Consider the following 118,765-nt stretch of genomic DNA (forward strand, 5'->3'; position numbering starts at 1 on the left):
ATTCATTCATTCATTCGATTTATATGCTGCCCTTCTCCGGAGACTCAGGGCGGCTTACAATGCGTTAAGCAATAGCCTTCATACTTTTGTATATACCTGCTTAGTAGGGCTAACTATATTAGGGTTAACTATATAGGGTTAACTATATTAAGGGTGAGAATAAGGTTCTAGAAGGCAGTCTTTTCAGTATTATGCAAAAATTAAGAACACAGGGGCATAACCTCAAACTGATAGGAGGGAATTTCAAAAGCAACCTGAGAAAAGATTACTTCACAGGAAAGGATAGTGGAAGCTCACAGCCAACTTCCAGCAGAGGTAATGAGTCAGTCATCAGTAACCGAGTTTAAACATAAACACATGTCCAGCCAAGCCTTTTGATAGAGTAACATTTATTCACACAATCACAGGATATCTGGATAATCAGCTTTTTCCAATAATACCAATAATTCTTAGGAAAGGGTTGTCAGGTCAGCTCCAACTGCACTAAAATGATCAGAATCTCCTGGGGGGGGGAGTCAATTGAGAGGGGGGACTGTTTATTGGATCAGGAAGGGTCCAGCGGCTGGAAGGCCGGGCTTGGGGAAAGGAAGCAGGCAAAATGAAGGAGTGGAGGAGCCACCTTGGTGCGTGGCTGGCTTTCTCCTTCATGCTTTCAGGCTTATGGGGAAAACATCGGAGTACAGCGAGTCTTCTGCAAAACGCATTAAACACAGCGGAAAAAATAGGTGTCAGATCCCTAAAAGTGATACTGCCATTCAAACTGAAGGATGGGGGAGACTTGGATTCGATTTAATAGCAGTGCCTGTGTCAACAGATATTTTACAACCTATATCCTGGTGCCAAAGAGCCCTGAGATCCTCTTTACCTGGAGGAATGTTCATGATAGCCATGTGGGTTGTTTCACTTTAAAGGATAACAGTGTGAATGCACGGTTGTTCGGGTTCTCAGGGAAGCTAGGAAAGAAAACATCTTCACACTTGTGTATTGGTTAAAATCTGCATTCTGGCTTAAAGGGAGGGGTCTCTACTGCCTTAATCCTATTTGTCTTGCCTAAGGGTATCCAGATCGTGCTTTAACTGGATGGCTTTCACTTCTGCTTAATAAAAGAATCCTTTTGAACAACCACATTTCAAGAGTTCTTACTTTCTTAAGTTGGAAGGAGAGGCGATCCTTACAATAGGCTTACGAGAAATTATCACATTACAAACACAATACTGAAATATTAAGGTAAAATGCACGGAACTCATGAAAATGCCCTAAATAATTTCGGCTTTGAAACACTGGAGTAGCCCCTACTGAAGACAGTTGAGCATTAGCTTTTTCCTCCTTCCTCCTCGTCCTCACTTTCCCCTTCTCCTCCGAGTTTCTGGCGGGCGAATTCCTCAACCATAATGTCATCGCTGAAAATCACGGAAAACGAAAGCCAGGTTTCAAAATGAGAGTCCAAGTTACGATAGAATCAGTCTCTGGTCTTGCCTTCAAGCCCTCGTTCCCTCCTCAACTCTTCTGCCCAGGGAACGTTTTCCAGGACAAGGGTGAATAGCAATTCCCACCATTCCATGCGCAACCAGGCCCACCCGTTTGCTCAGCCCAGAGCTCCCGCTCTGATGCAAATACTGGGAATTGAGGAGACTGGAAGGAAGCAGAGCTGAAAGGGCTCTTGGAGCTTTCAGGTTTCTTTCCTGGTTCTTGGGGTCTGAGGGGTGGGGGCTCCTTGGGTGCCACCAGTGGAAATCTGTTCTCCCAGATGGGCAGCGGGAGGGAGGAGTGGGGCTGATTGATATTGGTTCAGCAGTTTCAGATACTCAGATACTCATTCAACAGGTAAGAATCTATAAATAGGATTTGGGGGATGAGTTTGTCTAAAGCAGAGTTTCTCAACTTTGGCAACTTGAAGACGGGTGGACTTCAATGTCCAGAATTCCCCAGCCAGCAATGGGGAATTCTGGGAATTCAAGTTCACCCATCTTCAAGTTCCCAAGGTTGAGAAATTCTGGTCTAAAGACTCTCTGATAAAATGTACAACAAGATCGCCACATTTTTCTTCTACAATGAAACACGAGAATATCATAAGGTTTCCAATTAATTAACTTTTCATGGAAGTTGGAAGTTTGGTAAAATTGCATAAAATTATGTTTTGGGGCAGTCAGAAGAATCGCCCATTCTTAACAACAGCGAGTTTTTGTCAGAGCTAAATTTATTTTGGAGAACGAATTATCCATAATGACAGGCTGCCAATTCTAATGTGGAGCCCTCTTTCCTTACCTGGTTATTGCTGTCAATCAGGAAGAGGCAGAGGATGAAAGAGAAATGCAGGTGCCATTTAGTCACATTAATCACAATGAATTGAACAAAAACTCCCTGCCCATCTGTACCTATTAGCTGGCCAGGTGCAACACACACACACACCAACGCACACAGAATCACCAAGCAAGCAGGTCCACTTCTCAGGTCAACCTTCAGCCTGGTGCAGCCCTCCAACTGATGGGATTTGCCCAATGGTGGGATTCAAATAATTTAACAACCGGTTCTCTGCCCTAATGACCAGCTGGGTAGGCGTGGCTCAGGGTTGTGTGGGCGTGGCCAACTCAACATCACTCAGGTCAATGGGCGCTTCGCCTTAGCTGTTACAATGTAATAAGGGTTAACCAGAGAGGCAGTTTCTGTAAGCAAGGCAATAAAGGTTAGGCTAGAAACACCAGCAGAATGTTTCCTTCCTGCCTTCCTTACAGGATTAGCCCTGTAAAGTGGAAAAAAACAAAATAAGATTTCTTCCCACAACTGGTTCTCCGAACTACTTAGAAAGATAACAACCGGTCCTCCCGAATAAGTGCGAACTGGCTGAATCCCACCACTGGATTTGCCCCTCATGAAACAACTCTTGTCAGTGGGGCCGGGGGCAATAAAAAAAGGAGATTATTCAAGGAACTTAGCTTTTGCAAGGTCTGGAAGTCCAGGTGCTTCCCCAGCATTGGGCTCTGGCAGTTAGATGCACTTGCTAATTATTGATATGTGTGTATTTGTTTGTGTGTGTGTGTTTTGTTTGTTAGAGGGGTGTTATTGTTTACCTTCGGGCACTGGTGTTGGAACCACTCCATTCTGGAGCATCAATGGTGCCATTTAAATATGTGGTCAGGCTCCCTCTCTTGGCACCAAAATGATCAGAACTCCTGGGGGGGGGAAGAGTCGACTGAGAGGGGGCTGGTCATTGGATGAGGAAGGATCCAGCGCAATGGTGGGATTCAAATAATTTAACAACCGGTTCTCTGCCCTAATGACTTCTCCCAACAACCAGTTCGCCAAACTGCTCAGAAAGTTAACAACCGGTTCTCCCGAAGTGGTGCGAACCGGCTGAATCCCACCACTGATCCAGTGGTTGGAAGGCCGGGCTTGGAAAAAGAATCCCATTTCATTTTTTTTTTCATAAATAAAAAAATCTTGCTAAGGTTGAGAATCTCTGCTTTAGACCAGCATGTCTCAACCTTCGCAACTTTCAGGACTTCAATTCTCGGAATTTTCATAAAATGAAAAAGGCGTTTAAATCAAGGGGTCTCCAACCTGGCAACTTTAAGGTTTTAGGGAGAACTTCCAATCAATTGCACCTCCCCTAAACCAGGGGTCTCCAACCTTGGCAACTTTAAGCCAGCTTTGCTGGCTGGGGAATTCTGGGAGTTGAAGTCCGCCAGGCTTAAAGTTGCCAAGGTTGGAGACCCCTGGTTTAAATAATCAGGAGAGGAATCCAGCCCTCCACCGACTTGGAATTTCAATATTCTTCTCACAAAGGAGTGAGACGCGGGGAGAGTGGGGAGAAGGGGAGGCCATGGCTAGCTGAGGGAGGCTGCCTGTTGCCCCTCTGGGACGGGAAGCAGCTCCTTCCTGTCAGCCTCCTGGTTACCACGACCCCCTCGGCTGTGGTTCGCCCCGAGTCTCATTCTGATTCCCCAGGTTGGTCTTGGGACCCTCTTACCTGCCCTTCTGAAAAGATGGCTGGAAGTCTAGAAAGTGGGTTTTGATTTTTTTTCCCCCTGCAGTTTTTTCCCCTGTAAAATCTGCCATGTATTAAGTCTGAATATCTAGATGTGTTTTTAGCAGAGATGTGGAAAGGTGAGTCAGTAATCCATAGTGATCCTTTGGCTCCACTGGACCAGGGAGTTTGAAGGGCCCATGAACCGGAGTCCCCAGCAGGTCCTGCTTGTTGCTGGGAGAAGCTGATCCCCGCAAGGGCAGGGCAGGGAGGGGCCACTTTCGAAGGTTTGGGGGTCTCCTTCACTCCTCTCCCCCACCTCCTCTGCTGGAAGGAAGGGAGAGGCCAATGTGTTCCAGGCAGCCTTTTTTATGCTTTTAAGAATGGGGAAAGCGCATCTCTATTAACAACCTAGTTCCAATGTCCATTTCTAAGAGCAGCATGAAATCCTCCCCCAAAAGCAGACATTTGCTGCCTGCTTTGGGTCCTTTGGGGAGACGGGGTACCCCCAAAGATAGGCCCTTCGCATCCGCCCCCAACTCCATCTGTGGCCCCTGGATTTCTCCCATCACTGAAGGAGGGGGGCCTGTGGCTGATTCCAGTTTGGAGAACTGGAGCGTTTCCCAGAGCCTGGCATTCCCCCAAAGCCACCTGGTCTTGAGACAGCGAGGCCGGGGGGCTTCCTAAACAACACTTACTTTCGGGGGGCTTAGGATGCATCAGGATAAGCGGCATCTCAACAGAGACGTCACTGAAAAGGAAACCACATCCATTTAGCCAAAGGAGACACAGAATGTTCTTTAATGCAAAATTCATTTAAGTTTTTTACAGGTGCATTTACTTTATTTAAGTAGTTTTTAACTGACTGATCTTATGACCCTGGTCCACACACAACAGAATAAAAAGAAACCCAATAATAAATAATTGATTTTTTAAAAAACAAACAAACAATGAAATATGCAACAGAAATACACATGCTTGGAGGAAGCCCCATTGACCAATAAGCTGGGGCCTAAGGAAGATTGGGGAGAGACAGCTTCTGCAGTTCCAATGACAAGAAGGGAAACTGCCTTCCACCCCTGTGGGGCAACCTATGCTGTCATAGGGAGGGAGGGAGGGAGGGAGGGAGGGAGGGAGGGAGGGAGGAAGGAAGGAAGGAAGGAAGGAAGGAAGGAAGGAAGGAAGGAAGGAAGGAAGGAAGGAAGGAAGGAAGGAAGGAAGGAAGGAAGGTCCTGCACTTCCAATGAAACCTAGATGAGAAGGGACTCTCAGCAGGCCTTCTTCAGATGTCTCAGGTTGCCTAGAGTCCCAACACATTTCTATCCTCCAACCAGGTGGTGATTGATCCTGGCATGAGTTCCCCTGACCAAGTACACTGGGGACACCTAAGCCCCACCTGCCAGATCATTTCTTCCATTGGCTTCTGTGTACGTTTAACAAGGTGAGAACCAGGCATTGCAGCCCACCCATCCTGGAGAGGCCGTGGACGCAGGCACAGCTCCATGGACCACTGACTGGAAGCCCCAAGGGGCTGTTACAAAGCTCTGCTCTGCCTCCTTCCATACACATCCAAGCAACCCAAATGACACTAAGAGCTTCTGACGTATTTTTAGTGCTTGTAACTATCATTAAACCCACACTTTCACTTCACTTTATGTGTTCATCAGCTCCACAAAATCAGACCAGTCTCAGTCTAATATTTCTTGAGCTTTCCCCTTTCTCACAGACTCATAGACACAACGTACGTTGCATTCTTGGCTTCCTTATATGCTATACATTGACTCTTCTTATTCTACGTTGCCATTTTGCCTAGGCTGTGGCTGCCAGCAGGTGGGCCCACAGAGACTGAACCTGGCCAGCCATCCTGGCTCTGGTCAACCGAGGCTTTCACTCCTGCTCCTTAATAAGAGCAAACTCCACACTGGGTCACCAGCCTTTAATTACCTTTATGCCGTGGGTGGCGCTCTCTGATAATGGTGAGGGCAGGAATGGCACATCTTTGCATATTCTGACCAGGAATCACAGCCCAAATTGTTCACACTCTTCTTCTATGCAAGCACAATCTCTAATCCAGGGACTACCCTGAAAGCCAGTTTACTGGCCCTCCAATAACCCACCATCCTCAAAGGTATCGCAGCATGACGGCACCCACTCAAGAGCACAGACTGCAAAGCTTAAGCCAGGCACCTTTCAAAACAACCGGGAATAAACTGATTTAGTAATCAATAAATCCGTACTTACCTTGATGTGAGATCTCCCAGGATGCTGTGGAAAGAAGGAAGGCTCAGTATGGAATACACAAAGGGCACTGCACATATATGAAAGGGGAGATATTTTATTTATATTTTTATTTACCGGTATTTATTTATTTATTCATTCATTCATTCATTCATTCAATTCATTCTATTCATTCTATCTATCTATCTATCTATCTATCTATCTATCTATCTATTTATTTATTTATTTATTTATTTATTTATTTATTTATTTATTTACTGTCTGTATTATTCTTATAACCCACTCAAGGCGGTGAACATCCCTAATACTCCTTCCTTCTCCTATTTTCCCCACAACAACCCTGTGAGGTGGACTGGGCTGAGAGAGTGATTGGCCCAAAGGCACCCAGCTGGCTTTCATGTCTAAGGAGGGACTAGAACTCACAGTCTCCTGGTTTCTAGCCTGGCACCTTCTCCACTAAACCAAATTGGCTCTCAGAACAGCAACTCTCCATTGCTATTTTTTTGCCAGTAAATTGCTGGAGTTCAGCCTCCAATCTTCCAATTTCTGTCCAATATGTGCACAAAGGAATTGTGCAAATAGACTGAAATCGCTACACTTCCTTGATTAAATGTCTCTGATTATTCTAGTTACACAGTTTAACAGGCCAGCTAGAAGCATTAAGTAGAGGCCCAAACTCCCTGCAACGTTGGTTTGTTTGATTAATGAATGCATGGCAAGGATGCCGGGCTTCGTCTTAGCATGTAAGCTCCAGTCTGTTGAAGAAAGAATGAAGTCATTCCTGTGTTTGCTTGATCCCTTTCTGACCTGCTTTGGATGGTGGGCTACAATTTTCCCAATCTAGTCTATCCCCCAGAACGCCCTGTGGATCTCCCACCCGAGTCCTAAGAAAGCGTCATTTTGTAAAGATCAGCCAAAGCTGGGTTTCGAATTGATCTTGAGAACAATTCTGGAAGATCTTTGCAGCTCAAGACTGCGGATGAATACTTGAATGAGGGTTTGCTTGCCTTTAGCAAATGGACGGGGAAGAGGCCTCTCGAGCCATTTGAGATGGTTCTCCACAACTTTTTCTCCTTTAATTTAATGTCACATATCACGTTGTTAATATATATCAGTCGTGATAACATTTAAAACCAAAGGCTGCCCATGTGTCCACAGGAAGCCCTCGACTTACAACCACAATCGAGCCCAAACTTTCTGATGCTAAGCGAGACAGTTGTTAAGTGAATTTTACCCCACTTTATGACCTTTCTTGCCACCGTTGTTAAGTGAATCACTGCAGTTGCTAAGTTAGTAACATGGTTGTTAAGTGAATCTGGCTCTCCCATTGACCTGGCTTGTCAGAAGGTTGCAAAAGGGGATCACGTGACCCTGGGACATTGCAACCGTCATAAGTATGAGTCGGTTGACAAGCATCTTGAATTTTGGTCACGTGGCCATGGGGATGCTGCAACAGTCATAAGTGTGAAAATACAATAAGAAGTCACTTTGTTCAGTGCCGTTGTAAGTTCAAACGGTCATTAAATGAACTGTTGCAAGTCAAGGATTTCCTGTACTTGACCTAGCAGATCATACGAATGAAACAGAATCAGAATACCAGGCAAGAACCCGCCAGGAACAGAGCCAAGGAAGCCCAGGCAGTGGGCGAAGGCTCTGGACCGGCTCTCTGAGCAGATTGCCTCTCAAAGCCACGGAAACTCCCACCCACACCCCCACACCCCACTAATGGCTAGGCATGTCCCAATGTCAAGTGGGGCTGAGTTCCCCAAGGAAAAGTGTGGGGAGGGGGGACAGAGGGAGACGGAGGCAGTGGGGCAGAATCCAAAGGGGGCTTTTTCACACTGTTCTTCTGGAAAAAAAGACTCACCCTCCTCTCGATACCACCAAGGTGACCTTCACTTTGTAGGAAACCAGGATGCCCAGAACCTCTTTGTCCATCCCAGGCCTCAGACTAAGGATAAAGAAGGGGAGACGTTGGAAGAGCTGGGGAGCAATAGCCAGAGGGAGGGAGGGAGGGAGGGAGGGAGGGAGGGAGGAGGCGTTTCCTCTTACATGGTGCTGGAAGCCAGGTTGGTGTCCTCGTGCTTCAGCTTCCCATCCAGAGCCAAACCACGCTTCTCGCGATTCTTGGACAACAAGGGAGTCACCGTGAACGTTTTGTAGAAAGTGGAGTTTGCAGCCACGTTCTCCCTGTGGGAAAAGGGAGGCAAGATCAGTGGACGAGAAGCTGCTGGGCTCTGCTGATGCTTGCGAAAACTCTAGCTTGGCAACGATGGAGAAAATCATTTTTCCCCAGAAGAGAAATAGACTTGAATCAAGGAACATGTGACTTACACGCCTGCACTCCCATTCTGTGGGCCCCTTGTGCATGCAAAGGAGGGGCTTTACTGCGTGCGTATGCACTGGAAAAAGCGAGAGGGACAGATCCGCTCCGATGCATCAAAACAGACAACTTCATGGCATGAGGCCGAATGATCCCTCCTTTCCTGAATTCACTGGAATTATCCCCAATTCATCCAAATCGAGCAATTTCATGAACCCCTACTTTAGCCTCTGAACAATCAGATCACCTAAACAGCCATTTCCTCCATTTTGGGGGGGAATGCATTCCCCCCACCTCAATTCAGGAGTGACCTTTTCCCTTGTCAAGGGCTTTCATATCTCCATACGATATCCAACTATAAAGATTCCGTTTTCCAAAATGTCTTTAAAAATTCAAACATGAATAAAACACACACACATATATAGCATGTTTCGGGGCAAAACAGAAGACCATCAGAGATGCTCTGCTTACAACTGCTGTCTTTAGCCAAAGCCCCAAGAGAACGTTCTACCAAGACTGGACCCACCGCCCTCTCTTCTCCTTGACTCCCACCTACCAAAGACAGGCCACTTACACAAATTCCTCTGAGCAGACCGTCTTCGTATAGTTATCCAGGGAATAGAGAACCACATCTGTCAGCTGGTCAACTGGAGAGAAAAGGAGACACCATAGATCAGTGGTAATCCTCTAAGGTTGTAGGGAGTGGGGGATTTTACACAGATATTACAAGTTTATTAAAACATGCAGGTGGAACTGTGTCCCTAATACTTTAATATTTCAGAATAAGAGAGTTGGAAGGGACCTTGGAGGTCTTCTAGTCCAATCCCCTGCTCAGGCAGAAGATCCTATACCATTCTGGACAATCTCTTCTTAAAAACCTCCGGTGATGGAGCATCCGCATATTTTGAGTGTGTCAATTTGAGCAGAAGGTTGGACTAGGTTCCTTCCAATTCTGCTATTCTGTTAGTACACTACATGTACCTTCTACTAAGTTGGTGAGATGTGAGCAGTGAATCATGGGTCAAAAAAACTGATTTGGCCATTCAGATTTAATTTAATTTAATTTATCAAATTTCTATGCCGCCCAACTCCCAAGGGACTCTGGGTGGCTTACAGCAAAAAACAATACAACAAAGAACATAGGGAAAGTATTAAAAAACATTATAAAAACATTTTTAAAACATTAAAAGCCCATGCACACCATTCATGGCCGGATCTCGCAAGATTGAACAGTGAGATCAACGGCCCCAGGCCTGCTGGAAAAGCCGGGGGTTCACCGCTTTCCGGAAGGCCAATAGGGTCGGGATGGTCCGGATCTCAGGAGGTAACTGGTTCCAGAGAGCTGGATAACCAACAATGAATGAGAACGATGATTGTTTGGTGAATATCTGCTTAGAAAAAGATCTGTACTGAATATGTGATTTAAGCGAGTTTACAATGTATGTCCCTGGCAAAGGAAAACATCTCAAAACGTGACTGTGGTGATTGTTGGTGAAAGATTACAAAATTAGTGAAGGATCCATGGATGCTTTTTCCAGAACCACATTCGCGGGTCCTGAATGTTGTGTAATAAACTGCTTGAGCTCAAGTGATGAAATGGTTCACGCTAATGTGGAGATGGGATTAGGAATCATTAGGCCCGTAATGCACAATGAATGATGGAAGTCGTGTATTTTGGAATACATGCAATGTTCAATCTGTGATATAAGCTGAGCAGGGAATTAAGCAATGATGCACAATGTCTTTTTGGTTGTCTAGTGCAGTGGCCCCCAAACATTTGGGTGCCAGGGACCACTTCCGTGGAGAGAGGATTTTCCACGGACCGCAGGGCGTGTGGTTTCGCATGCTGCCTGCATCCAGGGGATGGGGCTTTGCTTGTTTGCGTGGCCAAGGTTTCTGGCATCCTGCGGCCTGGTCCACGGACCAGAGGTTGGGGACCTCTGCTCTAGCGCATTTATAGACTTTGGGATGTTGGTAGAGATGTGTAAATTGGGAAAACCTCCATCATTTTTCAAGGTTTTCAAGAATAGAATAGACCACCCACTTGACTACTTGCCTCGGGGACTAGAAGACCTGGAGGTCCTTTCCATCCCTATGAAATTCTCAAACCGCTAGAGAAGGTAAGTGAATTTCACCGCTGCCACAAAGGCCACAAACTCTGGCTCTCTTACGCCCCCCGCCCCACCCCCAAGGCATGACTTTTAAAGTCATTCAACATCATAAGGTCCAGGGCTTCCAACCTTCATCTGGTGACCAACTCAGAGGGAGAATTACTGGGTGATGCAAAAGGTTAAAAAGACGGAGGTGGACACAGGGTCTGACTGGGCAATAGCCGATTCCCCCATGAATGGGCTGCTTCCATGGCTTGTTTAATTTGTCCCTTACCTGATATTTTAATTTTCTTCACAATCTTGCTGGTAGTATTGTTTATGTCCACATTCACTCCAATCGGGTCCCCATGGTAATAAATCTGAAATCACAATAGGTTACTAAAATCAGATAGAAAATCAGCACCCTCTTAATTCTGGAGAGGGGCCCCATTTAGCAAGCTCCTCTGCCCTCTTTTTTCCCTTCTAATCTTGTGAAGCTACACTGCAAACCAACCCATCTATGATTAGAAGAAATCCAGTCTTAGGAAGACAATAAACGTGGGTAAAATCAGAAAAAGTCGATGACCTGTGAAAAATGCACATACTACTCTAGAGGGTCCCGCAGTTTCAATGAACCAGGAGCCAAGAGCCAGGGGTTCCCGCAAGAGTTGGGATTACCAAACAGAGCTTCAAGGAGAGAACATGAGCCTGTCTGAAAGGAGACGGGGCCAGGACAGAGCATCTAGGACAGTGTTTCTCAACCTTGGGTAGCTTGAAGATGGGTGGACTTCAACTCCCAGAATCCCCCAGCCAGGACAATCTCTGGGGGAATGGGGGGCAGAGACTGCTATGGAGCTTAAAAGACATACTAGAGCAGTGTTTCTCAACCTTGGAAGCTTGAAGATAGGTGGACTTCAACTCCCAGAATCCCCCAGCCAGCGCTGCTGGCTGGGGGATTCTGAGAGTTGAAGTCCACCCATCTTCAAGCTTCCAAGGTTGAGAAACACTGCTCTAGGACAACTCCCCATGGCCAACTCGCTGTGGGACAATTTGCCGCAGAATAAGAATGACACTAAGATCAAAGAAATGCTGGAATATTAAAGAAAGGACGCCAAAGGAGGGACAAAATGAAACGTGAATAACAAAAATTAAAATAGTTTTTAAATTATTTTAAACAATAAAATTGAACTGTTGAATTGTCCCACGGTGAGAGGGGCCATGGTGAGTTGGCGAATTGTCCCATCCCGAGGACCGAGACCTTCAGCATGGCAGCGACTGAGAAGACACCGACCTCCTTGTCCATGGACGCCTCGAGGTGCAGCGGCTTGTCTGACATCATGAACTGCTTGTTTACTTGAGTTTTGGGCGAGGTGCCCGTGAGGGTGGGGGCGAACTGCACCTTCCGGATGACCAGCCGCACGGAGTTCCTGGAAGCAGATGAAACGGGGGTTCAGCACTCCACAGCCACAAGGAGAGGCAGGAGAGGGAATCCTGGTGAAGTATTCTTTCGGCTTTGCTGAATTTGTAAACTATCATAGAAAATAACAGTGAGGGAAGAATCCTGTCCCACAAAGGCTCAGGTAGGAAAAAAATCAATCAAGGTTAACCCTGCCAACCTGGACAAGGGCAGAGAGCATCAAAGCCTCTTGAACCAATCAGAAACATGAAGCTCGCCCTCTCTCTCTCCCTCTCTCCCCTTCCCCTCTCCCTCCCTCTCCCCTCCCTCCCTCTCTCCTCCCTCCCTCCCTCCCTCTCCCTCCTTCCTCCCTCCCTCCCTCTTTCCCTCCCTCCCTCTCCCTCCCTCCCTCTCCCCTTCCTTCCTCCCTCCCTCTCTCTTCCTTCCTCCCTCTCTCCCTCTGTCTTCTCCCTCCCTCTCTCCTCTCCCCCTCCCTCTTTCCCCTTCCTCCCTCCCTCCCTCCCCTCCCTCCCTTCCTCTCTCTCTCCTTCCTCCCTCTCCCTCCCTCTCTCCTTCCTCCCTCCCTCCCTCTTTCCCTCCCTCCCTCTCCCTCCCTCTCCCCTTCCCCCCTCTCTCTTCTTCTTTCCTCCCTCTCTCTCCCTCCGTCTTCTCCCTCCCCCTCTCTCTCTCCCTCTCTCTCTCCCTCTCTCTCCCCCCTTCCCTCCCTCCCTCTCTCCCTCCCCCAGGCTCTAAAGAGAAGCTGGAAATACTTCATGTAGCCTTGGTCTTTTACCTTTCACCCCACTTCCCAGAAATGTTTCAACCTGGAGAATAAGGTGAAAATAGCCATAGGGAAGACTGGAATTGGAGCATGGAGACCAAGTGAAAATGATTTTTGGAGACAGGAGGAAGAGACACAGTTTAGACAACAGTCTGACAAATGAAATTTGAGCCCAAGGGAGGAAGAGTAGTGAAAGCATCCCAAAAGCGGGACACACACACCCCTAGTTTGGGGGAGAATAAAACTGTAGGAAGGGAGGGATACTTTCAGGTGTGATGCATCAGCAAGGCCTGAAAAATATGCAGAATTTGCAGACATTTGGGGGGAAGAAGAGGCAGCTACAATACCCCTTCCCCCATACCAAGCATTTGACTGCAACGTTAACTTGCAGCCAGGAGCCCAAAACCCAGCAAAGAGGCGGTATCCCATGTCTGGCCACTAGTTAGCCATCCTCAAGGAGTATCTGGATGTCAACAGCTAAAACGAGTTCATTTGCCCTTCCAACTCATCAGAATCAGTGCCATGTTTTTCGTCCTCCAAAAACAAGGAGGACAAACGCCACCATTCTGAAGAGGCCCCTCTAACCCTCCCACTTATCTACTAGACTGGCTAACCAAGGGCACGAAGGCCTCTTTGCACAACTAGAGTTGAGAAGTATTTGCAACCTAATCAGAATGAAAGAGGACACAAATGTTTAACAGGCTACGATACAAGATAAAGCACGTTTGAATACAGAGTCATCTCTTTTGGTCTGGTTAACCGTGGAACTGTTTCATGAATGACATACAGTAAATAACTAAAGGTTAAAAATTGCTGGCTTTACTTCTTAGAAATTTTCTCTTCTGGGTCTTGAGCACAAAACGCCTTCACCTCAAAATCCACACCACAGGACTGCGGGAGACACAAGAGCAGAGGTTACAAGTTGACGCGGGGCAAATTGTGCCTTTATTTACAGTTATCATTAAGAAAGTTTAAGAGAGGAATTTTAGCCTCTTGAAGGATTTCCCACGTCGTAGAACCTTTATTCTAGGTTGCCACTGACATAATGTAAACTGAGTCACAGGAAGATGAAAAGCAGTGGCCGATGGACTAATCCCCAGGGGGGATTTCCTCCATTACGTCTATGGAGATTCTCAGACATCCAGGTCATGGCTGTCCCACAGGTGTTTTTTTCAAAAAGCAACTGGCCTTTGGTTTTCCCTTGAAGACATTTCGCTTCTCCTCCATGAAGCTTCTTCAGTTCTCAGTTCGGTTCAGTTCTTCAGTTCTCAGAACTTGGAGGGGAAGCGAAATGTCTTCAAGGAAAAACCAAAGGCCAGTTGCTTTTTGAAAACACCACCTGTGGGACATTCTTGCATTACATAGGTGGTGGACTACAGATAGTCCTCGACTTACCACAGTTCATTTAGTGACCGTTCAAAGTTACTGGAAAAAAGGGACTTATGACCATTTTTCACACTTGTGACGGTTGGAGCATCCCCATGCTCACGGGATCAAAAGTCAGACGCTTAGCAACACTAAGCAGCCAAAGATAAAATACATTTAGAACAGGGGTCTCCAACCTTGGCAACTTTAAGACTGGTGGACTTCAACTCTCAGAGTTCCTCAGCCAGCTTTGCTGGCTGAGGAACTCTGGGAGTTAAAGTCCACCAGTCTTAAAGTTGCTAAGGTTGGAGACCCCTGGTTTAGAGAAGAGATCAGATTTGTATTTGCTACCCAGTTCCAGAGATGGTGTCCAGAGACCAGTTGCTCTGCTTATTCATTCCCTTCGTATTTTGCAGTGGTTGCTCCAGAGACATTGCAGCTCAAGGAAGGAAGGCAAAGGAAATGCAGCAAAACATAGAAAGGAACTGATCACCTGAGAAATCTTTTCTTTTTTTTTTAAATGATAGTTTGAAAAAAGCGGGGCAAACTAGAAGCGGAGCTAAGGATCCAGTCAAGGAACCAGGCAAGCAGATGTGCAGCTCCAAGGGAGACTGGTTGGGTTGGGAGGATGAGCCCAGTGCTACAGCTGGGGAGTGAGTCAGCCTGAAAAACCAGAGCCTTGGGGCTTCCAAGATTGAGGGGCCCTTAACTCACTCTTGTCTCTACAGCTGGCATTCGGCTTGGCGACCCCCGCCCCCATGGAGGAGAAGAGTGAAATCCGAACATGAAGTTGCCACCCACCTTTCCAGTGTCATCTGCTCCTGGCTGCAGTGTGATTGAACAGGGCAGATTGGTCGCCATCTATGGAAACAAAAAAAACCAGATGCAATAACCATCCTGAAGAGAGTCCCAGATATGAAGACACACAGAGCTTCTCCCTTCCTAAAAGTCCAAGAAGTACCACGTCTTCGGCAAGGTCCCCGAGCGATGGGGGAGGAGAGAGCACAGTAATCCCCCCCCCTCACCAGACAACACAATCATAGTGCAGGTAAGGGGAATAAAGCAATGTGGGAGGCACTTCCATTTTTTAAATTAAAGGTTACTGCAAGATAAAATAGAAATAAAAATTGAAAAATATCAATAACAATAGCACTTTAGACTTCACAGTGCATTACAAACCTCTCTGAGTGGTTTGCATCGGCATATTGCCCTCAACAATCTGGGTCCTCATTTTACCGACCTGGGAAGGACAGAAGGCTGACTCAACGTTGAGCTAACCAGGATTGAACTCCTGGCTGTGTGCAGAGTCAGCCTGCAATTCTGCATTCTAATCATTGTGCCTCCACCAGGGCTCCTAAAAACTATCTCCTAAAAACTCCTAAACTCCTAAAAACTAATTCCTAAAAAGCCAGAAAGAGGAGAAGTGTAGAAAGAACTGAAGAAGGAAGAAAAAAGTAGTGACGTCTGACTTTTTTCCATGCAGTAGAATACAAAAAAAAAAACAGTTACAGCCTCAATCTTTTACTTTACACAGGAGGAATTTGAGTTGATGGGGTAGCCCATAGCCACATCTCAGAAGCTTCTGATGCCCCTCGTATGGGCATGGGGCAGCCCATACATGCAGCAGCTGTAGCTGTGGGAAGGAAGGGGGAAGGGGGAAACTTCACAAATCACTGGATACCTCAAAGGTGAACGGGTAAGCATGTTCTCCTAACTTCTTCATCAACTTGTCCTGTAAGGGTGTGAGAGTCTTCGGAGCCTGGTCTGGCACTGGTGGGTAAAGTTGAGTTGTGAGGACATAGAGATCCTTCCTGAAGGTCAACCCAATGACATCCAGGTCATCTCGACCATACCGGAATGCACATGTGAGGGTCACATAGACTGGACCATCCAAGGATGAAGGACAAAAAAAAAAAAAAAGAGCAGAGAAAAATACAAGAGAACACTTATAAGCAGGTTTAGGCAGAGAGATGGAGGAAAGAAAACAATTACTCTTAGTTCCGGATCTGGATGGAAAAGAGGCTTCGATTGAAAATGGAAGTGATTCTTGGTTTTCGGGCCTTCTGGATCTTTGCTGTCTTTGGTAGCAAATACCAAATAACTTTGATACTGGATATGACAGAAGTCCCTCAGACTAGCAAACCAGTCAAGAAACACAACCAGATGAACTAATTCTACTTTATCATAGGGCTACATTAACACAATATTGCAACTATGGAGGTCCAAACTTCAATTTTGACCATCTGATCCATTAGGGAGGATCCTTCCTAAGGTTCTTTTCCTGACCATTAAGCGTCTGAGGGCTCCTGCTTCTCTTGACTGGTTGTTTCTTAGGCAGCATCTCTTCCCCTCATCCTCCAAGATCATCCATACATTCCATTATACAGACAGACCTGATACACAGTCTGTGGGTGCCAATAAAGGACAATATTTGTAGCTTGGGGTTGAAATGAGGGGTCCTTGGTGCTCTCTGAGTTTGTTTTCTTGTAGACATTTCATTACCCAACTAGGTAACATCATCAGTGCTAGTAAGGAGTACTGTTTGCTGTCAGTTTATATTCTGGTGACTTGCCTGTCTGTGTGTGTGGGGTGGGGGGGGGGGAGATCCTTGGTTGGGCCCTTTACTGATGGCTCTTTGGCAGTTTCTTGATTGGGATGTTGCTTACTTGATGGTTGGTCTGAAGTTAACCTTAGAGTTAATCTATGCTAATCAGGTGCTGGAGTTTTTTTGTTCTCTTTTGGGCTGGTTGATTGTCTCTTTTGCATAGTCTACAGATGTTAATGTCTATTGGCGGCTGATTTCGGGGTCCAATTTGGGGGTCCTTGTGAACTCACAACTCCTGCTTGAGGAGCAAGTGGCAGTTGTGATCAAGAGGGCCTTGCACAGCTTCACATTGTGTGCCTTGAGGCTCAGTCCTTCATGCCCTTTAGGCTGGATTACTGTAATGTGCTCTACATGGGGCTGCCCTTGAAGAATAACTGGAGGTTTCAACTGGTGCAGCTGCATGGACAGCTCCCTGAGCCCTTTATAGGACACCTTATACTTCTGTTCCATGAGCTGCATTGGCTTCCAGACTGCTTCCTGGTTCAAATCAAGGGGCTGCCTTTGATCGCTAGCCTGACTTGGGACCAGGCTATTTGAGGGACCGCCTCTCCCCAATTCCATATACCTATCCAGCAGGAAGGGTGTGCTGTAGGTCCCGTCTGCTAACTTCCACCTGGTGGAACCTAGAAGAAACACCTTTTCTGTGGTGGCTCCCAGGCTTCCCTCTGAGATGAGGTCAGACACATCTCTGATAGCCTTTGGAAAAGCCCTGAACAGGTGTTTTCCCCGGCAACCAGGAAGATCCCATGGGGAGCTGAGAGACGGATGTTTTGTAGTTGAATGGTTGTTATTCTCTTGCAATCTGGCTGATTAAGTATTTTATTATGTTTTAAGACTCAGGGTGGCTTACAATGCATTAAACAATAGCCGTCATACTTTTGTATATACCTGCTTAGTAGGACTTTCGGGCCCCCCTAAGCAGTGTTCTTTTTTATACAAAGTCAGTTTATTGCCCCCAAAATCTGGGTCCTCATTTTACCTACCTCGGAAGGATGGAAGGCTGAGTCAACCTTGAGTCTGGTGAGATTTGAACGCACAGTAATTGCAGGCAGCTGGTGTTACTTAACAGTGCTTTAGTCTGCTGCGCCACCAAGGCTCTTTTGTTGGTTGTATGCTGCCCAGAGCCATGTCCAGTGAGATCAATTTGCTAAATAAATAAATAATGTTTCTGAAGAGGGCAAAGAGAAAAAAGAAACAAGAAATGTACCTTTCCTGTCACTCACGGTTTCTGGGTCTAGCAAAACAACTCCATCTAGAAATAAAAAAGATAACAGAACCTGATTAAAAAAACAGAACAAAAAACCAGCATGAAGATGATGCAAAGGGCTGTCTGCCTTCTCTCCAAGCATAGCAATAAAACTCCACAACCAATTTCCAGGCTTTCCAGAGGCCGTTGAGAGTCCTTGGAGCCCAGTTGTTGTTGTCATCTATTCCAGGGGGTCTCCAACCTTAGCAACTTTAAGACTTGTGGACTTCAACTCCTAGAATTCCTCAGCAGGCTTTGGTGCTTTATATAAACAGAGTTTCTAACAGTAACACATTTGCCTTTAAGTCCCAAAGGTGCTTTTTCAGGAGTCAGCTGGACTTCCTTGTTTTTTCTTTTGAAGAAAAAGTTTTGCTTCTCATCCAAGAAGTTTCTTCAGCTCTGACAGGATGGTGGGGAATGGAAGGATTTATCCATTCCTACTCCTAATCCCAATGGATTTCCAGAGGAAAATATTGCAGACTACAGAAACCAGGAGCACTACTCAATGCTTCAACGACCCTCTAAAAGGATGCAAATGACCAGCAGTCTGCAAGGAATATAAACCCTTCCATTCCCCACTATCCTGTCAGAGCTGAGAAGCTTCTTGGTTGAGAAGCGAAACGTCTTCAAAAGAAAAACAAGAAAGCCCAGTTGGCTCCTGAAAAAGCACCCTTGGGACTTAAAGGCAAATGTGTTATTGTTAAGAATTCTGTTTATATAAAGCACTACACAGATCAAACAAAGAGTACATTCACCATGTGCTTTACTGCTCAACTATATAACTGAAACAGGAAACAGGAAACTCTACGCAGAACAAAAGAGCATAAACCATAGAGTATATAGTATGTATACCATAGATCCAAAGTTAAAAATACTGCCATCTACTGACTGAATACTACTGTAGTTGTTGACAATGAATTCCAACAGTTACAGTATAGCAAACTAAGAATACTTGAAAAACAGTTTAAGGATTGTTTCAAACACATGAGTGTGGAAGAAAATTAGGAAACTGTATTTGAAGAGCCAGCTCACAAAGGGACTAAAACTAAGGAAGGATGCTTATTTTACCTGGATGAAACAGATATAACCGCCAAGCAGGCCTACCAAGCTTCAGCTCAGAATATAGGGCAAAGGTAGAAAATGAGCTAAGGCTAGTAAAAGCCACAACTTCCAGAGGCAAGCTGTTTCATTGCTTAATTGTTCTCACTGTCAGGAAATTTCTCCTTATTTCTAAGTTGTTTTTCTCCTTGATTAGTTTCCATCCATTGTTTCTTGCTTTGGAGAATAGGTGACCACTCTTCTTTGTGGTAGCCCCTCAAATATTGAAACGCTGCTATCATGTCTCTCCTAGTTCTTCTTTTCACTAGTCTAGACATCATGTGGGGCTATTATTCTACTATTACTTTAAAGTTCAGCCAATCCTGGTCTTAGCTTAGCTTGGCGCATCAAACTTACAGCAACTCTCCGTGAATGGTGTTCCAAAGTGAAAGTATAAATGGCTGGCAGGGACTCTGGTTCCCTTGAGGTGGGCCTTGTTGTGTCTTACAGAGTTTTGTAAAAGATTGATCACAATCAGAACACAGTGACTTTTTCGCAAAATGTCAGAGAGTTTACAGATGGAAACAGGAAGGGCTGAGCTAAACCCTCCAGTTTCCAAGTGGCCAGAGTTATTGGTCTGACTGAAACAGCTAAACAGAGAGGAGCACAACAATGATCATCTGCTAGATTTGCAGCAACAAAACAAAGTCTCTATCAACAGAAGAAATATTCAACATTTACTGTAGTTTATCCTTGGAAACTGAACCAAAGACAGACCTAAAATCTACAGTTGACTGCATTTTTTTTTTATAACCAAAGTAATAGTATCAGGGTTTGGTCCATTTGTGAACAACTCATCCTAAATCCAGCCCAATGATCTATTAGTATAAGTTCTATCTCAAACAAAATCAGTAATTTATCTCTTAATTCAAAGTTTCTCAACCTTGGCAACTGACTTCAACTCCCAGAATTCCCTAGCCAGAATGGGAATTGAAGTCCACACCACTTAAAGTTCCAAGGTTGAGAAACACTGTCTTAACCGAATCACTGAAAATGCTCTGTCTTCTTTTCTCTTCCCCACCCCCATTGTACTCATCACCCCTCATGCCAATTTAAACCCTAAATCAGGCCTAGTCACACCATGCATCTGATGAAGTGAGCCCATGAAAGCATATCCTTTAATAAAAAGTATTAATCAGAAGAGGGATTAGAATATTCTTCCTTTTGCAACTTTTGGTTGCTCTGGACTGCATTAAGTAACTATACAAATTCAGATTATCTTGTTACAGAACTGTCTTGGCCCTCTACGTCACCATCTTCCAAAGGGTGCAGAATCTATACAATGCAATCAGCACTAACAGGATTTAAAGCAAATCACATACCAACAGGTTCCACAGATTCCACGTGATCCACAAAGTCTCGCTTTCCCAGGTAGATGGATAACTGGATAGACAGGAGAGAGAGGGGGGGGAAAAAAAAGATGGTTCTCCACCTTTGCTTACAGGTATCTTTCACCCAATAATCTTGGCCAATGGCACCATGACAAAAATTGGCACCTCCACACAATACTACTTGGAACTCAAAAGGCCCTCCTTGATAGTATCTCATCAGCCTGGACTATCAAGTGGTTCTAATTTGCAGATAATGCAAAATTATGTAGAAAACAAATTCAAAATGATGTTTGAAAGAGTAGAGAATGGACTGCAAAGTACAGAATACAGTTTAAGACACAAATGAAATGTTTTGCCTTTAATTGATTTATTTTTTCCTAAACATAAATCACATACACAGTACACCACCACCACCAAGCCACACCCACCAAATAAGCCACGGCCACAGAACCGGTAGTAAAAAAATTTAGAACCCACCCCTGCAGTACTCTATGTGATAAAACAAGACAATAAGATTATTGTTGCTCTTTTCTGTGAACACACTGGCAAACATTAAAACATGAAATTCTACCAGCTTTTTGAAACCAGGACAGCTCAAGCAGGCGGCCCAGGGAAGAACAGCTGGGGTCCAACACAGAAACCTCCCGTGACACTATATTTCTGGACCTGGTGCAATTTAAGCTGCTCAGGAGCCCCCTCTAACCCGAATCCCATTTGAAAAAAGATCTCCAGCTGAGGAGATTAGCGGATTGGACAAAGATCGGTCTGGGCTTTTCTTGGCTGGCTGCGCTAATCCAGAAAATGGGGCACAACCTTCTGTTGTATAACAAGTAGTCCTTGAGTCACAAGCGAGCCCAAGTTTTATGTTGGTACATGAAACATTTGTTCAGTGGGTTTGCCCCATTTTACGACTTTTCTTTCCACAGTTGTTAAGTGAATCATTGCATTTGTTAAGTTAATAGCATGGTTGTTAAGTGGATCTGGCTTCTTCCATTGACTTTGCTTGTCAGAAGGTCACAAAAGGGAACCACCTGACCCCGGGACATGACAACCGTCTTAAATACGAGCCAGTTGCCAAGCGTCCAAATTCTGATCATGTGACCATGGGGATGCTGCAACAGTTATAAGCATGAAAAACGGTCATAAGTCGCTTTTTTAAGCCATTTTAACTTTGAATGGTCACTAAATGAAATATTGGAAGTCAAGGACTACCTGTATTGCGTATACAGAAATTGCCATGTCAGGGCCAATTCCTGCATGCGTCAGAATCAACCCAACTGAACTGTCACATCCGTTGCTGGGCACTTAAAACTCAGCCTCAGGTCTGGTTCAATTTCCCTCAAATGTCAATCTCTATCCAGCAGTGCCAATGCAAGGTTGGCACCCTGGTTCCCCTGAATGATCCTATCCACTCTCCCTTATTCTGACTAAGACCCTGACTGAACACCAATTAGCCAGAAATCCTCAGGCCTGGTTTGAGCCAATTTAGCTTCCTCGTGATGCGTTTAGAGCAAACCCCCATCTTACCTTCTCATTGGCACAGGTCTTCTTATACACTCTGCCAAAAGAGGAGGGGGAGACAAATGGAGGGGGCAGGGAGAGAGAAGAAATTTCAGAGGCTGGACAATATATTATATACCATAATAGTTAAGGTGGTTAATCTGAAGCACAAAATAGTTTAAAAATTTAAAATGCATTTGTTAGAAGTGTGCCCATGAGGCATTCCTGAACAGCTACAAAGAACATAGTGCATTTTTTGGAGTATAAGATGCACCTTTTCCCCCCCAAAAAGAGGGTGAAAATCTGGGTGCATCTTATACTCCGAATGTAGCCCCACCCAGCTTTTCAAATGGAGGTTTCAGAGGCGGAAAAAAGCATCAGAAAAGAAGCTTCAGAAAAGAAGCCCCCAAACAGAGCTTCAGAGGCTTTTTAGGAGGCTTTGAGAGGCAGGAAAAAAAGCAAGGCACAGAGCTCACAACCAAGGAAGCTGCTGCTAAAATTCACCGCTGGGAACAGCTGATTGGGGGTATACTGGGAGGCTGATCCACCTGCCAATCAGCTTTTTTCTTATTTTCCTCCCCAAAAACTCCCCAACTAACTAAGTATAATCTTATATTCCGAAAAATATGGTAAATAGTAGGAATAGTGTAGAGACTACAGACAGGAGGCCCTAAAAGGTGTAATAGCGGAGTCCTCTATCCAAAATGCAGCCACTTTGCTCCTCCTGGATTTTTCCAGAGTCTCAAAAGATGACAGCTTTAAATCTGAGCTTTAGGAGCAATATCACTTTAGCTCCTTTCCCCAGATTCAGAACCTTCAATTTTAAAATATACCCCCTCCCATTAAATAAAAAGGGGTCTCTAGAAGAAGAAATGCCAAGATATCACCCGTGATTCCTTGCAAAGGTCCTGGGCTCCATCGGGAAGATGCAGCTTAGGAGGAATCCTTTGATTCTCGGGGTGGATCTGTCAGTGGTGGGGGAGGGGCAGGGCTGAAGCAGTCACAGCTCTGGAGTTGCTTATCATCTTGGATAAGCCCAACCTTAATTTTCTGCTCCCCAATGTTCACAATCTGATAATATTTATTATTTATAAAACATGTAAGCCTCTTTTCCTGTGACATAGCAATCCATTCTAATTATTCAAGTAGAAGAGGATACAGCATCTGAACCGTGGAGTCCTTGGGGCTCTCTAAGCTTTGTTGGCAGATTTTTCATGGCCCAGCTAGTTGATGGCTGATTTGCCAGAATGCCAACATAAAGAACATATATAACAGCCACTATATAGGGCAGATGGGCAGAAGACTTGCAGAGCGCATCCATGAACACCAATAAGCAGTCAGAGGACACCATAAAAACTCCTTAGTGTCACAACACATGGATAGACTCAACCACAGTTTCAACTGGGAAACTGTGAGTATTTTAGACCAAGCCAAATGGCAAAGAACGCTAAGGGGTTTTTGACATTCACACAAATCAGCCATGAATAGACATATCAAGATAAATCATTCACAAAAGCTAAAAAAGGAAACAAAAATACTAGAACACATCCTTTCCAGCAACAGACACCCAGATAAGCAGGGATTAATCCCAGACAAACACAAAACCCAAATCAAGCAACTACCAAGGAGAAAACCGCACCCCCTTAACACCTGCTGGGCAAGCTGCTGCATATGAAACAAGGAGCAAACCCCACACTCAACCAAGTTCAGACACTACCAAGGACTCCACCAGTCTAATTGTTGCTAAAATTGTTAAGGGTTGAACATTATCACTGAAAATTGCGCTGTAATTGAAACCCGGCCAAATTATGAAATGAAGCTGAGCTGATGGAGAGAAAGGGGCTGTTATCTTCCTGCACTACGGAATGTGAGCAGGAAAACCTGGGAGGGTATCAGCTTAGCAACCAATCTTGGTGGGGCACTGGGGGCTCCAGCTGCCTCAAGCACAAGGAAAAGGGGCCGAGTGTAGGAGAGTCAGGCTGAAGAGAAGCCCCTCTGCGCCTCCAGGGAGCCTCCTAGGGGTGCCTTTCGCTGGGCTGGGGTGAGGCAGTGAAATGAGGCGCACCCTTCTCACAGACCACGGGGGAGATAAATAAGCCAGACTTACTTTGGTCCGTCAGCCATCTTTGGGGACCGGAAGCAGAACTCCTGCAAGAGATGAGAAAACCAAGCGGTAGGCCATCAGGGCAGTGGAGGGCACCCATCCTCGCCAGACAGCCCTCCCCACAAAGGCCCGACACATCTGAAGGAGGTTTCTTGGGGCAGCTTCTCCCACGGGGGCTCCCTGGAGTCCCTGCTCTGGCTAGAAAAGGCTGGGGGTGTTTTTGAGCCAACATACTCGCAGGGCCATAAGCTTCCTCCTCAGTTCTAGAAGAATCTTTGGGCAATGGGGCATCTGCATGGCAGATTTTTCAAGAGGCGGCAAGGGCAATAGCCCAGGGCCTGTAGCTCTAGAAGAGGCTGGCCAACTCCCTTGGCTTGCACAGTCATATGCACACAGTTAACAATACAACGTTGGTATAACTAGCATTGTCAAACTGTATCCCCCCACCCCCCATTAACTATATCTCAGTGGTTATGGATTCAGAACGGTACCAGTTGAGAGACCCATTTGGGAGTTTAGGATCAGAGATCCAACCATTTAAAATGGGGATGTTGAGAAGAACTGCGCCATTAGAAGTTCTCTATCGTGGTTTATATGGGCCCGAGTTTGCCCCTCCAGGAGACCTGAAGTCCAGGAGGTGAGGAAACCATTTATTTTATTTTATTTTATTTTATTTGTCAAGCATATATATATATGTTGTGCCGCAGCTGCCATTCCTTCAGGAGGGACTGTTAAACCAAAATGGCTGGCTTGTTCTCAGCTCACCACTCACTATAACCTTCCATCTAAAATATTTTTAGTTACCTAATCTTATTTCTCAGTGCTAAGCTATAGGCATCATTCAGTTTTAATTAGCTGGTTTCCAGCAAGTTTAGCTGGGATTTGCCCAGTGACTTAAGTTTAAGATCTCTAACTCAAAGCAAAGCGAGATTAGCTGGGAGGGATCTTTCTGTACAACTGGAATCAACGCACCAAGTAAGTAGAACACAGGAACCCGCTAACTTGAATGTTTATTAATGGAGAAACAGGTGGAAATTTGAAATCATGGTTTTCTGCATAAATGGAAGAAATAAGGAGCACATCTTACACTACAACTTTTCTTTTTTAAAAAAAAAAACATTTAGTGGGAGCATTTCCATAGAATACTAAATGATCCAAAGTGCTCCGTTTCGTTACTCAGTTGCTTCCCTGGTGTTTCCGCCTGCAGATTTAATGAACAAGCCCAGATGGCTTGGCTCCTTATGGGCCAACCAGGGAATCGGGTTGATCCCCTCTGACCACACCGGAAGGAAGACAAGGAAGGACTTTATGATTCAATTAATCTCGGGCAATAGATGCACTTGCTTCAAAGGACAGACTGCTGCTTCTGGCTAACAGAACTCCAGATGTCTAAAGGGCAACAATACAGAAACCCTCTTCTGCCATCTAATGGTTGTCCTGATTTTTGCAGCCCCCATCTGATGGCCCAGCTGAGAGGACTCGAGTGGAAGTTCTCTAGAGTAATGGAATTGGCCGGCATGCCCACCTCTCAAAAGGGGCTTACCAAGGGAGAATAGGAACCACAGCAGAGACTGGCCCCTTCCCAAGGGGGCAGAGCAGGCAGGCTCTGCTGCCAGGACCCTGGGGCAACCCAACTAAAGGGGGCTTCCCCAGCCAGACCAGCCACTGTGGCTGCAGCTCCCCGTGGTTTGTCCATCTGGTTTGGTTCAAGGATGAAGGAAAGGCGAGAAAGGAGAGCAGGGGTCCTTGCAGCAGCACAAGGGAAATGATGCCCCTTCACTTAGTATCCTCATCCAATGCGGGAAGGACAAACCCTGAAAAAAGTCTCCGGAGACGACACCTAAGCTCACTGGTCTGCAGTGAAGTCTCTTCTATTACCCAAAAGTCTGCCTGGAAGCTCTGACTCTCAACAGCTTCTTCCTCCTCAGGTCCAATCTCTACATCTTCAACCCTTAGTTCTAGACTAGCCCTGAGGAGCAAGTGAGAATCAGACTGAATCCTCTAGGACAACTTTTCAGATCCTTCAACACAGCCATGGTGCCCCCACTCCTCTCTTAGCCTTCTCTTCTGCAAGCTGAATATATTGGGGTCCCTTCACCGTTCCTCACCGGATTTGGTTTCCTTTCTCCATCTTGGGAGCCTTTCTCTGGATTTGATCCAGTTTATCCATGTCTTTTTTTTTTAACTGGTGTGTTTAATTTAAAAGCTTCCCTGCTTCTGTGGGGGGGGGGGTGTCTATAATGTTTTTAATTACTTCTAAAGGGTGGGTTTGGGGGTTTAGTCCACTGCACTACAGAGCCTGTAGTACAGTGGACTAAAACACTGTGATTAACATCTGCTGCTTGCAATTACTGCAAGTTCAAATCTCACCAGGCTCAAGGTTGACTCAGCCTTCCATCCATTCAAAGGTAGGTGAAATGAGGACCCGGTTTGTGGGGGCAATAAGCTGACTTTGTATAAATATACAAAAGTATGAAGGCTATTGCTGAACGCATTGTAAGCCGCCCTGAGTCTCTGGAGAAGGGCGGCATATAAATTAAAGCAAAAACAAAAAACAAAAAAACACTCTTTAGGGGTGGAGGGGGCAATCTTAAAACCTGTGTTGGAACTTCCACCGGGAAGATATTAAAATTTAAAAACTGAGCTCAAGAATTGAAAAACAATTGGACCAAATGTATTCCAATAGATTGCTGGTGTCAAAAGTTAATTTTTTTTCCAATTCTTGTTTTATTTCTTCCATGTAGGCATATAGTAATCCATCAAATTTTTCTTCACGTTTTTAGTAATAGCGAGTCTTAATATTTGAAACATTTATATACTACAGAAATGCCTAAAGCTATGGAAACTTCCTTTGGGGAAGGGAAAGCGTTTCAATTGCTTGCAGAGGAGTTTTAGAAATTGCAATTCCACAAAACTAAAACAGTGGCTGCCTAATTTATTAGGCGGCGTCTGAGGCGGGGAGCTGACCAAGCCGACGCTTCTCCGAAGAAACCGGCGCTCCCAACTCCTCAGCTTCGCCCCACCGACCCAGCCCGCGCTGGATCTTTGCCCGACGGCAGGGACGGCCTTGCAAGCCGGGGTGGACGAGGGTTTCTGGGGAAAGCGTGGCAGGGTTGGCTGCCTCCCCCCACCCACCCAAGAGCCCCGTCCGTCGGGCGAGCCCTCCCCGAAGGAACCGCCCGTGCTCCGAACAGCCTCCGCGGCCAGCTGGCTGGGAGCTGAGAAGCCGCCGTCTTACCTGCGACACGCCGCTCAGCTGCTCCTGAGGCAGCTCCTGCGGGCCCTGCTCTTATAGCCCGCGGGGCCGCCCCTTCCAGCCCACAATCCTCTTAGCCGCGGCGGCGTCAGGCGGCTTGGCCGGAGGGGCGGCGGCGAGGGGGCGCCTGGCCTCTTCCACGGACGCCGGGGGGCGCGGGACAGCAAAGGGCCGGAGGGAGCCAAGGGGGCTCTCCCAAGACCAGCCCCCGCGCAGCTCTCCAAGGCCCTTGGCCCAGCTCCCAGGCACCCCGCTTCGAGGTGGGCACGTCGGGTCTCCGGCTAGCTAAAATGCAAGCTTTAAGTTTTGGTCCCCCGCTTGTGCAAAAGGTTGAACTGGAGAGTTGATTTTATTCTGTTTCTCCCTCTCCCTTGCCTTACGGAACACAGGCACCAAAAATAAAAATATTATATTCAAACTTGAGAATAGTTGGTTATCTTTCAAAGATAATTGTTTTTAAGCATGGGGTCAAATTTATATATATATATCTTTTTAATTGTATTTTAATGTTTGTAGTTTATGCTTTTACTTGGCTGTTCACCGCCCTGAGTCCTCAGGGAGAAGGGCGGTATGCAAATTTAAAAATAAATAAATAAAAAAGGACCTTAGAGCAGTGTTTCTCAACCTTGGTAGCTTGAAGATGGGTGGACTTCAACTCACTCTTTTTAGTAGTATTGTGCTGGACTGGGCTTTTGTCATCATATTTTTCAGTTTCCCAAGCTTCCTGAGTTGTTTTCCCCTTTAAGATTTTCATCCATGGAATCCTTCCCAAGGTTTCTCTAAGTTTGTTAAAATTAGCTCTTTTAAAGTCTAAAGCACTGGTCTGATTATGTTGTTGCTTGTATCTGCTTTACATTGAATTCTAATATGACACAAATATGACACTCTCCAGCAAAGTTCCTGCAATTTCAACCCCCTCTATCACTTCTCTATTAGTAACAATTAGGTCCAGTATAGCTTACTCAAGTTGTCAGCTAGTTGTCAGCTAGGTCTCCTGCTTGAGTAAGGGGTTGGAATAGAAGACCTCCAAGGTCCTGTCCGACTCTGTTATTCTGTTATGTTGAAGCTTTCATTCATCCTCTTGAAGTCATCTTCCTGTTTATGGGGGGAGGCGTTCTCCAATAGCAGCCCTCTTCTCCACATGCCTTCCTCAAAACAGAGAGAGATCTAGGGAGCCTCTGCCATCTTTGCCAGCAGAGAGTTTTGTCTGATTTCTTTTTCTTTTCTTTTTCTTGGATGTGTGGGTGGGGAATCTCTCATCCACATCCTAACTGAACCTATGTATCCTCCAAGGTCAGTCCAGAGCTGGTTGTCCAGTCTCCTCTTGAAAGCCTCCAGTGATGAAGTATCCACAACTTCTGAAGGCAATTTGTTCCACTGGTTGATTGTTCTCACCATTTTTCCTTAGTTCTAGGTTGCTTCCCTCATTGGTTAGTTTCCATCTGTTGTTTCTTCTCTTGCCTTTTGGTGCTTTGAATTATTATGAATTGAACTGATTTTCCCCACAAAATGCTCAGGAAAAATTTTAATTGTGAAGAATGGCCTTTGTTTCAAATCAGAGTAAACTTCATGGTACAAAATAACCTGTTCAGAGTTCATGTTTTCACCTGTCCTGCATGGGCTGGCCTGCAGCATTGAAGCTGAGTCAGGGAATGTGGGGGGGGGGTTTCCTCGGGATCCAAACAGACAAAGGCCAGCTGCAAACAGTTTACTGCAAACCAATTTTTTCCCCTTTATTCGGAACATTGCAAAATTGAAAGCCCTGGTTTCCCTTTCAGTCTTGCAAGACTAATCATGTGAGTGGCATTTAGCTTAAACAAATGAACTGATTTTCACCTTTCTTCTGGCAAGCCACCAAAAAAGTTTAGAAAGTAGTAAAAAGAGTAAATCACATTATGCATGTAATGGTTTTGCTTTCAGCAATTACTGTTTCTCTGCCTGCCAAGCAACGTTTCTGACCAAGAGAATGAAACAATTAGGCTCAGTTTATTCTGAAATTGCCTATCGTGCCTCTGTGGCCTGTTGGCATTCTTAGCCTTACCCTCACAAACATTCCTTGTTATCTGACCCAATTTTGACCTTGAGTCATCCATCAGAATGAAGGTTAATTCTCCCCAGGAGTAAAGCAGGCCCTCCTTGCCTGCCTCGCCTGACATGGAAGCAGCCTGAAACTTCAGGGCCATCCTGAGCACACATCTTGGGGTCAGGAAGGGAGCCCTGAGGCTGAAGCTCTCCGAAGCTGAGCCTTCTGGTTTCATGAAAGAAGCGTTCAACTTGCTGTCTGTCTGTCAGCCAACCGTTACAAAACCAGACAATAATCTAGCATAGCCTCCCTTCCCAAATCCCCAGATCATCTTCTGAAATCCTCTCCTGATCCATCCAGCCACAAAGCTTCCCACTCTTCCTCTTGCATAAAGTTTCTGGCTGGCCTCTAGGTTGCCCCATCATTGACATTTTAATTGTTAGGAATGATGAGTCCACCCCTCCACCCATTAACTGGCACTTGGGCTACATAGGCGAGGAGACAAAGAGCGATGCCCGCCAGCCAATGTCAGCTCTAATGAGCTCTGCCAGTGGCTTTGTCTGCTCCAAACTGGGCAGCTAAGAGTTTTATTTCCATGACCTCCCATACTTATTTTGAGGGAATGTTTTATGCACGATCAATCAAACAGGGAAGCCAGAAATCAGATTAAGAGGGATGGGGATCAGATTAAGAGAGAAAGGAAGGAAGATTGGCATAGAAAGAGCTGTCGGTCAAAGAACTCAAGACTACAGAGTGACCCACCCACCACTTTTGCCCTGAACCGAAGGGATAGTCCTCACGCACCACTCCCCACAGACCCCAGTATGGAAGATTTCTGCCTCTTGCAGGGCCCACAGCACCCCCAGACTGGCTCTGCCCAGGGAATGGATAAGCAATGCTGTAGCAGTTGCAAGTGGGGCCAAAAGAAAAGCCCGGGCAAAAGGGACAAGGGGAGGAGAGGAGAAAGTGGTGCAGCCTCAATGACAATTGCAGGTATGCCTATCCCTCAAACAGGCCTAGGCATACTTCAAATGCTATCCAACCGTTTCCCTAAAAAAGGGACTGTATCTCACGATAGCCATCCATCCATGCCAGTGCTTCTCAACCTTTTCTTCACCACCTTTAAATGCCTTTTGTGGCCACGGACCCCCAAGACTTGAGATTTAAATGACATTTATTCAAGCCCTCATGGACCCCCTGTAACGACATCGCAGCCCCCCAGGTGTCTGCGGATCACAGGCTGAGAATCACCGATCTATAAGGTCTTCCGTAAGCAGCAAAACAGGATCTCCACGGACTCCCTGGGTCCCAGAATTATTCTCAGTGGTATTCTCATTGGATCTCCAACAGCTCAGGGACTCACATATTCCTCTTCTGTTCAGCACAGTGGGGCCCAAGAGGTCCTTTATTTTATGCTGGATATGCAGGTTGTAATCTAAGGTGTACTGAAATTTTGGGCATGGGTGTCAAGGAGGTTTCTCATTTAGGCAAAATGGGGATCTCCCAATTCCTTCTTCCATTCAAGTCTTTGAAATGTGCATATCCCGTTCACCTTTCAACAAGAGGCATTTATGAAGCGGGGGTGGCTTTTCTGCCTCAAAAGATTTAGTGCTCATTGCTCCATCACTGGAGGCTTTCAAAAAGAGACTGGACAACCGTTTATCTGAAATGGTATAAGGTCTCCTGATCAAGCAGGGGGTTGGACTAGAGGACCTCCAAGGTCCCTTCCAACTCTGTTATTCTACGTTTCCCATTTGGAGTCTCTGAAGCAGAAAACGGTCCAAATCAAGCGGTCAGCAAAGCCGGCCACTGTCAATCCTGCCAGGTGGCAGTGGTGGAGCAATGGCCTTGATCCCTTGAGAAGGAGGGAAGAGCCCCCGCCACTCCTGAAGCAGGAGACCCAAAGCCCAACGTTCCCCCTCCACACACACACACACACACACACACACACACACACACACACACACACACACCTTGACCAGCCCTCTCAGCCAGTGGAGGCTCAGGGCTGCTCCACTGTGCTCCTCAGCCTGGCCAGAAGAGGATCACGGAGGAGGCAGCTTTCCAGAAACCAGACAAAAAGTGTGATCACATCCATGCATTCTAACAGTATCAGGAGAGACTGCATTTTAAACAGTCCAATCAACTAAAGGAGCAGTTTATAAATATTCCAGAAGGATCCAAGGGGAGAGTTTAGGTATCCAGAGTTGGTTAAAAGGGGAAGGTTTCAAGGTTTGGAAAACCCAACAAGTCAAAACTTTAACTGACCATTAGATCTTCTCCAAAGTTATCACTGCAACTGAAGACACGGGATAGAGATTTAGAGGATAGCATGCAAGCAATTCTGGGGAAACGGTTGCATATTAGTTAAGCTTACTTGTATAACACACTTGAAAAATTTATGTCAAGCAGCTTTTCTAGGATGGCCATCTTTGCTGTTTAGCACACACACACACACACACACACACCCCACGGAGAGGACCAGGCCCGGGGCAGAAATAAACCAAGGAGGCCTCTGGGTCACCTGCCAAATTATCCCTCCTGTTCTGGGGGGGGAGGTGACAGTCTGGGTCAGAGACGCACCCCACTCATTCTAAAGTCAGTGTGGTGGCCCAAAAGTCCGTGCTGGTGGATGAGAAGCCACAGCTGATGCAAATGCTCAGGGGGTGAAGTAGAGCCGTGCAGCCTTTGGGGGGACTGAGGGGGAGTCCCTTAGCCCAGGCCTGGTGGGCCCCTCCCTGGCTTTCTCTGGGCCTGGCCACTTTCTTGACCCTGCCCGAATCCTTTTGGGAAGGGGAATCCAAGGAAGGCTGGACCGTGTGAGCCTTGGATGGAGAATCCAGAAGGAATCTTAAAAGTTTGTTCCTGCTTTTGGTTCCTTTCCTCTTTTCTCAGCCGTAGCAGAGGCCCTGGCAGCAAAGTCTGCTCCCCTCCCTCGAGGTGCCCTTTCTGCTTTGCCCTGCCATGATCCTTCCTGGTGACAGATGGTGACAGCTACTCATCGGTAATTAGCCAAATGCTGTTGACAATTCTCTTAATAATGCTCTTACTTTCTGACCTTCTGCCACCTCCTCCAACCAAAGATGAACAGAACCTGCTCCAACTGCAGAAGCCACTTAAATCTGTCAATCAAGTTTGCATCCCGATAATCTGAGAGCAGTCAATGGAAGCCTCCTCCAGACAAATGTATGGCCCCTAATATGGTAAGTATCAAAAAAATCCTACAGCCCAATGCCTTTCCTTCAAGGGACCTCCAGAAGAGTAAGGCTGCTTTAGAAAAGTCCCGCAGAGAGGCTGGGCCTCCAGGATCATAGCTCAAAGAGAAGGTAGCAGAAGAGGACGGGGCAGTCCTAGCTGCCCGGTTCTCCTCAGCCTTATGACTGCTCCCAAAGACTGGGGAGGGGGGAGCAGTCATACCTTCTCAGCCCTATGTGCTCTACAGCAGGGGTCTCCAACTTTGGCAACTTTAAGACTTGTGGACTTCAACTCCCAGAATTCCTCAGCGAGCAAAGCTGTTCCATTCATTAAGTGTTCCGTCAGGAAATTACATCTTTCCGGATGGGATCTCCCTCTGATGAGCTTCCACACATTATTCCTTGTCCTGCCCTCAGGTGCTATGGAGAATAAATCGATGTCCTCTCTTCTGTGACAGCCACTCAAGTGCTGGAAGACTGCTATCATCATCCTTCTCTTTGTTAGGCTAAACATAGCTAGTTCCCTCAGCCGTTCATTGTATGATTTAGCCTCCATATGGCTTGTTATCTTAGTTGCCCTTCTCTTTTGTATCATGGTAACCCAGACCGGGATGTAGCAGCGTGGCCTCCCTAGCGCAGCAGTCTATCACTATCACTTTTTCATTATCTTGATACTCCCCCTCTGCTGATGCGGTTTAGGACTGCCCTGGGCTTTTTGGTAGCTGCAGCACAGAGTCATACTTAAGTGGTGCCCACCAAGACCCCTAGATGCCTCTCATAGGCACTGCTATTGAGCCAGGTCCCGTTTATTCTGCACCTGTGATTTTTTTTTTTCTTGTTTAAGTGTAGAATGTTACTTTTCTCACCACTGAAGTGCATTTTGTTGGATAGGGCCCAGTGTTCAAGTTTGTCAAGATCCTTCTGAATCTTGAGTCCATCTTCTAAACTGTTAGCAATTGCAGTCCATAAACAAGAGAATGCAACGTTTTGTGATATACTGCAGGCAACGATATGCAGTATGATGATAGCAATATTTTCCCTAAAATACGGAATTCCCAAGAGGTGGAATCTACCATTTCTGACATAGAAGAAAAATCCATCTTCAGTTAAGTGTATCGTTTTGCCCACCATCTCTGGGACAATCTGCATGGTCACACTTGTAAGGCCTCACTCTTTATTTCAAAGGCCATTTCGAAGAAGACAAAATATTTAGATTAACTGTAGAGGTGATCATTTACTATGAACATGTCCTATTGTTTTCTATTTGTATATTGTATTAATTTTATATTTTTGATATGTTCAAATGATTAAGTCAATATTCTACTCCTACTCTATTCCTAATAATTTACTTATATTAATATTTAATATTAATGTTTGATATTTTTAATATTTTTTACTTATTTTATAATAGTATAATACCTACAATATTGTTTTGAGGAAAACTGAGTTGAAATGGTATTTCTAGAAAATCTGAAAATTCTATTTTTTTTCATAAAACTCTTAAGAAATCTTACTGAAGCCAGGCAAAATCCAAATCAAATAAATTAAACTTTATTACTGTTTTCCATTGTTTCATCGTCAATGTAGCTGGAGTTCTTCTTTTTATTTTCTTTGAAAAACATAAGTGAGATGAGGAAAAGTCTTTAGCAGATTTCTCTGCCTAAAACGCTTAGGAAATAGTCCTCCCCTCTTGTGATGGGAACAGGAGAGATTCCAAGTATGGTACTTACAAGCAGATACTGGTCCTCAGAGATTGGGGGGAGGGGTCTTATTTGCTCCCCCCCCCAAACAAAAGCCATGGGCAGTGCGTTGAGCTGGGAGAGAAGGACGGGCCCAAAGTCACCCAGCCAGCTTCCATGTCTAAGGCAGGACCAGAATTCAGTCACCACCTTAGACACCAGAGCAAAATTGTTTCAGGTAGTTCTCGATTTACAACAGTTCATTTAGTGACCATTCAGTGTTACAACAGCATTGAAAAAATGATTGATCGTTTTTCACACAAACATTGCAGCATCCCCATAATCACGTGATCAAAATTCAGATGCTTGGCAACTGACTCGTATTTATGACAGCTGCAGTGTCCCCGGGTCATTAACCCCCATTGCGACCTGACAAGCAAAGTCCATGGGAAAACCAGATTCACTTAACAACTCTCACGAGGCCTTCGCAAAGGGCAGTGGCAGAGGCTGGGGAGGAGTTGGCGGGATGAAGCTGGCAGTTTGTGCGGGCTGAGAAAAGCATGAGGTCCTTGCCTAATGACAGTCATAAATGTAGGTGGGCTGCCAAGTGCCCAAATTTGGATCACATGACTGCAATGGCTGGGGTTTCAAGGACTGGTCGTAACTACCATTCATTCAGCGATGCTGCATCATCGTTAAGCAAGACTGCCTCTATGGCTAGAAACTTAATTCTAAGGGAGGGTGCAAGAGCACTTTGTTTTATCACAGGTGAAAAGGATTTGGGGTCATTTGCCTCTAAGAAACCCATCTTAACTACCTAATTGAGAACAGGCAATGATATCTACCACCCCTTCCCTCCCAAGATCTTCCCTTGCATTCTTCTGCAGAGCTGCTTCCAGAACTTAGACGTTCAGTTCCATAGGGGGAACAACTGGATAAACTGTTTAAATTTTGGAGACACAAGTTGAGATTCAAACCTTGCCTTGGGGACCCAGGCAATCTGAGTCATTCACAAGCTGTGGACAAGACTACAAGCATGCTGGGAACCAAAGTACGAGGACACATTTTCCCATCTCAGGAATACAAGGAGAGCCTGTAGGTTCACATGGCAGCTTCTCCCGTTCTCCAAGGGGTGTAAAAAGGTGACGCACAAAAACAAAGGATTCTCCACAACCACTCCCAGATGCCCTCAGAAAAGTCTGATTGCCAAGGCAAGTCTCTTTTAGACAGAATGAAGCAGCCAGAAAGACTCAAAGAAGGAAGGCTTGGATGAACTGATGGGAGCATTTTATTTGTCTTTTAAAATAAAGAAATAAAGTGACAACAGCCCAAAGTACTTCCAAGTGGTCATCCAATCTGGTTAGTAAGGACTATTTTAAAACAAGAGAGGAGCCAGGAATGCAATGGCCCCAGAAGCTTTCTGCGTTTCCTATACTGGCATTTCTGGAACTCCCATCTACCTCGGTCCTTGATATAACATCTGGCAATTCCGTTTCTTCTTTCCCAAAGAGGAACCACTCACACTTCCTCACGAAGTCTACGAGGGGATCTCCTCAGCCCATGTTCTTCCGGTTGCCGTAGCCCCTTGGGTGCAGGTCCTTCCAGTCATCCCATTCCCGTGCTTTCAATGCTGCAGCTTGCTCCTCCTTCTCCGTGGCGTTTTCCTGGTCTTTTTGCTGGTCTTCAGGACCTGCTGCAGGCCACAAGTCAGAGCTATGCTAAGAGCAGCCCCCTCCCCCCATGCTTCTAAGTACATCAACACAATAAAACAAGAGAGGCATACTATGCACTAACATAGGATGAGCAAAACATTTAAGTGTTCTGTATTTGGAACAAAAGCCCATGTGTTTTCCAAAGTTTATTCTATGTGGTGTTGAGAATTACTGGATGCGGGTTCTGGTCATTCCCCAAGGTAGCCTATGCTCAGCAGCACAAGGGCAATCCACGCTTCCCTAGGTACTTCTCATCACACATTCAGCTATTTTTGTGGCCTCAGTTCTGTGGCTATTTACATGCAAAGAATGGAAGCTTAACTATCATTTCCACTGTTGGCTAAGGGGATTTTATTCTTTAAAGATTTTAAACTATCCTTTGGACAAGCACCTGTTATATCTTGCTAAGCACATTTTAGAATAGCAATCGCTGACAGCTGTGTGAGGGCATTCTGGGTCCCAAAGGTTAGATGTTGCACTTCCCAAATTCTGCTACTCAGGTTCCTCATCCAGTTAGCTTCCCAAGGGATCCTAAACTCTCAGTTTGGGGCTTTTGATAGATCAGCCAAATGGGGAGCTCCTCTCTAAGAGTGGCCTTTCCTCAACCCCCTCCCCGCTTGTACGTTTTATGCTCAGAAATACCTGGAGCTCTTTGGGAGATGCCCTGTTCGGGCAGGACTCCTTGTTTCTGATGCTGATCGTACCATTCATCCACCGTCATTGTTGCTAGGCTAGGATAGCCAGCGCCAAACACCCTGCAAGAAAGAAAACCAGCCCAGGACTCCTCAAGCTAAGCAGAGCAGCAGGAGCAGGAAGAGCCCACCCTCCCCTCATGAACTGCCCGTCTGCCGTCAAGACCTCCTCCCTGCCAGAAGCAGCAGAAGGAACCTCCCTTCCCCCAATGATATACTTTGCCTGGGCAGCATCCCGAGTAAGGATGAAGGGCCTCACTGAAGATCGGGGTGGCTGGGAAGGTCGTGTGGATGGACCCTGGGAGAAGGGATGGAAAAACAGGAGGAGGAGCAATTTTCAGCATCTGTTCACACTAAAAGAAACAAAAACAAAAACTCCAGGAAGCGGAGGACAGGCAACTGCACATTTCCTCAACAATATTTTCCCTCAAAAGGTAGCATCTACCCACCCGCAGAGTACGTTCTGGTTTGGGGGCGGAAAAAAAGATGGGCACCTTTTTTAAAGAGGTGATTAAAATTTATCCTTCAATTCACCATCTATCAAAGTCATCAAAATCCTGAAACCATTTTGGTCTTCCTCATGTCAATTATGCACAGAACATATTTTTATGTGTACAAAGTGTTTCCAGAGCAAGACTGGCTTCCCATTTCATAGATGGGAAACTGAGGCTGAGAAATACGCCAGAAATAGGGGAGAGCCTCGGTTTTCAACCTGGCAGTGCCTCAGGTGTTTGCATCAATGTGTCCAGGCTCCACCTGCACTAAATCTCCTGTCCAACTCCATATGAATTCTTCAAAGAAGCATAAATAGAGTCAGACTGCCTGAGCTGGATTTTTAATATTTTATTTTTGCACCAGATTTTAAATGTTCATATTGTGTATCAGTTGGCTAGTCACTTTGGAAATAAAAAATGTCTCTCGTTCTCATTCTAGCACTTTCCCTCTTTCTTGCTAAATTGCTTCCTGTTTCTCTGCTTTTCCACACAGCACCTTAAATCATACTGTTTTTCCAGCATATAATCTGACAGTGCCACTTCACATTTCAGATTACAGATGGTTGATTGCATATCTGAATTAATTTATATAAAGCTAGAATTAAAACTGTTTCAAAGGAGAGAAAAGGCAGATTCTAGCCCAAATCCCCAAAATATGAATATTTCCCTTGCAAAGATTATTCAGATGCATTCAATTGCCTGCAATGTGAAGGTTTACAAATAAAATTTGTTAAATTAAAAGCTATTCAATAAAGAATAATGCGTAATCAATTTAATAAATAATTCAATAAGGAATTTTGCTGGCCAGAAAAGCCACCTATTTTTGGAAGATAAAGATAATATCTAACTTTCTGTTATCTAATGTTTTTTAGATTTTAATAAATATCCCAAGATTTAGGGACTTTTCTTACTTTTGATCAGAAAGGAATAGAACTCTTTGCCTTTATACATCAATATATAGATTATATGCTATCTGTTATAAGGCATATGTTATAGCTTTCATTTTTTTCTGTTTATGAAATTATGGTCTTAAGTTTCAGCAATGATGATCAGGAGACACTGTGGAGGGAGATTATTAAAAGAGGCCTGCAATTTGATCCATACAACTGATGTCACTATCTCACCTGTACAGCACCCCGCCGATTAAGGATTGCAATTTCCTGATCAATGCTTTCAATTTCCTCCAAGCTTACAGTGACCCACTTCTTGATCTGCAGCAAATAGAATTCTCGTATTTGCTCTTCTTCAGCTTGACCACTATCAACAAAGGGTTTTAAAGAAGCCAGCTGGTTCTCCAACTCTTTCTTTTGCTTGTATCTGTTTTCCAAAAGATTTATGGAAGTGAAAAACAAGTCTAGCTGCAGGCACTCAAGCAAAAACATTTGCAACAGACAGTTGTACAGCTCTGCCTGAACACATCCAAGGAAGGAATGCACTGTGTTTTTAGTTAATCTCCCAGCCCCCCCAGTCCAAAAATTGAGTCAGTCCTAACTTTGCCATCCTTAATCTGGTTCTTGCTCAGGCTCCCAGCCACGATGTTCCTTTTTAATCTCTTGAACTGAGGTTGCCTCCAGTACAAGGCATTTTTAATGTTTTCTGCTATTATTTTTAATGTTTTTGAGGACAACCCATACGAGCCCAGATCACTTGTAGGGAATTTTCAATGTTAAAACCTAGCAAGTGTTGTACATTGCAGTGGTTCTCAACCTTTACTTCACTATGGATCCCCTTCAAATACCTTTTGCGGCCATGGACCACGGTCGCTCAAGATTTAACATTTCTCCAAGCCTTTACGAATCCCCTGTGATGACATCGTGCCCCTCCCCCAGGCTTCCGCGGACCACAGGTTGAGAACCACTGGTATCCTGCATTATCAAAACCCATCCTCTTTACAGGCCTGGTGGTTTTCACAAAACCAACTGCTGACCATAATTTGTGTCTGCAAAATACTGTAATCCCTCTGCTCCAAAAATCAGAGGGAGAATCCAGGATCAAAATTTGTTCCCTGCCAGCCTGTGCAGGTGATGCTTCCCAGAGCATTTCCACCATAGCTGCTTCAATCCAGGGAGGCTCAACAGGTGGCTTCCCTCCCTTCCTTCCTCCCCCCAAGAAGGACCACCTTCTGACACCTCATGCCTCCCACCGCCCGATATGCTCCCACAGAGAGGGCCTCCTCAAGGTGCCATTGGCCAAACAATGTCGGCTGGCGACCCCCAGGGGGAGAGCCTTCTCTGTGGGAGCTCCTGCCCTATGGAATGAGCTGCCCCGGACATAAGGAGGATCCCCGACCTCCGCATCTTCCGGCGTGCACTGAAGACTTTATTGTTTCAGCAAGCTGACTGAATGAATTAATTTAAGTGGGTTTTAATGGTTTTAAAGCCATTTTACCATGGCTGTACACTGCCCTGAGTCCTTCGGGAGAAGGGCGGTATAGAAATGTAATAAAGGAGGAGGAGGAGGAGGAGGAGGAGGAGAAGAAGAAGCATTGGTGGAAGGAGCTGCCCAAACTCGCTGCGGAAAAGTCGAGGAGGGGAGGCTGGAAGCCGCGGGGGCCGAGAGGAAAGGTCTTCAGAGCCCCCCCCCCGCCTACCTCTCGATCTTGGCCCTCCGGGCGGCCGCCATGGCCAGCAGGGAGGCCTGGCCGTCGGAGGGGGCGGGGGCGGGGGCGGCCTCCCCGCCGTGCTCCTCGTCGTCGCTGTCCACGGCCTCTCGCGGCAGGTCGAAGCGGGCCACGGCGTAGTTCCGGCAGAGGCGGAGGAAGTCGAGGAAGAGGCCGCGCGCCCTCCGCAGGTGCTCCAGCCGGCGAGGGGGCGCCACCTGCCGCAGGGTCAGCGCGGCCAGCAGGGCCGGCACCAGCATGAAGCGCAGGTCGGCCGAGGCGATCTCCTCCAGCTCCTCGTTGCGGCTGCAAGAGAGGCCGAGGCGGCTGAGCCGGAGGGACCCCGCGCCCGACCGACCGACCGACCCCCGCCCCGCCCGGCCTCGCCCGCCCGCCTCACCTGAAGAGCTCCAGCTGGGAGACGGCGCGGGCGGCGCGCTCCAGCAGCTCCAGGCCGCGCTGCACCCGGCGCTGGACGGCCGGCGCCCCCGACGACCCCTCGGTGTCGCTCTCCACCTCCTCCAGCAGCCGCCATCCGGACTCCAGCAGCTCCGACAGCCGCGGGCCCTCTTCCCCCTCAGCCGCCGCCGCCATCGCTGCGCCCGGCAGGAAGTGACGTCGCCAGGAGGCGCGGGCGCGGGGGGGAGACGTCACGCTGCGGGGCGGGGCGGGGTCGCATCGGAGGAGGGCGTGGCCTCGCGTCCGTTCCAGGGTTCCCCCTCCAGGCGTTTGGGCGGGGCTGGCGGGCCCGCGAGGGAGGGGGCCGTGGGCGGGGCGAGGGAGGGGCGGGGCGAGGGTGGGACGGGGAGGCGCAGCGCCGCCTGGCGAGGGAAAGTTGCAGGCTGGGAGGCGGCCGGCTGAGCACGTGGACAGGAGCCCCGGCTTCTTGCAAGGGCAAATCAGGCGCCCCTTTTTGACCAGAAAGCTTGTTAGTGTAGGAAGTTAGCACCCGCCCCTTTCCTAGAGGAATGAAATATTATTTTGGGAAATGTTAAAAAGGCAGAATGTTATGTTTCCCTGGATGAGAAATGGAGAAGCCTGTTTTAAAGACGAAGCAGCTCCCATCTTCCTGCCCCCACCCTTTGTCAATGGGCCAGAGGCAGAAACTCAGTCTTTGTCAATGGACCATCATCTGCAACACAATAGGACCCATCTAGCAACAGAAACTCACCACATGGCACCTGGAAAGGTTACATCAGCCAGCAAGGCTAGCTAAGACCCCCACCCTCTGGGAGTCTAACAACCAATCAGGATACTCTTTCAGGGCCCCAGGAAGTTCAAAGCCAGAGAGGGCATAAAACCCAGGGACTCACCCTTTTCTGTTCAGGAACTCAAGCCATGTGATCCTGTCCACCATTAAACCATCTTTCCAAGTAGTCTCCATGTTTCCAGTGTCTTTTCCCCCACTTGGAGCTGAACCCAAAGGGATATTTCTTCTAATATTAGCATAAACCTGCCGTGCATGAAGAAGCCAGGTGAAGTAGAAGGATCCCATCAAAAGAAACAGCTGTCAAGGAACCAGTGGTTTATTCTCAGGGTGTTAACTTCATCAGTCAGAGCAGGAAGGGACCTTGGAGGCCACTGCCTGGAGGCCGTGCGGGTCTGGATGGGGAGGAACAGGCTCAGACTCAACCCCTCCAAGACCGAGTGGCTGTGGCTTCCGGCGCCCCGATATAGTCAGCAGGTGCCATCGCTAACTATTGGGGGTGAATCTCTGCCCCCCACAGAGAGGGCTCGCAATCTGGGTGTCCTTCTGGATGCACGGCTGTCTTTAGAAGAGCATATGACGGCCGTGGCCAGGGGGGCCTTTTATCAGGTTCGCCTGATTCACCAGTTGCAGCCCTTTCTGGATCGGGACGCCCTACGCACGGTCACTCATGCCCTTGTTACTTCCCGGTTGGACTATTGTAATGCTCTCTACATGGGGCTCCCCTTGAAGAGCACTCGGAGGCTCCAACTGGTCCAGAATGCGGCCGCGCGGGTGGTTATGGGCGCAACTCGTTGTGCCCATGTGACACCCCTCCTGCGCGAGCTGCACTGGCTCCCAGTGGTCTTCCGGGTGCGATTCAAGGTGTTGGTTACCACCTTTAAAGCGCTCCATGGCATAGGACCCGGGTACCTTCGAGACCGACTCCTGCCACCAATAGCCTCCCACCGGCCAGTCCGCTCCCACAGAGAGGGACTCCTCGGGGTGCCATCAGCCAAGTTATGTCAGCTCGTGACACCCAGGGGGAGGGCCTTCTCTGTGGGAGCCCCAGCCCTGTGGAACGAACTGCCCCCGGAAATTCGTAAGATCTCCGACCTCCGGGCGTTTCGCTGCGCACTGAAGACCCTATTATTCCGCCAGGCCGGACTAGCAACACAATAGTTTTTAAATTGGGATATTTAAATTTATTGGGGTTTTAAATCTGAGCCACTTTATTTAATTATTTTAAATTTTATATTGTTGTTTTGTTTGTGTTTTTAAACAGGCTGTACACCGCCCTGAGTCCTTCGGGAGAAGGGCGGTATAGAAATAAAATTATTATTATTATTATTATTATTCTAGTCCAACCCCAGGCTCAAGCAGGAGACTCTCCATCATTTCAGACAAGTGGCTACCCCAGTCTCTTCTTAAAAGAGATTCTTCTTAAAAACCCACAACTTCTGGTGGCAAACTGTTCCACTGGTTAACTATTCTCACTGTTAGGAAGGTTCTTCTTAATTCCACTTGCTTCTCTCCTTAATTAGTTTCCATCTGTTGCTTCTTGTCTTACCTCCAGGTGTTCTTCTTTGTGAAAGCCCCTCAAATATTGGAACACTGCTATCATGTCACCCTTATTCCTTTTCATTACACTAGACCAGAGGTCTTCAAACTTGGCTGCTTTAAGACTTATGGACTTCAACTCCCAGAATTCTCCAGCCAGCTTTGCTGGAGTCCACAAGTCTTAAAGGGGCCAAGTTTGAAGACCTCTGCACTAGACATACCCAGTCTCTGTAGCCCATCATATATTTCAGTCTCCTGTTTATCTTTGCTGTTTTTCTCTGCCTCACCATCTTTTCTATACTGTGACCAAAACTGGATGTGAATTCCAACTGTGGTCTTATCAAGGCCGTATAAAGCGGTACTAACATTTCATGTGAACTAGGACGAGATGTTTGCTTTCCTCGCGGGCTTACTACCTCTTGAGAGCCATCACTGATGCGTTCCTTACCTTCTGCAGTGACATCATTTTTCATCATCAGGTTCTACTCTGAAAATTCTCTTTGCATCTCAGAACATCCCAGGTTACCATGGAGACAGACACAAGACCTTTGAAATGATTCAAGCTTTACTGACCACTCTTTACCAGATGCTCAGTTAGCAGGCTAGAGTCAGTTTCTTCCATCCTTTGAAATATACTTTATCTATTATGGGAGGTAGGAATTGGGCCATCTCACTCTTTAAGGGAATCCCCGGTTTCTCCAGAAAACTCATTCAGTGGCAAATAGTTGCATTACACAGACATAATTAGGGAAAGGCGAAGTCTTGGGAAGGGCTTCTTCTTCTCATAAAAGAGAAGGAGATGAAAATTATAATGGTGTTGCTTAAACTTTCGGCTTCATTGTTAGCATTTTATAAGGTGATATTGACACTTGTAACATGGCAGTCCAGAAAGGAAATCAAAAGAAAACCAATGAGGGGAGCCTTTGTGAAATATTTGACTTATTTTTATTGGATGTGCTCCTATCTTTGATACTTTGTTCAGTGGAGTTTTATATCTGCTGCCAATAGATATTTCTCAAAGTATTTTTTGATAGACTTAAATTCTTAATTTTGTTTCTTCATCACATCTAAAGTTGAGCAGGGGGACTGATGGGACAGAGAGAGGAAAGAAATAGGCATCAAAAAGCAGGAAAACAACAATCCTGCTGAGCTGCCTTGGTTTATTTCTCTGTGGCTCAAGAAGACACTTCAAAGTCCTTTTAAAATGTTAGGAGGAATGTCAGCTCCTTCAGGGTCCCTACTTTTGAGTTCCCAGCTTTTTTTTATTTGGAAGAAGCTTCCAATCATCTGGATGAAGGGAATGGAACATTTCTCAAACTTCTTATAATGGAATAACAGACCCTGGAGGTCTTCTAGTTCAACGCCCTGCTCAAGCAGGAACTCTATACCCGTGATGGCGAACCTATGCCACTGTTGTGGCACGCCAGTGGCCTGTGCGGATCGTGGCTGATCCCCACGACAAGGAGGCTGGTGTGTCGCGCCAGCAGCCTGCAGAGCTGGTGCTCACGTCAAGACAGCGAGGAGGCTGAAGAGGATGTGGTGCCAGAGGCAGAGACTCAGCCAGGGCCTTCAGAACCTCCAGAGGCTCCTTCAAGTGGAGAGAGCAAAGTGGAGGAGCCTCTCCTCAATGCTCAAGCCCGCAGGGCTACCAAAAGGCAGGAGTGGCTATTGTAGGAAGTTAGCACCCACCCCTTTCCTGGAAGAGTGAAATATTTTAGGAAATATGAAAAAGGCAGAATATTATATTTCCCTGGATGAGAAATGGAGAAGCATATTTTACAGACAAAGCAGCTCCCATCTTCCTGCCCCCCGCCCTTTGTCAATGGGCCATTAAGGCCTGGGCCAGTCTATTCTACATAACAAAGATCTGCCTCCTTCAGGCAGAGCCATAGTAGGAATTGCCAAAGATCCAACAAAGATAGGATTAGCCCTCTACACAATAGCAGCAGAAACTCACATGTGACCTGGGAAGCACATGTGACCATCAGCCAGCAAGGCCCCCACCCCCTGGGAGTCTGACAACCAATCAGGATACTCTTTCGGGGCCCCAAGAAATGCAGAGCCAGAGAGAGCATAAAAACCCAAGGATTTACTGTATCTGCCCTTTTCTGTTCAGGAACTCAAGCCATGTGATCCTGTCCACCATTAAACCATCTTTCCAAGCAGTCTCCATGTTTCCAGTGTCTGTTTCCCCACTTGGAGCAGAACCTAGAAGGATATTTCTTCCAACACTACTCAGGAGGAGGAGGTCTCGAGAGTAAGGTTTGAGGATAATTGGCCACGCCCTTAGCCTATTTAAGTCGCACGCAGTTAGTAATTTCTTGCTGGAAACAACGTGTAATTATTACAGAGCATTTTGGAGAGTGAGTGTCTTATCGTCTTATCAAGACCGAGTGGCTGTGGCTGCCGGCGTCCCGATATAGCCAACTGATACCATTGCTGACTATTGGGGGCGAGTCATTGGCCCCCACGGAGAGGGCTCGCAACTTGGGTGTCCTCCTGGACACGCGGCTGTCTTTAGAAGAGCATATGACGGCCGTGGCCAGGGGAGCTTTCTATCAGGTTCGCCTGATTCACCAGTTGCGACCCTTTCTAGATCGGGACTCCTTACGCACAGTCACTCATGCCCTCATCACTTCCCGTCTGGACTACTGTAATGCTCTCTACATGGGGCTCCCCTTGAGGTGCACACGGAGGCTCCAACTGGTCCAGAATGCAGCTGCGCGGGTGATATTGGGAGCGACATGGCGCTCACATGTAACACCTCTCCTACGTGAGCTGCACTGGCTCCCGGTGATCTTCCGGGTGCGCTTCAAGGTGTTGGTTCTTACCTTTAAAGTGCTCCATGGCTTAGGACCTGGGTACTTACGAGACCACCTTCTGCCACCAATTGCCTCCCATCAACCAGTATGTCCCACAGGGTGGGCCTCCTCAGGGTGCCATCACTAAAGCAATGTCGACTGGTGGTTCCCAGGGAAAGAGCCTTTTCTGTGGGGGCACCTACCCTTTGGAACAGGTTACCCCCAGGGATACGAATGATCCCAGATCTTCGTACTTTCCGTCGTGCACTTAAGACCTTTCTGTTTCACCAAGCTGGGCTGGCATAAATCTCTTCTAATTTCCCTAAATCTTTATGTTGAAAATTCTTAACCGATGAACCAAATTGGCTTAATCATCTTATATTCACATTTTATATGTATGTTATTTTAACTGTTCACCGCCCTGAGTCCTTCGGGAGAAGGGCGGTATAGAAATTGAATCAATAAATAAATCATTAAATCGTATCTTGTTTTCTGGGCTGGTTGCGAACCTTTGCCGGACTTTGTTTATTCTTGGTACGTTATAACTTTGATAAGGACCGTTGGTGTGTGTCACAATCCTTGGGAATCCGGAGCTGGGGCAGAACAGGCATGCATCCCAGAGGTGGCACACAGAGCCCTCTGTGGGCACACGGGCCATCACCAGCTGGACTTTGGGTTTCCGGCGCGCGTATGCACGCCAGCCAGGTGGTCTTCATGCACGCTGGAGTGCCAGAAACCCTAAGACCAGCTGGCTGGTGCACAAATGTGTGCACACGTTCCAGTTTGGATATTCGGTGCCAAAAAGGTTCGCCATCACTGCTCTATACCATTCCAGACAAGTGGCTGCCTGTCCAGTCTCTTCTGAAAAACCTTCAGGGATGGGACACCCACAACTTCTGGAAGCAAGCGCTTCCACTGGTTAATTGTTCTCACTGTCAGGAAATTTCTCCTTGGTTCTAGGTTGCTTCTTGATTAGTTCCCATCTGTTGCTTCTTGTCTTCTGGTGCTTTAGAGAACAGGTCGACCCCCTCTTCTTCGTGAAAGCCCCTCAAATATTGGAACACTGCTATCATGTCACCCTTAGTCCTTCTTTTCATTATACTAGACTTACCCAGTCCCTGCAATCCATCATATATTTCAGTCTCCTGTTCCCTGATCATCTTTGTGGTTCCTCTCTGCCTCACCATCTTTTCTATATTGTGACCAAAACTGGATGTGAATTCCAACTGTGGTCTTATCAAGGCCGTATAAAGCGGTACTAACACTTCATGTGAACTAGGACGAGATGTTTTCTTTCCTCGCGGGCTTACTACCTCTTGAGACCCATCACTGATGCGTTCCTTGCCTTCTGCAGTGACATCACTTTTCATCATCATGTTCTACTCTGAAAATTCTCTTTGCATCTCAAAACGTCCCAGGTTACCATGGAGACAGACACAAGACCTTTGAAATGATTCAAGCTTTACTGACCACTCTTTACCGGATGCTCACTTAGTTAGCAGGCTAGAGTCAAGTTTCTTCCATCCTTTGAAATATACTTTATCTATTATGGGGGGTAGGAATTGGGCCATCTCACTCTTTAAGGGAATCCCCGGTTTCTCCAGAAAACTCATTCAGTGGCAAATAGTTGCATTACACAGGCAAAGTCTTAGGGAAAGGCAAAGTCTTGGGAAGGGACCATAAAAGAGGATATGGAAACTATGATGGTGTTGCTTAAACTTTCAGCTTCATGGTTAGCATTTTATAAGGTGATACTGACACTTGTAACATATCCTTAGTCATAGTCTTTTCTCTACACTAGCCATACCCAGTTCCTGCAACCGTTCTTCATATGTTTTTGTCTCTAGGCCTTCAATCATCTTAGTTGCTCTTCTCTGCACTTTTTCCAAAGTCTTCCTTAATCATAACTATACAATTTATATTGGTATAATTGTTCAAGGTCTTGGCTCCTTTACCGGCTGAGGCCCTTTTGCTGGAGTACTTCAATAAAACTTCCTAGAACCAGCTCTCGTGTCTGGTTCTGATTGGCATCTGCGCCAGACTAAACCCGGTTGCACACAACAAGTGCTTCCCCTTTTCTCTGGCTGTTCAATTTCCCTCTGTGAGATGTGCATAGCCTTTTCCCGTGTTTTCCAGTGAGAGTTTTGAACGGGATTTTGGAGCTGCATCAAGGAGGGCCTTTAGTCAGCCTTCCACTGGCAGACATTTTGGGCTGGGATGCTCAGAAATCAGTCCATTCGCAGAGCTATCCCTGGAGCTGCTTTGGAAATCGCGGCTGTCCAGAATATGGCTGGCCCTCACTGACCAGACCAACATAGGCCGCTGGTATCCTCCAGAGCCGCTTTGACTATGTACGTGAAGCCTTCTGTGGCTCAAGCACTGTTAGCTCAGGCCCTGCCTGCCTTCTGTAGCCCCTGCCCTTGTCTGAGGGGCAAACCCAGCCATGAGGATAGAAGGGGGGAGGACCCCCCTGCTCTGGAATTACCTGCCCTAAGAGAGGACGGCAATTCTTCATGGCTATAGCAATAGCATTTAGACACTTATAAGCTTCATTGTGCTTTACAAGCGGTTTACAGAGTCAGCATGTTGCCCCCAACAATCTGGGTCCTCATTTTGCCAACCTCAGAAGGGTGGAAGGCGAGTCAACCTTGAGCCGGTTAGGATCGAACTCCTGGCAGAGGGCAGAGATCCCTGTTCTGTTGCTGTGAATGGGCTTGGTAGAGGAATTAAAATTCACGCAGAGGCCAGGGCATTGAGTAGATCATCTGTAGTTTATGGTCCTGCTAAGCATGTAAAAATGAACCTGATTCAGCAGGTATATATCTGCATAGCTGCTTCTTCCATGTTCTGAAGATCAAGTGGGCATTTCCTCGGTGTACCTCGAAATCCTGCAAAATGATAGTCTAAGCAGTATCTGGGGCAGATTTATTGAAATTTCTGGGACAAACTTGTGAGCTACTTGGTGACATTCAAAACATTTCCTACTTCTGTTAGGGAACTGGCAGGGTGGAAAATGAGCAGGAATTACATTTCCATGAAGTGTGGCAAGTAATTAAATGGCTTTTCCTCCCTCTCTCAGTGCTGAGCTGGTGGTGTATTGTAGCTCAGAGTAGCGTACCATGATAAATATTCTTTGTCTTTCCGTCTAGTCATTCTCAAGCAGTTTCATTTTCACCAGTCCTGCCAAGAAAACGCTTCCTAAAGATAAAAAGGACGCCTAACCATTATTACTTGACCTTGTAATTTTGTATAATGGAATCTTGTTCCGACAATGCTGTCCTGATTCTTTCATGAGTCATTAGAAGTCCCCTGGTAATGCTTTCAGTTAGAATCAGGTACTACAGTTGTCTTGGTCTGTGGTTGATAAACAGAGGCTGGGATTCAAGCCATTGAAATCACATCAAGAGAGCTTTATTTGCAAAGAAAACTCTGTAAATTAACTAAACTTACATCCCAATTTATATACATTTATATATCTATATATATCTATATCTATATATATATATATCTTTCTCTCTGTCTCCATATATATATGTATATATATATATATATATGTATATTTATCTATATATCTATATACACAGAGATCATATTGTGACTGGTCCTGTTGCCCAGAAAGCGGCCTAAAGGCTGCCCCCCACCTGCCATCTATACCCCACTCAAGAGAAGCTGACTTGTGCCTGGAGCTTTCCTGTCATTCAGAGTCTGAACAGAGTTTGACTAACATCACTCTTAAAACACCTAATGGCAGGTCGTACTTTATATTCTAATAAAGCCAACTCTTTTTAAGACCATTAAAAACAGGAAGCCTGAAGTGGGGCGGTCTGTAAATACAGGTAATCTTCGACTTACAACAGTTTGTTTAGTGACTGTTCAAAGTTACAACGGCACTGAAAAAAGTTTTTTCACACTTAGGACCATTGCAGCATTCCCACGGTCACGTGATCAGAATCCAGGCGCTTGGCAACTGACTCATATTTATGACAGTTGCCATGTCCTGGGATCATGTGATCCCCTTTTGTAACCTTCTGACAAGCAAAGTCAATGGGGAAGTCAGATTCACTTTACAACCGTGTTACTAATTTAACAACTGCAGTGATTCTCTTAACAATTGTGGCAAGAAAGGTTGTAAAATGGGGCAAATCTCACTTAACAAAATGTTTCACTTATAGCCACAAAAAGCTTGGCCTCAGCTGTGGTCATAAGCCAGGGACTTAGCGTCCCACTGGACAAACGGAACGGCTGGCCTGGAGCCTTGGCCCTGACGTTGCTGGTCGCAGGGCAGAAAGAGAGGAGGCTTAATCATTCCTTGGGGAGTTTCCAGTCTTGGGCCATTATGTCCGAAGTAAAACAAGCTTGCATCCCTAGAAGTGATGGGAGGGGCATTGCTGCAGTCTCCCTTTAAAAATCATGGCTAATCCAGACCCTGCAGATAATACACAAACCTTTTTCAGAAGCATTTCTTCATCTCTGCAAATAAATGAGAACGGGAGAATCAAGACATCTGTGCATAGCACAAGAGTAGAATTTACAGTTAAAACCAGGCACCACACTGGCACTTTTCTGCTTCTCCAATGACTCTTATCAGGATAGCTGTTACTGAGAACAGGTTTGGCTGAAACAAACTGGTGACATTTTTTTTTTCTGTCTCCCTGGCAGAGAGCTGGAAGAAACAAGACTGTATCATCACAACGCTTGCTTTAACCTTCTCCCATCACCTTTCTAAGGGACGGGCAAGCCCTAAATGACCCCCTCTTGCCAGCTGACTTAATAGTTTGCCAGAATTGCTCCGCAAAAAATATAGAGTACTCGGTCATATTGTCTTTGCAATTATAATTCACAGCGTTAAAGTATCCGGTGGGAGCAGCTGCTTTAAAGTTTGGCTGACATTGATCTGTACACAATGTGAAAAAGTTGCTTCCCAGATTCCACCCAAGTCTGAACTCGATCCTGGAGCTGCCTAGTTGTCTTCCCTGAGCCTCTCTTCTCTTACTAGGAAACAGGCTGCTTGCCCACATCTCAGGGCCAATACACTGTGTAAGGCAAGATGGTGTTTTACTGCTCTGACTCAGCTTACTGAGAAAAGAAAATGCCCACATACACTGCTAATCTTGGACTGGAAGAAAAGTATCAAGACTGAATTGGGAAATGCCACATTCCAAACCTATCAAGGTAGAGACAGAGACTACAAAACCAAATCCAGAAATAAACCTTTTTAAAAACCTGTAACGGCACATTAGCTTTTGAAAGTCGAATTCACTATTTTAACTAGATAGTTAATGTGTTTTTGCCAAAGGCAACTTCCAGCTTTATAAATAGTCCCTCATCTATAGCTCCAGTTTCTAAACATGAAATTTATTACTATCAGAATTTGGATGTGTCCTGGCCACATTCTAGGGTCCCTTATAATTTTGGTATGAAAAATTAGAGGGGGGGTGGGACAAAGAATTTTCCTGTTAACATACATCTTCCTAGAGAGCATTCAGTTGTGTGCCTTCCATCATCTGTTGCCATAGTAACTCTTATCAGTGCAAGTTGTAGGAAGGAAGGGACCTTCTCATCACCTGCCTCTGATGTGATATATACAGCTCAGGTGGAGGGTCCCATCCCCAGCAATGCTCCATTTTTAAGCACTGCTCCAATGGAGCCAAGGGAAACCTGGCTTGCTTTCTGTAGTTGCATAAAAAAATAAATATCAGTTCTTTGACTTTTCCCAATCTTTTGAACAGCGATGCCAGGTGGTTTGGGGAAGCCCCCACATCAGGTCCTTAGGAAGAGGGTCCATCCCCTAGCCGAATGGCCCCAAAGAAGGTGGTGTGCTTGCTCATGTTGATGGAGATGTCAGCGTGGACCATTTTCACAGCAATCTTCTGCCGAGCTCTGAGGAGACAAACTCCAGCTGTGTAGCAGGTGTTGAAGTTGGTCTTCCCTGTCTCAATACTCCGAGTGCATTGCAGAAAAGGCTTTTCATCCACCACCACCTCGAAGCTGGCAAAATCTGTGAAGTTTATGTAATACACCTAATTGGAAGCGAACATTGGGGAGAAAAAAGTATCACCAGGAGGAAGAAACCCTACAGGAGATTTATGTAAAAGTGCACCTACAGCAATGCTTGTTATTCAAAATACAGGATAAATTACTCTTTAATGATGGCAGAGAACATGGGCACCTGTCACTGAGCCAAGAGCTGTCTCCGTCTCACACACACAGGATCCCACCGATTCATTTAATGGAACACACAATGATGGTTGAACTGATAATTTAATTATCCTTGAAAGAAATCTAATTTTGTTTACGGATTACTTTCAAAGAAAACATAATGCTTCTGGTGATTTTCCACTTCCATGGTTAGTGGCCTATCAAAGCAGCATTGCTGAAATGCCATCTCTTGAGGAATAAGGCAAGCCACACAAGTAAAAAATGTAACTTTACTGGGAAAGGTTTGGCCTGCGGGGACAGACATCCACATGGGCTCTATTACCTAAATAAATGATTTGTGGAAAGCTATTTTTTAAAAAACCACCCTCATATTCTTCATAGAATGTTCCAATTACAGTTTTATGAGGTCCCCCGGTGAAAACAACCCGATGCCACCTGTGTAAACGATTTCAGGCTGCTGCATTCACAGACAAGCTGCCAGAATGACCCATCAAGCTCGGAGCACTTTTGTCTTGTCTTGCAAGAGCTCTGGTAGCGCAGCAGACTAAAGCACTGTTATTAACATCAGCTGCCTGCAATTACTGCAAGTTCAAGTCTCACCAGGCTCAAAGTTGACTCAGCCTTCCATCCTTTCTAAGGTAGGTAAAATGAGGACCCGGATTGTGGGGGCAATAAGCTGACTTTGTATAAATATACAAAAGTATGAAGGCTATTGCTTAACGCCTTGTAAGCCGCCCTGAGTCTCTGGAGAAGGGCGGCATATAAATCAAATTTAAAAAAAAAATAAATTTAAAAGGGGAACCTTTGACACCTCTCTCTGCCTGCTGACTTGGCCCGTCTTTTGCCAGCGAGTTCCAGATTCCTTATTCACCCCGCCCCACCCCCACCCCAAATTCTGTAGGAAAGTGCAATTCATAATATACAGTAGGACAACAGGTCAACCACAAGAAGGGCAGGGCAGGGCAGGACAGGCAGCTGATGGAAGAGTTTTGTAGACATGCTCCAAGATAAGGCTTGTGCAACTCCCACTGGCTTAGAGGCTGGCATTTGCAAATCGAGGGATGTGCTCTGAATACTTACTTTTCAGAATACTTACAATTTTGTTTTATTTTTAAATTGTATTATTTTTCATTTATTTATGGGAGGTATAATTCTGTTGTAACACTATTTCTCCATTCCTAAGCCCCCCCTCCCCCCAAATGACGTGCAGTGTTTGTGGGTTGGGTTTTATTCCCCTTTAGCACCTATGACACTGAAAAAGTGGTTTTCGGTTTTTTAAATTTAGGAGACATAGAAAAGGACACATTCTTTGAGGTGGTAAGTGAATAAGTACATGGGGCAACCAAGAAATGGAGGGGGGGGGGCTAAGGAGAAGGGGATCTTGGCCATCAAAGAGGACAGTTGGAAAATGCCATACAGGTGGCGACTGCAGGGAGATGCAGGCTTGGAGAAGGGAGGAAGCCGGGGTCAGTGGGACCACTGAGGGGAGGGGACCACTGAGGGGAGGGGCTGTAGGCTCTATCAGAATCCTGTTAGACACCTACAGTCTAGAAAAGGAGAAGTTTGCATTCCTGATCTAGCAAGACAGCTGCTACTTCAGCGATACCACAACGTCCTGAATTTATTTCCTATTGTCTACAAGATCCAAGAGACTTATTAATGCATCCACTTTTGATTGCCTTCCTTGTTCTGCGGCAACACCCTTCTGATGCCACAGATGTTGCATTTTGGATAGAGGAAAAGGAGTTAGGCCTAAGACCGTACTCACTTCTACCTGACTATAGACGAAGTACGTGCCGTCTGCCAGTACCTCCAGCTCGCCACTCCGGGTGTGCAGCTTAAAGACTTTCGGGTTCATTGTTATGCGAGACCAGTCATTAAGAACTCCACCTGAAAGATCTCAGCAAGAGAAAATGGCAGTCACTCAAAAGCCTTCATGAAAAGAAACATAAGAACAGTACAAACTTGATCAAAGCAGAACGTATTACAGAAAAGGTGAAGATGTGCATGGGCTAAGGGCAGCACTGATCCCTTCCACTAATAACCAGCCTCTGTCTTGTAGGGAAGTGTGTCATGGGAAGGAATTGGATCACATCTTTTGGCCCGAGCCTTCCTCTAGAGAAATGCTGAGCCTTTTGCTTGCTTGCTTGCCATTCTCATTCCAAAGAGCAGAAAAATAAAAGTGCTAATGAGGAAGTCCCAGGTTCCTTGAGCAAGAGTCCAGATTCAGAAATGAGTCAGGATTAGGCACCTTTTGGCTAAAAACAGGCCAAGTGACTTCCTGGACTCAAGATCTGGTTGTGAAGCCGTGAGCCTCTCGTGATGCCTGTCATGGCCCAGACTTCGATTCTGAATCTCGAATCTAAGGAAGCTGCTTCAGCTGATCCTGTGGAATGTCAACCTCAGGAGACACCAATCCAAGAATTACATAAGGCTGATCAAGCACAGGCACCACCTGGACAGAGCAGAGGGAGGATATGGATGACTGAAGGCCTCTCAGCCTCTGCACCTGGTGAGGAGAGCAGAGAAGAGACATGTTCCCACCAAGAGAGTAAATCTCTTGATTGATGACAGCTGGCTGCAACCTAATTTAAGAGGCAGCCCTGACCCATCTCCCCTTTGTTGGAAACAACATCTGATCTCTGGCTCTTGCATGACATTCCAGTGAATCCTGCTGGGTAAGAAACCGTGAACCCCTGACCTCTGTGGGAAGCCTCTTAGAATTAGTGTTTTTGTTTGACTGACATCCATGATTCTCTTCCTTCCTAGTATCTTATCTCTTCCCACTTATTACTATAACCATGTTGCTTGTATCTTTCAATTATATTGTTTTTATTTGTTTCCTAGTACGATTTGAGAGCTTATTAGTAACCTTAACTATCACTAATTGGTGTATCTTTTTATTTATTTATTTATTTTTATTGCAAAAGTTTTACCATTACATTTTCACCCTTTCCCCCCCCCCTCAACCCACCCCAAACTTCCCAGCCTCCCTAACCCACCCTAACCCTCCCCTCCCCCCGGACTTCCGCACAATATACTCATATCAGGTAAAAAAAAAATAAAAAAAACCCCTCCTTTATATAAAACTTATATAAAACCTGAACCCCTCCTTCCCACTTATAGTTTTTCATCTTCATTACATTAAAAAATTTCTATCTTAATATAACATTTTCAAATAAAAGCTATTTGATACTTCCTAGTTTGATATTTGTTCTGAACATAATCTATCCACTTTTTCCATTCCCATTCATAAGTCTCTTGTAAACAGTCTTTTAAATATGCTGAAAGTATCTTTTTATTTTTGATTAATGTATTTTATTCTCCTTATGTACAGTGAGAGCATATACACCAAAGACAAATTCCTTGTATGTCCAATTACACTTGGACAATAAAGAATTCTATTCTGTTCTGTTTTCTATTCCATTCTATTCCATTCCATTCTTTACTTTCCAATTCTATCCTATCCTATTCTCTATTCTCTATTCTGATGTGGCTCCTGGAACCCTGGACTGGATTTTGTCAGGCACAAAAAGGACCAGATCCAATCATGAAAGTCCAATTAAATTGATTTGCCGCTAAAAAGCCAGGCATAGGAATCTTTTCAACTAACAGCTGGCACTTGCTTGGAGTTAGAATAGGGTCAATGCAATTCAAGGGGGGGAGGGGTTGGATGTAGTCTGCTTGTGGCTACATAAGGATTCTAGGCTGATCCCTCTTTTAACTCTGCTTCTGCTCCTCCTCCTCCAGATTTGGACTATTCTTCTGCATGCTCCTATTAAAAGCAAACTCTTGAGGCAACTTTCTCTTGTTGTTCTGTTTTGCTGTTATCTCTTCAGCCTTAAAATAAAATTGCTAATCTCCATAGCAACCATCGTTTGACTGTGTGCAATTGAAACCCAAAGCAGGACAATAACAACGTGGGGCTATGGAATTTACTGGGTGGTATCTCTCATGGGGATGTTGTGGAAGAAATAGTGGAGAGACTGATATGAATACTGATTTGAGGAAGATTTATCTTGGAGATAAATCGAAGAAGGAAAATAAGACAACTTGAACTGTACTAAGAAAATACCTTCCAGGTCAAGTGTGTGGGTTGCTGTTGAGTAAACTGAGAAAAATCTGATTGATGCAAGAATTTTGAATACAGATATTTTAGATGGTGACACTTTGTATTTGTTTTTAGTATTGTTTTTTTAATAGTGCTGAGACAGCACTGACAAAAAACCACTAAAAAGAAACACAAAGAGTCACCATGTAAAAAAAGGGAAACTTTCTATGTGAGAAAAGTTGTATTTGTTAGAACGGTTGCCTATTCAACAGTTTATTTTCTCGCTGCAGAATAATTCAGGAAGCTTCAGAACTCCCTTCCTCCACAATGAAGCCCTACAGAACTCAACGGTCTTTCAGGAAGACAGGAAGGAAGGCTCTCTGGATGCTGCAGCGTCAGATGGAGCAGCAGATATTTGAGAAAACTCAGGAGAGCTTCAAAAGTCCACCAGAGAAGAAGGTCTGTCCTAAGAGCTACGGAATTAGAATTTGATTGGAGCGTCCACCAGTGTAGGTTTGACTGCACATCGAGGTTTAATAGTAGACACACGTGTAAAGCAAATATGCACCACCTTTGAGGCAAATGGGACGTGGAAGACACCAAATCAGGGACCAAAGAGGCAACCTGTTCTGAAAAGCTATAGGTGTTGCCACTCGAGGCCTAGAAGATTAAGGAGAAACTACACAGAACACCTGAGATAAAATTCGATTTGACACGGCAATTAGAGGCAAACCTAGAGCGAAGATGATGGTGAAGGTGAAAACAAAATATCTGGATTGATGTGGTAACTAATTTTAATTAGACATAAAAAAAAACAAAGGAGAAAGAAAAAAGATAACCAGATGAGTGATATATGCTGTTGAAAGATTAAAATCAGAAACCTAGGAAATATTGTATTCCTTTCTTTAACAGAAGGTAGGAAAAGGACACTGTGAGTCTTTGTTGTGGCCGAGTGCTTGGCATGCTTACCATTCTTGACTTGGATAGCAGATCCCTGGCCTTGCAGATGAACTACTGCTGGCTGCAAAACAGAAGAGAGCAAATTCAGATTAAAACAAGACAGATTTCCCCAGTATACAGAAATGCCCATAGGCTCATCTTGAACATTTACAATATAGTCCACAAATTATGACCATAATTAGGACTGGAAACCCCGGGCACTGAGTGATCTTTAAGGAAAGATGCCCATGTCACTGTTTCTGGCAGTTGTACTCGTAAAGCCATCTCCCGGGTCATTGAATGGACGAAGTAAAAGAATGCCTCCTGGAGGGTTTCCCCTCCCCTCCATGCAGGGAGGGGAGATCTTCCTTGGCACTGCAGGAATGGGTTTTCCACTTTCAACCTTCCCTGCCAGATTCCCCACTGACTTTTGGGGAAAGTTGGCAGAGAAGATTGCAAATGGCAATCACACAGGATTGTGAAGTGCTTGGCAACTGGTTGTAAATGAGAGTCACTAGTCTTGCGGCTGAAATGTGGACATATGATCACAAGGGAGGGGGGGCACAACTTTTTATAATGGCCAGAAGTGTTTTACAGGCCATAATGCACCTTTCCAAGGCTGTCATAACTTTGAAAGTTTGTTAAATATCTGGTCATAAGCTGAGGACAACCTGGAAGAGACCATGAATTTATGACCTCTTGGAGCTAATGTCCATTTATTTCTATAAATAACTTATTTGGTCATAAATAATTTCCTAAATGCAAGCTGTGAAAAACTGACAGAAATTTGTGAAATTACAGCAAATAAGTCCTTTAGCGGCATAACGTAAGGTTTATCTAATCAGATCATCTAGATTTTATGCAAAGATGAATGGATGGATAAATCTGGTCTGGCTGGAAAATTAGCATTTTTGCATTTAAAAAGGAGGCAAGATTCATTTGTAATCAGGGTACCTGATGTTTTTCCCCCAATGAAGTCACTGACCTGTGAATCCCTAGGTCCTGCTCTTTCTGCTGTGCCTGCAAAATAGTTTTTATATTGAGAGTCATATATGAGCAAACTTTTTAAAAAGCATCAAAATCCCATGCTTTTAGGATTTCATTGGTCTGAGTATCTGCACTATATCTCGTAGGATACCTACATCTGCAAAGACGCCTTCCATACTGTGACATTGTATTTTACTCTTCTGCAGCCAAAAAAATCCATTAGCGTCTTGTCGCTCTTATATAATTGCATCCCTCTCCCAACCCTAGCATAGAACATTTACTTCACTATTGCTCTATTCTCCTCCCCCCTTTATTCATTCCCATTTATTAAAACATCACCCTATATCCAATAAGGCATAATTCTGAAAATTCCTGAATAGCTAGTACTTTTTTTGATTATATTATCAATATTATTTGGTTTCACAATTTATACTCAATATTCTTAAATGAGTATTTTGTGTATTTGTAGACCTTTTAAACAGGTTAGGAATGGTGTCTCGTTTTGAAATTTTACCTTCTGGGGAGGGAAAGTGGAGAGAGATCCACCACAGGCAGCTTCAGTATAATCTCAGAAATAGTTTGTGGCCATTCATCCAATGAAAGATGTGCTTTTTTGTAATGTGTAAAGTGACATAACAAGAGCTGTTGTTAGCAGTGGTTAGAATGCAATATTGCAGGCTGACTCTGCCCGGAGTTCAATCCTGACCAGCTCAAGGTTGACTGAGCCTTCCATCCTTCCAAGGTGGGTGAAATGAAGATCCAAATTGTTGGGGGCAAGATGCGGACTCTGTAAACTGCTTAGAGAGGCCTGTAAAGCACCCCAAAGCAGTATATAAGTCTAAGTGCTATTGCTATAACTCAGACTTGCTGCAGCATTAATGATGAATTCACTGATCCCTGTTGCATTAAGAGAGAGGACTGGCTGCAAGTCTGCACAGAAAAGACAACGAGGAGCAAGAGGTGATTCAGGTAGGTCCTAGGAAAATTCCTTTGCTCATCTGTGACATTCTTCATGGGTTCATGATCTCTTCATGGAGATCAAATATGTAGTTTGGACAATCCTCTATTTTGTGCTCTTTGGGATCGGCCAGATTCCAGGCATCTTCTGAGGTGACAGTTTCTCCAATTCCTATATCTGCCTACAAATCCCCATAGGTTGACAAGCATTATATAGTAGGGTGACAGTTTTAATCTTTCTTGCATGTATGTTTGCTCTCCTAAGCACTTACCGGTAGGGCCTTGCAACCCAGGGGGTCCCTGGGGGCCTGGAGGTCCCGGAGGTCCTGGAGGTCCCATCACTGTGGTACCTGGAATACCAGGGATACCTGGGATTCCCGGGGGGCCTTGGGGCCCAGGTGGTCCAGGAGGGCCTTGGGGCCCAACAGGTCCTGGAGGGCCAGCTTTTTTGCCTGTTGAAAATACAGGGTTATGTTTTCATTTGTATAAACATGGCTGCTAAGCTATATGGGCAGATTCTATTGCTTCCTGGGTTGGTTAACAGGACTGACACCATTACTTCCTCCATACAACTCATCCATATACAGTTCTTTGAAAGTAACGGGAAGCGAGCCCACTGACTGGGCAGACAGGCATTTGCAGGGGGCCAACAGAAGGAAGAAAGAATGATGAAGAGAACAGAATGAACAGAGAAAGACAAGAAGTGTCCGAGTCCACCGGACAGCTGCTGACCACAATGAATATATCCTGAGAGTTGTCGATTGATATTGACTGTTTCCTATTGAGTAAGCAGAGACTGTAAGAGGAATATAAACAACCAGGGAAAGAATTCACAGTGATTAGTGTACTTCATTGTGAGAGTTCATGAAGAATTCCTGAGAGCCAGAGGCAATAATAAGAGAAAGGAAAGTCTTGTGTGGTAACAAAGCGAAGTGTACAGGTCCCTGCACTTGTTTCCTGCAATGCTTGTGGAGTTTTTGCATTCCTGCCTGAGAGAAATCTGGTCTATATTTGCAAGTTTATGGCTGTCTTCAAAAAGAAGGGGAGAAAAGGCTTGGAACAATTGATTGCCCAACTCCTGGATGGGTAGGGGCTATGGACTGATCCTGTGTGTCTTGGAGACTATCATAGCAGCTCCCCCCACCCTGCAACTGAGTGCTAGGAGGCAAGTGTGACTTGAGGAAGAGGTTCTGCTGGGAGCCCTGGGCGTATGGGGCAGTGGTGAAATGCTACCGGTTCGCACCAGTTCAGGCGAACTGGTAGCGGCGGCAGCACATGGTTCGGTGAACCGGTAGCAGTGGCAGCGCAAGCCTCCACCCACCCGCCCGGATGTTGTCACTTCCTGGTTTCAACCAGGAAGTGACCTGTTTTTGACCTTCTGCGCATGTGCAGAAGATTTTGCACATGCGCAGAGGGTTCAAAATCGCACTTGATGTGCACACGAACCAGTAGGGAAGGTAAACAGATTTCACCCCTGGTATGGGGGTAGAGTGAGTGGTGGGATGAATGAATGCCTTGGCCTGGGAGGAGGAAGCAAAGATGAGGTGGGCTCTAGGGCAGGAGGAGGGAGCAGGCTGGCCCCCGGGAGAGTGATGGGCAGGGAGGGGAAATAATGGGATCCTGAAGGCAGTCCAGACTTGGGGACTTTGGGCTCGCTGGCTGAGAGCCACCCTGGCTAACTATTGCTGTTCAATACGACAGTCTGGACAATAAAAATGACCTTGTCCACAATTTGATCCGTGTTACTGAAACCTGGGTGGGCCTGGAGTGGGTTGTTCCCCTCTTGGAAAGTGCCACCTAAGGCTTTGGGGTGCCATTGTTGTCATCCCCAAGTTTTAGAGGGTTTCAAGGGGCTTAGCTCTGCAGATCACTGCATGTGAGTATCTTTGGTTGGAATTGGCTTTATGCAGTGGTGGGTTGCTCCCGGTTCGGTCCAGTTCTATAGAACCGGTAGTAAAACCGAGCCACAACATCATCATGGGTGATCTGTGCATCCGCTCCCATTGTGAACCGGTAGTAAAGGTAAGCGGAACCCACTCCTGGCTTTAAGGACTTGGCGCTGTAGTTAGGAGCTTGTGAATGTATAAGTATAAGTATAATTTTATTTCTATACCGCCCTTCTCCCGAAGGACTCAGGGCGGTGTACAGCCTATTTAAAAACACAAGACAAACATCAATTAAAAATTTAAAATTATTAAATAAATTCGGCTCAATTTAAAACCCCAGAAATTTAAAATACCCCAATTTAAAATTATTATGTTGATAGCCCGGCCTGGTGGAACAACAGGGTCTTCAGTGCACAGCGAAATACCCGGAGGTCAGAGACCCCATCTTCTCTTCCTAAAGTGAACCATTCTGATTTCTCTTAATCTCTACTTGCTCCAGTTATCTGAATGACTAGCTTGAAATCATAGGGTGGAATTATTATTAGTTCTTTAGAGTCAGTCTCGACTCCTGGCCGGTGCTTGAACAAATCCCTGCAAGATTTCTTAGCAAGATTTCAAAAGCTGCTTGCCATTGCCTGCTCCCTAGGGCTGAGATGGTATACCTGCCCAGGTTCTTCCTGCCTAGACGGCTTCCTGCCCAAGGCTGCCTTCAGGTTTCTAACCTGGTGTCTTAACCACTACATCAAATTAGCTCTCCGAGGGTGGAATTAGCTCATCCTGTAATTTGGAAATTTTATTTCTACTCATGTGATCTAAAATGGTGTTTATGTTTTTTGAAACTGCGCTTCACAACTGATATTTATATTCAGCTTCAACCTTTTTACAAGTAGTAGCTAAATCAGTACACACACACCCATCCAGGCCTATAACTCTATTCCTGTAATCTACCAAGATTGTCTCGAATGTTGCTTGAATTTTGCTGGTAGCCAGTCAGCTTCTGGGCCCAAATCAAAACCTCTATAAAGTCCTAAATCAGTGTTTCTCAACCTTGGTAGCTTGAAGATGGGTGGACTTCAACTCCCAGAATCCCCCAGCCGCTGGCTGGGGGATTCTGGGCTTTGAAGTCCACCCATCTTCAAGCTTCCAAGGTTGAGAAACACTGCCCTAAATGATGCTTGCTGAGCAGCAGTTTGACTGACATGAGACCTGACTGGCATTTGGGCTATTCCATTCTCTGGACCAGCCTGTGCAGGAGGGGGCAGAAAAGGTCCTGGAATGGTGGATCCCCGTCATAGGTCAGGCAAGACTGCCAGTCTTCTGCTTGGCAGGTTCAGTCAAGGTGGGCATGAATGTCTTTTTCACACCCAGAGACAGGCTGCGGAGCCCCTCCCCAGGGTGCACTCGCCTCCATCACTCTGGCAGGTGGCCCAGGGGGACCACATATCATCATGAGAGCTATTTTTATTTCTGCTCTTAACTCCTATGCCCCAGGAACAATGTGTGGATCGGGAAGCCTCGCTTCCTTGGGCTTATCTGATTGGATGACATCATGATGTTATTTTTATTTCCACTCGTGTCAAGGCCATTCCCAGGCGGTGCAATGCTGTCTTACTATAAAGAGTGCATAGTTTTGCAGCCGCAAACTTGTTTTTTATTTATTTTTCTTAAAAAATAAATTAATTTAGAGTATAAAATACAAAAATGCAAAAGAAAATAGTAGAAACGGGAGAGAAAAGGGAAGAGAAAAGTGTAGGAAAAGGGGGGGAAAGAAAGAAAAGGCATTGATTTCTGACTCCTTGTGGTGCAGTACAATAAGATAACAGCATCAAATCTCAACTTTTTACTTTTACATAATAGTATAAACTAGCCATTTCTATAACAACAAACCTATAAAAATTGATAAAACAAAAAAAATATATCAAAATTTCATTTTTTTCCCACCTTGAGCACAAAATCCAGAAGCAATTTCCAAATAAAAACAAAAGTAATTGTGGTTTTTTTCTTTTTCTTTGATCAAAGCATTCAATTTAGCCACCTCTACTAACTCTATCGATTTTTACAGCCATTCTTCCATTTTTTTTTAAATTTAATTTTAATTTGATTTATATGCCGCCCTTCTCTGGAGACTCAGGGCGGCTTACAATGCATTAAGCAATAGCCTTCATACTTTTGTATATTTATACAAAGTCAGCTTATTGCCCCCACAAACTGGGTCCTCATTTTACCTACCTTAGAAAGGATGGAAGGCTGAGTCAACCTTGAGCCTGGTGAGATTCAAACTTACAGTAATTGCAGGCAGCTGGTGTTAATCACAATGATTTTAGTCTGCTGAGCCACCAGGTCCCCCATTGTGGGGATCGAAGTGTCCTTCCATTTTTGGGCATAAAGTAATCTGGCTGCCATCAACATATAAAGCATCAAAGTTCCAGGTCTTTTTCCATCAAACCCAAATAAAAAGTTTGTTCACTTTTAGAAACTTCTGTATTAAGGATGTGAATCCTGCTCTGATGCTTCTTTGCTTTCTCACATGTCCATCATAAGTGATAAAAAGTCCCTTCTTTACACTGGCATTTCCAACATTCCTTTGAAATACCTTTACACACTCTTGACAGCTTATCTGGTGTTAAATACCAATAAAAATCAAATTTGCTTTTTTAAAAAAACCCATGAGCGGCGGAAGATTCTCCATGCAAAGCATACGGAAGTCGCCCTCTTTTCAGGATCAACGGTTGAGCCTCTTCAGGCCTGGCTGGCTTCTGGCCAAGCCTTTGTCCAGAGACTGCCTGTCGGCTGTCCTGCCTTTGGTCTGAAGTGAATCTCGAACTTCACGAAACCTTATGTACATGTATTATAAAATTCCTCTGGTTCATATCATCCTAGACTTCATAGGATGAAATGTATACCTAAGCCAGATCTCCCTCCCACTCCCCCCCAAAATAAAAACAACCCAAGGGTAAGACATGCTCCAGCTGCTTTTGCTAATCCTTCCCAGGGGCCTTCTGCTGCTAAATTAGCTGCTACTTCAGGTCTAACACAATTACACGGAATCCAGAGTGGCACGTGCAGGCAAGTTCTGGCTCGTGGACACCCAGGTTCCCATCCAAGTGAGGTGCCTGCTTAAAAAACTAGCCAACACCTTCTCTGCTGCTGTGCAATCCAGCACGAAGCAGCCACCCGCACCGCGTTTCTGCAAGCCCCTGGAGATCCTGCCCTCGCCTCAAGCTTTTCCTGGGAAAAAGGGGCAGAGCTCATTGCCCATCCCTACCCAGACCTTCAGATGCCGCCTAGCAGGAGGGGTGACAAACCCTTCAGGATTAGCAAACCATCGCCAGAGAGGCCAGTATTGGAAAGCTACAGTAACAGAACTTTCTAAGTCTGAATGTGCTCGACCCTTCTCTCTCTTTAACTAGGGAGGGTCTTGGTCTGAGACGCTTCCTTGCATTACATTTTTGTCCAGGGCCTTTTATCTAACCACTGCCTTGGTAGCAGCTCTCCTTCCCTCTCCTTCCAGACCATTTCTTCTGCCTGGAGCAGCCATGGGTGGGAAAGTCAACGGGACACTGTGGACATGATATAGGATGGCTTCTGCAATCCGCTGCTGCTCCCGTGTACAGGGCGGAGGGAACGGCCTGGAAGGACAGCTGGTATCCTACATAACGTCCATGGGGCGCATACTCTGTGCCAGCTCCTCTCCTCTCCACGTTCTCAGACCCAACCCTGTTAGCCTTTTGCAAACCTTTAGAGACCTGGATGTTCCCCAGAAAGGAATGTCAGTTCTACTAGTTAATGTTGCTTTGTTCCAAGCCGAATGTCTTGCAACATGATTTAGGCCGCCATTTAAATCAGATAAACACAAATAGTGGGATTTTGGATAGATGATGAAAATGCTGATAGGCCTCATCATACTGTGTTTATGTGTGTGCGTAAAAATAGAAAAACAAGCTTACCTTTCTTCTTTTTAGGACTTGCACCTACAAAAGAAAAAATATATGTGCATATATAATTCTGTTGTTTGAAACCACGTCCCATATCTATTAACATCTGATGAATAAAGAGTAAAAATCCAATATTCCATCCCTGCCCAATGCATTCAGTCTATAAACAAGAAGAACTAAAGAAACTAAAGTATAAATACTTTTATAATCATATTTTGCAGTTTACTGTAGTCCTCAACCTCCTGCCAGAGCAAGAATCACTCCCGGAGGTGATGGAGCCCCGGTGAGTCCAGGAGGCAACTACCCTTCAGTTCACGGCATCCACACGGAGCTTCATGGATGACTCAGTGAAAGCCTCCCCTTGCCAGCCATCTTTCTCTCTACCAGGTTCTCCCTCTCATTCTACTCTCCTGAAACTTCCTACGGAAGGAGAGTCAGTGTTGGATCTTGAATGATGATGGATTGAAGAGCAGGACAGAAAGAAGTGGGAAAATAGCTCCGTCTTCTGCAAGACAATTCAGCCACCTTAAAGCAACGTTAACGCAGCTGATGGCTGTGAATTAGGTGCAGGCGGAGGCCCCATTTCGGTTCTAAAAGGAACTAGCTAAAAGTGAAAAGGCTAGTTTTCTGCAGAAAGGTTTAAACTCTGTGCAAATGTACTAGAATGAACAAAGCAAGATTTTAGGAAGATGAGAAAATTGGAACAAGAGCACATGAGAGGAGATAGATGGCACAGGCCTGCCTCTCACCCAGTCCAGATCTTTCTGGCCTCTCTGCTCATGGTCCCTTGCTCTGGAACAGGGGTCCCCAACCACCAATGTGTTGTGCCTGAGCCTGGCTATCGACAGATGAGAGTGAGGGAGAGGAGTTGGCAAGGCCTCCCTCTCCAGGACCCTCCTCTCTGGCAATGCCTCTGGAGGACACTGAAGGCCAAAAGATAGGCTCAGAGTGAAGCACGTCCCCACAGCCACAGCTGGACAGCGACAAAGGAGATAAGTACTGGCTGGATCCTCGGCAGTGGCGCAGGGAGAAGCGTGCGCAGCAGAGGGGAAGGCGTGCCAGAGATTAGCTGAGTCACTGGACCACACCCCACAGGGTATAAATGTGGGTGTGGTGGCTGGTTCAGTTTGTGACGAGCAAAAACTGGAAATACTCCATGATCTCTGCGTTACTGGACTTTGCCTGCTTTATCGGACTGCATTTGGACTAATCCTTGTATTATTGACACTCTGCCTGTTTTATCGGAATGCTGCAGTCTAATCTTTGTTTTGTGTGAGTAAAGTCTGAATTGGCAGCTAGCCACTGGGTTGCTGCCAGCTTTATCTTCAAAGATTTTGTTGTGTGGCTTATTAACTCCAGGCCATCTGTGGGGGTGCGTGTGTGGGACGGGGACAGAACAAAATCGGCAGCCCAGTGTCTGGCCATAGCCCGTTCGGAACTGGGCCGTGGTAGTGGTGGGGGAGCACGCACATGCACAAGGCTGCATTTGTGAAAGCGGTGCACATGCATGCATGAAACCGTCCCCTCCCCCCTCCCCGCCACCTCCACCAGTCAGCCGAACTGGAAAGGTTGGAGATTGCTGCTCTGGGACACACAGAGCCTGATCTGGATATCAAGAGCTGCCCTTCTTTTGGGGGAATGAAGTAAATATCCTCACCACCTGCCATCCAATCCTAGAAGAAGACTCCTTGATTTATGATTCTTGTAGCAGCCGTTCGAACTTACTACAGTACTGAAAAAAGTGACTTTTCAGTGGTCTTTGCAGCATCCCCATGATCATGTGATCAATTCAGGTGCTTGGCAACCAAAGTATATATATATGAGGGTTGCAGCATCCTGGGGTCACATGATCACCAGCCAGCTTCTGGCAAGCAAAGTCAATGGGAGAAGCTGAGTCGGTTAATGACTGCCTGATTCGTTTCAAAATTGCAGTGATTTGCTTAACAATCGTGGTAAAAAGGTTATAAAATCAGACCTAACTCACTTAACAACCACTTTGTTTAGCAGTGGAAATTCTGGTCCAATTGTGGTCATAAGTCAAGGACTCCCTGTATTTGGTTGTAGATCTATTCCACCTCAACCGGCTTTTGAATCTGTGCAGCCCTGAGCAGAACCTTCTCTTTGCGTGTACAAATGAGTGTGCATGTGTACAAAATCACGGCCACGTGGTGCTGCATCCAGAAGAGACTCTGCCATGGTCTCCATTGGAGAGAACTTCGGTCCCGAGCGCCCCCCTGGGAAGAACCACCCAGGAGAGAGTCTTTCCACCATCCGAGCTCACGAAAGCCCCAGCTTTTTAGCCATGTGTTTGGAAATAAACAGGGCTTGCATCCACCATGGACTTCTCTCAGCAGGCGAGGCCTCTGATATGGTTTTGTTGCCAAGGTTGACCCAATCCAAGCCAGAAGCTGGACAAGATGCTGGGGAGGGATCATCCCTGAGAAACGGCAACAACTGTGGTCTGTTCCAGACTACCTGTACAACATCATGTAGGTCATATTGCAAAACCTTCTTTGCGGTTGCCTGGAAGAGCACAGAGCAAAACCTTTTAATGTAAGAAATGGCTTCTAATGTGCAATTTGGAGCCATGTGTGACCGCCCTCAGAGGACCTATGAAATGTTTCCTTCGGCATCAGCAGCTCCCACATTCCCAAGAGTGCACAAATGATTTGCAACCAAGGATATTCACAACTAAATTAATATGGGAACAGATGGGGGGAATTCTCCACGAAAAGACCTCTGGACTTTTCGTCGGGCCCTTAAAACTTATTTTTTTCAGTTAGCCGGACTGTCCTGATTTTATGGTGGGTTTTTAAAATTTGATATTGGTTTTAATTGAAATGTTTTAAATTATGGGCCAAACTTTATTTAATTATTTTAAATCTATTTTAACTTTTGTGTACAAATGTTTTACTTTGGCTGTTTGAGTCCGAAAGGAGAAGGGCGGTATAGAAATCTGAATAAATAAATAAATAAATAAATAAAAATCAAACTGGACAGTTTTGAATATTGCTATGTAGGAGTTATTCAGAGGGTGATATTTTGCAGGTAGTCCTCAACTTTACAAGTTTATTTAGTGACTGTTTGTAGTTACAGCGACACTGAAAAAAGTGATTGGGAGGGGGGGGAAGGCAGCGTAAATTTTCTCTCCCAGTTTTGGGGTGTTAGGGATTTAATCACATGCAACCCCTGCTTCACTGTCCCTCTGTGTCTCTTAAACCCCAAGGTTCAAGCTCTTTTTTTGATGCACGTAGATTTATACATATAAGAGAATCTTGAAGAAGATTGCATAATTAGCCCTATTCTGTTCTGTTGTTTTTCCTGCAGTGTTTGTTCCAAGTGTATTTGGTAAGGGGAAAATATTAAAACATTCAAATTCACATACTGGGCAACTTCCCAGAATATTTTTGTTTTCTGACTGCAATGTCAGGTTTTGGCCCGAGGATGGAAAGAGGTCATTTTGCTCAGAGCACCCAAGACATGGCTGTCCACCTACTATTTAAATATCTCTAGCAAAGGAAAGCCAGTGGATTGTATAAGTGTGTGTGTGTGTGTGTGTGTGTGTGTGTGTGTGTGTGAGAGAGAGAGAGAGAGAGAGAGAGAGAGAGAGAGAGAGAGAGAGAGAGAGAGAGAGAGAGAGAGAGAGAAAGAGAGGGGGGGAAAGGGAGAGAGAGAAGCAGAGGTATAAGGATCACAAAAGGCTGCAAAGAAAAAATATCTGCTGGGAACTCTGCGTAGGCATCAGGAAGGGCATCCGGCCAGTAAATACTCAGCTCCATCTAGTCACTCTGACTCTACCCTGAATAGGGCCTGCAGGGTCGCAAAAAGGGAGGTTTTCTGCGGTCAAGTTGAAAGCCCCTTCAAGCTTCGCCTTTTGGTTCCCATTCCTGTTCTTTGGTCCTCACAATCAAGAGAAAAAGGGGCTACAATTGGTCTGCCTGCAGGCCCTTCTTTTTTTGGGAGGGGGGCTTCCCCACCCAATTCAGAGCAACTTTTTTTTAAGGGACAAGTGAAATATTTATTTGTTTATATCCCACCTTTATTATTTTTATATATAATTCAAGGTGGCGGATATACTCCTTAGATCCACTTCTAGGAATCAAAATAAACAGATAGGGCCTGTTGTAAAAATGTGGCCCTTTCCAATGGAATAAAATAATGGAACAAAAAAAGACAACCCTGCAAAAAATATGAAGAAATATCAGAGAAAAGAAGGATGCAGACAATTATAAAATTACCTAAGCATTTAACCAATTTGTCTGAACATGCCTGAAGAAAAATAGAATATCCTGGTGAAAGAATAGGATTGTGCAATCCCAGGTAGTTTGTTGACTAGGAAGCAAGGCATCGAGATTAAGTTCCCAACAGAAAGCAGAAGTGGGAGAGATTCACCACACTTTAGTGTCTCCAAGGTTGCAAAATCTTCAGTTGGTAGGGTTGCTTTCACAGGCTTCGGCTGGTCAGTGGGGACTTATGATTACTTCAAAGGCTCTTAATAATTGTGGGGTCAGGTGAGGGTGGCTGATTTAGAGAAGCCCATCTCTGAATGAAAATGAGTAGAATGAAAATCTACTGAGTTGGAATAGAGAAGTCAGGGGGCAGCCATATCTGCCGTTGGCATCTGAACAACGTAAGAGTTGACCACCTCTGAAGATGAGAGGAGGAGGAGGTGGGCACCATGATTTAGGAGCGTCTGACAGTCTCCTCCGAGGTGTGTCTTAAGGACAACAGCCATGAGGAGAAGGGATCTGGAAAGAAAACACATTTGATATGTTTAGCTCAAAGTATCTGAAGAACTGCCATTTTGCAGAATTGTTTAGAGTTATTCCAGGGAACTAAACAAGAAATGATGGGCTTACATTTCAAGGACATCAGCTTATTGTGAACTCCAAGAAACATTTCTTACCATGAAGAGCTACTGAACAGTGGAACAAACTTTACGGTGTGTGTGTTAGAGGTTCTGAAGCTGTGGAGAGAGTTTTGGCCCAGTGATCTACAAGGCCTTGTTCATTCTGTGGAGCTGCAGTAGAACCTCCCCAGGTAATCATAATAATGGAACAGCTTTATGAAGGGGAAGCTGCTCTCCCTACCAGGAGGTTAAGTTATTCAGAGCTGTACATCCCAGGAAAAGCTTTAAAAATCCTACTTTTAAAGAGTGACTCAAAAGAGATAAAATTATGTTCGCCCCTGAATATCACCTATGTTATTGCATCATTCACCTGGTAGCGAACTCCTATCTGGTGGGATTGTTTTGTCATCAGCAGTGACACGGCCCTCCTCAACTGCACGGCTGCCACTCTGTTCTGCACATTGCTGTCCAGATAGAAGCGCAGCCCATCTAGAGCACATTACAGTAATGCTGCTCCCAGCTCACAGGGGACAGCAGCTGACTGACCCTACGCAAGAAAAGTTGTGGCTGGTGAAGGCCTTCCTAAAAAGGGAGATTACTCGAGTCCCAGTGATCACGATGACAAGAGAGCTCCCTGCGAACTGCATTCCTTCCGAAGCAGCCCAACCCTCTTTCAGAACAGACAGACACGATGATGCCTCTATTTGGGAAGCATCCACCCACAAGCTTCCATCTTGTCAGATTTAGCCTCTGTTTATTGGCTCCCACCCAGCCCATTCCTGAATTTTGGCATTGATTCATGACACGCACAGTCTCACCTGGTTGAGACGTTATGAAGAAACATAGCTATTCTCAACAGAATGATGGCACCCCTCCCCAAACTCTTCATGGCTGTCTCCAACAGCTCCGTACAGAACTTAAGGAGCCCTGAAGACATGGTACTGCGTTACGGCCATTTTTGTGCCTGAAGTCCATCAGTTGCTCAGGCCTCCCCATGAAATTATTCCTTCTACCAGGAATAGAAGCATCCCAGAACATGATCTCCAACCCCATCTGTGGGGATGATTCAGGAGTCAGTGGTATCAAAGGCTACAGAGAGATCCAGCAGAACCAAAGATTTTCATCAATGGCCAAAACCTGATTCATTTTCCAAGCTGGCCCTGAACTCTGAGGGAAAGCAGTTAAGTTTCCTCCTGCAAACACCTGGGGCTCTCCGAGACAATCCTCCCCAAAGGAAACTCTCCCCATCAGATTGTTTTGCTTCTAAATCTTCTCTGAGCACTAGGAGATTTTTTTTTCAGGAACGTTGCTTCTGCGTACTAAGAGAGGAATCCAGCTGTCATTCCAGAAATTGGTGTTTTTTTTTTCTCAAAAGGGCTGTTTGTGCATATCAGCTGCAGTCAGAACCATGGCAGTGCAGCTGCTGGTGTGATGCGTAACGGCTGAGTGTGTCTAGGTCTATGTACAGCAGGTTGAAGCCTTGGGTCTCTTCTTTCTTCACCTCTCGACTAACAAAAATTGAAGTAAAAAGCGGCTGACAGAAATACTACTCCTCTGAGCAAGCACTAAAAACTTCTAGGAGCCAAAAATGGACAGAATTCATTTTAGAGACAGGGATAGACAGAAAGACAGACAGGATGGATAAAAATCAATGGTTTTTTTTTTTTAAAAAAGATTTTGTTTCTTTAAATCGGATGTTTTTATTTAAATCGGATGTTTTTGATTTTTATCAAATTTATTTTAATAAAATGCTTTTGGAGTAAAAATCTACTTAAAGATTATTTTCTATTTAAGATACATTAATAATTTAGTCTTTTCAGCATGAAATGTAGCATGAGGCTGCATATTCTGCAGTATTGGGACTGTCGGTGAGTCAACAGCAGGTCAGAGGAGGAGTCGCTGCGGAGCAGAGATGACAGTTACTCTTTAAAAAGTATGATTTAAATTGAGTTGATTTAAATCAAGCCTTTTTACTAGTGATTTAAATCATGATTTAAATTGTGATTTAAATCGACTTGATTTAAATCAAATCCACCCTGCAGATAGATGAAAAAGAGGGGGTTGGGGAAAGGCCATAACATTAGATGCGTTCCGGTTCTGTTTGCTTGCGATGGATCCTAGATCATGGCATTTCTTTTAAAAAAAAGCTTTTAAAAAAGATTATGAATATGAGGGGTACGTAATTCCTGCTCCATTTTAAGGAAGTCATTTCTTTGGGTTTTTACACTAATGCACTGTTACCAAGAAATGACACAGAAACATTTGTTAAGACTTTAAGAAATAATACAAGAAAATCACTGGTTTTGGATTAGAGTGATAAAATATTTCAAAATTACTAATATTTTGCCCACAATTAGCATCAAATGCCTGAGGTCTCTCCATTGGCCCTTCTCCAATCCTCTTCTACAATGTTTCTCAACTTTGGCAACTCTATGATGTGTGGACTTCAACTCCCAGAATCCCCCAGCCAGCCATGCTCGCTGGGGGATTCTGGGAGTTGAAATCTAAACATCACAGAATTGCCGAAGTTGAGAAACACTGCAGTCTAGTACAATGTCTAGAGGCCTACTCTCCATAATTTTCAGTGATAATGAAAAGGACTTCCAGATAGTATGTGCAAGCTTGTCAAAGCTCTTAGATGTTAAGCTAGACCCCATTGTTTGCCTCCCTCTTCAAACTGCCCCCTCCCCAATGATCATGGTTTTGGTCACTCTTTGGCAACAGAAAGAGACTATTAACACCCCATTTCTCTTTTCATAGGACCTGCCTAAATGGGATAGGATCGTTCGTTCATTCTTTCATTCATTCATTCATTCATTTTATAAGACCACTCAACTCAAGTACATGACTCTGGGTTACTCACCACATATTTAAGTTCAAACTAAGTCCAGTTCACACAAACACACTCTGCACACTCAAACCTGCTCAGAAGAAACGAGCAGAACTACCTATCGTTAAAATGTGACATTCCACAACACTCTTAAATTTTGTTCTAAATAATTATTTATTGGGTTATGGGAGAAGGAGGGCATGGCGTGTTTATCAACAGCAATAAAACAGACATGGGAGTCTGAAAGCAGCTTCTAGACCAGGGGTCTCCAACCTTGGCAACTTTAAGACTTGTGGACTTCAACTCCCAGAATTCCTCAGCCAGCAAAGCTGGTCTAGACTAAGCCAATTTATTGGAGCATCAACTGTCAAGAGCAGCTGTGTATATCTTATAATGGGATAGGGTGCTGAAAAGTGCTACAACACCCGGCATCTATTTTGATGGGTCAATGTGGGACATACTGACGCTAAATTCCAATGCCACTTTGGAAATTCCAGGTAATTTATAGCAAACAATTTTAAATTATATTTCCAGCTTAACCTTGATCCAGCCACATATTAGATGCCTTATTGCTCTTTATCAAATATAATTCAAATATGGTGCTGTATTTTCTTCTAAGCTTGTTTTAGCAGAAGTTACTGTGCCAAGATAACCTACAGAAATTCATAATACTGCAGGAATGAAGACTGATCAGCTGAATAAACTTTTCCCTGCCCTTGGGTAGGAAGATCCATTTCCTACTGCAGAAGGCTGATGTCAACCTTCCCAGGTAGACCAGGCAGGAAACACTACCAGGTGAACTCCTTCTACTTTACTGTAAGGCTACATTAACAGAATCTGGCAAGTCTGATAGTATAAATCTCCTGCAAACTTTTTACAGCCTGAGAATTTAGGGTTCCTTTCCAAGTTTCTTTCTCTTCCCCTTATGCAGCTGCAGGCTTTGCCCCCTCTTACCTGATCATTCCCATCTCTCCCCCACTCCAAATCTCCCAAGGTCATTCATGCCATGACAGGTGAGGACAGGTGCATCTTTCTGAACCCTCAGGATGGAGGACCAGAAATGCAGGAAGCATAGGGTTAAAACTCATTGCTCCCCAACAACTTTGCACTCGGAATTCCAGATTTTGTCTCCAAGCAGCCACTTACAGGGAGAGTTCCAGGGCAGAACTCAGCTGAAATGCTGAACTAATTCAGGATCTTCCAGCAATTGTATCTCATTGATTTGAATAAGATTATGGCTCTTTTATTGTCCTAAATTTGGAACCTGAACATTTGAAAATGTATAGATGGCTTGATAAATTTCTGTTAAGCCAAATATATGCATTGCAGGTAGTCCTCATCTTCCGACAATTGAACCCAACCTTTCTGTTGCTAAGCCAGACAGTTACTGAGTTTTGTCCCATTTTACAACCTTTCTTGCCATAGTTGTTAAGCAAATCGTTACAAGAGTTAAGTTAGTAACGGTTGTTAAGTCAATCTGTCTTCCCCATTGACTTTGCTTGTCAAAAGGTCACAAAAGGGGATCACAGGGACACTGCAACTGTCATAAACATGAGTCAGTTGCCAAATGTCTGAAGTTTGTGTCCATGGAGATGCTGCAATGGTCATAAGTGTGAAAAATGGACATAAGGTCACTTTTTTCAGGGCCATCGTAACTTCTATCAATCACTAAACAAATGGTTTTAAGTTGAGAATAACCTGTACTGGGAAGTGCAACATATTGTTTGGGTGGAAGATATTTTGATGCTCCAGACAGAAATGGTTTGGGTGGGGGTGGAGGGGGTGGAGAAGAAAACAAGCAGCTCAGTGACAGAAGCAATCTTCAGCCGGCCACCTCCTCTCAGCCCAGCCAGGCTCACAAGGCTGCCATGAAGGACCACGAAGAAGGAAGCCCTGGACATACATATCCCCTCAAGCGCTTGGTGGAAAGGTGGGATATTAAAGGAGGAACCCATTTGTTGGGAGACAGCCCAAAGGATGCCAACTCACTTTCTGATCCTTCGCTGTTCCTGCTTCTCTTGTTTCTGCGTACACTGCGGCTTTCTTCTCTAAAGAGAGGCCTCTCCTCGGGGGAGAAGACATTCAGCCAGGCCATCTAAGAGAAGAAGGGCAGGAGAGGTCAGCACGGATCAGCACAGCACAAATAATTCACATAAGGCAGTTTGGAAGAGCAAATAATGCACAATGCTAAAATTAGCAACTCTGACCATTAAGTGTAAGAGCAGCAGCCTCTGTTTCCACAGAACCAGCTGTGATGGCCTCGGGGGGGGGGGGGGGAAGGCAAAATGAAAAACTGTCAATTTTATTACCACCGGCTTCACTGAGTCGCATGAAGGGGATCAAACAGTTTTTAGCAGGATATTAAAACTGTTCTGTTCTGAATAAGTTGAAATGAATGTCCACATTTTTATTTTTAAAGTATTCTATTGCTATTAATTTTTATGGTTTTAAATTTTCTAATTTGTTTGAAACTACTAGACTCAAACTTCAAAGGACAATTCAGAGAAATAATTTTATAACAAAAACGTGAGATTCTGCCACCTCTCACTCAGCTGCATCTTTTTGATCTCTGACCATATTAAGACATTGTTCAAATCTAACTGCAGTCCATCTCTAATGTTTCCTTCTGTGAGGAGTTCCATGCAGGGTTCAGGATAAGGATAGCACAAAGCACGAAGTCTTTGGGGAGGAGCACAGCTACGCCTGGAATTACAACCACCATCAACTCTTTCTGCAAAGGAGAAGTCCACAACGGAAAACCACCAACACAATGACACATAACCATCAGTAACATGTCAAACGGATGACAAAAGCAATGAAACTCAATCAGTCAGAATGCACCATTCTTATGTGTATGCACCAAGACAAATTCCTTGTGTGTCCAATCACACTTGGCCAATAAAGAATTCTATTCTATTCTAAAAAATGGAGTTGGAAGGGGCCTTGGAGGTCTTCTAGTCCAACCCCCTGCTCAAGCAGGAGACCCTACTCCATTTCAGACATGTGGCTGTCCAGTCTCTTCTTAAAAACCTCCAGTGATGAAACACCTACAACTTCTGGAGGCAACTTCTGTTCCATTGGTTAATTGTCCTCACTGTTAGCATGTTTCTCCTTAATTCCAGGTTGCTTCTCTCCTTGGTTAGTTTTCATCCATTGTTTCTTATTCTGCCTTCAGGTGCTTTGGAGAATAGCTTGACTCCCTTTTCTTTGTGGCAGCCCCTCAAATACTGGAACAGCGCTATCATGTCACTCCTAGTCCTTCTTTTCTCTAGACTAGCCATATCCAGTTGTTTTTTGTTTGCTTTTTTAAATTTGATTTATATGCCGCCCTTCTCCGGAGACTCAGGGTGGCTTACAATGTGTTAAGCAACAGCCTTCATCCTTTTGTATATTTATACAAAGTCAGCTTATTGCCCCCACAAACTGGGTCCTCATTTCACCTACCTTAGAAAGGATGGAAGGCTGAGTCAACCTTGAGCCTGGCAAGACTTGAACTTGCAGTAATTGCAGGCAGCTGGAGTTAAATTACAATGCATTAGTCTACTGAGCTATCCAGGCTCCTGCTTTCCTCTCAACCATGTGAGAGAAAAATGGGAAACAGGAAGGTAACCTGGCATAGATTCAAATATTTGGGGAACCATCGCATTCCACTAAGACAAGCCCGGTAGAGGAGGCCTGCTGCAGATCCCATCGGTCAAGGGATTCCAACTGGCGGGATCCTTCTCTGCTGTAACACCAGCCCTCTGGAACACCCTTCCACCCCACTCATGAGGTTTGCCCCCTTCCTAACCTTCCACAAGGGCCTGAAGCCCTGGCTCTGCTGGTTGGCCTGGGGACCCCATGGGAGAGTACCCCACACCAGTGGTGGCCACTGGGCTAATTAGCAGACCCCACCTCACCCCTGCACTTTCTGCTCCTCTTCGGCCATCTTTTAATTCATATCATTGTACTTCCCTTGTTTATTTTTATTGTTTCATTGCTTTGCTATCATTAGGTTTACATTTTTTAATTATCTTTTTTCATTTTACTGTTGTAAGCCGCCCAGGATAGCCGCTTGGCGAGATGGGTGACAAATAAATTTAACAAATAAATAAACCTTCAAACTCTCACCAGGCCTTCCCAGTGACTGTGGAATTACTTGCAGGGCAACCCCCAGAATGTGCCACTCTGCAGGATCTGCCCCATTTCTGCCCCACAGCTCCTGAAGGCCATTCTGCCCCCCATTATTCTCACTGGGAAGAGCAACAAGGAATGTCACTGACTGATTAGCAGCCCAGTCTTTAAATCTGCTACCTTCCAACCAATGAACAAAACAGTTCGGCTTCATAACTTTAAGCTTAGTAATAGCACAAATCAATCTTTTGGAGACAGTTCTTTGAGAAGCAAAGGGGCTGGGAATAGTACAGTTAGACTCCATCGTCAAATGATCTAACAGCACTGCAATTCTTTGGCATACACGTTTCTTCATAATGATCCAGGTTTAGCTCAGCATAGATGATATGATCATTAAACAGGTGCTGAAGTTAGTATAAAGTTTCAAAAAGAGTATGATACCTCAACCCCAAGGAATGTGCAGTTGCCTTAGGGAGGTCATTCCACCCGATTTCACATCTTATCCTTCACATTGCAATGCCCAAGGTAATGCAAGAGAAAAATCTGTTTTTGTATAACAGAAAGCCAACATTTGAGTCATAGAAGAAGGTCACAATTTTTAATCATGCTACTCATAACCTGCCAAAGTCCAAAAATGTGCTTGTGTCCCAAATCCCAGTGCTTAGCATGCAAGGTAGTAAAATCCCTTCCCAGTGTCCAGAACCAGCCTGGCCCAGGTGCCCAACAATCCTGTTCAGAGAAGGAAGACACTACTTCTATATTAACCTTTACTCTCCCCGGAGCCTGTTCCTACAGTTGCCATCTATTAAGTCAAGGTGCAAATGGATTCTCTTAGTATGGAAAGACAAATCCCTTTGTTGAGTAACATAATTTACTGCTGAAATAACCATCTGGTAAATGCAAACACAACTTCAACCGGGCTCTGTCAATGCTCACTTCAATTGGCCAGAAATTTGAGAAGCTTGCTTAGTGCCTTCTGATCGAAGGGCATGGAGATTTCATCGATGAACCAATGTGTTCAAAGTCTCTCAGACAAAAGGCAGGTATCGCATCCTTTGACACCTTTGTATTCTAGGAGTCTCAGTAATCCAGGAAAGAAAGTGCCATTCACAGCAAATCAATCAAACCTGGTCAGACAGCAAAGAACTCAGACAGAAGCCCTCCGGAAAAGAAGGCAGCAAGTAAACAGGACCTTGGATAGCTCTTTCTGAGAGCTATCCAAGGAACAAAAGGAAGGAAGGAAGGAAGGAAGGAAGGCTTTGTGTAGGTGCCTACTGCAGTATCTGCCATTTCCACTTTCCTGGGGAACTCTCTGACAAATTCAACTTCTTCCCCTGATTTTTAGCAAACTGACATCTGCAGTAGTATGGAGACAGAGATAATCTTCTAAATTCTCAATCTCAATCTCACACGTACTATCTCCCTACATTTGGATGACCACCTAAAACAGGGGTTCTCAACCGGGGGTGCGAGACTATATTCCAGGGGGTGCAAAAATTTGGGCTTAGAAGTTTCAAAATTATAGTATATATGCATAATTATATGCATACAATTATTTACTTTTGTAAGTGGTGCAAGAATATATCAGAAGCATTCTAGGGTGCAGGGTATAGAAAAGGTTGGGATGAGAACTCCTGACCTAAAAGATGAGAAGTCTGCACCAAGACAAGGCTCAGTACCGAACTAATTTGTGGAATTTAAACTAATGGTAGAAGATCTGGATGGAATGATATTTCAGGACTGCTTTTGGGTACTGCAAAGTTTAATTTAATTTTATCTAAGGACTAGACAACCCATGACAACTGGGTCAACTTTCAGAGATAGAGTTCTTTACCAGATTTCTCAATGCCTCCATCAGTGGCAGGACTTCTAATGTGCTGCCTTCACTGTAATAATTGGGTTAGAGTCAAAGCTATATCTGCCTTGAAAACAGTCCATGCTGAACTTGATAGTGCGGTCAAAGATCAGTTAAAACATTTCAGGAAAAGTGTTTTATGACATTTTGTATTATGTCATAAAATATTTTATAAAATTTGCCAAATTTAGCTAATTTCTGTATGAGACACTTAAGATAATAGATTAAACAGTAAACCCTGTATAGCATATTGCTATCCACCAGAATATTACTACCTAGAATAGTGTCTCCTAAATTATGATCAAGTGCCCCATCTATAATTTAGCAAAAAAATCTGTAAAACCACTGGGCACTAGCATTTCATGATATCTCACTGCCTTGCAATCCATATTTTCTGTAACTATTCTGCATAGGCTGCTTTCAGGGAAGGGTTATCCTTTGCCTTCTTTTGCAAGCTTCTATTTCAAGTTGAGGTTAAAGGATCCAGGTCTAAATTAATAGTTGGAATCTTAAGGGCATTTTCTGATGGTTGAGGAACCTGTCAAGTGTTCCTTCTGAGAAGCTACGAGGGTTGGGGATAATCTAGTCCGGTGGAGGAGGGGATGTTCCAAAGAGTGGGTGCCACAACTGGGTATGTCCCTTTCATAGACAAGACCCATCGCATGTCTTTCCTGCCTGATCTGATGGAACAGTCAGACATAATACGGGAGAAATGGTCCTAAAGCAAATTAACCCATGCCATGAAGGGCTTTATAAGTCACTACCAGCACCTGAAATGAACCTGGAAGCACATTTAACAGGCTTTTAGGGAATCGGTGACTTGAATGTTGTTTCAAAGTTCATGATAAAATCAGAGGCTTTTCCCGGTCCTTCACCCTGGTTTCTGATGCTTCAGCATCACTTTAGCAATAGCAATAGGACTTATATACTGCTTTACAGTGCTTTACAGCCCTCTCTAAGCGGTTTACAGAGTCAGCCTGTTGCCTCCAACAATCTGGGTCCTCATTTTACCCACCTCGGAAGGATAGAAGGGTGAGTCATCCTTGAGCCTGGCGTGTTGTGGTCTGCCAACAGCCTGCGGAGCTGGCAGCAGAGTCGGACAGTGAGGAGGCTGCGGAAGAACATGGGCCAATCCTGGAGTCTGGGGAAGGCTCGGACGAGGGCACTGCGTCGGAGGCAGAGATGGGGCCAGGGCCATTTGGGAGTTATGTGCAGACTCCGGAGCCTCCAGAGTCAGACATCAGAGAGGTAGAGGAACAGGGGGAGCCTGTTCCTACTGCACGCATGTGCAGAGTTGCCAGAAGGCAAGAACAGTTAAAACAAAAGGAACAACTCAGGAGTAAGGGTTGGAGATGATTGGCCCCTCCCATAAGACATAAAGGTAGCGCAAAGGCACATGGCCTTTGCAGGAAGCAACATTGTGGATGGTGTCGGTTTGTACTTTGAAGATCCGTTTTTGACTCTGTGTTTCTGTGTGGCCTTGCCAAGATAATTGCCAATTAGGTCTTTGGCAGTGTGTCAAAGAAGATAAAGATGGGCGTTTACCAGCCTTATCCGAAGGACTGTGGCAGACTTCTGTTGGACTATTTATAAACTCTTGGTGATTCAGCTGTGAATGAAAGGAATTCACAGCCATTAAAATAAAAAAAAAGGTTTTTTTGGGACTAATTGTTTGCTTTTTACTATATCAGGAAGCTTAGGTCAGAACCTGGTGAGATTTGAACTGCCAAACTGCAGGCAGCCGGCAGTCAGCAGAAGTAGCCTGCAGTACTGCGCTCAAATCACTGCTCATTTACTTGACTATTTCCAATATTTGTAACCCTTATCAGTCGTTCAGTGATTGTTCAAACCTCCAGTGATGCTGAATAAAGGAGAACAGAACAGAACAACAGAGTTGGAAGGGACCTTGGAGGTCTTCTAGTCCAACCCCCTGTTCAAGCAGGAAATCCTATACCATTCCAGACAAATGGTTGTCCAGTCTCTTTTTGAAAGCCTACAATGATGGAGCCATTCCACTTGTTGCTTGTTCTCATTGTCAGGAAGCTTCTCCTTAATTCCAGGTTGCTTCTCTCCTTGGTGAGTTTCCTCCACTGTTTCTTGTCCTGCCTTCAGATGCTTTGGAAAATTCCTAATGGTGAGAGCAATCAACCAGTGGAATGGCTTGCCTTCAGAAATTGTGAGTGCTCCATCCTTGTAGGCTTTCAAAAAGAGACCGGACAACCATTTGTCTGAAATACTATAGTGCCGTGATGGCAAACCTATGGCACGCGTGCCACAGGTGGCACACATAGCCATATTGGAGGGAACGCAAGTTCAGCTCCGACACGCATGTGCGCGCTGGCCAGCTGATTTTCGGGCCTTCTGGGCCCACTGGAAGTAAGGAAACACGCTGTTTCCTGCCTCCAAGGGCCTTGGGGGTGGGGTGGGGAAGGCCCGTTTTTTCCTCTCCTCAGGCTTCAGAGCCTTTCTAGGAGCTTGGGGAGGGTGAAAATGGCCTCCCCCCCCCAGAGGGAGGAAATGGCCCGTTTGCCAAGTTGGCAAATAGGCCGTTTCCTGCCTCTTGTGGATCTCGGGGGGGGGTGGGGAGGCCATTTTCGCCCTCCCCAAGCTCCTAGAAATGCTCTTGAGCCTGAGAAGAGAGAAAAACGGGCCATCGCGTGCCAGGAGTGAGGGGGGGAAAGAGCAGGGGGGGAGTGCATGCATGCGTGCGGGCGGGGCGCATACATGACCTCCCACTCCCCGCTCCTGGCACCTGATGGCAAAAAGGTTCGCCATCATCACTCCTATAGTGTCTCCTGCTTGAGCAGAGGGTTAGATTAGAAAATCTCCAAGGTCCCTTCCAACTCTTATTATTCTATGTTCTAAAATAGGTCGACCCCCTCATCTTTGTGGCAACCCCATAAATATTGGAACACGGCTATCATGTCACCCCGGTCCTTCTTTTCGCTAGACAAGACACATTCGTTACAACTGGTCCTCAAAGTTGCAGTTGTCGCATCGTCCCCATGCTGACATGATCGCAATTTGGGTGCCTGGCAGCCAGCTCAGAGTTTTGATGGTTGCTGTGTCCCCTGGTCCCATGATCGCCATTTGTGTCCTTCCCTGCCAGCTTCCCCCAAACACACTCAGTGGGGTTGTGCTGCCAGGTGTCCCTCCCGCACGTCACTGCTGCTCCCACCACTTTCCTCCTGAGCCGTGTTGTAGACTCGGAACAGGCGGTAAGGATCGAGGCGAAGACAGAGTAACATCAACCAACCATTTATTAGAGTAGCCGTAGCTTAACAGGACTCGCTCAGAGAACTACAACTGTGAGGTGAGCGTTCCCTCATGAACTGACAGCTCTTTTATACTCGCAGCTGTCATCGTCTAACCCAATGGCCGTGCGCCCTTTTTCCCGCCAGGACAGCGCCCTCGTCTGGCGGCCGCATTTGCCATGCGCCGACTGTCAGAACATAACAAGCAGCCTCCGGAGAGCCCAAGGATCTCGTCTCTTCTCCTCACATGCCTGCAGCACCTGCTTGCCTGCATCCCACTGGCCTGCTCACACCAGCCCACCTGCCCACATTATATAGTGCTGCCCACCTGCCCATAATGCCAGAGTGCCCACCCTCTGGTCTGGGATGCAGTTGCAACGGCCTAATTGGGCACTTTTGGATTCCAGACTCTTCCCACATGAGACTCTCTCTCAACAACGGCAATGGGGACTGCTCTGATTGTTGTTGCTAAGTAACACAGTCACATGAAGTTTTGTTTAGCAGCGGAAATTCCCATCCCAACTGCTGTCGTAATCTGGAGACTGTCTATAGTACCACATTTTGGGGACCCTTCAACCTAGTATAAATTCTCCTTGGGTACTTTTGGACTCTTCCCCTGTAGCACCCTCAGTTAATACGAGGGTTTGAGTCCAACATACAGGTGGTTCTCGACTCAGAACCGTTCGGTTAGTGACCGTTTGAAATTACAATGGCATTGAAAAAAGTGACTTATGGTCAGTTTTCACACTTATGACAATTGCAGCATCTCCATGGTCACGTGACCAAAATTCAGGCACTTAGCAACTGACTCATATTTATGACGGTTGCAGAGTCCCGGGGTCACACGATCCCATTTTGCGGCCTTCTGATAAGCAAAGTCAATGGGGAAGCCAGATTCAATTAACAACGGTGTTACTAACACGTTAACAACTGTGGGGATTCAATTAACACTTGTGGCAAGAAAGGTCATAAAACGGGGCTAAATTCACTTAACAACTGTCTCACTTAGCAACAGAAATTTTATGCTCAATTGTGGTCATCAGTTGAAGACTACCTGTATAATCTGAATCCCCCTCTCTCACTGTTGTACGGATACAAGGCTGCTTATATTTTAAAGCTGCTCTTTTATGATTTGAAAACTGAGGTATACCATTTTTGGAAAATTGAAATTTGATAAGTTTTTCTTGCCACTTTGACACTTATTGGATAAGCCAGACTACAAAATAGATAAACGATCTGTTATATGAAAGATCCAGATAAATGATGGTTTTTTCTTTAGATCAGATAACTACTGGATGACACCGGTAATTGTAAAAAGTTTTTTTATCATTTTCTCTGTTTAAAGTTATACTATTTGTCTGATGCCACCCACTGGCAGTAATTACAACTACAACATTTCCAGCTCCAGAGGATCTTAATTTATGAGAAGTGATCACTAAATCTTACAAGACAAGTGAGAGAAAAGTAAGTCTTTACAAATATCAGTTATTAATAAACCAGTGTATGTACATTTTGAACACAGTCTGGAACAAGGGACTGGAGATCCCATTTTGCCTAAAAATGGAGAAAACCTTCAATAGATACTGGGTTATGGCTTATTTAACAAAAACCAGTATTCTCATAGAATCATAGGAGTGAAAGGGACCTTGAAGGTCTTCTAGTCCAACCCCCTGCCCAAGGCAGGAATCCTCATCCTATTTCAGACAAATGGCTGCAAAACCTCCAGTAATGGAGCATCCACAACTCCAGGAGTCAAGCTGTTTCATTGATTAATCGTTGTCAATGTCAAGAAATCCCCCCTTATTTCCAGGTTGGATCTCCCTCCGATGAGCTTCCACCCCTTGCTTCTTCTCCTGACCTCAGGTGCTATGGACAATAAAGGGGTGCCCCTCAAGTATTGGAAGACTGCGATCAGCTCTCCCCTAATCCGTCTCTTTTTAGGCTAAAAACGTACCTAGTTCCCGTAACCACTCATTGTACAATTTAGCCTCCAGACACCTGATCCTCTTTGTTGATCTTCTCTGCACCTGTTCTGGGGCCTCAGAATCTTTGTTGCATTACGGCAACCAAAACTGGATTCTGTATTCCAAATGTGGCCTCAGTGGTACAGTATAGACTGGTACTAACATGTCCCATGATCTTGATTCAGCCCAGAACTGGATTGATTTTTTGGCAGCTGCAGCACACTGCTGGCTCCTACTGTTGTCCACCAGACAAGTAGCTCCCCTTCACAGCAATAGCAATAGCACAGACTTATATACCGCTTCATAATGCTTTACAGCCTTCCCTATGAGGTTCATAGAGTCAACATACTTCCCCAACGATCTGGGTCCTCATTTTACCGACCTTGGATTGATGGAAGTCAATCTTGAGATGGTCAAGATCGAACTCCTGGCAATGGGCAGAATTAGCCTGCAATACTGCATTCTAACCACTGCGCTACTGTTGAACCAGAGCCTTCCTATCCTGTACCTGTGCACCTGTTTTTTCCTTCCTAAGGGGCAGGTATATTTTACTCTTTCTGGACTTCTTACATTTATATAGAAAAGTAATCCCTGCAAGAGATAAGGTTCTTGATCCACACTGATTTCTGGTAGTTAAAATATTGTTTTCTAGGTGCTTAAAAATCACACTCATTATTACACATACTAGAATTTACCAGGTGTTCATGTCAGACTGACAGGCATATTGTTTGCTGGATTTTCATTTTTTCTGTTTCAGAAGGGAAGCTCTCCAGGCTTTTTCAAAGGCCTGGGTTCAGTTAGGTTCTTCAGTACTCTAGGGCATCATTCAGATGATTCTTGGTCTTCATATTCAAAGTGAACAAATTGTCACTGAGCCTGTTTCCTAAAATGAAAAATTTGGAAGGAAACTAGTCCAATCTCTGCCCATTGTAGGAATCCACTATTATAGCATATAGCTATAATAGCAGTCTTTTGGGCACCAAGGACCTGTTCTGTGGACAGAGTTTTTTCCGCAAACCGGAGGGGGTGTGCTGAATGCATCCTGCAGATGGGGCTTCGCTTGTTTGCATGGACCAGTTTCTGGCATGCCGCACACCAGTACCAGTCCATGGATTGAGGGTTGGGGACCCCTGGCATATAGCAAAAAGAATGACATTGCTATAGGTGTATGCAATATGCACCCAACCAAGCAGAATAAATAAATACACTTTTTGCTAACCAGATAACAAATATATGTAGGAAACACACCACAATAGTAATGGGGAACTTTAATTACCCTGATATCAACTGGGACACAAACTCTGCAGCAAGTTGGATATCGAACAGATTCCTAACCAACTTAGTTGACAACTTTGTCATCCAAAAGATAGAGGAGGGAACTAAAGGGCCAACTATACTGGATCTAATTCTTACTGATAGAGAAGAAGTGATAGAGGGGGTTGAAGTCTCGGGAACTTTGGGTGAGAGTGACCATGTCACATTGGAATTCAACATAAAGCAAAAACAAACAATAGAAGATAATCAAACCGGCGTAACAGACTTTAAAAATGCTGATTTTAACAAAATGGGAAACTCTAAAAATATTATTATAAAAGCCCAGTCCAGTTCAATACTACTGAAGAAGAAAAACAAGAAATCCAAGAAGAAATCAGCATGGATACATAAAGAACTCTCTGATAAACTGAAAGACAAAAAGGATAAGTACAAAAAATGGAATGAGAGACACATGATTAAGGCAGATTACCCACAAATAGCCTAAACTTGCAAAGATGACATCAGGAAAGCTAAGGCTCAGAATGAAGTAAGACTTGCAACAAATGTCAAAAATAATTTAAAAGGGCTTCTTTCAACATATAAAAAAGCAAAGAAAAAGCCAAGGAAACAATTGGTTCACTCATGAGAGAAGATGGCAAGGAAGTGGCGAGCAGTAGCGAGAAAGCACAGCTACTTAATTAATTCTTTGCCTGTCTTCACGCAAAAATATAATACACCCCAAACTATCAAAAACATAACCATAAAAGACAGATTATGAATACAAATTAAAATAATTAAGAGAATGGTAAGAGAACACCTATCCGCTCTAGACAGTTCAAATCACTGGGACCTGATGGATTACATCCCAGGGTTCCAAAGGATCTGGCAGATGTGATCTTGGAAGCATTGAACCATAGCTTTCAAAAATTCTGGCACACTGGGAACTACAGGAGAACTGGAAAAGAGCTGATATGGTTCCCATCTTCAAAAAAGGGGTGAGGGGAAACAGATCCAGGAAACTACAAACCAATCAGCCTCACAATCCCTGGAAGATCCTGAAAAAGATAATCAAGCAACAGATCTGCAAACAAGAAGCAAATTATAACCAGAAGCTAACACAGGTTTGTAAACATATTTTCCAAAGCAACAGAAGGCAAGACAATGAAAATGGATGAAAACTAATCAAGGACAGAAGCAACCTGGAATGCAGGAGAAATTTCCTAACAGTGAGAACAATTAACCAGTGAAATGGCTTGTATTCAGATGTTGTGGCTGCTCCATCACGGAGGCTATTAAGAAAAGACTGGTCAGCCACTTGTCTGAAATGGTGTAGGGTTTCCTACTTGGGCAGGGGGTTGGACTAGATGACCTCACAGTCCCTTCCAATTCTTTTATTCTGTTAAGCATGCAATGTAACCCAAGTATCCTGCAATCTCAATTTATATGTCCCCAGGGAATGAAACCTACACACTCCGGACATAGTCCATTCCACTACTGACCCCTTGTCCCAATGGTGCTTTTTGCAGAGGCAACTGGACTTCCTTGTTTTCTTTGAATACATTTTGCTTCTCATCCAAGAAGCTTCTTCAGCTCAGGGAGGGAGGGAGGGAGGGAGGGAGGGAGGGAAGGAGGAAGGAAGGAAGGAAGGAAGGAAGGAAGGAAGGAAGGAAGGAAGGAAGGAAGGAAGGAAGGAAGTCCAGTTGCCTCTTGAAAAAGCACCTTTGGGGCAACTATAACCTGGATGACTGAGAATCTCCATAGACATTTTGCTGACCCCTTATTCAGAACTTCTTCCTGATGTCCAATCAACTCCTACTGCCCTGTAATTTAAACACACTATTTCTTGTCCTTTCATGCGGAGCAATTCATAATAATTCCATCCTGTCTTTTACATGGTACTAGAAGACAGCTATCGAATCTCCTTACATTATTCTCTTCTCCAGGCTAAACATACTACTCCACCCAGACATTGTTCACAAGTTGTCCTTCCAAGCTGTTTTAACAGCTTCATTGCTGTTCTCTGCATATGCTATAATTCCATCAACACCCTTTCTAAAATGCCATGCCCAGAAGTATTCTATGTCTGCTCTGACCATTGTTATAAAACAAACAATAAGCAAAACGTGATATCCTTTCTGTATAATTTTGAAGGCCCATCCCAAGCCCTGGAATTCTATTGCCTATAAACACCGCTTTGGGAAAAATTGAATATTTGTAGTTTAGAAGTTGTGATGACTTCCCCCACCCATTTTTTTTGGAATGGTGCAAAAGTGCATCCCAATGCATCTGGCACACTGATCGCATGCCAAGACACCTGGATAAATGGAATTCAGTGTCTGCTCATCACGCTGTCAGCTTTCCAAGTGTCAGACAAGAGTTATTCAACCTCATCTGTACAAGCTGAAACCTTGATCTTCTCCACTGAAAGCACATGTGTTATCACAGGGGTATCAGAGAACGAATAACCAAATAACAAAGTTGGAAGGGATCTTGGAGGTCTTCTAATCCAACATCCTGCTCAAGCAGGAAGCCCAATACCATTCCAGAAAAATGGCTGTCCAGTCTCTTCTTAAAAACTTCCAATGATGGAGCATCCACAATTTCTGGTGGTAAGCCATTCTACTGATTAATTGTTCTCTCTGTCAGGAAATTTCTCCTCAGTTCCAGGTTGGATCTCTTCTTGATAAGTCCTGCCCTCTGGATGACTTCTCTTGCTTTGGAGAATAGGTTGACTCTCCCTCTTCTCTGTGACAGCCCCTCAAATATTGGAAGACTGCTATCATGTCACCTCTAGTCCTTCTCTTAGACATACTTTTAATTTTTAAATATCTTTTAGTATTTTATATATTCAATTTTAAAATTGGTTTTAAATAGTTTGGGGTTTTAAATTTGTCGGGGCCAAAATTATTTAATTTGATTTTATTCTACTTTTAAATTTTGTATGTATGTGTTTTATTGTTTGGCTGTGCACCGCCCTGAGTCCTTCGGGAGTAGGGCGGTATAGAAATCAAATCAAATCAAATAAATGAAATAAAATAAATACCCAGTCCCTGAAACCGGTCATCATATTTTAGCATCCAGCTCCCTCATCATTTTTGTTGCTCTTTACTGCACTCTTTCTAGAGTCTCAACATCTTTTTTGTATCATGATGACCAAAACTGTGATCTTACCAAAGCAGTCTAAAGCAGTACTAACGCTTCATAAGATCTTTATACTATGCTTCAGTTCATTTTTCTCTGTCAGGACAGATAGCTTTCTCGTACCACGATCACATTTCTTTCAAACAGATTCTTTTCAGAATAAAAAAGATGAGCAGGGAGGATGCAATTTGTGACACATGAAGTTGTCAGGGAAGGTAAGGTGAAGCTCTGGCTCATTTTTGGGAGATTCATGCTAAGTCTGCCAGAGATTCAGCCTATCTGTTTCCTGCATTTTCAAGATAAAAGTTGGCAGAAAATTCCCAACTTTTGGCAATATAATATGATATAGAGAACTCTGGAGGCTGCCCAAATGCAGTTGGGGGACACATATGGCAACCCACCCATCCCCCATGTTCTGTTGAATTTCTGAGAAGAAGTGAAAGGGTGGATCTCTCTCCTCAGCACAAGTGGGGTTACAGGGGAGGGGGCAGCCCATTTGTCCTTTGGGAATTGAGGCTGGGTCTGCTTTAATCTATTCATTTAAGCAAGTAGGCCTCAGAACTTCCTTATTGTTGAAAACAGATCCTCAGAAAGGAGATTCTATTGTGCCAGAGAAGGAGGAGGAAACTAGCCTTGGAAATTCGCATTAACACTTCAGATCCCAGAGACCTTCAAGTTATGGCAGAAAACCCTAAAAACCAAAGAAGTCAGCCAGGACAGCATCCACTGGGGTTGAAATCCATGTAGTCTGAATCCGAGGAGGCCTGGCCTTTCGAGCTTCAGAAGCCTGCAAAATTGCACCAGGGCTAAGGAAGATAACTGACAGCAGGAACTGGCAGAAATCAAAGAACTTTATTTTCGAAGAGTATTCAACGTGTTAAGCAAGAAAGCATGGTGTTGGACAAGATGCCACACAACAATTGTCTTGTCTCAGTAGTAGTTTGCTATTTTAGTGCTGAACACAGTAAAGGAACCAGATGTTTTTACTCTTTGGTTCAGATGCTTCCCAGTCAATCTATAACTGTCTCTGCTAAAGAAAAAAATTGCAAATAAAGCACTGAAGAGAAACTGCCCTCTTGTTTCAAGTAGGGTACAAAGCCCCCTCCTCCAGCATCAAGTTCTCTTGAGAAGCTGGAATTATTTCAGGGATTTTCCCCTCACCTTCCCCCCCCAAAAAAAACAATCACTGGTGATTTTCATTCACAAATTATATGTGGTGGGCGATCAACTATACAACTGAAATAAATGCACAATGCCTTCAGTATATTTGCTCTCACAAGGTCAGAGGAATCTAAAACCCATCTAGACCAGGGATTTCCAACCTTGGCAACTTTATGACTTGTGGACTTCAACTCCCAGAATTCCTCAGCCGCTGGCTTCAAACATTTTTGAAGCACACTACTTGGCTAACCAAAGTCAACAGGCATTCTTGGATCTACTGCAAAATTCTGCTCTTGTAACCGAAATCAGTGGATGCTAGATGATATACTATAATGCCAGGTTAATAACTGCCCTAGAATCCTATGACAAATGATGAAGCAACAATTAGCTTAGCAACAAGGTATGATTCATGTTATGTATTATCTGTGGAGTCACTGGTCCTCTCTGAGCCTGTTTGCTTGCTTCATTGCTTCATTTGCATTCTAGCCTGACTAGATAACATCATCAACCCTGAACTACAAATTAACCTCTTCTATGTACTACTAAACCTGTGTTAAAAAGCCAATTATGATTCTTTGGAGACCCATTAAAGAGTCATCAAATTGTAGTTAACTTTAGGGTGCAAAGGTATATTAATCTATTGGCCTACAATTGCCAAGCATGTATAAAGCAATTCTTCAAAAAATATTTGAAAGTGGTGTTGTATTTACTGCTTAATATGAGTAAAACAGACTGGAATGTGTCAACCAACACTCAGGTGCTTAAAAACAAGTCACTTAAGTTGTGTAGGTGAAACAGTAAATTGAGACCGATGAGGCAGCTGTTGTGACATGCTACCGGGCATCATGTCTGTGCAACGAGAGCTGCTTGTCTGCAGTTCTCCACCAATTGCTAAAATGACAAAACATGTTCAGAAAGCACAGCACGAGCTACTTGGAGATAATATGATAGTCTGCCAGAAAAAGTCTGAAAAACGAGAGACATTTTTCACATAAGGGTCTATTTTGTTGAGACCTTCTACCCAGATGAGAGTCCTTGCTTGAAAGTATGCCTGAATAACCAGACCTGTAACTGCTTCCACTTGTGGTGAAGCAGATTGGAGATTCGATCCAAGAGATACAATACAAAAGAAAGAAACAAAAAAGCCAACACAGTTCTAGGCTGCATAAACAGAGGGATAGAATCAAGATCACGTGAAGTTCTAGTACTGCTTTTTAAGACCTTGGAAAGGCCACACTTAGAACACTGCATCTAGTTTTGGTCACCACAATATAAAAAAGATGTTGAGACTCTGGAAAGAGTGCAGAGAAAAGCAACAAAGATGATTAGGGAGCTGGAGGCTAAAACATACGAAGAAAAGTTACAGGAATTGGGTATGTCTAGTCCAATGAAAAGAAGGACCAGGGTTGACATGATAGCTTGGATAATTCCAATATTTGAAGGGGTCCTACAAAGATTAAAGGGTCAACCTATTTTCCAAAGCACCAAAAGGCATGACAAGAAACAATGGTTGGAAACTAACCAAGGAGAGAAGCACCCTAAAACTAAGGAGAAACTTCCTACTGCTGAGAGCAATCAACCAATGGAATAGCTTGCCTTCAGAAGTTGTGGGTGATCCATCATTGAAGGCTTTAAAAAAGAGACTGGACAATTATTTGTCTGAAATGGTATTGAGTCTCCTCTAAAACAGGAGAAAGAAGTTTGGTGGGATGTCTTAAAAAAACTAAACGGAAATACTAAAAGCTCAACTGCAAACAATCCCAAGGAGAGAAAAAAAATGGAAGGATAGCGGAATAAGCCATTAAATCTATTCAAACAACTTGGCAAAGATCTGGAAATCAAAAAGAAGAAATGTAGTGTGAAGGGACAGGTAACTGGAATTGAAAATGGCAGGTTCAGAATATTTTCAAAACAAAAGAATAATAACATGATCAATATACCTACCACTGAATAGAGACTGAAACCTGATAATAGGTAGTTAAGAAAATGCAGAGCTATTAAGTAAACCAAACTATGATTTAATCACCTCTATTAGGAAAGTTGAGATGGTCTGCATGGAACAATCAGCTGCCTCAAAACTATCAAGCTCCCCAGTTTTTTGTCTTTGCCAGCTGCCCTGCTTTGGCAGGGGGATTTTGGCAAAGGAAGGGGGGAAGGGCTCCCTAGAAGCACCTGCAAGCCGGCACGCAGGTTTTGGAACATAGAATAATAGAGTAAAAGGAGAAAATACAAAAGAAGGCAGAGCAGGTGGACAAAAGACTTGGGGAACCGCAAATGCTGCTGCAAGGAGAGATGACTGGGAGATGGGCGGGCAGAGTAGAGGAGGCCCCAGCCAAGCAGCAGCTGAAACCAAAGAAAACCAGAAGGAAAAAGAGGGGACACACACACCCCAACTCGGTTTCTGGCTAATGAGCAAGAGAGAAGTAGAGCAAGCAGAAGCAATGAGGACTCACCTGTATGGAAGGCATGGAGGGGGAGGAAACCAGCAGTTAAACATTTTGTATTATAAGCAACCCAGTGGGCATTAAATCGTTTTGTTCAAGTATTAAGTTAGCCCACATTAGAGTACATCTTTAATACTATGTCACTACAATAGATATGTGTACAGGTAGTCCTCGACTTATAACAGTTCATTTAGTGACCATTCAAAGTTACAACAGCACTGAATAAAGTGACATGACCATTTTTCACAATTACAACTTTTGCAGAGTCCCCATGGTCATGTGATCAAAATCCAGATGTTTGGCAACGGATTCAAGTTTATGAAGGTTGCAATGTTCCAGGGTCACGAGATCACCATTTGCAATCTTCTGACAAGAAAGTCAATCAATCAATCAGAATAGAGCTGGAAGGGATCTTCGAGGTCTTCTAGTCCAACCCCCTGCTCCAGAAGGAGACCCTATACCTTTTCAGACATGGGGCTGTCCAGCCTCTTCTTAAAAACCTCCAGTGATGGAGCGCCCACAACTTCTGGAGGCAAGCAGTTCCATTGGTTAATTGTTCTCACTGTTAGGAAGTTTCTCCTTAATTCCAGGTTGCTTCCATCCTTGGTTAGTTTCCAACCATTGTTTCTTGTCTGGCCTTCTGGTGCTTTGGAAAATAAGTTGATCCCCTCACCTTTGTGGCAGCCCCTCAAATATTGGAACACAACTGTCATGTCACTCCTAGTCTTTCTTTTCTCTAGACTGCCCATCCTCAATTCCTGCAACCGTTCTTCATGATTTTGTTTCTAGGCCCTAAATCACTTTTTCAATGCCGTTGTAACTTCAAACAGTCACTAAATGAACTGTTATAAGTCAAGGACTACCTGTATTTGTATTCGTTGGCCACTGTCTCGTTGTCTGTAACCAAATGGGGAGTCCGAGAAGACGAATGATACGCTGGAGGCCATTTCTGCGTAGCTGGATTCCTACCAACGGGACAAGCGACCTTATTTGTTCTCAATTGCAAAACGTGCATATAACAGGCTCCCTTTCCAGCCGTTTCTGACTCTAATCCTCACTAATCTGCCCTCTGAAGCTTCTCTAAAGCAACTGATTTGGTCAGGACTCTGCACAAAGATACAGCAGACATGCATGGACAAGAAATAGCCAAGGTTGCCGCAGGGGGTTTGGTATGGCTTCCCAATTCCTGTTTGCCTTCCTCCCAGCCACTCAAAATATCAGACCCAAAAGTGTCTTGGCCCCTGCCCTCAGATTAAGCCAGCTGCCTTCCGTCTCCAGTTGCTTTCCTCAATGAAAGAACATCTGGAATTTCACCTGTCTTCCCCTTCTGCAGAGGGGACCTCTCTGTCCCCTGTGTTCAGCAATTTCCCCTTCCCACCAGTTTCCCAAACAAGGGAGAGGAGCATAAGGGGGGGAGGATATTTTGGATTCCACAGGAGGGCGAGGCGTGAATGTTTGATTCACTGGAAGAGCTACCCTGACACAAAGCAACTCTGGGAAGCAGCACAGGATATTCACCCACCGCAAATGGTCTGACGGTTGGATCCGAAATCCCCACACAATCCCTTCGGCCTCAGCCGCCTCCTGCCACATCAGCTTCTCAGGTTGCTTGGCTAGATAACAAGCGGGATGACACAGGCTTGTCAATGGACACTCACAACAATTCCACCTTGATTGGGTCATGCATAAATTGAAGTAGAGGTGGCTTTAACGGGTTTTCAAGATTCTGTTCCGGTACCTTAACTAAGTTAAACTACATCGCAAGACTTCTGGCAACCCCAGTCTCCTGGCCTTCTCCGTTTCTCTTATTCCGCAGTGATGCACACAAAAACAAATAAATTCAAGTTTCTGCAAGGCAGGTTACAACTACAGATAGTCCTCGACTTACGACCACAACTGAGCCCCAACATTTCTGTTGCTAAGCGAAACATTGGTCAAGTGAGTTTTGCCTCATTTTACAACCTTTCTTGCCACATTTGTTAAGTGAATCACTGCAGTTATTAAGTCAGCAACATGGTTGTTAAGTGAATCTGGCTTCCCCTTCGCTTGCTAGAAGGTTGCAAAAGGGGATCACAGGATCCTGGGATCCTGCAACCATCATAAATAGGAACCAATTGCCAAGACTCCGAATTTTGATCACATGACCACAGGGAGGTCATGAACCGTCATGAAAAACGGTTATAAGTCAGTTTTTTCAGTGCCGTTGAAACATATACAGGATTACCTCTTCAGCTGAAGAGGTTGTAAAAAAATGCTTTTAAAAGGCTCTGACGATCCCAGCTGAGTTGCCTGATTGGCACAGGCTTTTTTTTCTTTTAAAACAATTTTTTCTACAACTTCTTCGGTCGAAGAGGTTGTAGAAAAAATGCTTTTAAAAACCTCTGACGATCCCAGCTGAGCCGCGCGATCATCAGAGGCTTGTTTTTTTTAACTTTTAAAAGCATTTTTTTGACCGAAGAGGTTGCAGAAAAAATGCTTTTACATTTTTTTAAAAAAAGCCTCTGATGATCACGCGGCTCAGCTGGATGTGGGGGGGGGCAGGGATTTTTGCTACCGCTTCTCCGAGCCACTCACTGCCATCGCTACCGGATCCAGACCGGGAGCATTTCACCCCTGGAGCAAATGGTTGAGGCAGAGGCTGAGTTCTATGGGATATGAGAGCTTGCCTCTGACCTCAGCATACGGAAGCCATGCCGGGGGGGGGGTGAGGGGAGTGCACCATCTCCCAGCTTGTTCTGAAAGCAAAAGTCAGCAATCATTTTTGAACTGCTAAATTTTGTGACCAGTTCTCACAAATAGAAGAGTCCGGGAAACCAATAAAGCCAGACAGGGGTGAAGGAATACAGCCCCTTAAATCTAGGTGTACGCCAACGTTTAAATTAAATATAATTTAAATTAAATTAAATATAATTAATCATGACTTACATAAAACTATAGTGCAGTAAAATTGTAAACTGCCCAGAGTCACTTAGATAGTGAGATGGGCACTGTCTAAGTTTGTGAAATAAATAACTTTTGGATACTAGCATTGCAAAAAAACTGAGGAGCTAGGAATAATACCCTCAGTAGTACGGTATATAAAAGTGACGCGGTGGCTCAGTGGCTAAGATGCTGAGCTTGTCGATCAAAAGGTCAGCAGTTCAGTGGTTCGAATCCCTAGTGCCACGTGAGGGGTGAGCTCCCGTGACTTGTCCCAGGTTCTGCCAACCTAGCAGTTCAAAAGCACGTTAAAAATGCAAGTAGAAAAATAGGGACCACCTTTGGTGGGAAGGTAACAGCGTTCCATGCGCCTTTGGCGTTGAGTCATGCCAGCCATATGACCATGGAGACGTCTTCAGAGAGTGCTGGCTCTTCGGCTTTGAAACAGAGATGAGCACCGCTCCCTAGAGTCAGGAACGACTAGCACATATGTGCGAGGGGAACCTTTACCTTTACCTAGTAGGGTATATATTATCATTATTACCATTTTCTTGTTTGCTTTACTTAACTCATCTCTACAATATGTTTATGTTTATGTTTATTGGACTTCTATACCGCCCTTCACCCGAAGGACTCAGGGCAGTGTACAGCCATATTAAAACACATATAAATTTACAAAATTTAAAAACAATTTAAAATCGAATATATAAAAAATTTGGCCCACAAGTTAAAAACTAACATACACCCATTATAAAATCCATATTAGGCCAGCCCAGCTTGTTGGGACAGAAGGGTCTTCAGGGCGCGGCGAAAGATACGCAGGTCAGGGATCATACGAACCTCTAGGGGCAGCTCATTCCAGAGGGCTGGTGCCCTCACAGAGAAGGCTCTCCCCCTGGGTGTTGCCAGTCGGCATTGTTTGGCCGATGGCACCCTGAGGAGCCCCTCTCTGTGGGAGGGTATTGGCTGGTGGGAGGTTATCGGTGGCAGAAGGCGGTCTCGTATATACCCCGGTCCTATGCCATGGAACGCTTTAAAGGTGGTAACCAACACCTTGAAACGCACCCGGAAGACCACTGGCAGCCAGTGCAACTCGCACAGGAGAGATGTTACATGGGTGCGCCAAGTCGCCCCCATAATCACCCGCGCGGCCGCATTCTGGACCAGTTGGAGCCTCTGAGCGCTCTTCAAGGGGAGCCCCATGTAGAGAGCATTGCAGTAATCCAGACGTGACGTGACGAGGGCATGAGTGACCGTGCTCAGGGCATCCCGGTCCAGAAAGGGACGCAACTGGCGTATCAGGCAAACCTGATAAAAAGCTCCCCTGGCCACGGCCGTCAAATGATCTTCCAAGGATAGCCGTGCATCCAGGAGAACACCCAAGTTGCGAACCCTCTCTGAGGGGGCCAAGATCTCGCCCCCAATAGCCAGCGATGGAACCAGCTTTTATTGTCCATCAAGCATTTTCATTTTCACAGACCCTTGATTTAATCTTTTGGAATAAATCAGGTATTTGAGCCAATCATAGCAATTTAATAGTTATGTTAAAACTTTGGGCTGAAAGAACACTGTATTTAAGATAAGAGCTGTGAATTACATCTATCCCAAAGTAAATGAGCACACATCGAAATAAGGAGGAATTTCCTGGAAGTGAGACTGATTAGTCAAGGGAGCAGCTTGCTTCCTGGAGTTGATGATGCTCCATCACTGGAAGTTCCCAAAAATAGATTGGACAACCATTTGTCAGGGATGGTAAAAGGACTCCTGCCTTGGGCAAGGGCATTCAGCAGAAGACACAAAAGGACCCTAGAGCTAAGCAACCTAGAACTAAGGAGAAAATTCCTAACTGTGAGAGCAATTAACCAATGGAACACTTGTCTTCAGAAGTTATGGATGCTCCATCACTGGAGGTTTTTAAGAAGAGACTGGACCACCACTTGTCCAAAATGGTTTAAGGTCTCCTTCTTGAGCAGGGGGTTGGACTAGAAGACCTCCAAGTTCCTTTCCAACTCTATTGTTCTATGTTCCTTCCAGCCCTAGGATTCTATGTGCTTTGGCTGCTCTAAATACATTGGCATTACAGCTTAATAGCTCAAATGGCTTAGTATCTTAGCCACTGGTAATATAATCATGCAAATTCAGAAGTTTATTTGCAGTTGCTGATAATTTTAGAAGCCGTCATAGTCCATGGGAGACGGAAGAATAATGAAGGATGAGTGATTTATTGCTTAAAAAGCTGTTTTCCTAATAACAGTTTTAACAAATTTGTTCCAGCTGTTCAGTTATGCACCCGGTAGCTTTCTTGTGGTTTCAGCAAGGTTTTTAACCAAACCTCAAAGAGCACTAAAAACCAACTCTGCATCATTCCTGCCATTCATAAGCAGTGCCAAGGAATGGTGCATCGAATTACAACTAGGTTTTATTTTAAGATGATGTACAGCAGACACAAGTTTATCAGGGTTGAGCAGTGCAAGAGGTTCCCACCCCCCCTTTCTTCAGAAAGCATGTGGCAAAGCTGGCTCATGTTTTATAGCAATGATGGGCCACAGTTTGTGCAGACTGTACCAACAAGTCATGGCGTTCCCATGTGACACCTCTCCTGCGTGAGCTGCACTGGCTCCCGGTGGTCTTCCGGGTGCGCTTCAAGGTTTTGGTTGTCACCTTTAGAGCGCTCCATGGTTTAGGACCGGGGTACTTACGGGACCACCTTCTGCCACCATTAGCCTCTCACCGGCCAGTACACTCACATAGAGACGGGCTCCTATGGGTGCTGTTGGCCAAACAGTGTCGACTGGCGACCCCCAGGGGGAGAGTCTTCTCTGTGGGGGCACCTGCTATCTGGAATGAGCTCCCCCCGAAGATACAGAGGATCCCGGATTTACGCACCTTCTGCCGTGCCCTCAAGACCTTTTTATTTCAGCAGGCTGGCCTGGCCTAACTTCCCTTTTAATTGTAACTTTTAAAATTGGTTTTAAAACATTAGGGGTGTTTTAAATTGTTTTGGGCCAAATTATTTAATGGGTTTTTATATTGTCTTTTAAATTTTGTAGTTTGTGTGTTTTATCTTTCTGGCTGTTCACCATCCTGAGTCCTTCGGGAGTAGGGCGGTATATAAATCTAATTTATATTATTAGATTATTAAAGAAGGTCTTGGTCCGAGGGAGACCACTGTGCCTCAGACTGCCGGATGTGAGTCCCTCTTCGTGAGATGGGGTCATGGGGTTCAGATGGGCTTGCTGCTTGCGTACCTGGCTCCCTGCCGCGTGGCAGCAGCCCTGCCTGAGCTACTCGACGTGATAGCCACGGTGGCAGTTGATACACCCAGGCTTATGGTCATGGGTGATTTCAACTTGCCATCCGTTGGTGAAACGTCTGGGATGGCTCGGGAGTTCATGGCTTCCATGACGGCCATGGACCTGACCCAGTTAGTTCATGGCCCCACTCACGGGGGGGGACACACTCTAGACTTGATTTTTGTCTCTGGCCAGTGGTTGAGTGATCTTGTTATAGGGGATATAGACATGGAACCCTTGTCATGGTCAGATCACTCACTCCTTCGTCTGGACCTTCGTACCGCTACACCCCGCCGCAGGGAGGCGGTCCCAATTAGATGGGTCCGCCCCAGGCGCCTGATGGATCCTGATAGGTTCCAGACGGAGCTTGGGCCAATTCCTGATGATCTGGCACACAACTCGGCCAAGGACCTGGTAGCTGCCTGGGATCGGGCGGCTGGTGGGGCCTTGGATCGAGTCGTGCCTTTGCGGCCTCTGACCCGCTGTCGATCCCTCGCGGCTCCTTGGTTCACCGAGGAGCTGAGGGAGATGAAACGCCGGAAAAGACGCCTAGAGAGCGGTTGGAGGGCCAGTCGCGCTGAATCTGACCGAACACTGGTAAGGTCGCATATTAAGACCTACCTAGTGGCGATAAAGACGGCAAAGTGTAATTACTTTTCCGCCTCTATTGCGTCATCAGGGAATCGTCCGGCAGCCCTGTTCAGGGTAACCCGCTCCCTGCTCCATCTGGGAGCGCGGGAGGATCCCTTGGAAGGCAGGGCGGAGGATTTCGGACAATACCTGTATGACAAAATCGCTCAGATCCGGGGGGACTTGGACTCTGACTGGGTAGATCAGGGCAGGGTGACGAGGAATAGTCTTGAGAATGTTATCTGGGAGGAGTTTGATGCTGTGACTCCCGATGATGTGGACAGGATTTTGGGGAGACTTAGTGCGGCCACATGTTTACTGGACCCGTGTCCCTCCTGGTTGGTACTGGCCTCTCGGGAGGTTACACGAGGCTGGCTCCAGGGTGTTATCAACGCTTCATTGAGTGAGGGTTACTTCCCCGCGGCCTTGAAAGAGGCGGTGGTGAGGCCTCTCCTCAAGAAGCCGTCCCTGGATCCGGCAATATTGGCCAACTATCGTCCTGTCTCCAACCTTCGCTTTCTGGCAAAGGTTGTTGAGAGTGTGGTCGCGCGACAGTTTCCGCAATTCCTGGAGGAAACATCCTATCTGGATCCGTTCCAGTCTGGTTTCAGGCCTGGGCACAGCACGGAAACGGCATTGGTCGCGTTGGTTGATGATCTCTGGAGGGCTCGGGACAGGAGTTGCTCCTCTGTTCTGGTCCTGTTAGACCTCTCAGCGGCTTTTGATACCATCGACCATGGTATCATGCTGCACCGGTTGGAAGAGTTGGGGATGGGGGGCACCGTGTTACGGTGGTTCTCCTCCTTTCTCTCCGACCGGTCGCAGTTCGTGTTGACAGGGGGGCAGAGGTCGACCTCGAGGCCTCTTATATGTGGAGTGCCTCAGGGGTCGGTCCTCTCGCCCCTCCTGTTCAACATTTATGTGAAGCCGCTGGGCGAGATCATCCGTGGCTTTGGGGTGAGATACCATCAGTACGCTGATGATACTCAGCTGTACATCTCCACCCCAGGCCACCCCAATGATGCCCTTGAAGTGATGTCCCAGTGCCTGGAGGCTGTACGGATCTGGATGGGGAGGAACAGGCTCAGGCTCAACCCTTCCAAGACTGAGTGGCTGTGGTTCCCGGCATCCCGATATAGTCAGTTGACTCCATCACTGACTATTGGGGGCGAGTCTTTGGCCCCCACAGAGAGGGCTCGCAATCTGGGAGTCCTCCTGGATACACAGCTGTCCTTGGAGGAACATCTGACGGCTGTAACCAGGGGGACCTTTTATCAGGTTTGCCTGATCCGCCAGTTGTGGCCCTTTCTTGATCGGGATTCCCTGTGCACAGTCACTCATGCCCTCGTGACCTCTCGCCTTGATTACTGTAACGCTCTCTACATGGGGCTCCCCTTGAAGAGCACCCGGAGGCTCCAACTGGTCCAGAACGCAGCAGCGCGGGTAGTGACGGGAGCAGCATGGCGCTCCCATGTAACACCGCTCCTGCGCGAGCTGCACTGGCTCCCAGTGGTCTTCCGGGTGCGCTTCAAGGTGTTGGTTATCACCTTTAAAGCGCTCCATGGCATAGGGCCTAGCTATCTCCGAGACCGCCTGCTGCCACCGACGACCTCCCATCGACCCGTGCGCTCCCACAGAGAGGGCCTCCTCGGGGTGCCATCAGCCAAACAATGCAGGCTGGTGACCCCCAGGGGGAGGGCCTTCTCTGTGGGGGCTCCCACCCTCTGGAATCAGTTGCCCCCTGAGATAAGGAGAATCCATGACCTCAGTGCCTTCCGCCGTGCCCTTAAAACCTTCCTTTTCCAACAAGCCGGGCTGGCCTAATTCTTTTTACATGTTTTTTAATTGTTTGGTTTATTGTTTTAATTAATGGGGCCAAATTTATATATATTTTTTAACTGTATTTTAATATTTGTATTTGATGTTTTTATTTGGCTGTTCACCGCCCTGAGTCCTCAGGGAGAAGGGCGGTATACAAATTCAAAAATAAATAAATAAATAAAATAAATAATAAAATGAAAATGAAATGAAATGAAATGAAATGGCTGAAATTTTGAATCTGCATGAAGCAATCACGTCTTTTTCTGACGTATTTGGTGGTCATTTTCACCAACTATCCTGTGTAGATTTGAAGAGGGGGGCAAGATAATTACCCTCCCGCAGCCCAGTTTACTTGGACCTGCTCTACCTTCTGTATTTGCTTTTTGATTAATAGCATGTTAATGATATTATTTGTACATTGCGTTGGACTTATTTTTATGCTGAAATAGGACAATGTGGTTGTTTTATTTTGGTTCAACCTTGGAGAATCCAAACAAAATGGTGTTTTTAAAGTTGATGTATAGTTTAAGGCAGTGTTTCTCAACCTTGGAAGCTTGAAAATGGGTGGACTTCAACTCCTAGGATTCTGGGAGTTGAAGTCCACCCATCTTCAAGCTACCAAGGTTGAGAAACACTGGTTTAAGGTGTTGTATGAACTCAGTCAATGTTAGCTTAATCCAGTGATATGCATACAGGTAATCCTTGACTTACAACAGTTCATTTAGTGACCGTTTGAAGTTACAATGTTTTGAAAAAAAAGTGAATTTTTCACACTTATGACCATGGCAGCATCCCCATGGTCACATGATTTATATTCAGATGCTTGACAACTGTCTCACATTTATGACGGTTTCCGTGTCCTGTGGGTCATGCAATCCCCTTTTGCGACCTTCTGACAAGCAAAGTCAGCGGGGAAGCCAGATTCACTTAACAACCATGTTGCTAACTTAATATCTGCAGTGATTCACTTAACAAATGTAGCAACAAAAGTCATACAAAACTCACTTAGTAACATAAATTTTGAGCTCCCTAATGGTCGTAAGTCAAGGACTACCAGTACTACCAGTACTAAGGTTTATACTCTTAAAAAAAAATCAAGAAAAAAGGAAGTTGAGACACCAGTTCTTATTATGACCAGTTTGGACAAAAACTTGCCCTGGGGTGAAGAATCCCTTCCAATAAGTTGACTTCAGCAAGTATAGTTGGCTGTTGATGTAAACACTTGAGAGTGGAACAGTTCACCTGGCAGGATAAAACAAAGCCTCATTTCCATCACACCAAAGAGAGATGCAAACTCGGAGAGAAACTCCTTACTCAAGACATTAATGCCTATGGCACAAACTGTCTACATTTTCAAAAGGCAACATTTGGATTGAACAAATTGTTGGCAGAGGATGCAAATTCACAGGTGTGCACGAGATCAAGCCAATATTTTTTTGTGATTATAAGCAAGCAATAGAGAAAATATATCAGCAGCAGCAGCAAAAAAAAAATCTAAGCAGAATGGAAGTCTGCTCTAACTATCACTACCTAATCCAGGAATATCCTGCAGAGGAGCCCCTTCCTCAATGGCAAGGATTTAAGTTATGATTTCAGGGTCAGAGGAGAAAGTAAGCAGGAGATGTGGGTTCCAAAGGTGCTTTTTCACGAGGCAAATGGACTTTTCGGCTTTTCTTTGAAGACGTTTCGCTTCTCATCCAAAAAGCTTCTTCAGTTCTGAAGCTGAAGAAGCTTTTTCGATGAGAACCAAACTGTCTTCAAAGAAAAACCAGAAAGTCCAGTTGCCTTGTGAAAAAGCATCTCTGGGACAACCATAACCTGGAAGACTGAGAATTTCCAGAGACATCAGGAGATCTGGGGAAAGCGTCTTCTGAATCAGGAGGTCCAAGCTCTAAACCAGCCTCAGAGAATAAGAGCTGCCAGAAGAATGGCTACAGATAGTTCTCAACTTACAGCAATTCATTTAGTGACCATTTAACAATACAACAGCATTGAAAAAGTGACTCGTGACCATTTTTCACAGTTACAATCGGTGTCACATCCCCATGATCCCATGATCAATGGTAGAACGAAAGTTCTTTCCCAAAGGAAAAAACATCCAGAAAAGAATTGAAAACCCTGCAATTTTAAATACTAAAGAGACAGAACAGCCACCAGAAACTCTACAGTTATGTCAGGAAGGCTGAAGCTCAGAACAAGTTGAGACTTGTTGAAATGTCTAAAACAAAGCAGCACAAAAAATGGATTTTTAGGTACATTGGAAACAAACGCAGAGAAAGTGTGTGTCTGTTGCTAGGAGAAAAGTCTGAATTGGCAACAGGAAACAGCAAGAAGGCAGAGCCCCTTAACCCTGTAGAAAGTTAGCAACCACCCCTCTCCTAGAAGAAGGAAATATTTTGAGAAATGTTAAAAAGGCAGAATATTATATTTCCCTAAAAGAGAAACATGCTCTTGGAAAGCAGCCCCCACCTTTCTTAATAGCCCCAGCAGGACTGGGCCAGCCTATCTACAAGACAAAAGACCTTCAGCCTCAGAGTGACGGGATTAGCCCTCACTCAAGATCCAAACCAGGACAAAAGCATTAAGACACAATAGGAATTGCCCCCTTTCAGAACACAAGCCTCTTCATTACATCATCACCCTCCAAGTTTCAACCAAACTGGGAGCTCAGACAATCCTAGCTATGACCCCTGCATAGCCCCATGGGAGTCTGACAGCAACCAATAGAATACATGCTGTTGCCACAGGAACAGGAAGCTCAAGGGCAAGGCCCAAGGGAGGTATAAATAACTCTCATTCTCTACTCCATGTGGTCAGCTGCACCAGGACCACGTGCTTGATGGTTCTGCTTCATTAAACCATCTTTCCAATCAGCCTCCAGGTTTCCAGTGTCTTTCTCCCCACTTGGAACTGAACCAGATGGATATTTCTTCCAATAACCCTGTCTGTATTTTGTGCCTGTCCCTAGCTGACCATTATTCAGCCACTTGCGGAAGGAGGGAGCTCCAGCTCAGGAAATAATTGCTTTAAAAAAACCAATTATTTCCAATTAATTTAAGTCAGAGCCAGAGGAATTGGAGGAATCAAGGAATTAGCGGTACCCAAGAGGAACAAAAGCAGAACCATGCCCTGTAATATCGAAATATCTTCGGAGACCTGCCAAGGTCCCAGAAGACCAAAAGTGCAGTGGTTAGAATGCGGTATTGCAGGATAACTCTGCCAATTCAGCAGTTCGATCCTGATTGGCTCAAGGTTGACTCAGCCTTCCATCCTTCCGAGGTCAGTAAAATGAAGAGCCAGACTGTTGGGGGCAATAGCCTGACTCTGTAAACCATTTAGAGAGGGTTGTAACATGCTGAGAAGTGGTATATAAATCTAAGTGCTATTGCTATTGCCCCTATCTTCAAAAGGGGGGAAAGAAGAAATTACAGGCCTTTCATCTTGGTGCCTACATTGGGCAAGGTCTTCAAAGACCAAGAAGCTGCTTTTGAGCACATGGATTGCCATGCTACCATTAGCAGGAGCCAGCATAGGCTTTAAGCTCACAAATCATTGCAAACTAACTTCTCCTTTTTGATAGACTTACTAGCTTAATAGATTGGAAGAATGCCATGGACAAAGTTGCACCTTGACCTCAGGAAAAAATCTCACAAAAATTCTCATAGCACCATTATTGATAAAAAGGTAAAATATAAGGTAGATGGATTCCTAATTAGTTGAATAAAGATTGCAATGAATAACTCCATGTCAGTTTGACCAAACGTAGTGTGTGAAAGGTTGCATAGCTCCACCGGCTTGTTCAATAGTGTTATCACTTACTTGAATAATGTTGCTGAGGGGGACAATTATCCAATCTGCAAATGATACAAAATTACCGTGTTTCCCCAAAAATAAGACCGGGTCTTATTTTCTTTTGAACCCCCCCCCCCAAAAATATGGCCTTGGCCTTACTATCAGGGGGTCTTATCCCTAAACCTCAGCCCTGGAGCACCAACCAGCTGCTTCGCCAGTGCCACTCAGGCGGCTGCCTCCAGCAATCGTGGCAGCTTTTTCGTTGCTTCCCGTGCAAACAGCACGAGGTGAGGAGGCGAGGTGGGGGGGGAACGGTGGGGAACATGCCCCACATCCACGCGGACGTTCTTCTCCTCCCAGGAGGCGGCAGTGCATTCAGCTCCCCAAATCTGGCTTACCAGTCTCGGCCCGCGAGGGGGAGTGGCAGGTGGGGAGGGGTGGGGAAGGAAGGAAGGAAATGGAATGGTGTGTTTTGGCACTCCTCTTTCCGCCTACAGTCCGACGAAGTGTGCAAGCAGGTTAGTGCGTCTTCAGTAGGATTCTACTTTTTTTCTCTTTTTTTTTTGTATAAAGTGCACCGTGAACAGAACATGGTCAGACTGCTCACCCCTGTCGTAACTTTGGCTGTTTCCGCCACGCGCAGAGGAACATGTCGAATTTGTCTTCTCACCAAAAGACCCAGACTTTTCTTTCTACAAGGGGAACTCTGTTCTTACAAAGGTGCCATGACGTTAACTCTCGAAGCCCCTCGCTGGAAGTGTTTTCTTGGATGGTGTGAGCCCCTGTCTCTGCGGTGGGCTTTCACCGTGGCCCTTGGACCTGGAACTCTGATTGGGAGTGCCCGGCCCATCTCTCTCTCTCGCATCGCCTATCCAGGAAACAGGCCTCCATCCCAGACTGCTGTGCCTGCCAAGTGGGCCTTTCGTCCCCATGTAGGCTGCGAGCTGCTGGGGGGCTGTGTGGAGATGCAGTCTGTGAGTGTCAGACTGCTCTCCCCTGTCTTAACTTGGCTGCTTCCGCCATGCGCAGGCCCGATTTCAAGGATCCAGCGTCTTTCTTTCAGGATCATCTGGAGTAGTGCGGCTTTGCGAGAAAAGAAGAGCCCCCCACCTCACGCGTCTCCATGCAGCCCCCCAGCGGTTCGCAGCCTGCGTGGGGACAACAATTACTAGAAGTCACCATAGATTTGCCAGTCAAACCTTATTGTCTTCTTTGACAAAGTGGCTAAAGAGAACCTGGAGTTCTCTTGTTCAACACCACAATGATGCCCTGAAATCTTGTGGTATGCTGTAATGTTGGAATACCTCAGGTTATCTCCATCTTGGAACCTTGCCAACAATAAAACTGAATTTAATCCAGATAAACTATGTTTTCCAAAAACCTGGAACTTAATCCATGAAACAGTTTATCCCCAAGAACTGAAACATGGAGGTTTTCAAGAAAAGACAGGACAACCAATTTGTCTGAGATGGTATGAGGACTCCTGCCTTGGGCAAGTGACTGTACTAAAAGACCTCCAAGGTCCCTTCAAACCCTGTGGGTCTATGGCAGTGATGGCCAACCTTTTCGGCACCGAGTGTCCAAACTGGAATGCACGTGCGTGCGCCGGAGTGCCAGAAATCTGAAGACCAGGTGGTCGATGCACATGGCCCGCCAGCCACCTGGTCTTTGGTTTTCCGGTGTGCCAGCTGGTCTTCACGCGCGTCGGAGTGCTGGAAACCCGAAGACCAGGTGGCCAGCACACGCATGTGCGCTGACCAGCTGGTCTTTGGGTTTCTGGCGTGCACAAAGACGAGCTGCCACGCCAGAAACCCAAAGACCAGGTGGCCAGTGGGCATGCCCACAGAGAGGGCTCTGCATGCCACCTCTGGCACACGTGCCACAGGTTTGCTATCACAGGTCTATGGGAATGAGAATTCTATGTATCCTCAATAATCAGACTTTCTAGTTCTTTAATCCAAGAGCAGAACGGCATTTCTGAGCAAGTCAGAGTCACCACAAGAAAGTATTCTAGCAGATTTTTAAGGAGGAGAAATAACCTTGAGTCACTTGGAAAAACACAGCCACGTCGCGTGTCTTAGACAGGTTCAAATAGAAGACTGTGGAAAATAGATTAGACTCTTTAGCAGTTGCGATGGCTGCCAAATTTCAGCAGAACTTGTAGTGTTTTAAGAGTGTGTGGATTCCAAAATTTCTTGGACTACTTCCACAAAGCCCAAAGGCAGAAAAGGAGTGCCAAGAACCAGGTGAACTTTTGTATATTTAGTGTTACGATATTCCACCCCTAGAGCACTCCGTTGAAAGAACAGCATTACACTTCACATCAAAATTAAGATCATACTTCTCTTACAATGTGGTTCAAATTTTATTCTTAATATACTCCAGAAGCCCAAAAAAAAAATTGGGGAAAAGTGAGATGAAGAAATTAAGAGCGTAAGGAGATAAGAACCATTCTGGGTCCCACTGTGGCTAATGAGATGTATCCCAAATACATGGCCAGAAAGAGGGGGGGGCATCCTGTCCTCTGACAGGTGAGATATGCTGTCAAGCTGAACAAACACCCACAGACACACACACCCCTTCAGTCCTCCATGAATTTGTCCAGATGGGAAACTAAAATGACAAAACCATGTATCAGCTCAATGCTTTTATTAAAGTATGTTCAGAAAACCAAATGCACAGGTACAAAACAGATAGTACCTGGCTCAAAAATAGTAACTCTGACAGGGATCTAGTTGTCCTGATAGACCACCACTTAAATATGAGCTAGCAGTGTGTGCTGCAGCTGCCAAAAAAGCCAATCCACTCTTAGGTTGCATCAACAGAGGGGTACCATCAAAATCATGAGAAGTGATAGCATCACCCTATACAGCACCGGGAAGGCTGGGATTTTAGAAAATGTGAAGAGAAGAGGAATAAAGATGATATGGGGTATGGAGATTAAATCATATGATAAGGGAACTAGCCTAGTGAAGAGAAGAATTAGGGGAGTCCCGGAGGCATCTTGCAATACCTGAAAAGCTGCCACAGAGAAGTGGGGGTCGACCTATACTCCAGAGCACCAGAGGGCAGGACAAGAAGCAATGATGGAAGCTCATCAGAGGAAGATCTAACCCGGAACTAATTTCCTGACAAGAAGGACAATTAATCAATGGAACAGCTTGCCTCCCAAAGTTGTGGTTGCTCCATGACTGGAGATGTTCAACACCATCTGTCCAGGATGGGTTAAGAACTCCTGCCCTGGGTAGGGGCTTGGACTCCAAGGTCCCTTCCCTCTCTGTTCTTCTGTATTCTGTACTACAGTTGGAAATAAGCTGAATTGAGATTCCATCCCCAACAGCAATTATGATTCTGGTACCAATAGAAAAAAAGGTTTCTAAAAGAATAATTTGTTTCAATCATGGTGAAGGGGAGGATGGCAAAAAAGTGCTACATAAACATCTAGCAAAAGTTCAAAAGCAAACCGAGGATTCCACAATGAGATGGAAACAGAATAGAGAATAGCAAGAGTTGGAAGGGACTTTGGAGGTCTTCTAGTCAAGTGATCACCAACCACTGGTGGTCCTTGAGAAAATTTTGGTGGTCTGCAGAAAAATTAGTTGCATTTTTTTATATTGCACTAAATACTATTCATCTTTTTTAGAAATTCATATAAGTGGTCCGGGGATTTAAAATTATGAATTTAGTGGTCCCTGAGGTCCAAAAGGTTGGTGACCCCTGTTCTAGTCCAACCCCCTGCTCAAGCAGGAGGTCCTAAACCATTCCAGACAAATGGCTATTTTTATTTTATTTATTTATTTTTATATGCCGCCCTTCTCCGGAGACTCAGGGCGGCTTACAATGCGTTAAGCAATAGCCTTCATCCTTTTGTATATTTTATACAAAGTCAGTTTATTGCCCCCACAATCTGGGTCCTCAATTTACCTACCTTAGAAAGGATGGAAGGCTGAGTCGACCTTGAGCCTGGTGAGAATTGAACTCGCAGTAATTGCAGGCAGCTGGATGTTAAATGCTGCCTTAGTAGGAGGCATTAGCCTCCTACGCCACTCAGGCTCCTTTAAAATCTCTTTGGTAAAACAGAAGAAAAAACAAGAAATCAATTACAAAAAAAGAGAAAAGCAAGCAATGCAATAACAATTAAATATCTGTAAGGGTTGCTGATGATATAAATCAATTAATTAGACCCACAATTGTAGTAAGCAACAACTAGAAATAGTGTCAGAAAAGCTAACGTTAAGCAGAGATTCAAAAAGTATTCTTCTATACATATTGAAAGCAAACTGAAGGGAAAAAAAACAGATTACCAACTGTTCCACAAAGATATCAAATGAAGTTGAAGAAGTCAATTCCAGCTGTTAATGCATTCATGGGAACTTTATCCAAGCCAAAGTTCACTCACAATGCGTCTAAACAGTTTGTGGATTGTGATACAAGAATACAATGTTCCTAAGTTATAGAAGCACAATGAGAAAAGTTATTTAACTTCTTATTAAAATTTGTGTACTTCTTATCTTGGTATTTTCTGCTGCTTGCTTTCAACCATTTATGGATTGTTGCCAAATCCCTAAATATCCACAGGCTTAGTAATGTGATTAATCGTCTGCCATCAAATCACCGTCAACCCTTAGTGACCACATATATTTTCTCCATGCCAATATTCCTAACTTGGTCTTTCAGATCTTCCTACAGTGTCCCCATCACACACTAACTGAGTCCATCCACCTTGTTCTGATTGTAGTTTTCTTCCTTCCACCTTTCCCAGCTAGCTGGGTCTTCACATCATGTGTCCGAAGTAGAATAATTTGAGCCTGGCCATTTGTGCCTCATGAAAACTCTGGGTTGATTTTTTTTTCAATGTCCCATCAGTTTGTTTCCTCGGCTGTCCGTTGTACTCTCAAGAGTCTTCTCCAACACCAAAGTCCAAAGGCCTCAATACTCTTCCTATCTTGCTTCTTAAAAATAGAGTGTTCACTTCCATAGAATGTTACAGGGAATTTCATGGCTTGTACACTTCTGATCTTTCTGGGTACTACAGACACATCATTTGGGCGTCTTTTCCAAGGTTTCAAGAAAGCAAGAGAAGAAACAATGGATGGAAACTAATCAAGGAGAGAAGCAATCTAGAACTAAGGAGAAATTTCCTAACAATGAGAACAAGTAACCAGCGGAGCCGCCTGCCTTCAGGAGGTTGAGGGTGTGCCATCACTAGAGTTTTTCAAGGACAGCCATTTGAATTGACAGCCAATAGAAGAGTCTCCTGCTGAGCAGGGGTTGGACTAAAAGACCTCCAGGGTTCTTTCCGACTCAGTTATTCTGCTTCACAGCTGCTCTATTATGTGCTGGTCTGCAACCTATTTCTTGACTGCTTGTTCCTTGACTGTTGATGGCTGATTCAAGGCAGAAGTTACTCTCTACTTTGATGTTTTCACTGTCAATTCTCAGGCTAGTCACTACTTTGGTCTTCTTTATATTTAATTTTAGCCCCACTGTGCAGCTTGACTTTTATTACTAGACCTTTCAGATCCTTTGCATTTTTGGTTATCTCAGGATAACCAAAATTTAAGAATTTAAATCTCAGAACCTCGGAAAGGCTTTATCTTTCGACAGGGTCATCAGCACAGTATAGGCTATTGATATTTTTCCTGCACTCAGCCTGCTTTCAGTCCAACTTTACTTAATATGTACTCAGGTTAAATAAGGGGAGAATATAGAATTTATCTGTGTTAAATCTTACAGGAAACCTATGAACAATTTTCCATGCATGAAAAATAAAACAAAAAAGAAAGGGAAAAACAATCCCTTTTGCTCAGGTGAGAATTAGTACTGGAATAGCCAGGAAAATAAACAACCTTTATTCATAGAAATTAACCAGACTTTTAAGGTGCTATGCTTAAAAGCATCAACATTTTGTTCTCTCACTAGAGAACCAGAGAGATCGTAAATCTATAAAAAAAAATAAAATGTTGGGCTTTTTGCTCAAGTTAGGGCTGCTTAATTCATCCCACATACAACTCTGATCACACTGGCCTCAAAGAGCATTTCTTTCTAAGTGTTTGGTAGCAGAGGAGAACAGCCCTTTGCAAAAGGTGAGGGAGATGCACGCATGATCAAACTGGCTACTAAAGCCATAAATCTCTCTTAGCAAATGAAATGGATCTATTCAGCCAAGCATATAAGGTACACCCTTTAGTTTGGTCTAAAATGGATATGCATAATGCAAAAAGAATCTTCTATTTAGCTGTGTGACTCTCCCAATAACAGAGCTACACAAGTGCTTCCTTGCTTAACATGACAAATGTATGTATAAGTATTTCAGGTCACCTCAATTGCAATTTGCATCTCTATGCGGCTTACACAATTAAAAGGAAAAAAGGGAAAAAACCAGGAACAATAAAACAGTTCACACAGGGGAAAAACAAATCAAGAAAACTGTAAACTCCATTGCAAAACTCACAAACAGCTTTCAGGACAGGAACTCCTGCCAGACCAGCTGCAACAGGCAGCTTTCTAAGGCTTTACAAAAGCAGACACTGCAGGAGCAGGGGCAGACTTAGAAGGGGAGGCCTCTTCCAGAGGAGGAAAACACCCCCCCCACCCACCCACCCTTGACACTGCTGTGCTGATGGGACTAGGAGCCAGCCAGATAGGACAGATCTTTCCAGGCAGGCAGCAACAACAACAGAGGAAAATGTTCCTAAGCCCTGTAGATTTTACAGATGGCAATGTATCCCTGAATGCAGCCCAGAAACCAACTGGCAACTTGTGCAGCTAACAAAGTAGAAATATGTCACGGGGTGAACCAAGATCCAGCTACAGCCGCTGCATTCTGAATTAGCCCCAAGTGAACTTCCTTGCTGTAATTCAAACAGAAAGCGAGGAGGACAGAAGTGTTCGACTGAAGGAGCTCCTGATCCAGGAAAGATCCATAATTGACATACGACGATTCTGTGCAAAGATTCTGTCAGGAAAATCAGTAATTAAATCAAACTGGTATACAGAGAACATAGAAAAATAGAATTGGAAGGGTGTTTGGAGGTCATCTAGTCCAACCCCCTGCTCAAGCAGGAGACCCTATACTATTCCAGACAAGTGGCTGTCCAGTCTTTTCTTGAAAACCTCCAATGATGAAGCACCCACAACTTCTGAAGGGCAAGTTGTTCAACTGGTTAATTGTTCTCACTGTTAGGAAATTCCTCCTTAGTTCTAGGTTGCTTCTCTCCTTGATTAGTTTCCACCCATTGCTTCTTGTCCTGCCCTCGGGTGCTTTGGAGAATAGCTTGATTCCCTCTTCTTTGGGGCATATTGGAAGACTGCTATCATGTCTCCCCTAGTCCTTCTTTTCATTAAACTAGACATACCCAGTTCCTGCAACTGTTCTTCATATGTTTTAGCCTCCAGTCCCCTAATCATCTTTGTTGCTCTTCTCTGCACTCTTTCCAGAGTCTCCACATCTTTTTTTACATTATAGCGACCAAAACTGGATGCAGTATTCCAAGTGTGGCCTTACTAATTTTATTTTATTTTTATATAGCAGTAGTAATACTTCACATGATCTTGATTCTATCCCTCTATTAATGCAGCTTAAGACTGCATTGGCTTTTTTTGGCTGCTGCCACACACTGCTGGATCACAAGTGATTCTCCATTTGGACTCCAAGATCCTTCTCCCAATTACTGGCTTTAAGCCAAGTTTCACTTAGTCTATACCTATACATTTGGGTTTTCTTGCCTAAGTGTAAAACCTTACTTTTATCTTCAGTTTGTTAGATAGGGCCCCGTGTTCAGGTCTGTCAAGATCCTTCTGGATCGTGAGCCTATCTTCTAAAGTGTTGGCTATTCCCAGCATCTAGGTGTCATCTGCACCTTTGATGAGCTCCTCCCCTCACCTAGATTGTTTATGAGATGTTTTATTGATTTATTGCCTTACTTCCCCTCCCTCTTTTGAGTTTCTGAAGCCAACCAGGCACAAGAAGGAACCTGAGCTCACTTTTATCTACAGCTATGCATGCTTAAATCATATGTGTCTTATACATTGATCTTTCCAACCTTTCTAAGATGTATAAATACAAGTGCATCCCTTTGTTGGGCGGGCAGCCATCTCTCAATATTCTTTGGAGAGTCCCAGCAGCACATGCTGCCTAATAAACATTGCACTAAGCCTTGGTAATTTGCTTTGGGTCCTGTGTTTGATTCCACAACTCTGCCATCCACTTCTGCCCCTTGGACAACAGATCCAGGGGAAACCCCCATGTTATGCAGAGTTTCTGCCTGGGGAAATGCAGCCCCATTGAGATGGAATATCTTGATCCTTTAATCAGAAGCCATCCATATTCTTAGGGATCATTCTCCCCATCCATATGCTGACAGCCTCTAGGCAGGGGGCAGAGCCACAATGGCTGTCCTGGCCAGTCAAGATTGCAAACTGGGCCTGGGCCAACAGATATCCTCCGAGGCACTAACAAGAAGTGGGAAAAGCATTGAGGAATCCCCCAAAGGGTATTTTTCCCTAACACACATGACTCAGTGGTGGGTTTCAAAATTTTAAGGTTACTGCAAAATCCCCATTTCCTCCCGATCAGCTGGGACTTGGGAGGCAGAGAATAGATGGGGGCGGGGCCAGTCAGAATTTTTACTACCGGTTCTCTGAACTATTTAAAATTTCCATTACCAGTTCTCCAGAACTGGTCAGAACCTGCTGAAACCCACCTCTGAAGTGACTCCAGAGGAAGGGGGAAAAGTGCTGGGAAGCAGCATTCACAACCCACCCCCCTCCATTCCTGAAGTCAGATATCGGGATCAACAGTGTCGAAGCCAAGAGATAAAAAAAGTTGCACCAACCTATTCTGTCCCTGTAAGAAGCCACTCACAAAAGCAATCCATGTCATTGTGTGCCATCCTTGATGGGCATCTATGTAAGCCAAGAATGGGCAAAGCCAATGCACCCACACCTGAAAGATTAACCACAGCGTGGAATTCACTGCTAGTAAACTTCCTCATTTGTAAAAGTTTCACTGAGCGCTCACCTACATCTCACACCCCAAAACATAAAAATATCTCCAACCTGCTTCCACCCTCTTTCCACAGAAAAAGCAGAAAAGATGAAGGGGAAACGGAGGCAGAGGAAACAGGGGGAGGGGGCTGCTCTAGCAGAAGTGGGGCTGCTGGACCTAACAGGATGAGGACCGGGCAAGAGCAAACAGAGGGAAGGAGGGAAGGCCTGCTGGGCGTTGCAGGGACCATCTATTCCCTAGCCAGGGTTGGCTCCTCCTTGCCCATCACTCCTTCCCCTTCCTTGGTTTTCACAGCATCTTACCAAGACCACCCCTCCATCCAGAGAGCATTATTTGGGGGGGGGAGGGCTCTGCTTGCTTTATAGTACAGGATGTGCCTACATTCTGTAGAATCCAAACTGAAGCACAAGTAGTCCTTGATTTACGACCACAGTTGAGCCCGACATTTCTGTTGCTGAGTGAGACAGTTTGTTAAAGTGAATTTTACCCAGTGGTGAAATGTAAAATTTGTTACTACCTGTTCTGTGGGTGTGGCTTATTTTGTGGGCGTGATTTGGTGGGGGTAATGTGACTGGGTGGGCGTGGCCAACTTTTTTTTTTTTAACTTTTAAAAGCATTTTTTCTACAACCTTAAGAGGTTGCAGAAAAAAATGCTTTTAAAAGCCTCTGACAATCAGGCAACTCAGCTGGGATTGTCAGAGGCTTTTAAAAGGATCTTTTTCTACAATCTCTTTGCCCGAAAAAATGCTTTTAAAAGTAAAAAAAAAAAAAAAAGCCTCTGATGATCGCGTGACTCAGCTGGGCATGGGTGGGGGGCAGGGATTTTTGCTACCGGTTCTCCGAACCACCCGCCTCCATCGCTACCGGATCAGGCGACCCGGTCTGAACCGGGAACATTTCACCCCTGATTTTACCCCATTTTGTTACTTTTCTTACCACATTTGTTAAGTGAATCCCTGCAGTTGTTAAGTTAGTAACAAGGTTGTTAAGTGAATCGGGCTTCCCCATTGATTTTGCTTGTCAGAAGGTCACAAAAGGAGATCACATGACCCCGTGTGCCTGACTCATGCAGTGCAGGAAATCCCACAGGTGTACTCACTCCGACATGTGCTACCTCGGGATACAAAGGTGTCATATCAGCATAGGACAATGGTAGTCCGGGGGTTCCAATGAGGAACATGTCACCGTGCATAGACTTTCCATTGGCATCCTTCAGTCTCAAGAGACTATGGTATCGTGCTCTGGAAGGAGGTCCTAAAACAGCATGTAGTGTGACTAAAAAGGCCGATTCGAGAGTGGCCATCCCTTCCACACTGAGGGCAGATACATTCTGTCCCCTGCCCAGCCCCCAGATTTCGCCGATTCTGGGACTGCGTCTTTGCCTCAGCCTGCCAAGCAAGTGTCTCTTTGAATTGGAGAAGGCCATGCTGTGTTTTTAGCCTACAAACTGAATGATTGGAGGTCAAGATTTCCCAGTCGTTCATGTCCATTCCCAGGGCCTTTCGGTCCCTCTTGCAGATATCCTTATATCGCAGCTGTGGTCTCCCTCTGAGACGCTTTCCCTGCACTAATTCTCCCTACAGGAGATCTTTCGGAATCTGACCATCAGCCATTCTCACGACATGCCCCAGCCAGCATAGACGTCGCTGTTTCAATAGTGTACACATCAATGGTGGGTTCCTCCCGGTTCGGCCGAGCCGGTAGCGGTGACAATATGACGTCACCAAACCGGTTCTCTTTGTTCGGGAGCTGGACCCTCAAACCCACCCCCGCGTTATTCTTACCTTTTATTTGGCCCCGCCCCCAATCTATTCGCTGCCTCCCAAGTCCCAGCTGATCGGCTAGAAGGAAAAAAACTGTTCAAACTCTTGCCGCGGGGCTTCAAAGGGCCACCCTACAGCTGATCAGTGTTAAAAGGCAGTGTGGTGGTAGACCAGTGCACTCCAAAAACAAATGGGTAGATTGGTGCCTCCAAAAACAAATGGGTAGACCGGAAAGCTTCAAGAACAAATGGGTAGACCAGTACAGCTCTGCAAGCAGTTAAAAGCCTGGTAGACCAGTACCTCTGCTAAATCCTAAAGAATTGTCACATGACCATCGAATCATGCCCACAAAATAAACCACACCCACAGAACCGGTAGTAAAAAAATTTAGAACCCACCCCTGGTACACATGCTAGAAATTCCAGCACATTTCAGCCAATCCATCAGGGGGGTTAATGACTTGTCCTTGGAGGGACCCCTGCCAGAGTTACCACATGCCAGGGGCCATGCCTCCGGGTCCCACCTTGTTGTGGTAATGAGACAGCTGCCATGAAAGCAGCAAGTCAAAACTAGGGCTGGCAGGATCATGGGCGTCTTGGCCACCATCTGTGCTGCCTGGAGCTTCACACTGGAAGATGAACCACAGAGCAGGTGCCATACGTGTCAGACCCTAATATCCTCCACAGACCAGCTAACACCACCCGCTCCTAAGCAGTGGCACAATCATTGGATGCACAACCAAATCAGACAGGCATCCGTATACAGCAGCAATGGCCATAATGAAAAATCCTGGTTGAACTACAACTCCCAGCATCCCTCACCATTGGCCATGTTAGCCAGAGCTGCTGGAGGCTGAACCATTATTAGAGCAATATTGGAGGGAGGACTGTGGTTAGATGGAAAGCTTGCTGGCGGCATGAGCCCTGGTGGCACAGTGGTTTGACTGCAGCATTGCGGGCTGACTCTGCCCATAGCCAGGAGTTTGATCCTGATGGGCTCGAGGTTGATTCAAGCCTTCCATCCTTCCGAGGTCGGTAAAATGAGGACCCACATTACTGGGGACAATATACTGACATTTGTAAACCACTCAGAGTGCTACGGAGAGGTGTACAAGTCTGCTTTTGCTATTGCTAATATGCGCTAGGTGGAGCTTCCCTGGAGAAGCTGAACTTCATGGAATTTGCACCTAGTGTCCTATTCCTGCAGGAGGGACCTACTCTGCCTGTGCACTGATCATTATGTACTCTTCCAACAACTTGCACCAGGATATTCATCACCAAGGACTACAGTCAAATGGAAAGCTTCCCAACGGCAGATTCCCCCTTCTCTAGCTCTGTGGGGCTCCATGGCACCTCTCTGCCTGCTGCTGGAGGAAGGGTCCCTGCCCAGACCAGGAGAGGGCAATCTGCAATCTGTAGTCCCTGGGCTCCACAAGGACTCCAGTTATTTACCTTTGTTTTACCTAAACTCTGCCTGTTCCCAGACATGATGGCTCCATCCGCCTGTCCAGAATGATGCATGATTACATCGCTTATTTATTTTTATTTATTACAAACTCTTTTCAAAGCAGGCATTACAAGGTTCGAAAACTACAAGCAATTTGCTATAAGCATGCCTTTCTTTGCCTGCACAGAGACCCCCATCCCAAAACAACCCTCCCAGCACTTGCAGACTTTGCGCAAGAGGCTAAGTTTGGTTGGTGCTGGCTTCGGTTACTATTGGGGGGGGTCTCTGCCCCTCTGGCTCCTCTGCAGCCCAAAGGCGCCAACTAAGTCAGTAGCCGAGAACGGAGCCGGGCTCATTCCTTCCTCTTAGGGACCCGCAGTGCCAACGCCGCCGGGGTTTCTGCCTGCAGAGGGAAAGGACTCCGCACTTCGCAGGGCAGCCAGAGCCACCAGCCTTCGTCCGTTCACGACCAGTTGCCGGGAACCGCTGCCATCGCGCCAAGGCTCCCCGCCGATTCCGGCCTCCCCCCGCCCAGCGCACGACCCGGACCTGCCGCCGCGGGGAAGGCGGGCTGGGCGAGGCGGCCGGCCCGCTCCAAGGCCGCGCCTCCGGGGGGTCGGCCGCCTTCCTTGGCGCGGCCGGAGAGCGGCGCCTTTGCCCGGCTGTCACCGGCGCATCCTCGGCCGGGAGGAGCGGGAAGGAGGCGCTTGCCGACCTGGCCCGAGTCCCCGGAGCAGCGCTGCGCCGCGCACTCACCTGCCGCGGGCTGCCGCTGCCGGGCTCGCCGGGGTGGCGCTGCTGGGGCTGGGGCTGGGGCCGGGCGGCGGGCGCGAGGTCCCGGGCGGGCCGGGACGGCGGGGCTCTGGCGGTGCCGCCGGGCTGCCAGCCGGCCTGGGGCGCCGTCCGCTCGCGGCGCAGTTCGGAGCGCAGCTCCAGGTAGCAGCCCAGCGTCAGGAGGTGCAGCGCCAGCGAGAGCGCCAGGAAGCCGCCCACCGCCCGCCACGCGCCCGAGCCCCGCCGCCCGCAAGCGCAGCCCCCGCCGGCCCGCTCCGCCTCCAGCCGCCGCAGCGGCGCCCCGCGCTCCGAACCCATCGCGCCGGCCCGGCCCTACTGCGGCCGCCCCATCGCCCCGCGCCCGCGCCGCCGCCGCCGCTGCTGCTCCCGCGGCCGCCGCTGGAAGAGTCCCCGCCCGGGGCAGGCAGGGAGGGAGGGAGGGAGGCGGGGACGGCGGGGGAACGCCTCTGCTGCGCCCCCGCCCCCCCCACCGCCCCTCCTGCCGGCTGCGGCTCCAGCAGGCGCTTGGAAGCTACAGGCGGTCCTCCGCTTTTCTTTTCTTTTTATTTGATTTCTATGCCGCCCTTCTCCGGAGACTCAGGGCGGCTTACAATGCGTTAAGCAATAGCCTTCATTCTTTTGTATATTTTATACAAACTCAGCTTATTGACCAAAGAGCCTTGGTAGTACAGGGGTTTAAGGCACCCTGTTATTAAGCTGGTTATTAAGACCAGCTGCCTGCAATTACTGCAGGGTTCGAATCTCGCCAGGCTCAAGGTTGACTCAGCCTTCCATCCTTTCAAAGGTAGGTTAAATGAGGACCCGGATTGTGGGGGCAATAAACTGACTTTGTATAAAATATACAAAAGTATGAAGGCTATTGCTTAACGCCTTGTAAGCCGCCCTGAGTCTCCGGAGAAGGGCGGCATATAAATCAAATTTAAAAAAAAAAAAATGCCCCCACAATCCGGGTCCTCATTTTACCTACCTTAGAAAGGATGGAAGGCTGAGTCAACCTTGAGCCTGGTGAGATTTGAACTTACACTAATTGCAAACAGCTGGTGTTAAATTACAGTGCTTTTAGTCTGCAGAGCCACCAGGCGCCTACAGACTTACAGCACTTTGTTTAGTGAGCGCTCCAAGTGAGAAGGGCCCTGAAAAAAGGGACTTCAGGCCATTGCGGCATCGCCGGGGCCATTGATCACAATTCAGAGGCTTGGCAACTTACTCACAGTTATGACAGTTGTGGTGTGCGGGCCTCATTCAAACTTCCGACAAGCAAAATCAATGGGGAAGCCAGATTCACTTAAAAGCTATGTTACTAACTGCAATGTAAGTGCAGTTACTAAATATTATCAGCTGCAGTGATTGGACTAGATGACCTACAAGGTCCCTTCCAACACGGAAAAAATGGATTTAACAAACTTAACCTCAGAAATGTGTTCATTAAGGACGTAAATCGAGGACTACATGTACTGTTGTTTTTTTATTTTTGATTTTTAAACAAACAATTCATCATTAATCAATCAGTATAACATCTGGGTACAAATTTTTTTTTGTCATCATATTCAACATTTATCATCATTTTTTTTGTTATGACCTAGTGCAGTTGTTAAGTTAATAATACAGTTGTTAAGTGAAGCTCCATTGATTTTCCTTATAAAAAGGTCGCAAAAGGTGATCATGTGACTCCCCCCCAGGACATTGCATCATCATAAATATGAGTCAGTTATCAGGCGTGAAAATTTTGATCACGTGATCATGGAGATGCTGCAGCGGCCGTAAGTGTGAAAAAATGGTCATAAGTCACTTTTCTGGTGTCATTGTAACTTTGAATGATCACTAAATGAACTGTTGTAAGTCCAAGACCACCTGTTGTGTATAGTCTATAAATATTGTTCACCATTCAAGGTAAAGGTAACAGTTTCCTCTGTCCAGTCGTAGTGGTTGAAAACCCCAGTCCAGATCAAGGGGCAGTGAGTTCCAGTGGCTCCTTCCACCCTTGGGCCAGGTCCTCTCTCTCAGCCCCAGCGAGGGCAGCCCCTTCTGAAAAGGTTGCCTTAGAAAACTGCACCAAATTTTCCAGGCAGTTGCCAGGAGTCAAGATTGACTTGCGGTCTCCCCACCCACCCCTGCAAACAAATTCCCCCTTCTTTTAGTTTTCAACCCAGCCTTTAAGAAGCCCCTGAAAAAATGGTGCAGGAGTACACAATCACAAATCAGGGCTTCTGAATTTCTGCTACATTGTGCTGTGCCAGCAGAAATCGCCTGTTTGATGAGGAGGGTGGAAATTGATGCGTT

At 45.4% G+C, this 118,765-nt stretch overlaps 3 protein-coding genes across 13 annotated transcripts; all 3 read right to left on the bottom strand.

Annotated features, from left to right (window-relative positions):
- Positions 1-1,167: 1,167 nt before the first annotated feature.
- On the bottom strand, positions 1,168-27,682 carry ARR3 (arrestin 3). Of its 2 annotated transcripts, XM_034435127.3 has the most exons (17): positions 27,280-27,682; positions 24,045-24,085; positions 21,965-21,995; positions 20,429-20,489; positions 17,970-18,014; positions 15,839-16,038; positions 14,959-15,018; positions 13,616-13,683; positions 11,907-12,042; positions 10,911-10,995; positions 9,100-9,172; positions 8,255-8,392; positions 8,070-8,153; positions 6,206-6,229; positions 4,663-4,715; positions 2,266-2,275; positions 1,168-1,400 (listed from the first exon to the last, which is right to left on the bottom strand). In XM_034435127.3, the coding sequence occupies exons 2-17, from the start codon at positions 24,059-24,061 to the stop codon at positions 1,313-1,315; spliced, it is 1,173 nt and encodes a 390-aa protein (XP_034291018.1). In that variant the 5' UTR covers positions 24,062-24,085; positions 27,280-27,682; the 3' UTR covers positions 1,168-1,312. The 2 variants fall into 2 exon arrangements, with proteins under 2 accessions (XP_034291018.1, XP_087733699.1); XM_087877573.1 differs by lacking the exons at positions 1,168-1,400; positions 2,266-2,275 and having other exon boundaries at positions 4,233-4,715.
- A 7,781-nt stretch (positions 27,683-35,463) lies between these two features.
- On the bottom strand, positions 35,464-40,329 carry IGBP1 (immunoglobulin binding protein 1). 5 transcript variants are annotated; one of them, XR_009622660.2, is made up of 6 exons: positions 40,091-40,329; positions 39,682-39,996; positions 38,216-38,408; positions 36,816-36,950; positions 36,548-36,660; positions 35,464-35,883 (listed from the first exon to the last, which is right to left on the bottom strand). XR_009622660.2 is itself a non-coding variant. In XM_060692034.2 (6 exons), exons 1-6 carry the CDS (start codon positions 40,282-40,284, stop codon positions 35,747-35,749), a joined length of 1,032 nt encoding a protein of 343 aa, XP_060548017.1. In that variant the 5' UTR covers positions 40,285-40,329; the 3' UTR covers positions 35,464-35,746. The 5 variants fall into 5 exon arrangements, 3 of the variants coding, with proteins under 3 accessions (XP_060548017.1, XP_060548016.1, XP_060548018.1); XR_009622659.2 differs by having other exon boundaries at positions 35,464-35,886; XM_060692034.2 differs by having other exon boundaries at positions 36,816-36,895.
- A 9,724-nt stretch (positions 40,330-50,053) lies between these two features.
- Positions 50,054-116,869, bottom strand: EDA (ectodysplasin A). 6 transcript variants are annotated; one of them, XM_087877500.1, is made up of 8 exons: positions 116,447-116,869; positions 73,820-73,925; positions 64,164-64,187; positions 58,603-58,782; positions 57,372-57,406; positions 56,417-56,468; positions 53,207-53,286; positions 50,054-51,257 (listed from the first exon to the last, which is right to left on the bottom strand). In XM_087877500.1, exons 1-8 carry the CDS (start codon positions 116,780-116,782, stop codon positions 51,006-51,008), a joined length of 1,065 nt encoding a protein of 354 aa, XP_087733626.1. In that variant the 5' UTR covers positions 116,783-116,869; the 3' UTR covers positions 50,054-51,005. The 6 variants fall into 6 exon arrangements, with proteins under 6 accessions (XP_087733626.1, XP_087733624.1, XP_087733625.1 ...); XM_087877498.1 differs by having other exon boundaries at positions 53,171-53,286; positions 116,447-116,868; XM_087877499.1 differs by having other exon boundaries at positions 53,207-53,295; positions 116,447-116,868.
- Between the last annotated feature and the right edge of the window lie 1,896 nt (positions 116,870-118,765).

This window comes from Pantherophis guttatus, chromosome 12 (genome assembly GCF_059756535.1).
Source record: "Pantherophis guttatus breed Tessera chromosome 12, ASM5975653v1, whole genome shotgun sequence".
Lineage (NCBI taxonomy): Eukaryota > Metazoa > Chordata > Lepidosauria > Squamata > Colubridae > Pantherophis > Pantherophis guttatus.

Coding starts and splice junctions, on each gene's coding strand:
- ARR3 (XM_087877573.1), bottom strand. Junction 20,490..21,964: donor AGACCTGTGCCAATGAGAAG/GTAAGATGGGGG, acceptor CTGTCTATCCAG/TTATCCATCTACCTGGGAAA. Junction 10,996..11,906: donor AGGCGTCCATGGACAAGGAG/GTCGGTGTCTTC, acceptor TTGTGATTTCAG/ATTTATTACCATGGGGACCC.
- IGBP1 (XM_060692033.2), bottom strand. CDS start 40,284: ATGGCGGCGGCGGCTGAGGGGGAAGAGGGCCCGCGGCTGTCGGAGCTG. Junction 39,997..40,090: donor TCCCAGCTGGAGCTCTTCAG/GTGAGGCGGGCG, acceptor CCTCTCTTGCAG/CCGCAACGAGGAGCTGGAGG. Junction 35,887..36,547: donor CATCTCCCAAAGAGCTCCAG/GTATTTCTGAGC, acceptor TGTGGCCTGCAG/CAGGTCCTGAAGACCAGCAA.
- EDA (XM_087877496.1), bottom strand. CDS start 116,782: ATGGGTTCGGAGCGCGGGGCGCCGCTGCGGCGGCTGGAGGCGGAGCGG. Junction 64,188..73,819: donor GAACAGCGAAGGATCAGAAA/GTGAGTTGGCAT, acceptor TTTCTTTTGTAG/GTGCAAGTCCTAAAAAGAAG. Junction 58,783..64,163: donor AAGTCCTAAAAAGAAGAAAG/GTAAGCTTGTTT, acceptor TATTTTCAACAG/GCAAAAAAGCTGGCCCTCCA.